Below are 144179 nucleotides of genomic sequence, written 5' to 3' on the forward strand. Positions count from 1 at the left end.
AAACATACAATCTTCCAAGACTGAATCATGAAGAACTGGAAAATCTGAACCAACTGATTACTAGCAATAAAATTGAATCAGTAATCAAAACACTCCCAACGAACACAAGTCTAGGACCAGATGGCTTCACAATGAATTCTACCAAACATTTAAAGAAGAATGAATACCAAACCCTCTCAAATTATCGCAAAAATTTAAAGAGGATGAAATGCTTCCAAACTCATTTTATGAGGCCTGTATTACCCTGATACCAAAACCATACAAAGACATGACAAAAATAAAATTACAAGCCAACAGGCCTGATGAATGTAGATGCAAAAATCCTCAAGAAAATACCAGCAAATAGAATACAACAATACATTGAAAGGATCATACACCAAAATCAAGTGGGGTTTATTCCAGGGATGCAAGGATGATTCAACACCTGCAAATCAATCAACGTGATACACCACATTAACAAAATGAAAGATAAAAATCATATGAACATCTCAATAGATATAGAAAAAGCATTTGACAAAATTCAACATCCATTTATGATAAAAACTCTCAAGAAAGTGGTTATAAAGGAAACATACCTTAACGTAATAAAGGCCATTATATTACAAACCCAAAGCTAAGATCATATTCAATGGCAAAAAGCTGAGAGCTTTTCCTCTAAGATCAGGAACAAGACAAGGGTGCCCACTCTCACTATTTTTATTCAACACAGTATTGGAAGTCCTAGCCACAGCAATTAGGCGAGAAAAAGATAAAAGGCATCTGAGTTGGAAAGGAAGAAGTAAAACTGTCACTATTTGCATATGTCATGATACTATATATACAAAACCCTAAAGACTCCACCAAAAAACTTTTAGAACTAATAATGAATTCAGTAAAGTTTTAGGATACAAAATTCATATACAGAAACCAATTGCATTTATATACACTAATAATGAACTGTTAGAAAGAGAAATTAAGAAAACAATCCCATTTACAATTGCATCAAAAAGAAAAAAATACCTAGGAATAAACTTAACCAAGGAGGTAAAAGACCTGTACTCTGAAAACTATAGTACAATGATGAAAGAAACTGAAGATGACACAAAAAAGTGGAAAGATATACCATGCTCATGGATTGGAAGAATTAATATTGTTAAAATGTGCATACTACAAAAGTAATCTACAGATTCAATGCAATCTCTATCAAAATACCAATGGCATTTCTCACAGAACTAGAACAATCCTAAAATTTTTATGGAACCAAAAAAGACTCCAAATAGCCAAAGCAATCTTGAGAAAGAAGAGCAAAGCTGGAGATATCATTCTCCCTTATTTCAAACTATACTACAAAGCTATAGTAATCAAAACAGTATGGAACTGGCACAAAAACAGACACACAGATCAAGGGAACAGAATAGAGAGCCCAGAAATAACCCATGCTTATGTGGTCAATTAATCTATGACAAAGGAGGCAAGAATATAAAATGGGGAAAACATAGTCTCTTCAATAAATGGTATTGGGAAAACTGGACAGCTACATGCAAAAGAATGAAACTGGAACACATTCTTACACCATATAGAAAAATAAATTCAAAATGGATTAAAGAGTTAAATGTAAGGCTTGAAACCATAAACCTCCTACAATAAAATATATGCAGTAAACTCTTTGACATTGGTCCTGGCAATATTTTTTTGGATATGTCTTCTCAGGCAAGGACAACAAAAGCAAAAATAAATAAATGGGAGTACATCAAACGAAAAAGCTTTTTCACAGTGAAGGAAACCATCAACAAAACAAAAGGGCAACCAATTGAGTGGGAGAAGATATTTGCAAATAACATATCCAATAACAGGTTAATATTTAAAATATATAAAGAACTCATACAACTCAGCAACAAAAACCAAATAACCTGATTAAAAAATAGGCAGAGGATCTGAATAGACATTTTTTCCAAAGAAGACATACAAATGAACAATAGGCACATGAAAAGATGCTCGACATCACTAGTTATCAGTGAAATCAAAACCACAATTAATTATCACCTCACACGTTTCAGAATGTCTATTATCAAAAAGACAAGTGTTGGTGAGGATGTGGAGAAAAGGGAACCCTAGTGCACTGTTGGTTGGAACGTGAATTGGTGCAGCCACTGTGGAAAACACTATGGACGTTGCTCAAAAATTAGAAATAGAACTACTGTACCATCCAGCGTTTCCACTTCTGGGTATAGATCCAAAGAAAATGAAAACACTATTTTGAAAAGATATATACACCCTCACGTTCATTGCAGCATTATTTACAATAGCCAAGTATGAAAGCAACCTAAGTGTCCATCGATAGATGAATGGATAAAGATGATGTGGTATATATTATATATATAATGGAATACCACTCTAACAAAAAATAATGAAATCCTGCCATTTTCAACAACACGGATGGACCTAGAGAGTATTATGCTAAATGAAATAAGTCAGACAGAGAAAGACAAATACCATATGATTTCACTTATATGTGGAATCTAAAAAACAAAGCAAATGAGCAAACCAAGCAAAACAGAAAGAAACTCATAGATACAAAGAACAAATTGGTGGTTGCCAGAGGGGAGGAGGATGGGGAAATGGGTGAAATAAGTGAAGGGGATTAATAGGTACAAATTTCCAGTCATAAAATAAATAAGTCACAGGGATGAAATGTACAGCATAGGGAATATATTCAATAATATTGTAATAACTTTTTATGGTGACAGACGGTAACTAGACATATCATGGTGATCATTTCATAATGTATAAAAATATCAAATCACTATGTTGTACACCTGAAACTAATGTAAGATTGTGTGTCAACTATACTTCAATAAAAAAGTGAGGGAAACCTGCAAATCAAAATAACAACAAAAAAACTATGTTCTTTAAAAAAAATGAATAAAATAAAATAAAAACTAAAAAAAAGAAAAAGATCCAATTGTATGCTGCCTATAGGAGATTTACCTCAGCTTTATGGGCACACATATGCTGAAAAGGAAGGAATGGAAAAAGGTATTCCATGCAAATAGAAATGAAAAGAGAGCAGCAGTAGCTATACTTGTATCAGACAAAATAAACACTAAGCAGGGCCGGCCACGTGGCTTAGCTGTTAAGTGTGCATGCTCCGCTGCTGGCGGCTCAGGTTCAGATCCCAGGCACGCACCAATGCACCACTTAGGCCATGCTGTGCCAGGGTCCCATATAAAGTGGAGGAAGATAGGCGCAGATGTTAGCCCGGGGCCAGTCTTCCTCAGCAAAAAGAGGAGGATTGGCATGGATATTAGCTCAGGGCTGATCTTCCTCACAAAATAAATAAATAAATAAACACTAAGCAAAAAATTGTAACAAGAGACAAAGGAGGTAATTATATGATACAGAGGTCAATTCATCAAGAAGATATAACAATTTTAAATATTTATGCATGTGGGGCCGGCCTGGTGGCGTAGTGTTTAAGTTCGTGAGCTCTGTTTTGGCGGCCTCGGGTTCACTGGTTCGGATCCTGGACGCAGACCTATGCACCAATATCAAGCCTTGCTAACGTGGAGTCCCACACAGAAGAACAAGAAGGATGTACAACTAGGATATACAACTATGTACCGGGGCTTTGAGAAGAAACAAAGGAAAAAAGGTGGAAGATTGGCAACAGATGTTACCTCAGGGCCAATCTTCCTCAAAATAAATAAATAAATAAGTGAATGAACAAACAAATAAGTGAATGAATAAACAAATAAGTGAATGAATAAACGAATAAGTGAATGAAAATTAAATAATTGAATGAATAAACAAATATCTATGCATGAAACATCAGAGGACCTAAATATATAAAACAAATATTAACAGAACTAAAGGAAGAAATAGACAGCAACGCAATAATAGAAAGGGACTTCAATACCCCACTTTTTATAATGGACAGATCATCCAGATAGAAAATCAATAAGGAAACAGTAGAAATGAACAAATATAGACCTGATGGACCTAAGACATATACACAAAATTCCACCCAGCAATAGCAGAATACACATTCTTCTGAAGCACACTCAGAACATTCTTAGGATAAATCACGTTAGGCCACAAAACAAATCTTAAAAAAATTTTGTTTGTTTTTACAGCAATAACACTGGTTTATAACATTATATAAATTTCAGGTGTACATCATTATATTTCGATTTCTGTATAGATTACATCATGTTAACCACCCAAAGACTAATTACAATCCATCACCACACACATGTGCCTAATCACCCCTTCACCCTCCTTCTTCCCCCCTTCCCCTCTGGTAACCACCAATCCAATCTCTGTCTCTGTGTGATTGTTTGTTGCTGTTTTTATTTTCTACTTCTGAGTGAGATCCTATGGTATTTGACTTTCTCCCTCTGACTTATTTCACTTTGCATAATACCCTCAAGGTCCATCCACTTTGTCACAAATGGCTGGATTTCATTGTTTCTTATGGCTGAGTACTATTCCATAGTGTATATATACCACATTTGCTTTATCCATTTGTCCCTTGATGGGCACCTAGGTTGCTTCCAAGTCTTGGCTATTGTGAATAATGCTGCAATGAACACAGGAGTGCATGTATCTTTACGCATTGGTGTTTTTACGTTCTTTGTATAAATACCCAGCAACAGAATAGCTGGATCGTATGGTAGTTCTATTCTTAATTTTTGAGGAATCTCCATACTGTTTTCCATAGTGGCTGCACCAGTTTGCACTCCCACCAGCAGTGTATGAGAGTTCCCTTCTCTCCACATCCTCCCCAACACTTGTTGTCTCCTGTCTTGTTAATTATAGCGATTCTGATGGGAGTGAGGTGATATCTCATTGTAGTTTTGATTTGCATTTCCCTGATAGTTAAGGATGTTGAACATCTTTTCACGTGTCTGTTGCCCTTCTGTATATCTTCTTTGGAGAAATGTCAGTTCAGATCTTTTGCCCATTTTTTAATTGGGTTGCTAGTTTATTTGTTGTTGAGATGTATGAGTTCTTTATTTGTTTTGGATATTAACCCCTTATCAGATATATGGTTTGCAATTATCTTCTCCCAATTGTTAGGTTGTCTTTTCGTTTTGTTGATGGTTTCCTTTGCTGTGCAGAACCTTTTTAGTTCTATGTAGTCCCATTTGTTTATTTTTTCTATTGTTTCCCTTGCCCAGTGATACACGGTACTTGAAAATATGTTGCTAAGACCAATGTTGAAGAGTGTACTGCCTATGTTTTCTTCTGGAAGTTTCATGGTTTCAGGTCTTACATTCAAGTCTTTAATCCATTTTGAGTTAATTTTTGTGTATGGTGTAAGATAATGGTCTAATTTCATTCTTTTGTATGTGGCTGTCCAGTTTTCCCAACACCATTTTTTGAAGAGACTTGCATTTCTCCATTGTATGTTCTTGATTCCCTAGTTGAAAATTAGCTGTCCATAGATGTGTGGATTTATTTCTGGGCTCTAGATTCTGCTCCATTGATCTGTGTGTCTGTTTTTGCGCTGGTACCATGCTGTTTTGGTTACTATAGCTTTGTAGTATATTTTGAAATAAGAGTGTGATACTCCCAGGTTTGTTCGTTTTTCTCAGGATTCCTTTAGCTATTTGGGGTCTTTTGTTGTTCCATATAAATTTTAGGATTCTTTCTTTTATTTCTGTGAAAAATGTTGTTGGGACTTTGATAGGGATTGCATTGAATCTATAGATTGCTTTAGGGCGTATGGACATTTTAACTATGTTAATTCTTCCAATCCAAGAGCACGGAATATCTTTCCATTTCTTTGTGTCTTCTTCAATTTCTTTCAGCAATGTTTTATAGTTTTCAGTGTACAGATCTTTCACCTTGTTGGTGAAGTTTATTCCTAGGTATTTTTTTCTTTTTGTTGCAATTGCAAATGGGATTGTATTCTTAATTTCTCTTTCTGCTACTTCATTGTTAGTGTATAGAAAGACAACATATTTTGCATGCTGATTTTGTATCCTGCAAATTTCCCCTTATTCATTTATTATTTCTAAAAGTTTTTTGTTGGATTCTTTAGGGTTTTCTATATATAAAATCATGTCATCTGCAAATAGTGACAGTTTCACTTCTTCCCTTCCAATTTGAGTCCTTTTTATTTCTTTTTCTTGCCTGATTGTTCTGGCTAGGACTTCCAATACTAGGTTAAATAGAAGTGCCGAAAGTGGGCATCCTTGTCAGGTTCCTGTTCTTAGGGGGATAGTTTTCAGTTTTTTACTATTGAGAATGATATTAGCTGTGGTTTTGTCATATACGGCCTTTATTATGCTACGCTACTTTCCTTCTATACCCATTTTATTCAGTGTTTTTATCATAAATGGATGCCATATATTCTCAAATGCTTTCTCTGCATCTATTGAGATGATCATGTGATTTTTTTATAGTTCATTTTGTTAATGTGGTGTATCATGTTGATTGATTTGTGGATGTTGAACCGTCCCTGCATCCCTGGAATAAATCCCACTTGATCATGCTGTATGATCTTTTTAATGTATTGTTGTATTCAATTTGCTAGTATTTTGTTGAGGATTTTTGCATCGATGTTCATCAGTGATATTGACCTATAATTTTATTTTTTTGTGTTGTCCTTGTCTGGTTTTAGTATCGGGGTAATGTTGGCTTTGGAGAACAAATTAGGAAGCTTCCTCTCCTCTTCACTTCTTTTTGAAGAATTTGAGAAGGATAGGTATTAAGCCTTCTTTGAATGTTTGGCAGGCTTCACCAGGGAAGACATCTGGTCCTGGACTTTTGTTTTTGGGGATGTTTTTGATTACAGTTTCAATCTCCTTACTGGTGATTGGTTTATTCAAATTCTCTATACCTTTTTTTTTTTATTTTTTGTTTATTGCAGTAACATTGGTTTATAACATTGTAAAAATTTCAGGTGTACATCATTGTACTTCTATTTCTGCATGGACTACATCATGTTCACCACCAAAATACTAATTACAACCCATCACCACACACATGTACCAAATTAGCCCTTTCACCCTCCTCCCTCCCCCCTTCCCCTCTGGTAACCACCAATCCAATCTCTGTCCCTATGTGTTTGTTTATTGTTGTTATTATCTACTACTTAATGAAGGAAATCATATGGTATTTGACCTTCTCCCTCTGACTTATTTCACTTTGCATTATACCCTCAATGTCCATCCATGTTGTCACAAATGGCTGGAATCTCTATACCTTCTTGATTCACTTTTGGAAAGTTGTATGATTCTAAAAAATTATCCATTTCTTCTAGATTATCCAATTTGTTGGCATATAGCTGTTTGTGGCATTCTCTTATAATCTTTTGTAATTCTGAGATGTCCATTGTAATTTCTCCTCTTTCATTTCTGATGTTATCTATTTGAGCCTTCTCTCTTTTTTTCTTGGTGAGTCTAGCTAAAGGTTTGTTAATTTTGTTTATCTTTTCAAAGAACCAGCTCTTGGTTTCATTGATTTTTTTAATTTAGTTTTTAGTCTCTATTTCATTTATTTCTTCTCTAATTTTTATTATTTCCCTCCTTCTACAGATTTTGGGCTTTGTTTCTTCTTCTTTTTCCAGTTCCTTTAGGAGCACTGTTATATTGTTTATTTGAGATTTTTCTTATTTGTTAAAGTAGGCCTATATTGACATAAACTTCCCTCTTAGAACTGCTATGCTGTATCCCATAAATTCTGGCATGTTGTATTTTATTTTCATTCATCTCCAGGTATTTTTTTATTTCTCTTTTGATTTATTCATTGACCCAATCGTTGCTCAGTAGCATTTTGTTTAATACCTACCTATTTGTTGCTTTTCTGATTTTCTTCCTGTAGTTGATTTCTAGTTTCATACCACTGTTGTCAGAAAAGGTGCTTGGTATTATTTCAATATTCTTAAATTTATTTTGACTTGTTTTGTGGCCTAAAATATGATCAATCCTGGAGAATGTTCCATGTGCATTTGTAAAGAATATGTATTCTTTTGCTGTAAGTTTTTTCCTTTTAGCACTTTAAATATATCATGCCACTCTCTCCTATCCTGTAAGGTCTCTGCTGAGAAGTCAGCTGACAGCCTTACGGGGTTTCTTTTGTATGTGACTTGTTGCCTTTCTCTTGCAATTTTTAGGATTCTCTCTTTATCTTTAATTCTGGCCATTTGAATTATGATGTGTCTCTGTGTGGGCCTCTTTGGGTTTATCTTTTTTGGTGCTCTCTGTGCTTCCTCTACATGAATATCTCTTTCCTTCATTAGGTTGGGAGAGTTTTCAGATATTATTTCTTCAAATAGATTCTCTGCCCCTTTGTCTCTCTCTTCTCCTTCTGGGACACCTATAACACGGATGTTAGTGCACTTGATGTTGTCCCAGAGGTCCCTTAGAGTGTCCACACTCTTTTTAATTCTTTTTCTTTTAGCTGTCCAGCTTGGGTGATTTCCTTTAGTCTTTCGCGCAGCTCGCTGATCCATTCTTCTGTATCTTCTACTCTGCTTCTGAGTCCCTCTACTGAATTTTTCATTTCCAGTATTGCATTCTTCATTTATAATTGGTTCTTTTTTATACTTTTCAATTCTTTGTTGAAATTCTCACTGAGTACATCCATTCTTCTCTCAAGATCAGTGAGCATCCTTACAACTCTTTGTTTGAACTCTTTCTCAGGTAGGTTGCTCATTTCTGTTTCATTTAGTTCTTTTTCTGGGGTTTTGTCCTGTTTCCTTACTTGGAACGCATTCCTTTGCCTCCTCATTTTGCCTCTTTCTCTGTGCTTGTGTCTATGTATCAGGTAGGTCAGCTACGTCTCCTGATCTTGTAGAGGTGGCCTTATGTAAGAGATGCCTTATGAGGCCCAGCAGTGTGTTTCCCTCTCATCACCAGCTCCAAATGTTCCAGGAGTGACCCCTGTGTGGGCTATGTGTACTTCTGTTGTGGCAGGGTTGCTCTTGCTGCAGGTGCCCAGGGAGGCTGGGCTGTCCCCCTGGTCAGCTAGTTGTAATGCTAGCTGTACATGGCTGCTATGGACCCTTCAGTCACTTTATCAGGTGTGGGGGGCCCCAGCACTGTTGGCTGCAAGGTCTAATAGAACATTCCTGTTTTGGTTTTTCTGTTAAGTGAGTCGGCCCCCAGCATAGCTGGTTGTTAGGCTCAGGGGCTTATAATTTCTGTAGGCCTCTGGCCTACATGGCTCTTGTCAGCTCTCTCAGGATTGAAGCTGAGTGGGTCTGGCCCCAGGCACAGGAGCACCTAATTGTTTCAGGCTTTGGAAGGTGGTGCTGATCCCCTATGTGGCTGTTTGAGAAGCACAAGTCTTCTGCAGCTGACATATCCCACCACCCACAGGGCCACACACCCCATCAACACAGTGCTGCCCTATGCGTGCACCGCAATCCCCTGAAGCCGACCCTGTCACTCCACTGCAAAGGCCCCACACATTCCACCTGCTTCTTGTGCATGTCCTGTCCCACAGAGGTGGACCCACTTGCCTGGCTGAAGGTGATCCAGGCACCCAGCCTATGCAGGCCCACCAGTTGCTTGAGGGCTTGCTGTTGGGTGGGGCCAGTCCCTAGGGTGGACTGCCTGCCCTAGCCGAGCTGGATTAAATTGGTGCTCTAGTGGGTGTGGCAGACTCTGGGTTAGTAGGCCAGGGGAAGTACTCCAATGTCATCTGCCAGCATCTGTGTCAGCACGCCCATACTAGGTCACAATAATGGCTGCCACAAATTTCTCAGTTCCTGGAGAGGTCTCACCTCTCACCGAGATGCACCCAGAGCCTATCAGGTGAGTCTCATTTCACCAAAGGACTGTGCATCTTTCTTTCTGGTAATTTTAGGTTGCTTTCCAAAATGGACGCATTTGTGCATGGTCCCTTTAAGAGCTGGCTTTTTTTCCCCTTACATCTGATAGCTTTTCTGTGGATATTCCCCGTTGTTGTTAGTAGCCAGCAAAGCCAGATATTATGACACTCATCCCGGTTGTTCTGGCACAAAAAGACGCTTATAGTGGTAATGTTCCCCTACGCAGGTTCCCCACTCCTCCAGGCAAGGCTGCATACGTTTGGATTGCTCTCTGGTGGCCATGAAGTGCTGTGACTTGTGCAGATGGCTTTTATTCTCTCCAGAAAGGAATTTATGCCTCTTCCTCTTCAGTCAGGACTGTCCCTTGTTGTGGGGGTTCTTTTTACCCAGTTTTCAGTTCTCTCTCAGGGGCAGTTGTCCCAAGAGTAGCTGTGAATTTGTTGTGTTCACAGGAGGAGGTGAGTTCAGAGTCTGCCTATGCTGCCATCCTGACACCAACCAGCTTAAAAAATTTAAGATGATTGAAATCATATCAAGCATCTTTTTAGACCACAGTGGTATGAAACTAGATACCAATTACAAAAGGAAAACAGGAAAATTTACAAATATGTGGAGATTAAACAACGTGCTCTTGAACAACCAATGAGTCAAAGAAGAAATCAAAGGAAAATATATAAAATCTTGAAAAAAATGAAAATGGAAACACAGCATTGCAAAACTTATGGGATACAGCAAAAGCAATCCTAAGAGGGAAGTTTATAACAATAAATGCCAAAATTAAGAAGAAAAGAAAGATCTTAATTAAACAACCTAACTTTACACCTTGAGGAAATAGAAAAAGAACAAACTAAGCCCAAAGATAGCAGAAGGAAGGAAATAAGAAAGATAAGAGCAGAAATAAATGAAATAGAGACCCGAAAAACAATGGAAAAGATTGACAAAACTAAGAGGTTTTTTGTTTTTTGTGAGGAAAATTGGCCCTGAGCTAACATCTGTTGCCAATCTTCCTCTTTTTGCTTGAGGAAGATTGTCATTGAGCTAACATCTGTGACAATCTTCCTCTGTTTTGTACGTGGACGCCACCACAGCATGCCTTGATGGTGTGTAGGTCTGCACCTGGATCCGAACCAGCAAACCCCAGGCCACCAAAGCAGAACATGCAAACTTAACCACTATGCCACCGGGCCAGCCCTAAGAGTTGTTTTGTGAGAAAATAAATGAAATTGACAAATCTTTAGCTACACTAAGAAAAAAACAGAGAAGACTCAAATAAATAAATCAGAAATGAAAAAGGAGACATTACAACTCTCACTACAGAAATATAAATGATCATAAGTGACTACTGTGAACAATTTTCTGCCAATAAATTGGATACACTAGAAGAAATGGATAAATTTATAGAAACATACAACCTACTAAGTTTGAATCATGAAGAAATAGAAAAGCCAAACAGACCAATAATAACTAAGGAGATTGAATCAGTAATCAAAAAACTCCTAACAAAGAAAAGTCCAGGAGCAGATGGCTTCACAGGTGATTTTTACCAAACATTCAAATAAGAATTAATACCAGTTCTCAAAATAGAATACCAATTTTCCAAAAAATTGAAGAGAAGGAAACATTTCCAAACTCACTTTACAAGGCCAGCATTACCCTCCGTTACTGAAGCACGATAAAGACACTACAAGAAAAGAAAACCATAGGCCAATATCCCTGATGAATACATTTATAAAAATTCTCAACTAAATACTAGCAAACTGAATTCAACGCACATTCAAAGGATTATGTACCATGATCAAGTGGGATTTATCCCTGGGATGCAAGGATGGGTCAACATATTCAAATCAAAAAATATTATATACTACATTGGCAGAATTCATGATAAAAATCATTTGATCATCTCAATAGATGCAGAAAAAGCATTTGATAAAATTCAACATCCTTTTGTAATAAAAACTCTCAACAACTTGTGTGTAGAAGGAATGTATCTCAACATAATAAAGTCCATATATGACAAACCACGGCTAACATCATACTCAATTTTGAAAATATGAAAACTTTCCTACTAAGTTCAGGGACAAGACAAGGATGCCTACTCTTACCACTCCTATTCAACATAGTACTGGAAGTCCTAGCCAGATCAATTAGGCAAGAAAAAGAAATAAAAGTCACCCAAATCAGAAAGGAACAAGTAAAATTGTTTCTGTTTGCAGATGACATGATAGAAAACCCTAAAGACTTCACAAAAAAAACCTGTTAGAACTGATAAATGAATTCAGTAAAGTTGCAAGATACAAAATCAACATACAAAAATCAGTTGTGTTTCTGTACTCTAACAACAAATTATCTGAAAAATAAATAAAGAAAACAATCTCATTTACAATCCTATCAAAAATAATAAAATACTTAGCAATAAATTTAACCAAGGAGGTGGAAGATCTGTACACTGAATACCTTACAACACTGACAAAAGACATTGAAGAAGACATAAGCAAATGAAAAGATATTTCACATTAATGGATGGGAAGAATTTATATTGTTAAAATGTCCATATTACCCAAAGACATCTATAGATTCAGTGAAATTCATATCAATATTCCAATGGTATTTTTCACAGAAGTAGAAAGAACAATCCTAAAATTTGTATGAAACCACAGAAGACCCCAAGTAGTCAAAGCAATCCTGAGAAAGAAGAACAAAGCTGGAGGCATCACACTTCCTGATTTCAAACTTTATTACAAAGCTATAGTAATCAAAACCATACGGTACTGGCATAAAAACAGACACATAGACCAATAGAACAAAATCAAGAGCCCAGAAATAAATGCATGTGTATATGATCAATGAATATTTGATAAGGGAGCCAAGAATATTCAATGGGGAAAGGATAGTCTCTTCAGTAAATGGTGTTGGAAAAATTATATTCACATGCGAAACAATGAAATTGGACCTCTACCTTACACCACTCACAAAAATTTACTCAAAATGGATTAAATACTTAAATGTAGGTCCCCACACTATAAAACTACTTGAGGGGCCGGCCCTGTGGCTTAGCGGTTAAGTGCGCGCGCTCTGCTGCTGGCGGCCCGGGTTCGGATCCCGGGCGTGCACCGACGAACCGCTTCTCCGGCCATGCTGAGGCCGAGTCCCACAGACAGCAACTAGAAGGATGTGCAGCTATGACATACAACTATCTACTGGGGCTTTGGGGGAAAAAAATAAATTAAAAATTAAAAAAAAAAAAAACTACTTGAAGAAAACATAAGGAAAAAGCTCCTTGACATTGGCCTTGGCAATAATTTTTTGGATATGACACCAAAAGTGCAAGCAAAAAAAGCAAAAATAAACAAGTGGAATTGCATGAAACTAAAAAGTTTTCACACAGCAAAAGAAACTATCAGTAATATGAAAAGGTAAACTACGGTATGGGAGAAAATATTTGCAAACCATCTATCTGATAAGAGGTTAATATCTAAAATGTATAAAGAACCTATACAATTTAATAGCAAAAAGAAAATCTGATTTAAAAAATGGTCAAATGACTTTAATAGACATTTTCCCAAAGACATACAGATGGCCAACAGATACATGAAAAGATGCTTAATTTACTAACCATCAGGGAAAAGGAAATCAAAACCACAGTGAGAAATCACCTCACACCTATTAGAATGACTATTATCAAAAAGACAATAAACAAGTGTTGGTGAGATTGTGAAGAAAAGGGAACCCTTATGCACTATTGGGGGGAATATAAATTAGCACAGCCGCTGTGGAAAACAGTATGGATGTTCCTCAAAATATTAAAAGTAAAAATAATATATGATTCAGCAATTCCACTTCTAGATATATATCGGAAAGAAATGAAATCACTGTCTCAAAGAGCTTCCACCATAATCAGGAGGTGGAAGAGCTCCTCATTACTGCTGAATGGGAGTGGAGGTCCAGTCTCCCCTGGACCTCTGCATCCCTGTGCTCATTACTTCATTATTCACAACAGCCAAGACATGGAAATAACCTAAGTGTTCATTTGACAGATGAATGGATAAAGAAAATGTGATTATATAGATAGATAGATAGATAGATAGATAGATAGATAGATAGATAGATAGATATTATTCGGGCATAACAAAGAAGGAAATCCTGCCATTTGCAACAGCATGGAAACTGGCGGACATTATATGAAGTGAAATAAGCCAGACCCAGAAAGACAAATATTGCATGATCTCACTTATATGTGGAATATAATAAAAACAACAAAACAAACCAAACTAATAGTAACAGCAAGTAGAATAGTGGTTATCAGAGGCTGAGTCATGGGGACTTATTGTTTAATGAGTACAGAGTCTCAGTTTTGCAAGATGAAAAGAGTTCTAGAGATGGATCGTGGTGATGGTTGCACAATATGAATGTATTTAATACCACCGAGCTGTACACTTAAAATCAGGTAAGATAGTTAAGTTTTGTTATGTGTACTTTGCCACAATAAAAAATAATGAAAATAAACGAATAATTTAAAATAAAGTGTTAAAAAACAAGTTGCATTTTTACTATGATGAGTGATTTCATATTGACATCTGGAAATTTTGGGTATTTTGTGATGACTCGATATCTTATTTAAATCTTATGTTTTAGCAGTCTGTTCTAATGGTTGAAAGGTGGCATTGCGTCATTCCTGTTAGGTAGGAGTGGAAGTGCAGGTTCTCCACTTGGTCTCTGTTGATACCCAGAGTGCAAGAGGACTCCTTATTATTGCTATGCAGGGTGGGGAGTTCAGGCTCCCCATTAGGCTTCTGCTGATACCACCCAGGCTGAGAGAGGCAGAAGTGCCTTGTTTCTGCACCCCATGTGGCCTCTACTGACACAGTGGGATGGTGGCCTTGTTACTGGTAAGGGGTAGTAAGAGTCTTGGCTCTCTACAGGCCTTCTCTGATACCACCCCAGTGGGGACGGAGGAGTGCCTTATTACTGTTGGATGGGTGTAGAAGTCCAGGCTCCTCAAATTGTTTCCATTGACACTGCCAGGGATGGGGGGTGGACTCCTTACCCTGGAGGCGGTGAAATTTCTGATTCTCCACTAGGTATTCTCTGACACCACCATAATCAGGAGGTGGAAGAGCTCCTCATTACTGCTGAATGGGAGTGGAGGTCCAGTCTCCCCACATGGTCTTCATGAAACCTGAGATTGGGGGTGGAACTAGTTACACCTAGATAGGATGAATATCCTGGCTCCCCACTCACTTTCTCTGACACCACCCTGGTAGGATCAGAGTCTGGAGTGCCTATTTACACCCATGTGAGGGTAGAAATCTAGGATTTCCACTCCACCTTCACTGGGGGTGGCAGTTGGGGTACACTGAGTGTTTTCAGTGGTGTTTGGAAGTTACTGTCTAAAAGTTTTATTCCTGAAAAGAATAAAAAAATTATGTCTATTCCATATTTCTGGAAGCAAGAGTCCCCCAAGCAACTTTTGAAAAGTATTTGCATTACATGCCTAGGACTAACAACAAAAACCAACTTAAATACTGAACTCTGAGTAATAGTTTTATTATTGTTTTGTTGTTGATTTTTCTTCAAGAAGCATAGGTTAAAAATTCTGAAACTAATTCTGTTGTGTAGACTAGTATTGAGCAAAAAATAAATTATATATATAGTGGATAATGGAAGCCAGGTTTCTCACTTCACAGAAGGGGGTTACAATTATAGAAAGGAGAAGGTTGAAATGAATCCTGTGTTGGAAAGGAACTGAAGTAACGGTATGAACTCATGGTTTTCAACATGGATGTAAAATAGATCAAAATGTAGATACACACATACATACACACATATATATCTCCTAGATCTGTCCTCTGAGAAGGCCTGGTAGCAATCATATCTCAATAACAGTGAGCACACAGCACCTGATCTTAGTTTATAAACACCATTACCCATTGAAAAAAGCCAGGGCTCTATGGTGAAATGTATGACAGCTGGAGCAGGAAACATATAAGATGAGTCTGCAATACCTTGTTGTGCCAAAAAGTAAGAAATGCTCAAAAAATGATGGCGATGCATCAAATGGACTCAGGAGTCAACTTGAATGGGCTCCCACCGACCAAATCTGTAACTATTTGCACATTTAAATAAATAATCATAGTAAAAATTATAATGCATTAAATAGAATAATAATCAATGAGTCAACACTGATATACATACATACATACACACATACTTACATTCTTACATGAGAAGGGAAAGAAATCTCTTTACAGCACAAAAATTCAACAGTAGAAATCCAACTTTTATAAAAAGTGAAGAGTGATGAAAATATATCTGTGGATAATAAGCATGGTAATAATTGAATGAGGCAAGAATCATCAATGGATACTAAAACTAGTGGGTGAAAATATTGACATCATGTTCATGGCTGACTAACGCCCCAGAAGAAAGGCTAAGCTGCTCAAGCTGGTCTTTGAGATTTTTCTTCAATCTGGCCCCAACCTATACTTGTTCCTCTGGTCGCCTTTGGACTGGGCCCCCAACCCAGTCTGCCTATGTACTTCACTTGCCCCTCTCTACACCAAACCAAATTATTAAACTCTACTCCTGAATGAGTCCTTTTATAGCTTACTGCTCTGGCAGAGACAGAGAAAGTTGGGACCAGGCCCTAGATTTAGACACCCTCCCAGTCCTTCCCTGTTCTCATCCTACTACCATCAGTTCCACCTCCACCAGGACATCCAATTACCCCCCCCCCAGGGAACCTCCCCCAGGACTCTGCTGGGCACACATTATTTCGAAGATATATGGGCTCTTAGGTGTTGTCCTGGAAGTACATATATCACTTCTATCCATTGGCTAGAAATAGTCATATGACCCTAATGAAACTGCAAAGGTGGCTGGGAAATATAGGGGGATGAATAGAAATTCAGTAATCACTGGTTTTTTTTTTCGCCAAATACTATATTTTTCTCATATACTGTACTTTCATAGATGAGTAAACTAAGACACAGAGAGGAGAAAATATTTGCCCCAAATTGCATCACTGGGGAAGGCAAAATAAGAAGCTAGGGCTCTCTGTTGGCAAAATCCAAGTTCTTTCTACAACACCCAGATACCTCTGCCCTCCTAGAACTCACAGTATACCAGCTCTTTTCCATGTACTCACATGTTCCATCACTTAAGATTTTGATTGTAAGCAACAGTGTGCTGGTAAATGGTTAACAACTGGTTCTCAAAACAAAACAAAACAAAAAAACCCTGATTGGTAGTGTTTGCCACTTTTCATGTGGTAAATTATCCCACCATGGCCAATCTCAAATTACCAAATTTACTGAAGGTAAAGGTGGGAGAAAGTGCACACAGGTGCAAGCTGGCCCCAGCACATCATTTATCACAAGCAATAGGAAGTTTTTCTTGCCAATGTGAATAAATGGATTATATTAGAAAGATGTCAGAGATTCACAGAACTGGAAGGAGACTAGAGAAAGTAACTTGAGAACTGGATAGGAAGCACAAAGACAAGAATAGTCTGATCAGGATGCTGCCCTGAGGATAAAATCACATAAACCACTTTTTTCACTCTTGCATCAATCACTTAAGTTTCAAAGTTCAATCAAAGGGCATGTGATTGAGTAAGAGTAGGTTGCATGCCTGCCCCTTGGCAATAACATGACAGAGAGAGGAAAAACCTGCCCTACTCAATTTCAATAGGGGGAACATGCTATTCCACAAAGACTATGTATTAGTTTTCTGTTAATGAACAACAAATGACCACACTTGAGTGGCTAAAACAACATCCATTTATTATCTCATAGTAATTGTAGGTCAGAAGTCTGGGCATGGCTTGACTGATTTCTCTGTTCAGGCAAGCCTGAAATCAAGGTGTCAGCAGGGCTACATTCCTTTCTGGAGCCTCTGGGGAAGAATACACTTCCAAGCTCATTCAGATTGTTGGCAGAACTTCTGTCTTTGCAGCTGTAGGTCTGAGGTCCTCATTTCTTTGCTTGCCATCAGCTGAAGGCCTTACTTATTTCATAGAGGCCACCCATATTCTTTGCCATACAGCCCACTCCATCTTCAAATCCAGGAATGGAGCATTTTCATGCATCAAACCCCTCTCTCTTCAAATATCTCTTGCCAGGAAGAGTGCAGTTCCCCCTTAAGTCTCACCTGATTAGGTCAGGCCCACCCAACATGATCTCCCTATTTTAAGGTCAACTGATTTGAGACCTTAATTACATGTGGCAAATCCCTTCACAGCAGTATCTAGAGTAGTGTTTGATTGAATAACTGTGAGAAGGTGTATGTACACCAGGAGATGGGGACCTTGTGGGTCATCCTCGGATTCCGTCTACCACAGTTTTGTCTACTACAAAAATGGGGGAACTGTATTATCCTAAAAGGAAATAGAGTGCCATTAGGAAAGATGAATGGATACCAACAAGACAGATATTCACTACAGTCCATTTGTCCCACATCTACATATACTTTTTGCAATCCCAGACTTTGGAAAAATGACAAGATGCAACTATTCTTCATATAAGCAAAAATGCATTCACTCATCCCCAAAGAGAGACAAACCTAAAGTCTTATCAATCATAGCATCCAGGCCCAAGTTCAGGGTCTTCAGATGGCATCCATTTTTTCTCTATTTCAATACAAATGCTGTGTCAATATTCTGTAATAAGGTGAATAAATAAAATATTCAACTGCCACCAACACACCATATACAAAATAGTAGGTAAAAGAGAGAAATAAAAAGGGGCACATTAAAATATGTAAATATATGTATATTATTGCACAGAATAAAATTTGGGTAACTACTGCAGTCTTCATTTCTAAAACTAGTCACAAGGTCAAAGTTGATATAAACTGTCTTTCTTCACTCTTCATGTCATGTTTCCTTTCATCCAGTCAGCATCTCAATTGAATGGGTTCTTTATCTAGAAGAAAGATTCAAACATTTGTATATATGGAGTCTGAGCAATTGGTAGCTTTGCCTGTATGGGGTTGCTGTAGTTGTTTAATAACTGTAAGCACTTTGAGACATGATAAGGCACCCTAGAAGATCTCCTGGTCTCCAGACACACTCCTTTCTGCCCCCATTATGTAGCAGCAACCCTACTTCCCCTTGAAAATTGAAATCAATCATCTTAGCCAGTACAAAAGCTCCCATTTTTGCCTATTTGTCTATTGGCATGAGGATTCCAAAATCACCAGGTCGCCATCTCAACTTCCAAACCAATGGAATCATTGTTGAGTAACCTTATAGAAACATGCCTCCCTTGAGTACTAAAAATTCTAAATCAGTAGAGGCCAAAGTTTCAAGGACCAGAAACAAACATTTTGTGAGAAGGTCTTTAGGAACAACTCTAACTTCCATCCTTCAGTACTTAGATCTAGGAATTCTAGTTGACTAGATGGCTTCATATATATTGGTGGCTGGTTCAGAACATGTACCATATATTGTAGGACAGCACATCTAAAACACAAAGTGTTGTCTCTCAAGTGGTGGCATAACTGTATTCAACATAGTCATTATTCCATTGTATAAGAACAAATTTTTTTTGAGTGATGGGATGCGTGATAAAACCAGTGAATTCCACGGGTATAAGCCAATCGCCACACTTTTTTGGTTTTAAAATGAGACCCTTGATGAGAAGCAATGCTGCATGAAATTGCACAATTGTGGATGAGGCATTCTGTAAGATCGCAGATGGTGGTGCTGACAGAAGTCTTGCAGGCAGGGAAAGCAAATCCATATCTAGAATACTCATTTTTTCAAGAGAAATCACAAAGCCAACTAACTCCTCCATGATATAATGGGTCCAAATTAATAAACTTACCCCCAGGGACCTGGCTGGTCCCCTTGAGACTGGTACATATCAGGAACTCAGTGTAGTGTTGGCAAGTTGAGCATTCAGCAGTGGGGGTGGTCACACCAGCCTTTGTAAAGGGAAACCATGCTGCTGAGGCCATATACAGCCTCTCTTCATGTGACCATGATTACTTTGTACAGGTGCCCATTGAGCAAGCACCAGAGTGGCTGAAAAAGAGGCTTACTGACTTCCACTGAGTGAGTCATATTGCCCAGCTGATTACTGAGAGCCTATTACTGAACACTCACATCTAACACTAATAGTCTCATGCTCCTGACTAGTCCCAAAAAGTATATATCCAACTTCCCTAAATCTGTTTTGTGTCCATTTTCCCAAATGTCCTCATTCAAAATCTCTGCTAATTAGGATGAACCATTATCCCTGGACTTGGATCTGGATGCAACAACTTATGAGACTTTAGATTTTTTCTCTTTAGAGAGGAGTGAATGCACTTATGTTTGTATGAAGACTGATTCAATCATGTTACACAGTATCCCTTCTCCAAAGGGTGTAATGGCAAGAAGTGTGTGTAGATGTCGGATAAGTGAACTTTAGTGAATATTTGTTAAAACAAAAATAATTTTTATTTTTTACTTTTTATTCTAATATAATTTAAGACTTACAAAAAGTTGCAAGAATAGTAAAAAGAATTCCTATATACACTCAACCTAGATTCTTCAATGTTATTGTCTCTCTCTTTCTACTATACACACATGATTTTTAAAATATTTTGTAAGTTACAAAGACATTCTTTTACAGAAAACAGTACAATAATCAAAATCAGACCACTAACTTTGATATAATACTATTATCTAATTTATAGACCGTATTCAGTTTTTGCCAACTGTCCAAATTGCACCAGAATTTCGTGAGTAGGGAAAAGACAGACTCAAATCTCTTCTGGGGTATGGACAGGGCAGACAGTGTACTGAAGCCTGGACTGGGGTATAATCCACAGGGATGGAGCTAAGGGGGCTTCCACAGGGTTTGGGCCTCTTCTGCCAGCCCAGGCCCCACTGATCCCACCCTCCTCTTTCTTCAGGATCCCCAGAACTCCCTTGTGACCTTCCACACCTCTGGTGTTGCCATAACCACATTGTCCTCTAAATAAACTTTACCTGGACCTGATCACTCCAAGGCAGTGGCCCTAGGACTCTTCTACCACTTCAGCACCTAACATAGCCCGGAGCATCCACAAAGCTCCATCGTTACTATATAGATTAGATTGCTGTCTCACAGACCACAAGAGTTGGGGGAGGCCCTAGAGATCATCTCTTCTCATCTCCTTCCCATTCCCAGTTGAGCAACTGAGGCCCAGAGAACTCAGACTATTAGGCGCAGAGCTGGCAGAACACCCTGTTGGCTCCTCTTAGGCCTGGTGTCCTCCCCATACATCACAGAGCTGGTCCAAATTCCCCTCCCTACAGGGCAGTCACAATTGCACACAGTGTGGAGCTAGGGGTGTGGGTTTTGATGGGTGAGGGACGGAATGACACCTCAGGGAAGACCTGTGCTTACCTTGGGGGCTTAAGGATGGATGGTTTTTCTTCGGAGGCTGCAAAGTGGGGTCCATTTACCTGAACGTGGAGGCTGTAAACACACACCGGGAGAAGCCTGAGGTAGGTAAGGGATTCCGTGATCTAAGGGGGCACATGGTGAAAGCACCCTCCCCCACGGAAAAGATGCCCCAGTCCCACAGAGCTTGGGTGTTTCGCACCAATAGATAGAATAACCAGCACCCAGAAAAGCAAACCAGAGCCCAGGCCCCAGCGAGGCACCATAGAGACGCAGGGCTAGAGCAACCCCTGCCATAAAGGCCTCAGGCTGATTCCCCCAAGACTTGCCTGAGAAAAGTCAGGATCCAGGCCTGGCTGAAGGAGGGAAGCCTGGCAGTGAGGGCAAGAAGCAGGGGAGGGGCTGGGGCTCCACAGTACTGTCTCCTTCCTATTAATCCCAGGCTTTCTCTTCTCAGAATGTGGACATCACCTGAGAACCTGAGGAAGCCCTGGACACCATCCCTGCCCACTACTGAGCCCTTCCCAGCAGGCTAAATTGCCTTTGCTCTCGCTTTCTTCTATCCCAGGAGCTCCTGCTTCTGCCCTTGTCCACGTGCTTAGGTACCACAAAGTATCTGAGGAAGTTATGGCCTAGATCTAATTTCATCCTCACCAAGAGAGCTCTGCTTCCAGCAAAGACCTCAGCAGCTCAAGCTAGGTCCCTGTTCACAGTCACAGCCAAAATGCTGTCTAGCTCTGCATGGAGCTTTGTCTTACTTTCTCAATTCTTGTTCTCTAAGCAACAAAATTTCCTCTTTCTCCCTGCAGGAGGGGAAAAGAGGCCATTGTGAGGCCTCCTTCACTGTTCGTAAGACCGTGTCTCTGTGATGAGGCCCTGGTCCTGTGGGGGTGGGAGACTGTGAGGGCTTTCTAGAGGGACAGGTTCCTGGGCAGCATTTCCAGAGATGAGGATGGGGGCCTGTGGGTCTGACCCTTTAGGGGCAATGTGGCTAGGGTCATGAGATCTTCCTTCTCATACAGGAGACTTTGCCACCTAGCTCATAGTGTTCTCTGCTCCTACTCCTGCCCCCATCCTGGAGTTATTTCACTTTCCACAAGGATAACACAACCAATACCCTGGAGTCCCAGGAACATCATCTCCAGAAACAATTATCTTCTCTCCCCTACAACCACCCACTCTCTGGACCTTGTCGTTACCTGGAGTTCTACTTTCTCTGTCTCTTAAATGCAACTGTCTGACCACCTACACCCTCTCTCAGTATTTCTTCTTTCAATGTCACTTCAGGACACTTAACAGCATATCTATCACATATGAGTCACTTAAGCGATATTTATTAAATAAACCATACTAGTTTTTGGACCTCACTAACACTTGTGTTCATCAGTCCCTTCTTTGTTTCCCAATCCATCAGGTGGATCTACCCACATTTCCACCTGTTGAAAGCTGATCTGCCCCTCAGGCTAAAACTGAGACCCTGTCTCTCCCATATAAACATGTTGATCTCTCCCTAAATGTAGAAAAAACAGGGAGCACATCTAATTCACTTTGCAGTTTCAACATTTATTTCTGATACCAAAACTTGACAGCACACAAGGGGGAAAAAAAGCAATAGACAAGGAACGGCAAATAAATTTATCTTGCATGCCACTTTCAGTCAACAGGATGTGGCTCTCTAGATAGATGTGTTTAGAAGGAATCTGAGGCTTCAGCCTCACTCAGGGGACAGACTATTGCAACTGATTAGCAATATCTGTGAACATAAGAAAGAAAAAAATTTAAAAATCAATACTATATATCAACTAGTAAGGAATAACAATACCCAATAGTGCTTCCCCATACTTTCCTCGTCTCCCCACCATGGGTTTCCTGGGACTCCCAGCTCATGCACATAAATACATTCCCATGGACCCTATATCTTCCAGTGACCCTAACTACCCAATCCAAAGTGATGTACCTACCCAACATCTCACTCAACCCAGAAGAAACCAATGGCACCAAAGTTGGCAGAAAAGTTGGCACTGGCTGTACCACCAGGGCCAATAATGGGGCCGGCGAAGGTCTGAGGAAATCTGGAGCGGGCATTCTGGTGGTATCTGGCCCAGAAGGTAAACGGGATTCTGGACCAGGGATCTCCAAAATCTCCTTCCTCATCCCAGGTCAGCAGCTCAAACTCAATGTCATCCCAGCTCCAGGGCCCAGATACGGCCTCATCTCCAATCCCCATGCGGGTTCTCGCCTCAGCCCGGGCTTCGGCCTCAGCTGCAGCAGCATCCAGAGCATCCAAAGCCTCATCTGCGGCCTCCATGAACTGTGCAGTCCAGTCACGAGGGTCTCTCTTCTGAACCTGAGATGAGAAATATAAAATAAAATAAAACTCATAATAGTATTGATTAATATTTATGAAGCACCTACTATATATTTAATGCCCTACTTTGTGCTATTGTTTACATAATAACAACAACAAATACCACCAGTAATGTGGCACCTACCATGTGCGATACCTAAGATCTCACTCCTGCTCTGGACTTTTCCCAGCCAGTCATACCTCATCCCTTCACCTATCAAGTCTGGAGTAGTTCCTCTATTACCTCTGCAATGAATCTCAGCACTTTCATCTTGCTAGTCTCATGGTAAGAACGGAGGCCCCAGAGGAACTCATACTCAGGAGGGTTGCTGTTGGGCACTCGTCTGTAGTCCAAGTACCTTAGAAAGAGCAAAAGGGTCTTTGTTTCTACCCAGAATGCAGAATAATCCTAGATTTTTACAACCCAAATTTTAGGTAGCAACTCCTCCCAGACTCATTCCTAAACACACATTATTTACCCTTTAATAATCAGGACTTCAAATTCCTAATGCTAGTGCTTCTAGACTAAGCAGTCACCTACAGCTGCAGGGTGGCTTGTGTAGGGTCATAGAAAGGACAACACTTAATCTCACCCTCTCTGTCACAGCTCTAGCTCCAGGTTCTTGTAACCTTGTTACTGAGCCACAGATAGGCCCACTGCAATGATTACACTGCAGTGCAAAAGCCTCAGCCAGGCCCAGCCTTGGAAATGTCTACTGTGGGGATGGTGGACATGCTTCACTTGCAAGATAACTATACTGCAGAAAAATCCAACCACAAGGAGCATGCTCAATTAATACTCCTGAGTACATAGGTGTTTCTGAATGTGTATGTATAGGTATAATTAGTGTAAGAAATGAGCATGGGAAGAGCTTTCAACATACAGAACTCATGAAGACCAGACAAAGCCCCTTAGACATCACTTACTTTTGCTTTACAAACTCATAAGTGAGAAGTTTCCTCAGATCTCCAAGGAGAGGATGTCTCACTCTGAAAGTAAAAAAAGGAACCCATAATCAGAGACTATGAGATTGCCCAAAGAAAAGAAAAGAGCTTTCCAGCACAGAGGTCAGAGATGAGAGAAGAGGCAGAGTTCAGGACTATTTCCCCATCCACCCAGGTCACATCCTTGGGCTCTGTATGTCCCCAAACTAATCCCCTTAGACCACCAGGCTGATGCAATCCTGGGACCATCCTCTGTTGCCAAAAGATGATATAAACAGGCAAGAGATGAGAGAGCCCAATCATACCCAGGACGCAGTCCCATCTTGCGTAGTGCCTCCCAGAGGACAGCTGTGAGGGGAGGCAAGGGGAGACAAGGGACGGAAAATGAGCATGGAAATTAGGCTGCAGCCAACTCCCAGGTGCAGGTCCAGCCACTCACCTTCACTGGCACGGTTGCCATTCATGAAGATAACGCCCAAAATCACTAAAAGGAGACCCAGCTTGGGTGTGTCTTTGGTCCTAAAGGAGCACAAGAAGAATATATTTTCAGCCGCCATTTGCATGAGACACCCCAGGCAGCTTATCTATCTAGCTTCTCCAGTATTCCCCAGCTAAGGGATAATTCTACCCCAGCTCTGCCCATGACCTGCTATGTGACCTTGAATCTTAGACCCTGACCTACTTGAAACTCCCAGAAAAAAAGCACCACTCAGAAAAGCAATGTTCCATCTCCTTTCCAATCTTACGTTCCCAGTATGCCAGCCAGGGACTCAGGGGTGCTGATGAGAATGTACAGGTGTTCTTCCTTGTCAATTTCCTTCAATTGAATCCCGAATTTCTACAGGAAGAAGAATATAGACTATGAAATTACAAAATCTAGTACAAGCTACCCATACTCAGTCACTCACCTCCCTGTGAGACTTGCCCCTAAACGTCCAGTAGGAATGCCATGAATTTTTGAAATCAAGACTTTTCCCATCATTCCTGTTCCTCAGGGCTGCCTTCTCACCTTCTCCAAGACAAAGCACGCACGTTCAATGATTTCTGGATAAACGTCAGTGTATTCACGGATGATATCCCTCAGCATTTCTGTAGGAGAGAGGATGGAGCACCTGAGCTGAGCAGGGGCCACAGAGCTGCAACCCCTTTGCCAGCCCTGCTGAGGGGTGCATAGTCTGGGTCCTCAAAGGTGAAAAAGGAAGAATCAGTCATGGAAAGAGGGGATTGACGGGGAGAGGACATATAAGCAAAGGGATGTCCACAGAGCATGGGGTGAGGGGAAGGGCAGAAAAATGGGAGAGGGCACTAGACGCCTACCTGAGCGCTTGATGGGCACCTTTGTGTAATCTTTAAGCATCAGGTACTTGACCAACTTATTTGCCTGGGAGGGGAAAAGAAAATTATTAAAGTTGTAAGATATTTACAGAAAACTTGGTTGAATTACAGATGGAAGGATGACAAAGAAAAGAGCAAGAGGGGGACAAGTGACTGAGGAGTTACAGTTCTTACTCTTTCCTGAAGAAGGGCCACATCTCGGGGCTGTGAGGCACCCAGGTTCTGTGAGGCACGTGAGTTGGGAGAGGGGCGCAGGTTTGGTGAGGGTCGCAGGTTCTGCCAGTCAGGTGGAACTGGCCAATCGGTGGGGATCCAGTCAGGTGCGAGCGGCCAGTCAGGGGGAAGTGGCCAATCGGGTGGCAGTGGCCAGTCAGGTGGTAGCGGCCAGTCGGGAGGGCCTTGCCAATCTGGAGGACCCTGCCAGCCCGGTGGGGTCTGCCATCCAGGTGGGGTCTGCCATCCAGGTGGATTCTGCCAGGCCAGAGGGTTCGGCCAGACAACTGGGCCAGGCCAGACAATGGGGTTTGGCCAGATCACTGGGTTCTGCCAGATGACTGGGTTTGGCCAGATCACTGGGTTCTGCCAAGCAACTGGGTTTTGCCAGGCTGGTGGGGTCTGCCTAGCTGGGGGGCTCTGACGTGCTGGTGGGGTCTGCCTGGCTGCCTGGTTTTGCCAGCCTGATGGGTTCTGCCAGGCCAATGGGGTCTGCCAGAGCACATTGGGGGGTGCACCAGGCGGGTTCTGAGTGGTAACTGGAACCGGTGCAGATCTCCAGGTCCCCGCAGCCAGTGGAGCCCGCCTCTGATCCCCACTGCTGTTCTCTTCCACATTCAAGTTATTAATCTGCATCATCAGAGAGAAGGAAGGTCCAGGGTCACCAGTTGTTTCTGTGTCCTCACCCTATCTATTCCAGGAAGGCCCCCTAAAACCCTCACCTGTAGTGACAGCCTGACCCACTAGCCAATGGTCACCCTGAGTCCTGGGCTTGTCTTTCACTGTCTTCCAGGCAGGAGTTTCATCTCTGAATCAGGCCAGGAGCAACCCAAGGGTGGGGCCTGAAGCTTCTCCTCTTCCTATGTCCACCACTGGCTCTGCTTGTACCACCCTGGACAAATCACTCAAGTCACTTCACTTCTCTGGCACTCAGCTTCCTTCTCTATAAAACTGGATAACTTTCAGGATTTAACGAGATAACCTGTGTAAATGCGCCTAGCCCATGTCCTAACATATGGTTAGGCTACTATGGTTAGTGGCTACTATCAAAATGCAAACTGAATCACATACAGATTGTATATATTATGTGTCCATGTCTCATCTCCCCATTAGTCTGTGGATACTCAGAGGGCAGGAATGATCATATTCACCTTATCATCCCCCATAACCTAGCTGAATACAGGCAGTTTTATATATATAATTTGTTTTGTTTTGTTTAGGACAAATGAACAACCTCAGAGAACAGAGAGCCCAAAGCAAAGTGGAGCTAGCAGAGATCTCACCTTGCGGGTCCGCTTGCCCCGAATTATAGTCCTGGACTCCAGATTCTGAGCCTGGGAACCATCTGCTGATGTCTGTGCAGCTGCACCATCAGATTCAGAGATACCTGGGTCGGCCTCTATGTCAGCCTGTGAAGCGGCCATCTTGGCCTGGTTAACATTCTGGGTGTGGGTATCACCTGTTGGGGCCTTAGTGGTGTCATTCCAAGCCTTGAAGGCTGTCTTAGGCTGAGTGTTGGCCATCGCACCAGCATTGAGAGACTGAGAGAAACTGTAGGTGGCATTTGGCCCCCCCTTACTAGTGGCATTCTGGGCCTTAAAGGCCATCCCGGACTTGTTGGCAGTTAACTCACCAGTGGTTGCTGCCTGGGAAAAATCATAGGCAGCATTTGGGCCCTTAAGGGTGGCATTCTGGGACTTAAAGGCTCCCTTAGGTGGTGTGTTGGGCATCTCCTTGGCATTAAGAGCCTGAGAGAAATCATAGGCATCATTTGGGCCTTTTGTGGTGGCATTCTGGGCCTTAAAGGCTGTGTTAGGCCTAGCGGCAGCTGCTAAAGCCTGAATATCAGCCATCTCACTGGCTGTTGGGGGCCGTGAACTCTGGTGACTAGAATTCTGCCCGCTGGCAGCTGCTGTGGCCTGGTTGGTAGGTGGAGCCTCCGAGATCTGGATGGCCTCCATCAGGGTCTGCATAAGCAAGGTGCTGTCTTCTACCGAGGCCTCAGCCTGCAAATACAGGGGGGAAAATTAAATCTCTGGGCCTCTGAAGCAGGAACAGAAGGGTGGCAGGAGCAGTGCAGGGGATGTGCAGGTGGGCAGTTGGTGCAAAAAGAGAAAGGCTGAAGCAGAGATCTAGATGGCCAGAGAAGGGCAAGGGAGGTGGAGTGGCAACAAAACGTGTGGTAGGAGCTAAATGAGGGTTGGGGCGGAATGAAGAGTGGGGGTGAAATGGAATGAGGAGCTGGAGGGGCTGGCCCAGGAGTGAAGTTACAGTAGAGTGGTGCAGGGTGCGGTGGGAACTCAGGACGCAGGGCGGGGTGAGGGTGTCGCCTCAAGGAGTTGAGCAGAATGGGGGGGGGTCGCAGGGGGTGGGGAATGCAAGAGAGAGAGAAGGTGGAGGCGGGAGGTTGGGGGAGGGGGCGGCAGACTGCTCTACAAGAGTCAGGACTATGGAAAAAAATGGTTCCTTACCCAGCCCGCATTCTCTGGGCAGATTGCCCTAACTACTAACAGGGTCTCCCCTTTCTCTGAGCAGGGACTGATGGCTGAAAAGGGATGCCCCCCCCCCCCCGTTGATAAACCATGGGAATTTGACAGACGACGGAGTCTAGGCATGAAGAGGGCAAAATCAGGTCTAGGCGTATGGTGGGCAAAGGGGCCCAGGGGGGACCTGTCGGCTAGGGAAATGGTGGGGTGGGGAGTGGAGATCTCACCTGGTAGCCGAGGAGGCCCGCACCACAGTCCATTTTCTGAGCCATAGCTCCTGTCCCTCTGGCAAGAGCAGAGCCTGGGGGGTGTGGGGGAGGAACTGGGCGTTATATTACAGAGGGCAAATATGAACGACCAAATGGGGGAGGGGTGTTTGGGGTTTGATTGTGCGGGCGGATGAGGTGCTGAATGTGAGGGGAAGGGGCAGGATCGGAGTGGGAAAAGTGAATGAGTGTCCGGATGGCGGTTCTGAATCCCGAGAAGCTACTGACAGGGAAAACCTTCAAATCGTGGTTCCGAAAGCTGGTAAGAGTTCTGAATCCAGGGGGATTGGGCTGGGATTCGCATTTGGAAAATTGAATAGAGGTTTCGAATCAAGAGGAATCGTATAACAGTACAGATCGAGGTCGAGAAATCTGTGCAGATTTTGAACGATGGGAAGGGTTCAGAGAGCGAACAGGCGTTCTGAATAAGGGAGGATCGGGTGAGGAGTGTGAATCGAGGTTTGGGGAGTGGAAGGGGGATCAGAATCCAGGGTAAAGGGATCGGGATGAAAAATGGGGGGCCCGACCAGGGGGCAAATGCCCTGTCTGGGGGCTAAATCTCACCTTGCCTCAGGCCCCAACCCCAACCCCCTCGCAGCCTCCCTTCTTCACGACTCAGAGGATCGGGATTGCAGTGCTCGGCTCTCAGCAGCCGCACCCTCTCCTTGTCCAGGAGAAAATGCCAGCGCGGCAGCTAGGACGACCCCGCCTCTTCGCCTAATATACCACCCACCGCCTCAGATGGTTGTGCGCATGCGCAAGACTGACCGACCAAATTAGCGTCTCGGCCGCCTCCCCAACAAAAGCTTCGTCCTGTAGACCGCGGTGCGCATGTGCAGTGGGAAGCAGTCCCGCCCCTTTGCCAACACACTAACCCACCACCAACCAGGTCGACAGTATACAATGGTCCCTCCCCTTCTTCTCTATCCCCTGCCCCAAACAGATGCGCTGTGCCTCTAGATCCCACCCCTTGCCCCGCACACCGGTCCCCTACCTTTTCCGCAATGCGTCTCTGTTCAATCCCTCCCCTCTCATGGCCTCTCCTGTCAGGTCTGTATGCATCTCCACCCCCTTGCCTAGCACCACTTAGGTCACTATTAAGGAGGTCTCTGTGTGGGGTCTCTAATTGCAACAAGTGTTAGGCTCCCGCTAAGCTCATCTACTTTGGGACCAAGGAAAAGGTATGGCCAGATAAGATACACTATTGAAGGTAGAAAGATGCCGTGCCTGCCACGTGACTACATGATCCCCCTCAACAGCTCCCAGACTCATAAACATTAGCTACTCTCCTGCATTTTGTGCAGCTCCAGCCATGGACTATTTTGTATGTGGAGGTGGGGAGGAGGGGAGGGAAAGGCACAGCTTGTACATCACAGCAGGATCTGTGCTAGGTCATGTTTTCCTCTCACAGAAGCCCTGGGAGGTGGATGCCAGCATCTCCATTTTACAGATTAACATGCTGAGGCACAGGCACATTGCATGAACTAGACAAGGCCGCAGAGCCAGTAAACAGAAAATGCAGAATTTGGGCCTGGGTCTTCCTGACTCCAGAACCCAGGTTCCACTAGTGCTGGCCTGGGGACTGAGGCTCCCTCACCTCTTCAATTTGAACAGATCCATCCCCCACCTCCTCTGCCCTGTCAACATCTGTCGCAAACAAGCAAGGTTTGTGTTCTCTGAGACCTAAGCTCCTGCTTTGCATCCCGGAGGACACAGGTAGAGCCCCTTCTCCCCGCCACTACTCTACATGGGTCCATCTAGGTGTGGGAATTTCTCCTTGGGGTCCACTCCCTGCTCTGACTGTCTGGCCTCTTTGCCTTGAGTGGCACAAACACGCTGCCCCTGAGGCTTTCCTGGTGCCCGCTGGAGAGGCCAGGACAATCAGGCACTTGTGTGTCTGAGCCATGGCAAGCCCTGATTCAGAGTAAATGTTTGCCCTGCTTCTCTCCAGGGCTGGGCCTCAATTTCTGGGATGGAGTGCAGGGCCAGTATGTGACTAGCTGTGTGAGCCCCCTCAGGTCACATCGCTTCTCGGAGCCCAGCTTCTCAATATGCAAAATGGGAAGCACAAGTAGCACTTACGGGGGTCCTTCCCAAGGACACACATGCTGCTATACTTCCAGGATGACTGGAGAGACTCAAAAAGGCAGAAAACGATATACAGATGTGAGGTGACCCAAATTGAACTGATACATTTCCAAATCCAAGGTAGATCTTTGTACATTTCACATGTGTTCTGGCATCAGCTCCTGTCAGGAGTCTGCATATGAAAGGAAGCTAATGCTAGGACAGACCACAGCATTCGGTCCCCAAGGGCCAACATCAAATCTGCCTGGCTGGATGACTTTCCTCATCTGTTGCATAGCAACCTCCCGTCAGCTGCCTGTTTTTCCCCAGCACTTCCTCTGTCAAGTGTCTGCAGTGGGACGTGATTAGACTCAGAAAAGGAGGTCTGAAACACCATTTTATATGCTATCTGCTTTCATATCTGTATCTCCAGTCTTGACTTGGCCTATGAATTCTAGATCCATAATCCAACTGCATATCTCACTTCTCAATTGGATATGTCTCAGTATTTTCAAAATTAACAAGTCCGAAACTGATTCCTTTGTATATATCCTCCTCCTTACCAACACTGTGTGTTTCTCCTTTAGTCATGCCCTTCTCTTCTGTTAGAATAAAAGCCTTTTAGGGAGATGGATTTTTGTTTTATTCATTGCTGCATCCCCAGCACCTAGAACGATGCCTGGCATACTTTATATGCTCAAAAAATATCTGTTTAATGAATTAATGAATCCCACCATCCACCCTGTTGCTCAAGCAAGAAACCTGAGAAGCATTCTTTTTTCTTTCCCATGATGAATTCACTTACTTTTCCTCATTATAGAAACAATGCATATTCACCATTAAAAATTCAAACATTACCTAAATATTTCAGAAATTAAGTAAACGTCATTCTAAATCTCACCACCTTGAGATAACTGCTATTAAGATTTTGATACTACCTTTTCATATAACATTTTATACATATATATTCTTACATAAATGGGATATTATATATGCCATAAATAATTTAAATTGCATTCTTTTGCTTACTGCCTTCCACTCCTTTCTTTCACCTCTACCCTCATCTGCCAGACATGCATTTTTAACAACCATTTTTATATCCTTCCATGTTCAAAAAGTCGTATTTTCTATTGTTTTACAAAAATTAAGATCATATTATATACACTTTAATGCATCTGATTTATCTTAGTTAATGCTAGTCTACCTCTGATTCATTCTTTTACATTGCTGCATAGTATTCCATGATAGGGATGTATCATAATGTAGTCAACCATTTCCCCACTGATGGTCATTAATTTTATTTTTTTTGCACAAACAACATGCAATAAAATACTTGTGCATACATCCTTGTATTTTAATGCTTAATGTTTTTTATTCCTATGACACCAGATACCTGGGAATAAGTTTGACATACTCTACAGTGCTTGGTGTTATAAGACTATTCCAATGTTTTGCCAATCTGATATGTATTTTATTGGTATCTCCTTGTGGCTTTAATTTACGTTTCTGATAAGTAGTGGAATACATGTTCATATATTAATGGATCTATTAGATTTCTTTTGTAAAGTACTTGTGCAAATCTTTTATCTATTTTTCTGGTGGTATCTGTTTCATTGATTTTTAGAACTTCTTTATACAGTCTTACAGATGCTTCTTGAAAATTCTTAGGGCTAGATGTATTTCAAATTTTTCCCCCATGTTTTAGTAAGGTAATACAGTGTGTATAATCTATATTACATAATAGTTTCAACTGCAAAAGCCACAAAGGCTTCTCACTTTTTCACATTCCCTTAGCAGTTAACAGAATGTGATCTAAGATTTACCAGTGTGGCGGAGTCCTGAAGACCACCCTTTGGTTCAATTATTCACTAGAAGGGTTCACATAACTCAGAAAAGGTGTTATACTCATGGCTATAGTTTATTATAGTGAAAGGATACTGATTTAAATCAGCAAAGCTAAAAGGCACATAGGGCAGAGTCCAGGAGAGACCAGGCATGAGCTTTCAGTTGCCCTCTCTCAGTGGAGTTGTACAGCCAGTGCTTAATTTTCCCAGCAAGATGTGTGACAACCAGGGAAGCTCACCTGAGCCTTGGTTCCCCAGGATTTTACTGGGGATCAAGTTAGTTAGGCACGGAACACCTGCATGGCTGACCTTAGTTACTCAGTCTCCCGCCTGTGTAGAGGTCAAACTAATACCACAAGGCCCTAGGCCCCACTATATATCACACTGTTAACATAAACTATCTGGTGTGACCTAAAGCCCCAGGTGAATAAAGACACTCTAATCAGGCAGGATATTCCAAGGGCTTAGCGGTAATCTCCCAGGAGCTTGTTAAGAGCTGAACTTTTCTTTGGAAGGTGCAGACATTTTTTTCGGAATGCACAGGGTTTGAACACCCCAGACCTGCCAAGTCAATTCTTTCACTGCATAGTCACAAATCCAAACTAACGCTTGGTCTGAAAGGAGTGATTCAAAGGTGCAATAATGGAATTCAATGCCATATCTGTGGTAGTGAGAGGAGCAGCCACAAGAAAATCCAGTTTCTAGGAGCAGCATTGGTAGCAGGGCCAAGGGCAGCATCCAGTATCCAGTGTTCAGTGGTGGCAGTAATGGTATCTAACCAGCTAATACTTGTGGCATAATTCTTGAAATACAGCTGGGCCAGCTGCTTTTAGCAAATTATTTTATAAATTCTACTACTTTAAAAAAGTTTTAAAAACTTTTTATTTTGAAATAATTATAGATACACAGGAAATTACAAAGATAGTACAGAGAAGTCCTATGTACCCCTTCAGGTGCTTCCCTCAATAAGTACATCTATGCAACTATAATACAATATCAAAACCAAGAAATTGACATTAGTATGACATATGTGTATAGTTCTATGTTACTTTAGCACACGTGGAAGTTTCTATAGTAATCACCAGAGCAACCAAAATACAGAACTATTCCATCACCACAAAGATTTCCCTGAACTACCCTTTTATAGACACATTCACCTCCCTTCCCTCCACTGTCCCTAACCCTTGGCAGCCATTAATGTGTTCTCCATCTCTATAATTTCAACATTTCAAGAAGCTTATAAAATTGGAATCATACAATATGTAACATTTTGAGTGACTTTTTTTTTCACTCAGCATAATGCCTGTGAGATACATCCAAGTTGTTGTGTGTAGCAATGGTTTGTTCCTTTTTTATTGCTGAGTACTATACCATGGTAGAGATGTGCCACAGTTGATTTAACCATTCACTCACTGAAGGGCATGTGGAAGGTTTCCAGTTTGAGGTTATTAAGAATAAAGCTACTATAAACATTTGTGCACAATCTTTTCTGTGAACATAAGTTCTCATTTCTCTGGGATACATGCCCAAGAGTGCAATTGCTGGGTTGTACAAGAGCATGTTAGTTTTATCAGAAACTGCCAATTTTTCCCAGAGTGGCTGTATCATTTTACATTCCCACCAGCAATGTCCGAGTGATCCACTTGCTTCGAATCCTTGCCAGCATCTGTTGTCAGTGTTTTTTAGCCATTCTGATAAATGTGAAATAATAACTTACTGTGATTATAATTTGCATTTCCCTAATGGCTAATGATGTTGAACACTTTTAACATGTGCTTATTTGCCATCCATATACCCTTTTTGGTGAAATGTTTCTTCATGTCTTTTGCCCATTTCCTAATTAGATTGTTTGTTTTCTTTCTCTGTTGTTAGTGTTGAATCTTGAGAATTTATATATTTTATGTATGAATCCTTTGTCAGATATATGGTTTGCAAATATTTTCTCCCAGTTTGTAGCTTGTCTTTTCATCCTCGAAACAGAGTCACAACACAAAATTTTGAGGAAGCCCAATTTATTGACTTTTTTCCTTTCTATTTCTAAGAACTCTTCAACAAGCCCTAGGACTTGAAGATTCTATCCTATGTTATATTCTAAAAGTTTTATGGTTTTAACTTTTATATAGAAGTCTACCATCTATTTGGATTTAAATTTTGAATGAGATGTGAGGTTTAGGTCGAGGTGCATTTGGGAGGATGACAGAGGCAGAGCTATGGATATCCATCCAATCATTCCAGCACAATCTGTTTAAAAGACAATCCTCTATTGAATTATTTTTGCACCTTTATCAAAAATCAGTTGGTCATACTTGTGTGAGGCTATTTCTGAGTTTTCTGTTCTATTCCATTGATCTATATGTCTGTTCATCCACCAATACCACAGCCTTGACTACTATAGCTATACAACAGTCTTGAAATTAGGTAGAATTTTATTCTTTTTCAGAACTATTTTATCTATTATTCTAGTTCTTTTGTTTTTCCATATACTTACAATAATCTATACCTACAAAACATCCTGCTATGATTTTGATAGCAATTGCATTCAACCTGTATGTCAATTTAGGGAGAATTAACATCTTTCTAGTGTTAATTCTTCTAATCCATGAATACAGTATGTCTCTCCTTTATTTTGATCATCTTTGATTTCTTCATCAGAGTTTTGTGTATTCTGCTGTTGTTGGGTGGAGCGTTCTATAAATATCAATTAGATCCTGTTGGTTGATGATGCTGAGTTCTTCTATAGCCTTGCTGATTTTCTCTCTAGTTGTTCTATCCATTGTTGAGGAATGGGTGTTGAAGTCTCCAACTATGAATGTAGATTTGTCTATTTTTACTGTCAGTTCTATTAGTTTTTCTTTTGGATACTTTGCATCTCTGTTGTTTGCTGTATGCACATTTAGGATTGCTATGTCTTCTTAGTAAATTGATCCTTTATCCCTCTCTGTCCATGGTAAATGTCTTTGCTCTGAAGTCTACATTGTTATTAATATCACCTCTCTTGCTTTCTTTTGATTAATATTTGCATGGTATATATTTTAACATCCTTTTATTTTCAATCTAATTTTATCATTATATTTGAACTGAGTTTCTTATACACAGTATATAATTGGGTAATGTTCATTTAGCCACTCTGCCAATCTCTGTCTTTCAATTGGTGTATTTAGACCATTTACATAGAATTGAATTGTTGATATATTAGAGCTTAGGTCTGCCTTTTTATTTTTCATTTTATGTTTTTTTCTCTATTTTTCATTTCTCTGTTTTCTTTCTCTTGTTTTCCTGTTAGTTAATCTTTTTTGTAGAATTCTGCTATGATCTAAATGTTTGTGTTCCTCCAAAATTTCTATGTTGAAATCCTAACTCCCAAAGATGATAGTATTTAGGAGGTAGGCCTTTGGGAGGTGCTTAGGTTATGAGGGTAGAGCCCTTATGAATGGGATTAGTGCCTTAAAGGCTCCAGAGAGATCTCTAGCCCCTTCTACCACATGAGGACAAAGTGAAAAGGTGCCAGCTATGAATCAGGAAGAGGGCTCTCACCAAATGCAACCACGTTGGTGCCTTGACCTTGGACTTCTCAGACTCCCAAACTGTGAGAAATTTCCGTTGTTTATAAGCTACCCAGTCTGTGGTATTTTGTTATAGCAGCCCAAATGGACTAAGACAAATTCTATTTTGATTTATCTATAATGTTTTTGACTATATAGCTTTGCATAACCTTTTGTAGTGGTTGCTATAAGTATCACATATATATAATGTATCACAGTCAACATTTTACCAGTTTAGTGAAGTTTAGAAAACTTACCTCTGTTTACATGCTTTTACCATCACTTATAATATAATTTATATATATATATATATAATTGTCTTAAATATTTCCTTTACATACTTTGAGAACTACAGATAGTGTTATAATTCTTGCTTCAATCATCAAACATAATTTAGAGAACTCAAAAAAAAAAGGAAAGTCTATTATGTTTACCCATAATTTACTCTTTTTGGTGTTCTTTCTTCCTTACTGATGGTGTAAGATTCTTTCATTTATCATTTCCTTTCTTTTTCAAGAACTTTCTTTAGCCATTCTTTTGGGATAGGTAGGCTGGTGACACATTCTCTTAGTTTTCCTACTTCTGAAAATGTCTTGATTTCTTCTTCATTACTAAAGAATATTTTCATCGGTTATATAATTCCACGTTGCCCATTCCTTTCTTGCCGCACTTGAAAAATGTCATGGCCTCCATGGTTTCTAATGAGAAATATGCTGTCATCAATTTGGTGTTCTCCTATAGGTAAAGTGTCATTTCTCTCTCTGGTGGCTTTCAAGATATTTTATTTCTGTCTTTAGCTTTCAGAGTTTTGAAAATGATATGTCTTGGTGTGAATTTCTTTGACAGTATCCTATTTGGAGTTTGTTCAGTTTCTTGAAATCTATGGGATTATGCTTTTTTCCAAATTTGGGAAATTTTCAGCCATTTTTTTAGCCCTTCTTTCTCTTTTCTTCTGTGACTATGATGACACTTATGTTAAACCTTTTGTACTAGTCCAACAAGTGCCTGAGGCTCTGTTTATTTTTGTTTTTCGGTCTATTTTTTCTCTATTGGTCAGATTGGATAATTTCTATTATTCGATCTTTGAGTTCACTGATTTGTTTTTCTGTCATCTTATTCTGCTGTTGAGCTCATCCACTGAGGGTTTTTTTTTAAGTTCATTTATTGGATTTTTCAGTTCTTAAATTTCTTTGATTTTTCTTTATATCTTCTATTTCTTTAGAGATTTTTCTAATTCCTTGCTGAGACTTTCTATTTTTTCATTTGTTCTAAGAATGCTCACAACTGCTCACTGAAACATTTTTATGATGGCTGTTTAAAAATCCTTGTTAGATGAGTCTAATATCTGTGTCATTTTGGTGTTGGTGTGTGTTGACTAACTTTTCTCATTCAAGTTGTGATTATCATAGTTCTTGAAATGACAAGTGACTTTTAATTGAATCCTGGATATTCTGCATATTATGTTATGAGGATCTGAATATTATTTAAATTTTCTGTTTTATCACATGTGGGTGGAAGTCCACATTCCCATTCAGCCTCCATTGACACCTGAGAGAAAGGGCCCCTCGTTACTGAGGGCTAAGTGAGAGTTCTAGTTCCATACTGGAACTGACACCACCCTGACTGGGAGAGACGTGGGTGCCTAATTACATGATGAATGTGTATCACTGTTAGTGCTGGGTAGTGATAAAAATTATGACTCTATACCAAGCCTTCTTTTGACACCATCCCATTGGTTAGGGGGAGGAGTATCTCATTATCATACATTAGGGATGGAGATCCAAGCTCCCCACATGGTCTCTGACACTGTGGGGATTGGGTTGTTCCCACACTCCATTTGCCCTTCTCTGACAATCTGTCAGGAGATTGGAAACCTCATTACAGCTTGGAAAGGATGGAAGTATAGGGTCTCTAGTTGGTTTTTGTTGGTAGGAGTGGGGCCACAGTCTGTCCTCTTGTATTTAGCTACAGTAGAAAAGTTATTGTCTAACAATTTTTTTTGTATTGCTATGCTGATAGAGACAGCAGACTTACATTGGGGCTTATCTTTTGGTCTGTGACCTTTGGTGTTTCCAGTTTGTCAGCTCCTCCAGCCTCTGGTCTCGGATATACATGAAAAAAAGAAAACCTAGGGAACTCACCACCATGTCGTTCCTTGGGATCCAAGTTCCCTAGAGAATATGTCATCTTATCTCCAACTTTCAGGGTCTTCTCATGTTTAGTTTATATATAATGCCCAGGATGAATAGGGACAAGTACATCTATACCATTAACCCTTCCTACTGGAAGCAGAAGTCCCCAATTCTAGTGCTTTTTTAAAAATTACAACTATTGGGATTTCTAATGTACAATCATTCTATAAGAAAAATAAATAATTTGATCACTTGTTTTACCATATATATAGCACTTATTTTGTCTTATATGATTTACTGAAACATCAAGAACAATATTGGGTAATAATCTCAATAAGTAACATCTCTTTCATTTTTCTGAAATGACTTTATCATTTCACCATTTAGAATGTTTGTTGCTTTTTTATAAGTAGTTATTAAAAATCATATTTTGTTTATTTCTCTTCCTATTTGAGTTATTCATAATGTCTCTCTCCCCCTTATTCTCAAATCTAATCCATCATCTATCCCTGTCGATTCTACCATTTTAAGTATAACTTGATTTCATTCTATTCTCTCACTTTTCACATCTTGTTAGAATGGAGCATGAAGAGAGGAAGAAACGGGGAGAGAAAAGTCGAAAAGAGAGGGGTTGAAGAGGAAGAGGGGGAGGAAGGAAAGAAGAAAGAAGAAAATAGTGGTACGAGAAAGGATAAATAAAAATAGCAGTTGCAAGTAAATGGAATTATTATGATAAAGAGAAATAAGAATAGAGAAAAAATGGATACTAAGTTGACACAGAAAAATAGGAGAAAAGAGAACAAGGAAGTAGAATGCAGAAGGGAGAAGAGATGTAGGATGGAAGAGTGTGAGAGGGAAGTAGAAAGAGATAGAGAAGTTAAGGAGTAGATGAAGAAGAAAGGAAAATAAACAAGGAAAAGGAAAAAAAAGAGGAAGGAGGGAACAGAGGAAATAACTAAGGAGAAAAGAGAAGTATTTGAAGTAAGAGGGACAGGGACAGGAAGAAGAATAAATGATGTGGACTCACACCTTACTAATGGCAGATTTCATTCTGCAGAGAGAAGAATATTGAATGTTAGAAGTTCCCCCTTTTTTCTTCTCAAATATCCAGTTCCCTTTATATTTGGTACCCATCAAATTGCCAGAGGTCATTTCTCACATGATGTTGCTCTTGGCACTGTGATTTTCAACTAATAAGAACCATGTGCCCCATATTTTGAATAGATAAATTTGTTTGGACACTCAGCACTTATCACGTACTTTTTGCTGCTAGTTGTTCATCAGGTATGGATATTATCTGACAAATTTAGGTATGCAGAAAATGCAAGTTTTCTTTTTTTCTGCAATTCACTTACATTCTATGTCAAGTTCCCAATATATTGAGTGGTTGAAACTCAATCTCTAGCAGTATGGAGCTCCCCTCATCCCTTTCTTGGGAGTTGTGTCTAAGTTATGGGATCTTAGTATCAAAACATCAGGATGCATAATATCTGTTGAGTATCACATATCCATGCTGGCATTCATGTCGTATCTGGTTCACCAATGTCTCTCCAAGCAGGTAGCTGTTGAGTTGAGCCTCATTCTTTACTAAAGCCCCATTGGAGTCTGACTCTCTCTGAGGGTGTCACATACCACTCATATATATGGAAAATATTCTGCTGCTCCTATCATACGCTGGGGCTTGTTCATCTCTGTGAGGCTGTCTTTGCCTATCACATTCTTCTTATACTCCCATAATACTCTGAGCTGAGGGAAACTATGTGAGGAGGCCTAAGACTCAGAATGCCTACAGACACCACATAGCCATTTCTATTTTGTAGTCTTGTCCGCTCCGGGCCTTACCCAGGAAGTGAGGCCCAAGGCCACATTGCTAGAGGATCTTACAAACCTATCTGGGGTTTCTTCCCATCCTTGGAATACAGAGCCTAAGTTTCTCATTTATTCAGGAACCCACACTATCTACTCGCTCCTTGCTTTCCCTCTGCTTTTCGTCTCAACAGAATCAATGTGAGTCTAGAGGCAAAGCCTTGAAAACAAGCACTAACAACAACAAAAAGCTGAACAAACTAAAAATCGATGACTTTTCTTGGACCCAAGAGATAAATGAGGTTTCAGAGGAAACCATCACCCTGAAATCTTGAGAAACAGGCAAATCCAGAGTCACAGACAAGATCTGCTTTCCCAAAGCAAAAGCCACTAGAGTCACAAACTTGTAGGAACACCTCAAAAATAATTTTGACAAATCGCTGGAGGCTGAGTGTGGATTAGAGTGAGAGTGAGAAACTGCCGGGAGTGGTAGTCTTGGTGGGAGAGACAGTTTCATGGGCTTTACTTCCAGGAATCTCACCAAGTTCTCACAGTGAAGATCCAAGAAAGACACCCTTGTGGCCCTGGCAGGAGGGGAAAAGTCCTTGTGAATATCCTTGTGAAATATGCCCAGAGCCTCCTGCATAACACTTTCCAGGAGGAAAGACTACCAGAGCCTTGGACCAGAGCCATGGAGGAGGGACATTCTTCTCACTCCAGCTCCTTCTGGCTTTCCTTTCTCATCTAAGGTAGGGGCAAGGAGAGGGGGATTATACAAGAAGAAATACCTGTAAAAGTCACAGGCCAGAGTCACAGGCCCACTAAAACACTGAGATTTAATTGAAATATTATGAAACACTCTTTCCCCCATATCATATCACTACACCAACAGGAGGGCTCCAGTATAGTAACAGTGCCTTATAACTGAATGAGCTGCAAGACAAAGACTCTCTAAGGCAGAGTACTTAAGGAAGTCTAAACGCAAGAGAGGAAACAAAATCAAGGACGTCAGAGGAACATAAAGCCTCTAGCACCTATTGCCAAAGGAAACTTTAAACAAAGCCCAACTCCTAGCAAGATTAACATAAGTCTTCACACTAGAGGCCTATCTATCTCAGTTCCCATTACCTAATACAACATGTTCAGCTTTCAACAAAAAATTACAAGGCACACCAAAAGGCAAGAAGAAAAAGTCTGAAGAGACAAAGCAAGCATCAGATTCAGATATGACAGAGCTGTTGGAATTATCAGACAGGGAATTTAACATACTATAATTAATATGTTAAAGGCTCTAATGAAAAAAGCAAACAGCATGCAAGAACAGATGGGTAATATAAGCAGAGAGATGGAAATTCCAAGAAAGAATCAAAAGAAAATGCTAGAAATTAAAAAAAAAAAAAAACCATAACAGAAATGAAGAATGCCTTCGATGGACTCATTAGGAGACTAGACATGGCTGAGGAAAGAATCTGTGAGCTTAAAGATAGGTCAAGAGATACTTCCCAAACTGAAATGTAAATAGGAAAAAGAATAAAAAAAACTCAGAACATTCAATAAATTGTGGGACAATTTCAAAAGATGCAACATGTCCATAACTGGAACACCAGAAGGAGAAAAAAGAGAGACTGGAACAGAAGCAATATTGCAAATAATAATCACTAAGAATTTTCCAAAATTAATGAAGACAACCAATCACAGATCCAGGAAGCTCAAAGAACACCAAACAGGTAAATACTAAAAAATTTACATGGAGGCACATCATATTCAAACTGCAGAAAACCAAAGACAAAGAGAAAATCTTGAAAGAAGGCAGAGGAAAAAAATATCTTACTTATAGTGGAATAAGGATAAGAATTACAGAAGATTTCTCATCAGAAATCAGGCAAACAAGAAGAGTGGAGTGAAATATTTAAAATGTTAAAAGAAAAAAGCCCACTAACCCAGATTTTTATATCTAGAAAAAGTATCCTTTAAAAGTGAAGAAGAAATAAAGACTTTCTCAGACAAACAAAAACTGAAGGAATTCATCACCAATAGATCTGCCCTACAAGAAGTGTTAAAAGATTTTCTTCAGGCAGAAGGAAAATGACATAGGGCAGAAACTTGTAACTACATAAAGACAGGAAGAGCATTAGAGAAAGAATAAATGAAGCTTTCTTTCAAAGACGAAATCAAAACTGTAATTATAGATATTTTGGGATGCTTTAATCAAAGGAAATGTATGCAATAAATTTTTCCATTATTAAATGACTATATGCAATTCACAAGATAAATATCTCAAACATAAATATATAGCAAGAATAAAAATAAAGGATGGAATAAGTTATGGCACACAATTAAGAAACAAAAGATGTATTAATATCAGACATAGTACTTTAAGGCAAAACATTATTTTCGATAAAAATTTCACTGCATAATGTAAATAAGATAATATACAAATCATCATTTTACAGATGTGCAAGAAGAAATAATAATAAAATCAAAATCACAGCATGAGATTATAATACCCCTTTCTAAGTGAATGATAGAATATTCAAACAAAATAATGGGTTCTTCTTGAAACATCTACATGGGTACTATACATTGAGGCTCAAATATAAAACATTATGGTGCCTCAAAATTAGCACTACAGAATTCTTAAATTCCTCTTCCATGTTTTTTGGACTGGAGCTAACTTGATTTTATCTCTTTTATTTACATATGTGTAAGAATTTTAAAAAGAAATTTTAAAGTATGCCTACTAGGTGCTATGTATTGTGGTAAGTGCTGGGGAAATAATGATGAACAAAAACACATATTACCTGCTTTCAAGGACTAATGGATCTCAGTCTAATGTAAACAAAACTGAGTCCAGTCAGACTGGCACAATTTTAAGAAACTTTACTGAGTTTTTGATGCCAATATGCATCACGAGAGCAGGCAAAGTGATGTCTCAAGACTACATCAAATGATTTTGGCATAAACTTAAATAGGTTACACCTTCCTTCATACTGTACAATTCCTTTTCAGTTAATTCCTCACTCCCATCACCATAGCAATTAACATTCCATTAATAAGCAGAAGGTTATCAGAAGAGACAAGAGGAGAAAGCCCGAAAGTAGAACTGCCAAGCACAGTTTGAGGATATTTGTTTGATATCTCATCAGATGATCTTACTGGATGGGCTCTTGGTATCTTGTGACATAGAAGCCCTCTGTCATTTGCAATGGAAAATCCAGAGGCATATCTGAATGTTCTCAGATACCTGGGATATGATTTTGCTCCATATGTTTCCTCAATGTTCAGCATCAATGTAAAACTTATAAACCACCTAATTTGAGAATCATGAAGCATTAACAACTATAATAGATATGGGGCTGGACTTAGACAAGTGATCACATACTTTAGCTTATGGCATTTCCTGATTTCATTTTATGAAGCAAGGATCATCTGAAGAACATTGGGAAAATGGTCTATACCAACTCCAACATCACACATACACACCCACAGGCACAATGGTAATTAATATACTCCACCTGAGACTATTTTTAGCACATAATGTTACATCACAATTATTTTGACATAACATTTTCCACGACATTAAAAAGCCTTTGCAAGTTTCTTTATAACTATGAAATATCTCATGATATAAATTTACCTACTTGACTAATTAACAAAAGTGTTTCCACTTATTTTTGTTCATTAGATTATCATTGTGGTGACTTTTTCCCCACAAACCTCTGTGCACTATCTCCAGTTAATTCCTATGGTATACTATTAGAAATGAAATTACTAGGTCAAAAGGATATGAACTATTTTAAGGTCACTATTCAATAATACAAAAATGTTTTCCACAAAGATTTTTATCAACACTAGCAATGTAGAAGAGTTCTCATGTACCCTTGATAGTATTGAGCATTTGCTTTAAAAATATATTTTCCAGTTTGATAGAAAAAATGATATTTAATTGATTTAAATTATACTTCTTTTATGATTAATGAAGGGGAACACACTTTCTGTGTTTATTAGTCATCTGTACTGCTGTGAGAGTTTTTTAAATATTAAGGATATTAACCTCACGTCTGTCTAACATTTGTTGCAAATATATTTTTTTAGCTTCATTTTATGAAGCTAAATTTTGTTCACGAATTCTTGATCTAGGAAAAAATGTAAAGCATTACTTTCTTTTCCATTGTCATTTCCTCCATTTTTTTTTTAATGCTAGTGATGTCCTTCCCTATCCAAAAGCCAAATAAATATTCATTTTTCTGGAAACTAATTTTGAAATGTGTATTTAGGGCCTAAAAATTATCTATGCTTTCTCAGCATTTTACCTTTGAAGATTACGTTCTAAGTGGGGAATTATAAAAAATCTCAATTATTTTGATGGTTTTAATGACAGAAGCATGCTTCTATTACAGTGTGAAGTAAGAAAACAATATAAATTTAGCAGGATACCAAATAGGAATTTTATAGTTGCCTCAGAATTTTAGTTAAAGCCACATAGCTAAAAAAAAAAAATAGATGCCAAGTATCCCCATATGCTAAAGAGAACCAAGGAGTTCTGAACGCAATCCCACAGGGGTTATGCAGGGACAGAAGACTAGTCACGCCACTAACACTTATTCTAGTCCTTCTCAGCCCAAATGTACCTAGAGACTAGGGAGAATTAGAGAAGAATTTACAGTGTTATGAGTCCTTGGCTTGGGAAAGAGTGTTTTCCTCTCCCTTGAGGGAAGAGAGGCACATGCAACTCCCTTGCCAAAGCCATGTGAGGAGGGATCCAAAGAATCAGATGGGAGGAGCCTGTGTGGGATAAGAATAGAGGGGAGTATTTTAAAACATTTTGGATATTCAACAGTTTCTCTCCAGATTGAAATTTATGATGATTACTCAGGTTTGGCTAGCTCCTAAAGACTTTTCTCCATTGACTGCATTCCTTCCTATGGCTTCTCTTCACTATGTATTCAACTATACTGAATAACATTTGAACTGTGGTTGAAAGATCACCCATGATCACTATATTCATAGGGTTTATCTCTGCTGATGAATTTTCTGATGTTAACAAGATCTGAAGCCTGGCTAAAAGTTCTTCAGTGCTCTTTACATATGTTGTAATCATGACCTTCTTGGTGACTTATGATCTCTGAAATTGGGCTGAAGCTATAACCATGTGATCTACACCATGGGCTGCCTGTCCCACATACGGGTTCATCCTCATGTAGGACAGTGTCTGAGATTAGAGCACAGTTACTCTAATACTTACTACAGTCTTGGAAGCTCCCTGCCCAGGAGCCAATCTTCTGAGTATCTATCCCAAGCCTTAAACATCTATCCTTTGGAGGGAGGTTAATCTGCCTCTTTAACTTGTCTCTTATACTCAGAAGTTTCTTAAGTTTGGAGTCATGAGGAGTTACCCTTAGAATATGCGGTTATATTCTCTATGATCCAAATTCTTCCTTAAATCCATAATTTTGAATAAATTTCTTGTTCTTATTCAGGTTCTTTCTCCTCGCCTGATAACAAAAATTTAAAAAATACAACTGTCACATATCTGATACTTGGCAGTAGTGAGGGAACCAACCAGCTCAAAGGAGAGGAGAGGAGGAGAGAAGAAGAGGAAAAGGAAAAGGAAAGGAAAAGAAAGGAAAGAATTATCTAACAAATCTCCACCATATAGCTTCCTAAGAGACAAGCCCGAGACTGGATTTACCCTCGAACCTGACAAAAACACTAAAAAAGGGGGACAAAAATATGAAATAAAATTGTTTTCAAGATACTGGACATCAGACAATGAAAAACAGTGATCCCTGAGAGACGGAGGAAAAATGAGCTCAGCCTTTACAACCTAGAAGAGTTTCCAGTTCGTGGTGCAATGAGGGAGAATGCAGTCAGAGCCCAAAGGATTTTCTTAGTTGAGGTGATAGAGAAGAGACCAGAAAGACCAAGGTGGCTAAAGTTCAGAGAACAGAATACCAAAAAGGAGACAGCTGCACATAGGGAGAACTGCGGAGATCTTTGAAGGATCACCATCAAGTATTCAGCAGAGTACTGATCAGTGAATGTATATAAGGAAACTACCCTAGGCTGGGGAAAGAACCACCTGAAAAGATTAGAGAGAACAAGTGTCAGAAGTTCAAACAGGTCTGTGAATCATGCCTATTTCCACCATCCAGAGCAGAAAAACTCATAATTCATGAGGCACAGGGTATTCAGATGGCCCTTGCCTCAGTAGTCTGGGATAAGTAGTTTTATGCAAAACACTGCTGTGGTCCTGCCTTTTAAAAGCAAGACTCAAAAACGATTGAACTGCTTCCAAATGACTGCATCTCATAATCAAGCTCAAGAAGATGTATATAATAATACAAAAATATTTAGCACCAAAAGGTAAAAATTTACCAAAAGGTAAAGTTCATAATGCTTAGCATCCAATAAAAAATAACCAGGCATGTGAAGAAGCAAAAAAATGTGACCCATCATGAGGAGAAAAATCAATCAATTCAAACTGACCCAGAAATTACAAAGATGTTATATTTAGCAGACAAGTACATTTAAAAAGTTTTTAGAACTGTGTTCCATATGTCCAAAAAGCTAGAAAAAAGAATGATCACATTAAGTAGAGAAATGAGATATATTTAATAAGGTGCAAATCATATATCTAGCGATAGAAACCAAAATATTTGAAATGAAAAATACACTGGATGGAATTAAATAATAAAGATTAGTGAACTTGAAGACATAACAATAACAAATATTCTAAATGAAATAAAAATAAAATAAATTTTAAAAACAGAGCCTAAGTGCCTTTGTACATGCTGTTTCCTCTTCTGGGAACACTTTCCCCCCATCCCAACCATCCATCCATCCTTCAACCAGTTAATTCTGAATCTGCCTTCTGGTCTCAGCTCAATCATCACTTCCTCCTTCCTTGACTGAGTAGGTCAAACCCTCTTTAAATCTTTTCACAGAACCATGTATTTCCCCTCCACAGTACCTATTACAGTGTCAACTTCACAAATATTTGGGTCTGTGATTAATGTCTGTCTTCTTCACAAGACAGTAAGCTCCATGAGTGCAGAGAAAACATGTCTATTTTTGCTAATCATGATATCCCTAGCATCTCAAACTGTGCCAGTCATACAGTGTCCCTGCACCCTGAATCCTGTCTGTATCTGTCACCTTATACCCTCTCTCCCATATCTTCAACCTCTCCTTCTCTACTGGCTATATCCTACCCAACGTCCTTTCTTCCTTACTAAATAAACCTTGATTTTTATTATAGGTGACAATGTTTCCAGCTATAAACTTACATTTCCCAGACACTCCTACAGATATTGGGAGCCATGTGTCACAGTTCTGTCCAATGGATGTAGGTGGAAACTGTTAGGTAGAATTTTTGGGAAAGGAGACTAATTCTATTGATAAGATATTTTGCCCTTTCCCCTTCCTCATCTTCCTACCTGGAAGATACAAGTGATGGCTAGAGTTGCAGCAGGCATCCTGCAACCACTCAAGGCAGCTGAAAGATGGGAGACACATGCTAAGGATCGTGGAACAAAAAAAAATATATATATGAGGGGCCTGAGACACTGATGAAATTGTGGAGGTCCTGGACTTTATACTATTGAATTTGTTTTAGTAAGATAAAGATATCCCCTAATCATTTTAAGAAACTCATTTTCAGATCTCTGTTACTCATGTCCAAATACAATTCCAAATGCCCATCACAAAGCATGAAGTCTCTCTCTCTCTCTCTCTGTCATATACACACATGGAGTCTTTAACACACCATCTCATTCACACGATTCCCTCCATGACTTATGATCAGACTATGATTTATGACTTAACGATCTCCACACACTGTCTCAATTCTCCAAACCATCCCACTAACATGCACACTGTCTCTATTATTCCCATTTCTGCACATCCTGTCTTATTCTATACTGTGATACACACAATGTCCATACGGGACCATGACATCTACTGTCAAATACAACTAGCTCTAATCAACCCCCATTATCACACACACCATCTCCCATCACTCACAGTCACACCTACAATTACTCAATCCCTACACCATCACACAGTGTCTAACCACACCCACTATTATACATACAGTCCACACGTCCACTATAAATACTTCATCATCCTCCAAAACTCCTTTCCCACATGTTCATGCCATCTCCATATCATAGACAGAACCAATATCCACATCACCTCCACTCTCACACACATACTTTTCCCATTCCTCACTGACACTCAGAAACTCTTTGTATTTTCCCATCATACACTTTATTCAACAACCCCACTCAGACACTCATGATTTCCATACTACAAATTATCATACACTTTTCCATACAGTGCATGCTCGCTGTACCTATCTGCCCCCACAAATAGATACACTTCTCATTTCCCTCAGCATCACACACACACAAAAACGCTAACTCTTATCACTTCTACCATGTACCTATCTTCTACCATCACATTACACTTTCCGCATTCCACCCACTATCTATATCCTCCTATTGTTACTTAAAATGCCCCATCTACATTTTTACACACACAAAAATCCCAGTGTCTCATTATCATTGTGTCCTTCCCCGTTATCTCTCCCTTCACTCTGTCACACAACCATACACACGCACATGCACAATTCTCATCTTCCACAGTATGACATACACTTTGTCCATAACTACCATTATCACATACATTCTGATCTTGTCCTGTCACTATCATTCACATTGATCCTGCCTTCATTTTCAGAGTGATTTCACACCATCCTCCACCATGACTCACACTGTCCCCATTGTCACCATTATCTCACAAACCTTGCTCATATCACCCCCACTATCCCACTGTCACTCAATACTCTCCTCATTTCTGCATCAAACACATGGCTCAGATAATCCACAATTTTACACATGGTGCCCATCCCCTGTAACTCCTTATTTTCTCTCTTTTTTCTCCCTTCCCCCATACCCACACTTTCCCTATATGTAGATATTACATGAACTCAGATATATGAGAGAAATTTCTTATTTGAAGCCTCATTTCAGAGCTCTAGCAAGTGGAAGAACATATCATGCTCAAGAGGTATGATATTTAGTGTTCCCACTTGTCAGATAGTTGTGAATGGATTTCTTTTGGTACATTTGTCTTTAAGAAGCATTTCTTCACATTTTGTTACAGTATTTAGATGAGGCTTTTAAATATTCTATTGATATATCCTTAATATTATACTATGCAGTTAAGCTCTTTGAACTATACTTAAGTCTTCCTAAAATATCCTGATAGCTTTTTTGTTACAGCAAAATTGTGATATTTTGGTCCTGGAGAGAGACAGGTTCAAGCAAACGGCAATACTGACTATACCAATGAGCTGTGTTGGAGGGTACACTAAATCTTTACTTCTCAAGTTTCCACGTGGAAGAACTTCAACTAGACTAACACTCCTGCTTTTCTGCCCATGGGAGGAGGAATGAGTTATACGATTAGTATGCTTGGGAGAAATATCTAAGTGTGCTTGGCTCAGGCCCTTGCTCTCTGCTTTTCTCTCAGGGGTCTATATGTCTCTAGAAAACATGCATTCTGACTGGCTCCTTGCCATGCAATAAGGGGCCTACTTTTGGCCTGGAGTCTTGCATTTTTCAGCATTGCTTGCAATTGTCTGGGTAAGTCTGCCTAATTCTGGGGTCTAGTATCAGGAAATCCACATTAAAACCTTCTTCTCCAATCAGCTTTACTAGTAATGAAAATGATGTTTTGATCTTCATCTATCTGATTCCTAAATTTATATTTCTATTGGTTCTGAATCTAGGCAGGCAAGCTAAGTGTTATTTATTGATCCCTTACAACTCCCACACAATGTGGACCATTGAAATCATGTAAATTCTCTTTACTGGCTTTATCCATCTTTTAACAGAGACAAGTTTCTAGGTGGAGTTTGTTTTTGATTAGCACTTAAGACAAACACTTGGCAGCAATTAAGATTAGGTCTAAACAAAGAAATTGTATGTCCACCACCCCTAGACTCCCGATTCCCTGGATTAGGGAGTCCAAATTCTGAAGGGGTAGAATTACCATAGCATATAGGTGCTACTTAATTAATCAGGATAGTGGGGAGCAGGCACCAACTGGATCTATCTTCCTTGGCCATACTAATAAGTCCTAGGAGGGCATAATCAAAAGAGTTCTTTTATGGGATAAGGTGGCAAACCTTTATATGGAATACTAGAAAGGGGTTTAGATATTCATTCAGATGTATGGAAGCCTTATTAAAGAAAGACAGATAAGTGAGCCATTTCTTAGGGGGTAAAAAATCCTTTTAATAAAGAACTAGAATTTAGTCTGATAGGATGTTCTTCTTAACAAGTTCTCTGCAAATTTAGATCTAACAGTCATTTTAGCTCTCTTTCTTTTTGCTAGCTAGCTTTGTGCTAGCTTTTGAGTCCTTGCTTACAAACTTAAATACTGTGCTTGTCTGCTCTCAGTGAAAGAACACCATTTCGGGGTATGATCTGTGTCTAAGGTGACTAGGTCCAAATATTGGAATTTTCAGTTTTATTCTAGGACAATCAGTATTATAAAGAAATGCCAACTGTTCTCTGAAAATAAAGCAGTGTGAGGATTGGAATTCACATGGGACCTCCTTTGCATAGGAACAATTTTCCTACCTACACATAGTTGGTATTCTAGCAGTACTGACCCAAATACACCTTTTCCAATCTACATCAGGGCTCACAAAGTGATCATTCATAAAAACAAACATACAAACAAAATATGTCTCAGTAGTCAAAGAGAAATGAAACAAAACTGTTAAATAAGATATGTGAAAACCTTACTAAAGAGTAATAAGAACACCTAGAGAAAGTCAAGTGCAGCACACACACCCCAAAAACTTTCTAAAGCTCAAAACTTAAAAAAAATCCAATTAAACAATAAAATGAAAAATGATGGTTACTGATGAGCCCTGAATTAACGGACTATAAAACCAAGTGCAAGATTTATATCAAAGCACTGAGGAAATAATAATAATAATAACAATTAATAAAGCATTAGATTCAATGAGAAACAAGTTAAGATATTTAGATAGTTCCAAGACACCTACCATGTGAATATGGGTGGGTGGATAGGGAGTTAAAGGAGAAAAAAACAGAGGGAAAAGAGGCAATACTTAAATAAACGATAGGAGAAAATTTCACTGAGCTAAAGAAGGAGCCCTCTGAATTCCAGACAAGATTGATTCATTGACTGATCCATTTATCCATTTACCCATCCATTGATTAATTTATGCTTCCATACATTAATTTAATTGATACATTTCATAAGGACCTACTATGTGTCTGGTACTGTTCTGCCAGACTTAGCATGCCCTGATCAAATTCCTGAACTCAAAGAAGAAAGAAAACATCTTACAAGCTTACAGATAGAAAGAAAAAGTTACCTACAATAGAAAAGTTAAATTAGACAGACATAGGACTTTCATCTGTAACATCACACTTCATGATCTCATTCACTAATTTTCCCAGAAATGGCTTTACTAAATTCTCAGGGAAGCTGAAGTCAGTATTTGACCTAGAACCTGTTTTCCCTGGAGACTTTATCTAACAGGGGCAATACTACCTTTTTCTCAAGCAACTAGATTTGTGCTTGTTTTTCAATTTTTTCAAAACTTAACCATAAATTCTTTAGGGACACACACATAGGTGAGAAAACTATAAGAAAACCAAGGAAATTGTTAATACAAAAGTCAGGGTAGTGTTATCTCTAGGTGGAGGCAGGCAGGAGGGTGTGACTGGAGAAGCAGACATAGGAGGCACTAAGATACGCTAATATTCTATTTCTTGTCGTGGCTGGTGGGTTTACGGGCATTATTTTATTTGTATTATTTTAAATGTAAATAGTAATTAATTCATTCAACAAATAATAAGTTCCTATCATGTATCAGGCATTATTCTAGGCACTGCAGACACAAAAATAAATAAAATAGATAAAAATCTCTGTTCTTATGGAGCTCACAAATTATCAAAGAAATAATAAGATTTTCCAGAGCCTAAATAAATACAAAAACATACAAACTGAAAGAGTCTACCAAGTTACAAGAGATACACAAATAACCACACATCTTCATGAAATTTCTGAATATCAGGAATAAACTGGAAATTCTAAAAACTTCCAGGAGTTGGGGGTAAAAATAGTCTAGACTGGAGCAGGACAGAAGGCTCTAGAAAGGGGATTTCCAGAAAATAAATTTTATGGATAATCTGACTTACTTGAGCATATGGCAAAAAAACAGACATAATGATAGATCTGATGAAAAGGATAGGAATATATAAAAATATGTAGGTGAAAAGCAATTATTAACATTAGAAATGACAAAAATGTGTATAAGAAAAGAAATGTAATCACAATCCACTATTTGCCTCTTTAGTGAAAAAAGTTTGCATAATCACAATAATGTAAAGATTATATTAACCAAAATGTATGCTCTAACTATATTAAAAGGATAGAGAAGGGAAGTGGGAGAGAAAATGTGAGAGTTTAATCTTTATCTCCCATAGTGGGAAATCAACAGCTAATATCTAAAATAAGTAACTCCACATGGTTTAGAATTATTGAGATAAAAACCAAAAGAAATAGCTAATATATTTCAAAGTTGGTTACTTCAGGTATTTGAGCCTGGTGGGTGGGAAGAGGTAAACCTAAATACTGCTATTTTTTGTTATTATTTGGTTTTTAAGCCATATGTAGGTCTTAGTATAATATAGAATATATCTATAATTATACTTATAATAAAAATACAATAAAATATATTTTAATTATAAAGGGAGCCATTTAAATATAAAGAAAAGGAATATTATGAGAACTGGAATTTACTGAAATTAATATGGCCAACAGAATATATCAAAGACGTTGGAACATATAAATGCAGAAACTGAAGGGCCCTCAATGTTTGCTTTTTATTCTTTCGCAACTTTGGGGGAGGGTTTTCCAAATTGCTCTTAAATTGTAGCAATAATAAAAGGGGAATTTTACACTTGAGAAGTGACCACCAGAGGATCTGGTAGCTCCAGTCTCACAGGTAGAGTGGGACTGGTAATTATAGATCCAAAATAGTCAGGGACTGGGGAAGCTAGAGACTGAAGACAGGAGGGGGGAAATTTATTCTGGGAAAGAAACTTAGACTGCCACCAGAGGGCACAACTAGAATGCAATATTTCCTCTAGTTCTCCTACCTTGCCTGCTGCTCATTCTCAGCTTTCTTTGCCCTCCTTTAAAATGCCTATATTTCTGAGATTCTGCCCTGCCCCCTCCCCCCCCTTTTCTTTTTTGCTCACTCCACACACTCTCCTGGGGCAATCTCATTCATAACTTAATTAAAACCACCACATCTATGCTTGATGACGTCCAAGTCTATCTGTAATCCTACTTGCTTCACAGCAGCAGAATAAATTCCTGACTGCCTACTGGATAATTCTTCTTGGACATTCCAAAGATGCTTCAGACTTTGCATGTTCAAAATTGAACTCATCATTTTTTTCCCCTCAAACCTGCTCCTTATTCTGAGTTCTCCAGCTCATGGGATGGTTTTTACATCTTCTCAACCAATTAAGGCAGAAAGAAAACTGAGGATCACCCTAGATTCCTTTTTCTCCCTCAGCCCCCCTATATATAGTCAGTGACTGAGTTCTTAATTTCTCACATGTATGTATTCTCATTTCATTCCCACTGCTTTAACTCAGGCTTCAACATCTTTCCTCTTTTGTAATAGCCTTGAATTGGTCTCCCTGTCCCCAGTTCTGTTTTCTCTAGTCTATCCATCACACTCTCATCCCCTGGATATTTCTAAAATCTGATCCAGTTAATCCCTCGATTAAAATCTCCAAATATCTCCCCACCGTTCTTAGTATAGCATTCAAGGCTCTCCATGATCTGGCCACTATCTCCTTCTCATTACATCCTCTCTCACTCTCTGTGTTCCAACTATACTAAACTTCTTGAACATAAACATACTGTAAACACTGAGTTATTTCATATGATGTGTCTTTGCTCATACTACCACAGCATGGAATGACTCTTCTATTCCTCAGCCCCAACAGTTAACACTGACAACATCTACACACTTTTCAAGACTTAACTTAAGCATTAATTTCTTTCTGGAACCCTCTCCCACCCAGTACAATTAACTATTTCCTCCTTTGTGTTGCTAATGTACTCTATATAGACTTTTATCAAGCATCTGTAATATTTTGCTTTGTATTTGTTTACATGTCTCTTCTACTAATATCAGCTCCTCTGGGACCGGGAGCATGCCTGATTCATATTTCTACTCAAAATATCTATCACAGTGCTGTATAGAGAAGATGCTTAACAAGTGTTTCTGAATGAATAAAAGAGTCATCATGAGAATGTAATATATGAGGCCAGCCTGACACCAATCTCCTATCTATGGTAAACATCAGTAATCAACCATAGTATTGTTCCCTACACCTCAGAATCATTCTCAAGACAGCATGCTATGAAAATCTATTTCAATCAGTTGGAATTGGAACAAGATACAAAATTTATTTCTCATCCTGGAATGTAGGCTGCCACAATGGAGTGGGTGCCTCAATAATAATCGGAGTTGATCTAAGAGAATTAACATGATATTAGGCAGAGTATGTCCAAAACATTCTTTGCAACAGTGTGACTATAGCAATGGCATGTATAACAAAGGAATGTTGTAGCAAAAATTGGCGTTGGGAGGTAAATTCTGTTGGGAGGTAAATTCTGTCCGTGTGCATCCAGCACTTCCCACTGAAGAGACAGCTTGTCATCAGAGGAGGAAAAAACCCCATATATTGGCATTCTGATTTATACTTCAGTTTTGTCTCAATTTATTCAGAAAATATTCATCTCTGACTAAGGATCAGACCTGGAAATCTGATAACAAGCCAAGTGCTGCACCTAAGGAACCAGTTAACAGGCACATCACACTTGGAAAAACAATCATCAAATTATCTTCTTAATTCCTTCTGTATCCAGATCCCCCGGGAAAGTACAGAAGAGTCTAAAAACTCCTTTCTCAAATGGAACAACAATCTATTGGAGCATTGTTTCCAAATCTTATTAACACCATAACACATAGATAAAATGATGATATATTTACAGTACATGGGGGTATACTGGACAAGACTGTTCACGGCCAGAAGTAACTGGCCTGGAGGCTCCAGCCAAACTGGGCTGCCTGTGCAGTGTATTAGTTTCCTATTGCCACAACAAATTAAGACAAACCTAGTGGCTTAAAGCAACATAAGTTTATTCTCTTACAGTTCTGGAAGTCAGAAGTCTAAAACGGGTTCACAAGGCTGCATTCCTTCTGGAAACTCTAGGGGAGAATCCATTTCATTGCTTTGTCTAGCTTCTAGAGAGTGCCTACATTTCTTGATTCATGGCCCCTTTCTTCATCATCAAAGCCAGCAGCTTAGCATCTTCTTTCCTCTCTGACCTCTGCTTCTGCCCTCACATCTTCTCTATATAACTCTGACCCTCTTGTCTTTCTCTTATAAGGACTCTTGTGATTACACTGCGCCCACCCTAACAATTCAGGATGATCTCCACTTCTTAAAATCCTTAACTTAATCATATCTGTGAAGTTCCATTTACTATTTCAGGTAACATATCAGGTTCATATTCAGGTTCTGGGGATTAAGACACAGACATTTTTGGAGGTGCATTATTCAGCCTACCATATGCAGATTGTGCATCACATGATTCTACAGGATATCACTCACATTATGCACATCATAGATATTTGTATTTATTATGACAATTTTCCAGCAGGTAGTTATAATGTGGGTGGTTTTTTCTTTTTTTTTGGTGAGGAAGATTGGCCCTGAGCTAACATCTATGCCAATTTTCCTCTATTTTGTATGTGGGACGCCACCACAGTGTGGCTTGATGAGCAGTGTGTAGGTCTGCACCTGGGATCTGAACCCACAAACCCTGGGCCGCCGAAGTGGAGCATGTGAACTTAACCACCACACTACTGGGCCGGCCCTAGTAATAAAGTGTTCTGAGGAAGAGGTACCATTTTCCAATTCATACAAAGGTACCATATGAATTAGCAGAAGCCTCATGGTCTAAAGCGATTACTATCTCAACACAGCTGTAAAACACTGGGGTGGGAGAGCTCTGTATTGCAGACAGTTGTGGCCCTGGCAGAACCAACAAAAGTATTAGCAAACATTCATTAAGTGTGTACTACATGCCAGGCACTGTACTAGATACTTCATATCCCTCATAATCCCTCAAATCTTTACAACTTGGTGTGGTATTAATATCCTGATCTAAAATAATGGGCAACGTGGGACCAGAGAGATTTATTAATATAACCAAGGTCACACAACAGAAGGTGGTTAAACTGGCAAATAAATCCAGGTATATCTGAATCTAGAATGTGAATATTTTCTGCTGTACCATGCTGACACCTTGAAGTAAGAGGGTATAAAAGTTAATTTATTAGTATTTCTTATACTTTGAGTTTCTGGAAGTCAAAATGATTTTTGACTGAGTGCTAGAGCACTGAATATTCCTGTGGCAATTTCAAGTAGTAGTTCCTGTGAATACTAGGTGATATACAAGCAACCTATATCTATACCCATCCAGGGAGGAAATCATACCATATACCCTAGCTTCTCCACTTCTTATGGGCTAGATTCTCTCTGTTTATTTTGGTTTGTCTGGTTATAGTTCCTCATAAGATCTCTGTTTCTGAAGCTCCCAGCACATCTGTCTGTCCTCCATTCCTACTCTATCTTTTTTAGAACTAGACAACTTTCCCTGAGTTCTTGATGGTGAAACTGTCCTAGCCAATCCCAGAGCCTATGCTCTCTATATTATACCAAATTGTCCTCACCATGGGAAGTGACTAGGGTGAACATGTGAGAACAGAATTTTGTTATTAATGAAATCTTTCAAGATTGGAGGTAATCCCTATTCAAAGGGAGTTACAAGATAAACTCTTTATAACCTTACTCCATTTTATGGAGCCCAATGTAGAGTTTCTGGGAGTATTCCAAAACCGAAAGCTCCCACAACCTCATTGCACTGAATAGTGAATTCCGATTTCTAGAATGAATTCCTTAATGATGAATAAAGGCTAATACATTTCTGAAGATTTACACATTGCCACTATAAACCTAGAACAATTAAATTGTCTGGGATTCAAATCCTGGCTCTTTCAGGGATAGCTATGTGACCTTGGAAAAATTCTTCCATCTCATTTATTTGGTTTCTCCACATGTAAAACAAGGATGAGAGTTCCTATATTATATGATTGCTGCAAGAGGTAAATTATTAAACAAACTATGTAAAGTTCTTACAGTGCTTAGCACATGGTAGGTGTATAAATTACATGCAACAAGCGGAAAGTATTTTAATTAACTTTTATCATGAATCTTTTTTCATTGTTACCAAGATCTGATTTTTCTCATAAAGACCATCCCACATCATTACATTAATAAGATTCCTGTATTCTCTAACGCTGAGTAAGATTACACGTCAAATTAAAGGCCTTTCCACATTCACTGCACCTAAAAGATTTTTCTCCACTATGGACTCACTGATGTCAAATAAGGCTAATTCCTGCTGAAAGCATACTCATACTTTTTATATATACATAGAGGCTCTTGCCTTCATTCATCATTTGATGACAGATAAGATTTAGCCTCTAACTGAAGACTTATTCATCGTAGGTACTGTTTCTCTCCACTATGAATTTGCAGGTCATAAACAAGGATCTCCTTCCATGTCCACTACGATTTTTCTGATGTTCTATAAGGATTAATATCACCAAAATCCCTTTTCCACATTCCTTACATGCATAAGGTTTCTTTGCACTGTGAATTCTTTCATGCTTACTAAGGTCTGAGCTGGATCTGAAAGCCTTCCCACAGGCATTGCAAACACAGAGTTTTTCTCCCCTCTGAACGCTCTCATGTTTAAAGCTTGTCCTGAAGTCTTTCCCACAGTCAATACATTCATAAGGTTTCTCTTCACTATGTATTTTCATAGGATTGTAAAAGCTTGATTACCCACTGCACTTTCTTTTACATTGGGAAAGTTTTCCTACCCTATGAAATCTCTGGTGATGAAAGACAATTGAGTTCTGCCTGAAGGTGTTCACACATCTTTACAGCCATATAAATTAATAAATTCTCAGGTGTGAATTCTCAGATGTCAAATAACACTGGCATTGTGACTAAAAATTTCCTTATATTCATTACCTTCATAGAGTTTCTATTATGAGTACTCTGAGGCATCAACCTTGAACACTGACAAATGGCTTTTAGACACTAATCATACATGCAGAGCTTCTCCCCATCAGAAACTTTCCAGTGTCTCACAAATTCTAAAACCTTTGCAGAGTTATAGTCCTATGAACCATATCTCCATGCTCCTAGGGGTTTTCCTCATAAAACAGACTCTAGCTCAGCCTTTTCTCAGTCAATGCACTCACAGCCTCTTTCTTCAGTATGATTATTTCCATAAGTGGCAGTATTGTGCCTGCAACAGATTTTCCCAGAAAAAGGAATATATTAGATCCTTCCCTGCCAAGCTTTCTTGTTGCCTATGTCATCACATGCCAGGTCTTCTCCACAGTAGGGACTAACCATTTTGCCTCGGCTTCTGGATCCATAACATTCTTTGGAATTTTACTTTTCCTGAAATTTCCCTCTTTGAAGTAGATTCTACTCTACTCTAAGATTAGTCATAATCTTATCACCTAAAATGATAGACTCACATACAGAAATAAGCAAAGAACATGAGTAAACTGTTCCCCAAAAAGAAAATGCAAACAGATAATAAATACATAAAATATTCCACCTTATTAGTCATCGACAAATATAAATTAAAACAACCATGAGAGGTAATTGCTCCTCTCTCATTCTCACCAGCAGTTTATGTGAGTGCCCATTTGACTGTTCCCTTTTGCTGGTATGAATGTAAATTGGTACAAACTTTCTGAAAAACAACTATGCAGTATGTAATTATGAACCAGAAAACAGTCCTACCTTTTGAGCCAGTAATTACTCTTTAAGCAATCTATCCAACAAAATAGTCAGATATGCAAATAAAGATTCATGTACAAAATGATTCACTGAAGCATTATATTAGTGAAAAAATGGAAACACACAAAATATCCAAAAACATGTAATTGGCTAAATAAATTGTGGTATATTCTTATGATGGAATATTATGCAGCCATCAAAAATATTACCAAAAAATTGTTATCGACAAGGGAGATTCTCACAAGCTAATTTTTAGAAAAGAAAGCAAGTGTTATAGGCTGAATTGTGTCCCTTCAAAATTAATATGTTGAATTACTAACACTCAGTATCTCAGATTTTGACTGTATTTGGAGGTAGGATCTTCAAAGAGGTAATTTAGTTGAAATGAGGTCATTAGGGTGGGCCCTAATCTGATATGACTGGTGTCCTTATAAGAAGAGATTAGGTCACAGAGACACAGAGGGAAGACCATGTGAAGACAAAGGGAGGAAAAGATAGCCACCTACAAGCCAAGGAGAGAGGCCCGAGAAGAAATCAATCCTGTCAACACCTTGATCTTAGACTTCTAGTCCCCAGAATTGTGAGAAAATAAATTTCTCTTGTTTAAGCCACAAAGTCTTTGCTACTTTGTTATGGCAGTCCTAGCAAACTAATATAGCAAGATACAAAACTGCATATACTGGAGAGAAATATATCAATTAGTTAATAGGATTTATATCTGGGTAATGAAATGGATGACTTTTATTTCTTTCCTCATAAAGTTTAGTTGTTCTCCAAAATCTTGATGATGAGCATGTCTCTACCTTTATAATATAAAATATGTAAAAAAGATAAAGATATCCATAAGCAAACAGTTAAAAAATAATAGAAAAAAAACATGTAAATTTTACTTGATGAAAAGAAGCTACCAAAATGAGGTAGAAAGAAAATTAATCAGGAAATTAAGGCCTGCTAAGACCCTGTGATTTCATGACTTTGTTTCATTTTTAGGTGGCCTCCCAACTCAGAGACAGAGGGACTTGGAGAAACAAAGTAATGTGAGGATGACTGGTTTGTTTGAAGGGCAATGCAGAGACAACGAAAGAGATTCAACTGAGTAGGGAAATGGAAAAACTATCTGAACAAAGGAGGTGTTGAATGTGTAGAACTAAAAGATAAAAGAAAAGATTCAGAAGAAGGTACATAGCAAGAGATTCATTTTCAGGGTACTGAGGAAGGGGAAGTAATGGAGAAGGGAGAAGCAATTGGGCACACAAACAAAAAGGCAACCGCAAAGAAATTAGGAAAAGAAAGAATTCTCTCTTTGCCTGGTCTTATGGCACCCACCAGATGGAGAGTTTGAGAGAGAGATGGGGGTTCAGAATATGTCACCCCAAAATATGCCATATTGCCATATTGATTATTTTGAATTAAAGGTACTTGAGAAACAGCCAGTGCAGGAACAACACTCTGACCCTCCTTTGTCCCCCTGAAAGCAGGAGATAAATCTCCCACGTAAAAGGCTTCTTCCCTGTACCAGATGGGTAGACAGCATCCTTATCACCAGAGACAGTGAATTTAGGGCCAAGAATGCTGTATAAACAAACCTTGTTAATTCTTCAACATTTACTACCCCTAGCCCATACCCCTCTGCCTTGTGAATTCTTCACAAATTTATTGTTCTTTGTCGAAAAAGTATAAAAGTTTCTTGCTCTGGTCACTTCTTTGAGTCTCATATTTTTATGGGGCTCCCATACATATGAAATTAAATTTGTTTTTCTCCTGTTAATCTGTCTTATGTCAATTTAATTATTAGACTAGCCAAAGAACCTGGAAGGGAAGAAGGGAAAATTTTTCTGCCCCTAAGGTTGCAATGATAATGACAACTACTATAACTATTTAGTAAGCATGCACCACGCACACTTAACTGAAATACATTATCTATATTCCCATGGAAACCTTGAGAGATAGGTATTATTATTCCAATTGTATAAATGAAGAAACTGATGGTCAGAAAGGGGAACTGAGTTACCCAATATTTTAGAGTTAGTAAGTAAGGGAACTGAGAGTCAACTCAAGTGTGTCTGGCTCCAAAGTTCCTGTGTTTTCCACCATGTCAAGGTGCCTTGTGGGTATTTACCAATTAAAATTCCAAAACTATCCTAACACTATCTAACAAAGCTGTAAGTTCTAAAGCCCCTACCAATCTCATTCTCGCCTCCTTCTCTCACCTAACAGGATTTCTTCCTGGATCCCTTTGTCCTTAGTTCTTTTCAAATTCAGCTAGGAATTCACTTTGGTATTTTGAGTGGAAAAAACTACAGTTGAAAATGAAATAAAACTCTGTGGTTAGAGCTGGGGTAATGAATGTCCCTAACTTCAGTTCTGAAAGGTACAGGGAGAGTGGTGGAAGGGGGTCTCTTGTTTATTAGGATGTCTTAGAAACAGGCAGGGGCCTTGTGAAAGAGGCATAGAAATGCATATGTTCCCAAGATCTAGGAAGAGGGTGTTCATTTTGAGAGAAAAAAACCCTGACGACAAAAACACAAGGAGTCATTTACTCTCCTCCTGGAAGAAAGATGTCCCATAATTCAGGAATAAAAAACATTGGAATCCAAAGGATGCAGTGCATTGAATTGGTTAAAGTCACAAGCTTCAGGGTTGGACAGAGCTAGGCTCTAATCTCAATATCACTACTTACTTGCTATGTGACCTTGGGCAAGTATCTTTACTTTTCAGAGCATTGGATGTTTCCTCTGTAAAATAAAGAAAATAAAACCCAAAAGGTAATGAGAAGTTCTGAGCCTAAACCTAATCTCAAAGAAAATGTAGGCGTTATAGGAAATTTTCCTAGTTCTAGTAATTGCCCACCAGGTTGTTTGGACAAACCCTCATGCTGAAAACTACTAACAAAAAATCTTGATGAAAAAGAAGTAACATCGACTTAAAAACAATAGAAAGACAGGGCAATAAAAATATGGAAACATCAGGGCAACACCAGTGGAAAAGGGGAACCTAGAGAAGTAAATAAGCAGGGAGGCAATTTCTGCCCTGAGGGCATTTTTCCTTCCCAAACAATTTTAACTTTCATTTTGTTGACTTGAAAGGCAATGGAGACAGAGATTAAAGCCCAGAACTACACAGAGTAGGAAAACTAATAGGACACCCTCCCTATAATAAGCTGGGACCCCAAAGGGTTACCTTCTCAGGGGGAAGATGAATGGGAAGCAGGTCATTTTGCAGCTCAGGTTGAATTACATGACACGCACTGGGATCCTTGAGCCTTGAATTAGATAAAGAAGGAAATCAGCGAGATCAGCTGGTAACAGAAAGACTTCAAACACTGGGGTTAGTCAACACAAACTATAAGATAACTATTTTACTATGAATAAAGAAATAAACTTGAAAATATTTCCAAGCAACGGGAAACTACAACAAACGGTATATCATAATTAAACCTAATCAAACTTTTAGAAAAAACAAAAACAGTACCCCAAATGAAAAACTCAAGGGATAGCTTTAATTGGCAGATTAAGAAAATAATTTGTGAGAATTTAAGACCGGTCAGAGGAAAGACCGGTCAGAGGAAATTATTGGATACAATAAGAAGAGACAAAAAGGTAGAAAGTACAGAAAAGAGTGTAAGAGACTCAAACTGCTCTCATTCACCAAGCAGGTGTCACGGCCTTGTAAAAGTGATCACACTGAATCTTACCTTACAAGGCACAACATATAGAATTTCACTGATAATAAATAAAATCCTTTGCAGCTCTTTCTCCATTTCTACAAGCAAAATTCAGTTCCAGACCTGCTTTTTCTTTAAAACTAGCTAATGAAATTCCAGAGCCTAACTTTACAAATGCAAATCTTCACAATCAACAAAATAAAACTTAAAAAGTGAGGAAGGCTCTGTACTCTCTTCTCTGCAGCTGTGGAAGGGTGGAAACCATTTTGCTTCACAATTATTTCAAATAATCTAAATTTAAAAGATGGTAAATCGAGAATTTTAAGAAGAATGCCAATCTTGTTCTCTTTTACAATATGGATATATGAATATTCATAATATATTCATATATTCATGAATATTCATAACTGTTACCAACCAGTTCTATTCTCTGTTAATATAAATCTTTCCTTGGAAGTGTTATTTAAAGAAAGGCATTTTGTAAGACTTCTACAACTTTAGAAATTGATGCTTTGTTCTATGAAAATAACGTAAAAAAGAAGTGCGTAATTCTAATTAGGTATCTTACTTGGTAATTCATTTAGCTGGTGTGGTAGATAGAATAATGGCCCTCCCAAGATGTCCACGTCCTGACCCTGTGAATACGTTCCTTTACATGGCAAATGGGACTTTGCACATGTGATTAAGGATCTTGAGATGGAGAGATTATCCTGGATTATCCTGGTAGGTCAATGTAATTACAAGAATCATTATAAGAAGGAAGCAGGAGGATCAGAGTCAGAGAAGGAGATACAATGAAAGTAGGTCAGAGTCAGAGAGTTAAAGATGCTATACTGTTGGATCTGAAGATGGAGAAAAGGACCATGAATCAAGGAATGCAGGCAGCCTCTAGAAGCTGGAAAAAGCAAAGACACAGATAATCCCCTAGAGCCTCTGGAGGGAGCTCAGCCCTGCCAACACCTTGATTTTAGAACTGATGACCTCCAGAACTGTAAGATAGTAAATTTGTGTTTATTATCGACATTTGTCATGACTTATTACAGCAGCAATAGGAAACTAATATGTCTGGTGATAAAGTTGTTATTGCCATCTCTATTTGGAAACAGAATAATACTCCTAAAACCATTCTAACAAATTAGGAAAGGATCTTTGGCACTTTCCTTTTCACCCATAGGCATGGATAAACAAATACAAACCCACAGTTCTGCTGGATTTACTATATAACAAATACTTTGAGAGGATATATTTCTCTTGTTTTTTTTTTTTTTTTTTTTTTGGTGAGGAAGATCAGCCCTGAGCTAACATCCATGCCAATCCTCCTCTTTTTGCTGAGGAAGACTGGCTCTGAGCTAACACCTATTGCCAATCCTCCTCTTTTTTTTCCCTTTTTCTCCCCAAAGCCCCAGCAGATAGTTGTATGTCATGGTTGCACATCCTTTTAGTTGCTGTACATGGGACGCCGCCTCAGCATGGCCGGAGAAGCGGTGTGTCAGTGCGCACCTGGGATCCGAACCCACGCCGCCAGTAGCGGAGTGCGCACACTTAACCACTAAGCCATGGGGCCGGCCCCTATTTCTCTTAAATTAACAGTGTCATGATTTCTAGTTCAACAGTGAGAAAAATGAAACTCTGAGAAGTAACTTGCCAAAGATCAGTACACAAGAGCTAGGATTCAAATCCCTGTCAACTGGCTACAAAGTCTAATATTTTTCCACTACATCTTGTTGCCTCTCAAACTGCTTGGGGTGTGATGAAGAAGGGGTAGAGCATCCAAATGTATTCCTCAAATGACACACAGCTGCACAAAAGACTCCATGTTTGTAAGATTCTCTACCTTCTTTGCTTTAATTCCATGCTCACAGTAAGCAACATGCTGTTTTCTTAGTTTGACTTCCCAAGAACCCCAATACTGAAACTGACATGCCCTGGAAAGAGGACCTGAGAGTTCTGGCCACTGGAAAGACAATATTAGTGTACGATGTGTGTACTTTTCTCTCTATATCTATCTTAGTCTCAGGAAATCAATTTGTATTTGTTTATCATCAAGCTTCATTTTAGCATTTCACAAATGCTGAAGACCAAATCCTGGACTGTGGTCAATTAACTGAAATATCACCACCCTGTAGCCTCTTCTATTGAGTTCTGTTGGAATTTCCAAATAAAGGTAATTTTCCTTCTTTGATAACTTCAAAAGTATTTACACATCAAACACAGCTAATTAGAGCATGAGGCCTCAGAGATGCTTAAGTAAAATTGTTTCAGAAAAGAAATTCTACTTTATTTTATACAGAATGATATCAGTTTATGGTGGTATAATGACTGAAAGGGGAAAAATTTACAATTATTCACAAATTACATTAACAGACCAAAAACACCTTGTGATAATTCATTGAGCTGTATAGTTAGGATTAATACACGTTTAAGTATGTTTTATATAAAGTTTATATAAAAACTCAATAAAATCTATAACCAAACAATTAGACCCAGAGAAAGAGGCCAGCAAGGTGAATGGATCTAAAAACAATACACCAGAATCAAGCATTCCCATACACCAGTCACAATCAATTACAAAATGTAATTTAAAAATATTAGTGAGAGCAACAAGAACTACCAGGTACAACTAAATACGTCTAACAAAATATGCAAGAGATCCTTCTGGAGAAAATTATAAAACTTTTTTCAAAGACATTAAAAATACTTAGATAAAAGGAAAAAAGAACTACCCTCAGTGCTGTAAAGATGCCATTTCTGTCTCTATAATCTATAAATAAAATGCAGTTCTAATCAAAATTTCAATGTTTCTTACAAACCATGTTAAACTTATCTTAAAATTCATATGGAAAAGTAAAGGGCAAAGAATATACTGTTGAGGGAGAAGAATAAGGAAAAGATCTTTCCCTGCCAAATATTAAGATGCATTACAAAGCTATAGCAATTAACAGCGTAGTACTAGTATAGAAATAGACAAAAAGACCAATGGAACAGAATAGAAAGCCTAGAAGCAAACAAATACATATACTACAAATGGGTATATTACAGAGACAACATTATAAATCTGTGGAGAAACAACAGACTATTCAGTAAATAGTTCTGAAACCACTGATTAATCATTCAGAAAAATATTAACATCTCTACATCATACAATACACAAAAATAAATTCCAAGTGGATCATAAACCCAATTGTGAAAAGAAAATTATAAAAGTTTTATAGGAGAATATAGCAGAATACCTTTATGAAATCAAGGTGAGAAAGAACTCCTTAAACAAGATGAAAAAATATGGCATATATAGAAAATGATGATAATTTCATGGCATATGGGGGGAAATGGAAGAGGCTACTCTTCCATGAGTGCTAAGGTGTCAATGTTATAGCATAAATTTAACCATTTATGAAACTATTCCTTTCTACTTGCCCCCTTTCCCTAACTCTACTAGACCACAGAGTGGCCTTTCAACTGCCCATTTCTTCAGTTATTTCTCAAGCTCAAGGCTAGATGGCATACCCAGACACCTACTATACGTGGTCTAAATGACCACTTGCTCTCTGGTCCCCACACTCAGAGGATTCTTATCCATTGTCAGATTAACTGCTACTTCCATGAAAAATTAACTTCTTAACATGGTGCCTTCCAGGAGGCCTTCTCTGAGCCCCTAGGATGAATTAGAGATACCCTCCTCCATGTTTCTACTGACAACACCACATCCTGGTCTCTCTTTCATCATAGCACCCCCTGTTGCAATGTCTGTGTCTATCTCAGCCATCCAACTCAGTAGAAAATACATCTAATTCAACTATATGTCTTCATTATGCAGCAAAGAGTCTTGTTCACTACATTTTTACTTAATTGATTAATTAATTAATGGTCTACCTAACTTTTCTAAGGCTTCCAATCAATCCATCTTCCCTACTGGTGTTCTAGGACTTCTGACATTCTCAGACTGCGTATTTTTCCTCTCTCTCCTTCTACGACTTCCCCTTTTGTTCACTCACACTTCTTGTCAGCCAGAACCCTGGTAAAATATTTTTGTGATAACCAAGAAGACAAATAGAGAGAATGAAAAGTAGAAAGCCATGCCCATTTCCCCCTTGAAGCTATCAGTTCACTGCTCTCCTTCCCACCTGGGATCTTTCCTTTGTAACTTCTAGAATCCTCCTCCTTGAAAAATAAGGTTACCCACGCCCTTCAGTGATTGATAGAACACCCCCTTCACTTCCTAGCCATAATGAAGTAGTTCTTTCCTAAACCTGCTAATTCTCCCACACCTTGGTCCTAAAATTCCCATCTGGCAAGCCATGGCACATTGGTGTGCCACACCTCTGCGTAACATACTATTCAAGCAATATCTGTCAGATGGACATCCTTAGGTGGGTTTCCACGTGATATAGAGCAGAGTACAACATGCTCTAAAAGGTAACAGGCTTAGAGTAGTGTCCAACTGGTAATAAACAAAGATGACATGTTTTCTAGAATAACTTTGCCTTATGAGTATGTAAGGGACTGCAGTCAGGGCATTAAACAGCTTGACACAAAAAATGAAAGGCTATCAAGTGAACAGCCACAATAAATATGCCACTGTTTTCAATGGCATATTTTGAAAATTAAATTCTCAACATGCATAGAGAAAGCAAAAATAATAACAGTAAAAAGTAAAGAAATAGTGAACTAAAACATGAAATAGACATCTCCTAATTGTAAGTATGCTTTAATATTAGTGAAATAACTAAAAAATATAGTCAGGTCCAGGAAGTATGTTAAATATTAATTTTAATTAAAGTTTAGCATTATTTATTATTCTATAATTAGTTTTAAAATTTGAAAAATCAATAATACATATGTATAATATTTCACATCTTCATATAGAACATTTTCTGGAAGTTGATAAACTCATACAGAATTTTTAATTTCTACAAATGTACTTCTACAAAATTCAGGTAATTAACAGTGTGCCATAAACAAGCAAACATAAAAGGAGACTCTAGGAGGCAATTCAGATGCTGATGCAGCCATCCTCACTTCTAGCTGGCCACAGAAATAAACCAACTAAGGTTCTCAGTCTTTGAGGCTCTGGGAAAGAAATAAACAAGCCAGGGCCCTCCCTATGGAAAAGACTCCCTAAGAGACAAATTCTGGGAAAGAAAGGAACAAGCCAACTCTCTCCTTGGAGTTGGTTCAAGATGGTTGTTCAAGGACCCTCCAAAGACAGAGGGTCATCTAGGCCACTATCCTAGTCTTCAGACTCTGCCATCCACAGATGTTGGTTATCTCTGATCACTTCTCGGTTCTGTTTCTTGACCCTTGAGTCTGAGGAAGAGATAACTGAGTCAGAGCCCATGTACAGAACCCCTGGCTAATTGCTAAGATCAATTGTTTGGACCTTCCAAGAAAGAAGAACATTTTAGGATGCTAACCCAGGCTCCCTCACTCTCAAATGGCCTCAGAGACTGGGAACACACTCAATTCTGGGGCCCAATTCTTGGGCCTTGAGATTATGGGAAAGATAGGACTAAACCAAAAATCTCCTATGAAAGCCCCTTAGAGTGGCTAAGGGCAATTGCTACAGGAGAAACATAAAATAGTAACCAAATTTTTCATATCCATAGCAAATCACAGGTCCTGGCTATCCCAGAAAGCTAGACTGTAGGAGAGAAAGAAGCAAGTTATGAATCCTCATGTGCTTTTGATGGTAGTCAAAATTGGCATGATCCTTTTGGAGATCAATCTTCCAATACCTAGTAAAGTTGAAGATATGCATTAACTATTACCAAGTAATCCCTCTCCTAGATATCTGTGTTAGAGAAACATAAACGTGTGCAACAGGAGATAAGAATGTTCTTAGCAGCACTGTTCACTATAGCCAAAAACTAAAAGCAATCCAAATGTCCATAAACAGTAGCATGTATAAATAGGTGTGTATGTGCACGCGTGTCAGTATACATAGGCAAAGAAGTAGTTACCATAAAAGTCAATTCAGGATAAGTGGTTACCTTTAGGAGAGAGAAAAGGGTAAAACTGGAGGCTTCTGGATAACCTGCAATGTTCTATTTTTGGTCCTGGAAAGTTCTTTTATGGGTATTCACTTTATAAGTACTCATTTTAGTGTATATTTATATTTTATGCAACTTTCGATATTTTTGTTATAATGCACAATTTTAAAAATATTTAATAAAAGAATCCAGGGCCTTCCTATGGAACTCCCTTAAAGCATTCCCAAACAGCACGTGTTCTCAACCTTTCTGAGATAACAGATGATGTAACATAAAAAGCATCCACCCCTCTCTGTAAAAGCTATAGGGACTGGCTATCCATATTCATTCGCAATAGGATCCTTAAAAAGGGATGCCTGGGCAAGCCAGGGTCCTACTAGCAGTACCATTTCCCTTCAAGTTGCTAAGGGCAGTTGTCAAAGTCCCTCCAAGTATAGGAATCAATATAGAATGCTCCCCCTACATTCAAGATTTTACCACCAGTCCTTTCCTGGTCCTGGTTATTGTCAAAAGAAAAAAAAAGTCTGTGAAGCAAAGACAAAGTTAGAACAAAGCTAGGGCCATCCAGGGGTTCTGCTGCAAAGCTGGTTAAGGGCAACCATTGATGCTGACCATTGCTAGCTTCCATCCCCTAAATCTTCTTCCCTGCTGTAAAAATCTGTGCTCCTTTAATGGTCATGCCACCTGTCTCTCAGCTACACTCACCCTTTCTTCTACAAAATATAGCATCTTTCTCACCTTCCTCTCCACTCTTACACTCTATATCTTTCCTTCTACCTTTGATGATCCCATGGCTAACTTGTCCATCACCACAGCTTCACAGTTCCCTGACCTCCTCTACTCCCAACTCATCTACCCACTAAACCTGTCACTATCCAGAACTACTTTTCCTCTGAAATCTTAAGCTCCAATATCCTACTTTGACCACAATTTCCTGTCTGCCATTCCACCTTTTTTTTTTTCTGCTGAGGAAGATTTGCCCTGATCTAACATCTGTTGCCAATCTTCCTCATTTTGCTTGAGGAAGATTTGCCCTGATCTAACATCTGTGCCAATCTTCCTCTATTTTGTATGTGGGTCACTGCCACAGCATGGCCACCGATGAGTGGTGTAGGTCTGCGCCCAGGAATTGAACCCGGGCTGCCAAAGTGGAGTGCGCAGAACTTAACCACTAGGTCACAGGGCCAGCCCCTGCCATTCCAACTTTTTAACATCTACTCCTTGAGCTTTGAAATCTCCATACAACATCCCTCCACACCCACCCACATATTCACACAGCTTCTCTTTCTCTGGTTCCATAGAATCCTCCTGAGAATACACATTCCCTGATGAGACTATATCCAATGCTCTATAACCTGAACAAATCTCATAAGTAACCTCAACAACCCACTTAGCCCCTCAAACCTTCCACCACCCACAATCTTCACTACCATATTCACAAGTGTAAAATCAAATCCAGTATTTGCCTTCCTTGCTCCCACTTCTTGACAGCTGAGCACACCTGAACAAAAGACAAAACTAAAAACACTTTATTTCCAACTCAGATAGGTGTTCATTACTGCCCATCAATCTTCTCTCATTCCCTAAAGAAGGTTGCAACCTTCCTCCTCTTTCCTCTGGCCCCTGGCCATTCCCTCTCACACTCCAGAATGCCCTTACTACCTTATTCACAGAGAATATAGGGCACCAAGAAAGAAACTCCTTCAATCTCTTGCCTCTCCAAAACCTCAAAAATATTCCTTTCTGATCCTCAACTCCAAAGTCAGAAGCGATGCCCTTTCTTTTGCTCATGTCCAGTCCTTCCACATGTTCTCTACACCATATCTTTTCCATATCTTGCTTCTTCAGTTATACCCTTTCTCTCCTATGTTTTCAACTTCTCTGTTTTTATCAGCTCCTCCTCTGTAGAACATATAAACGTTCAAATCTTTCATCCTGAAAATACACATGTACCACCTGTTACTTATTCTACTTTTCACAGACAAGATCCTTGACACAATAGTCTACCCTCACTTCATCAACACTTTCACCAATTACATTATTGGCCCTCTGCACGTTAGCCTTCACCAACACTGATCCAAACACACTCACTGCCCTGTTTTCCCCTAAATCTCTAATCTAACAGAACCCTCTCGGTCCACATCTTATATAACCATGTAGAGAAATTTCATAGTTTATATTAAAAATAGTTTAACATAGTAGTTTTAAAAGACAAATGCAATACATGTTCATTAGTATACAATAGTGCCTGGCACTGAGAAACACATAAAAGGAGATAAGCATCTTCAATCATCATTCTACCCACCCAGAAATAACTGTCAAAGTTACAGTCCAAACTCTGGAAGAAGCTAAGCAATCATCTCATTCTCCCTCATACTCTTAAATCATAGGAGGAAGAGGAATTCTCAGATTACTCAAGGGTACACAATTAGGCTTCAGTGCCAACTGGTGGAGCTTTGAAGAGGAAGAGCACAACAAGCAAAAGTTTTAGTGTGGTCTGTTAAAGAAAAAAATATTCTGACACTTGTTAAAATGCTAAGAAAGACTGTATTAAGGACTATTGTGACAGGCGTCAAGACTATTGCAATAGAGGACAGAGACTGGACTGAAGTCCGAATACAGTAAAGACAGCTGGGGACCTATAGTCAAGAGCAGATTTGGGGGCCGGCCCCGTGGCTTGGCGGTTAAGTGCGCACACTCCGCTGCGGGCGGCCCGGGTTCAGATCCCGGGCGCGCACCGAAGCACCGCTTCTCCGGCCATGCTGAGGCCGTGTCCCACATACAGCAACTAGAAGGATGTGCAGCTATGACGTACAACTATGTACTGGGGCTTTGGGGGGAAAATAAATAAATAAAATCTTTAAAAAAAAAAAAAGAGCAGATTTGGGAGGGGAGTCAGTGGATAGAAAATTACTAAGAGGAGACATCAAGGATAGGAGGATTCTTGCTAAACCCACTTAGGATTCTTGCTGAAGGCAAGGGTGATCAGATATCAAAGGTGGGGAGATTCTTGCTAAACTGACTTAGCAGGATTCTTTCTAAAACTGTGCTGTGCCGCCAAAGACAATGCCAAGGACAAGGTCTAGTTCAAAAGAGGACTCAGAGGAGCACAACTAAAGTTTGGTTAAGGAGAGAGTCTTTGCTAGCCCTTTCCCACTCTTCAGCTTTCCTTGGGGAATGTTTCTCCACTGAAATATTCTCTATTTTAGACCTGTGGCAATGTGACCACCCCGGACATACGTGTACATATAGAATTATAGACATGCAACACTATGTACACATGCATGCACAGAATCTATTTTATATGTTTGTGTGTATATATATATATATATATATATTTATTACATATATTATACAGTCATGTGTCCCTTAATGATGGGGATACATTCTAAGAAATGTGTTGTTAGGTGATTTTGTCACTGTTAATATCACAGAATGTACTTACACATACCTAGATGGTATAGCCTACTATACACCTAGGCTATAGGGTACTAACTTTATGGGACCACCGTTGTATATGCAGTCCGTTGTTGACCAAAATGTCATTATTCGGCGTATGACTGTATTATTATATATATGTATACGTATATATACAAATACACATATACATATTTATATATATAAAATGCCATGTTACACTGCACCCTATACGTGTGTGGTGTGTATTGGAGAATTGTGTGCATACATATATATATATACATATATATATAATAGATTACAATATATGTGAAAATATATATATATATATGCACACACACACGTAACTCTCCCAGACATATCTCTCTCCTGACAGCTACACTTCCCTCCTTACTGGTCTCCTATTGCCCCATTCCCATCCACTCACTCAGCACATCATCAGTACATCACAGAAGGGACTGCATACCTCATCTGCTTAAGACAATTCCATTACTTCTCCCAGATAGCCTCAGAGTGCAATTCCTGTTCTGCGACCTGACCTTTGGGGGTCTCAACATCCTGGTCCCTATCTATGTCTCCAGTTTCGTCTCTCCTCCCCTACATAAAACTTATGTTCCAGTTTTAACTAACTATATATATGCTTTTCCTTGAATACATCAAGATCTCCCCACCTCTTCCAGTTTCCTCTGACTGAAACACCCTTCATAGCTCCTCTACCTTCATATCTCCTATACTCATCCAATATCAAGCATTCTCTCTCCTTTCTAGAGCATTTTCAGATGCCCCCTATGTGCTCCCACACCCTGTCATCCCACTTTCTTATGCCCACTATAGTATTGATCATACTCTTTAGACACTGTCTACTTATTCACTCATATCCCCACTATCATGAATCTTCATCAAGAACAGGAACCAGTCAGGTTTACCTTCACATCTCCTGCACACAGCATAAGACCAGATACATGGTAGTTAAGTATTCTATAAATTTTTGCTGAATGAATGACTACATAAACAAATGAAAGCCATGCTTAGCTAATTTTCAGTGGAATGCTGGGGAGTCATTCAAGCGTATTCAAAAGAGTGAGGAAAAGGACACAACATAAGGTCAGGTAGTATGACTAAAAAAATAATAATAATCCCCTGAGCACTCACATCTTGGTTTCTAAGTACCAATCCCTACTAAAACAATACATGACTGCTTGCAAAATGACTGATTCCAGGGCTGGAGCAGGGAGTGCACAGGAGGAGCCTAAAATATCTTGTGTCAGAAAGCAAGGAAGCCAAGATCCAACGAGATCATGTGAAGAGAATATAGGAGCCAAATAGAAAGGGATCCTAATTTCTAAGATGACACAGTTTGAGCACCAAAAAAAAAAAGAAAAGAAAAAAAGGATCACAATGGATACACTAAAATACATGAAAAGCCATTAATTCCTAAAAATTCCTGACTTTCATTTTATGAAATGTACTTCAAGACAAAAAGGTAGCTGATAAGGAAAAGGTCTTCTTTATAAAATAATCCCAGCTAATAAACACAGAAGGTGATAGAATTAGACCACTATTTGTCAACGACTATTGAAATAATGAACTTAAACAATTATCTTCAATGGCTGCTAAAACCAACAAGAGAAAGATTGGTAGGAGATGCTACAGTGGAGGGATCAGGCTGAGAACATCTGAAAACACAAATCAGTCCCAGCATCATTAAAAAGATAAAACCGAACATGATGAAATGCAATAGAAAGTGCATATCACTGCCTGAAATGATTCTTTCCCTTAAAAAATAATTGAAACTGAATCTAATCAAGCCTCTAGCTCTAAATGCCAGTGAATAGGAAACATGGGAAAGGGAAAACAAAATAAATGCCACCTCAAAGAAACAGTCCTCTAAATCCATTTGTCAATAAGACAAATGACTTAGTTTCTGTAATAAATCAATGCTCTTTAAAATGGGGGGTGGGTAATAGAAGGTCTTATAGGAAAAGAAACTTAAGAGAAAAATATACAGTGGCAATAAACTGCCCTTGTTTGGATACGGATTTAACAAAGCAACTGTAAAAAGACATCTTTAAGACAATCATGGAAATTTGAATATGGACTGAGTATTAGATGATATAAGGAATTATTGTTAATCTTACTAGGTATAATGGCCTAGTGGTTACTTCATATAATGCACTTATGAGTTAAGGATGCATAATGAGTTATCTACCTGTGTAATGACGATGTCTGGGATTGCTTTAAAATACCCCAGTGAAAAAAGTGGGTAAGGAGAAAAGATCAAACAAAATTGGCAAAATGGTATTAATTGCGGAAGGTAGGGAATGGATACATGCATGTTTATTTTACTATTTTCTACTTTAAATATATTTGAAAATTTCAGTAATAAAAGAAAAAAGACAGAAGCCAATGTGAAGGGGCTCCAACTGGCCCCTTCCAAACTGAACAGTTTGAGCAACAGAAGAAATAATGACTGCAATGGATTGAAAAGTACTCAATATATAAACATCTGTAAGTTCAACAAAATAGAGAAAGTGACAACAATAAATCCTCAAGAAATATAAAAATACTTTAATCTAGGTTGAAAGATGGTTTTAAATACCAGCTGTAAAAGGCTTGTTGGGGATAAAAAGACATTTGAAAATGTATTAGGTATTAGATGATATTAGGGAATTACTGTTAATTTTTATTCATAAGATAATGGTAATTAAATTATTAAGAAAATGTTCCTAATATTAGGAGATGAATGCTGAGATATTTAGGGGTGAAGTGCCATGATATGTGCTCCTCAAATTGATCTATTAGGTGGTATCTCAATCAAAATGCCAAGGAGAATTTTTATGGTAATTTCCAAGGTGATTCTAAAATGTATACGGAAATTCAAAAGACCAAGAATAACCAAGGCATTATTGAAGAAAAAGAACAAAAATGTAGGACTTAATGACCATATATAAGGTATATTATAAAGTTACATTAATTAGGACAGTGGCGCTCAGACAAGGAGAGAGAAATAAACCAAACTGAATAGCATCCAGAAACAAACCACATATATAACCTAATCATTTGATTTATGAAAAAGATGACACTATAGAAGAGAAAGAATGATCTTTACAAGTAAGTTTTATTAGGTTGACTAGATGTCCATTTCGACCAAAAAAAAAAGGCCCTTTACCCATACCCATAACTCATACTGGCAACATACACAAAAATCAATTACAAAGGAACTGTAAATATAAGTGAGGGATTAAACAAAGACACAACATAAAAAATATCTTCATGACCTTGAGAAAGGCAAATATTTCTTAACCAGGACAAACAAGGAGTAGCCACGAAAGGGAAAAATTATGAATTGAACAATATTAAAATTGAGATCTTCAGTTTATCAAAAGACACTATTAAGAGATCAAAAATGCAAGTAACTGAGATTTGCAATAAATATATCTAACAAAGTATTCACATTCTTAATATAGAAAGATCTCCTACAAATCAATAAGAAAAAGACAGTTCAAAAGAAAAAGTGGTCAAAAGACTTGAATAGGCACCTCATAAAAAGATATCCAGGCCAACAAACATATGGAAAGATGCACATTTATCACCAGAGATATGCAAATTAAAACCACAATGAGATACCATTCATAACCACTAGAATGGCTACTTTTTTTTCTTAAAAAGAAAAGACAATGACAAGTGTTGGCAATACTCTAGAGCAACTGGAACTCTTAAAAATTTCTGTTGGGAGTTTTTTAGTACAACCACTTTAGGAAACTGGTTGGCAGTATCTACTAAAGCTAGTCATATACATAACCTATGATTCAGCAATTCTAAGGTATATGCCCAACAGAAACGTGTGCATATATCACCAAAAGACATGTATTAGAATGTTCACAGTACTATTTACAGGCCAAAAATGGTAACAACCAAAATGCTCATCTATCATAATATATTCACATAATGCAATACATAGCAATGAGAATGAAGGAATTACTATAACACCTAATAACATGGATGAATCTCCAAAACAGAATCTTAAGCCAAAGAAGTCAGACCCCAAAAAATGCATACTATACTATTGTATTTTTATAAAGTCCAAAAACAGGCAAAATGATAGCAGTCATAGAAGCAGGACTGTGATTAATTTGGAGTTTAGTTGTGACTGGCAGGGAATACATTCAAGGGCTTTCAGATGTTGATCATGTTCTATTTCTTAATCTCAATGCTGGTTTACACAGGTGTGTTTACACTGTGAAAATGCTTTGAGCTGTACATTTACGATATGTGCATCTTTCTGCATGTTTTTAAGTTTACTTAAAAACAATGCCTGCCAGTCTCAAATAGTTCAGCCAAAATATAGATAAAAAAATAGACAAAAAATTATATCTCAATAAAAAAAATGGATGGATGGATGGATAGATAGAGCAAGCAAGTGAGTGAACAAGTGAGCTAATACGGCAAAAGTTAACAACTGTTAAATCTAGGTTCGGAGTATAAAAGTATTCATTGTAACTCTTCTTTAAATTTATACTTGTTTAAACTTTTTATTAAAAAACGTTCAAATAAAAAGACTCATCATGCCCCTCAGCTCTTAATATTTATAACTAGGAAGTAATTCAAGCACCTGATATAATCCGATTTGTGAAAGGAAACTTTACAAAATGAAATTTCTACACCCAGATTATGTCTTATAAAATAATAAAACATTCTGTATATTTTCTATTTCTCATTAATAAACACAGACAAACAGACAGGCAGATGGAGAGAAAGAGAGAACCAGGCCAGGACTGAGTGTCTGACAGACCTTAACTCCATGAACTCCACCACCATCTAGCAAGTTACTATCCACTTCTGAGCCTTGGTTTTATCGTCAGTAAAATGACAACGGTAATACTGACCTTAGAGGGTGGTTTTTAACATTAGGGGGCCAACTATATTTAAAAGCTTGTCTGTTACAGACAAGCACTGAATTAATTTCAATTTACCATACCAAATATTTATGGGCAACATATGAACACGCAGTGATAAGAGCAGTGAGAGAGGTAAGGAAATATGGTGTACAATAACACACAATGCACCACAAATAAACAGACTGAGGAAGAGGTGAGGATGGAGATAGAGATGTCTTCCTATAGGGGCTGGTAACTGACGATTCACCTAAATGGTAGCAAGAAGCTAGGCAGGAAGAGAATATGGGGAATTTATATGGACAGATTAGATTATTTGAGTATGCAGAGTGCTGCATTTATGTTATGCAGAAAAGTGACCATGGGCAGGGTGGGGTGAGGGGAAGTGTAGAAAGCAGAGTGAACAAAAAATGCAGAGACACTGACGTAGATTATATCCTGTTTTCCCACTAATATCTGTATAGTTTGTGCCCTCACTTCCTTTAGGTTTCTGCTCAAATGTCACCTTACTAGGGAGGCCTTCTTGCTCATCTTTTCTAAAATAGTACAGCCCCTCCCCATCACCACCTATTATATATTTATTATATATTCATTTATTGTCTATCTCTCAACTGTAAAAGACTGTGTTTTTATCTTCCACTGTTGTATCCTCAGTGCTTAGAACACTGTCTGGCACATAAAAGTTATTCAATAAAAAATTCTTTAATAAATGGATGGATGGATGTACAGTGGGTTGAAGCCAGTGCGATGATGTTTAAACGCTGTGTAATTACGGTTTGAATAGAGAATAGAGACATCAGCAATACCCTTTGAAAAAGTTCCTAAGTGTTTTGGTGTTATGATATCTCTGCCTCATTGTTTATTCTAAAAGAACTGAAAATTATACTTGGCCTAGAAAAAAGAATCACCTCTTATTTTGGCAAGCATAATACACTAGTTACAGGAGAAAGAGGGAATAAATTGCTTGTTCAAGGAGATCCTTTGTTAAATTCCTCTTTAGAGCCTGAAAAATCCTGACTTTCATTATAAATTTAATGATCATCTCCCCTCACTTGGGTAAAGAACTGAAATAATAAATTGTGATTATAAACTAATGTTCTCATAAGACAAATTACACATGACAAATGGAACAGAAAAATACATTTTACGTTGCAAAAAACGAAAAAAAAAAAGACAAAAGTTTACATTGCACCAAATAGGTAATACTTGCAAAGCTCCTAGGAAAAATCTGTTTGAAAAATCTGCCAGCTTGCTGTTCCATGTCGCTGCCAGAGACAAGAAAAGGATCTGCATAATAAACCCAACTCAAGTGAAATAATAAATTTGTGATTGGATGTCATATCTGTCAACCATTTCTGCCCTATGAGAAGTTCTAAAGCTGACACCAGGTTATACGCAAAACCCACAATGTTTGCCCCTCTAAAACTGTGAGGATTCAATTCTAAGTAATTTTTTTTAATGTCATGAGTAGAGGACTGAAACCAGTGCAATATCTTCTGTGTAATTTTGTTTACAGTAAAAAAATAAAGTAAATGAACATAATAATTTGAACGAATCCCTTTGTCTCTTAGGGCTCTAAAATTTCTGCTTCTTTGCTTATTTCTAAAAAGAACAAAAACAGCCCTGGCCTTGAAACTGAAGTCATACCCGATTTTGGAAAGTATATAATTCACTGGCCTCTGCAGGAGGGGGACAGGAGAGATCCGAAGCCTTCGGAGGAGTAAGATACTGGGGTCAGAAGGAAGAATGTGGGCTCAGAGTGGGGGAAGGGGGTTGCAAAAGTTCTGAGGCTAAAATGGGGTGGAGTGGAAGGTAGGAGTAAGAGGTAAGAAAGAAATCTGTGGTAGAGGGAATGATCCAGGCTCAGAAAGATCGTGAAGAGGATCGGGGATAATGAGGAGAGGTGAAGAATGACCACTGACAAAAAGGACCACAAGAGTCAGAAGCGGGAGGGGACGACGGCCTGCCATCTCTGGAGTAGGAGAGAGGAGATAGGGAGGCGACCGGGACCACAAGGATCAGAAACACCCTTCATACAATGGACTCTGGAGATGAATTCTTCTTTCCATCCCGTGTTGAAGCAAAGAGGAAAGCTTCCCCACAGCGTTTGGGGATTCACTTGTAAGAATTACCAGACCCTTTCTTTACACTCACCTTGACGAAGAAAGCCGCAACGCGACGTTGGCGGGACCGGAAGTGCTATTTTCTTTTGTTTGGCGGAAGCTTAAGCTTCTGCCGCCACCCGCCCGCACTTCACTCCAGGCAACTTCCTGTGCCTCTCTAGCAAGCTCTTGCAATACTTGAACTTATTGGCTCTCTCAGCGGATGAGAATCTGGATAGTGATGTAAACCGACTGGGAGAGGGAATCAGTAACTGTTTACAAATCCCGGCTGTAGTCATCCCAGGAACTGCAGTATCTCTGCCAAACTCCACGTATTCAATTTGTCACCTCACCTTGGTGATTCAGCCTTTGGAATACCTCCTTTACCCTTAGTCCCTTAACTTTTGGATGTCTATAGTTACGTATTTACCATACTGGTTTACTGTTTTCTGACACACAGTTTTGAAAAAAAGTTCATTTTTATTAGTGGCATATTTCAATTTCAAGATTTTTTAAAAATCTTAAATCTGAATCATGTTTGTATTGGGATGATATCCAAAGAGTTTCATGCCATACTCAAATTTCCAAATAAATAAAGGTGAATTCATTTAGAAAGCATTCTTGTATACTTATATACTCCCCCCAAAAATGAAGAAAATGACAACTGACAAAAAGTTTCAATAATAAGAATAATCTTTACTCTCGTTAAAAGTTCAATATTGAATTACTCATTGCCACTACCTCCAGAAAGCTCTTTTGAGTCCAAAATCTGTACCCCAGTTCTCCTCTTTTGTGGTTATTTTCATTCAATCCACAAGTATGTACTGAGTGCTTACCGTGTCCCAAACACTATGCTACATAGAGAAGCATTGCACCAGGAGCCTACAGACTAGGGGCTAAAGGTGACATTTAAACATATGAAAGTCTAGCATAAAACAGGTGATTATCAATGTTTGTTCAATGAATAAATAACCAAAATGTGGTCAGGGCAATGATGGGAGCCAGCACAAGGTCCTCACTTTTGCTAGTATTTTTATACTTCATTTCAACATTTTGACTCATATTTTGTCATTCAACCAACAGATTTTGAACAACCACTCAATATAAGGTTCGGTTCCTGATATTTCCCATGTAAAGAAGAACAAAACATACTTCTGGATTTCAAGACCCTCCAACCAGTGAGGGAAATGAACACATAAACAATTAGCAGCACTATAATGTGACAATAATAATCAGTAAAGAGGAGATAGTGTAGGAACTATGACTATCCCATTGACTGGTCAATACTAAAAACCTAAAATAGACCTTACGTCCTACAGGATGCTCAATAAAGACTTGTTCAATGTTGAATAAATGGTTGAACGGATGAATGAAAGGAAATAATGGCAGTGGAGTTGAAGTATAATGTGAAAGGAGCAGTGATGAGAGATGAGGCTGGATATAAGAAGCCAGAGAAAGAAGGATCTTGCATGCCATGTTGTGGTGTCTGAGCTTAATTATGAGGAAAACAGAAAGTCAAAGAAGAATTTTAAGGAAGAAAGTATACAGTAACATTTCAAACCAAAATATAGAAAGTGGGTTGTACTGGTGCAATCTGAGGCAGAGACGTTGGTTTAGAGGATATTGTGGTAATCAATGAATAAATACAGAAAGTTAGGGGCTTGTGCTATTAAGAATTAATTATATTTGGGAATTGAGCTGAAAAAAAAATAGCCAATCGATTATCAGAAATCCAGAGGCAATGAAACTTGAGTATTTTCCTTGACTCTCTCCACATTCAAATTTTTTGTTAGTTCATGCAACAAATATTTACTGAGCAGTTAATATGCACTGGGCTCTGAGGATAGAACTGTGACGAAAACGGACAAAAATTTCTGCCCTCACAGGAGTTACATTCTTGTGTCAGATAACAAAATTTTTGGGAAAATACATGCTAAAAAGTGACAAGTGCTATGAAGAAATAAAGCAGGTAAGTAGGATAGCAATGTGTGTGGGAGAGAGGTAGGGGGCTGCCATTTTAGAAGGGCTCACTAAAAGGGTGATATATGAACAACATTTATAGATTTCATCCACTTCTCTCAGTCACCAAGATAACTATCTTAGTTCAGACTCTCCATATTTCTCCCCAAATCCCAACTCCTTACCATGGTATACAAATGCCTTGGTAGTCTAACTCTGTCTCACTCTCTCTCTCTCTCTCTCTCTCTCTCTCTCGCCTCATCTCTCACCACTCAGCCTCTTCTACCCTAAGTCCAAGTCTCACACAACTGCTTATAATTTGGAAAGTGTGCCAGGATCTCAAATCTCTGTGCTTTCACACTCTGTTAACTCATATTCACCCTTCAAAGGTCAGCTCACATTTTATCTCTTTCACGAAACCATGCTGACTCTTTCTTTCACTCCTTAACCAAAACTAGACAACAGCTCCTCTTCTCTGCTTCTGCCATGTATCCTATTCTTATCACTTTCTTTCATTCACTCAACAAACATTTGTTGGTCAACTACTATGTGGTTGTCACTGCTCAAGGCAGTAGAGATACATGAATAAATAAAGGAATGAAAAAAATCCTTGCACTTTGGAACTTACATTTTAGTGAGGAAGACAAGCAATAAACAAAACAACGTAATAAATATGGAACTTACAAAGCAGTAGTTATCAACTCTGGATGCCCATTAGAATCAGTAGGAGACCTTTTGTCTTTCTTCTTTTTTTAATACCAATGCCTAGTTCCCGTCCCAGCCAAAATTAACCTAAAGCTCTAGGGGTGAGGTCTGGCATTTATATGTGAATTTAAAGCTCTTTAGGGTGTTTCTGATGCACGGAGGAGATTGAAAATTACTGCCCTACAGGCTACACCTCAGGAAAAAGGAAATGATCCCAGAAGGACAGTCTGAAAAGCTAGAAGGAATTGAGAGCAAGTTAAAATGATAAACATGTATGTCAATCTAAAAAACAAATATGGTATGTATAAAAACATAATAATTAGGACTGAGTTGTGAGGTTGAAGAAAATGGTGATTCAAAGATTATGAACAAAAATATTATATAACAAGAAAAGATGGAGATAAGAATTAAATTGAGAGAGAAGTTAATATATTTTTAAAGTTCAGACATTAAGTTAAATAATTGTAATAAATATTCAAAAGTTACTACTAAAATAGCAGAAGCACAGTGAGAGTAAAAAATAGAATAAGCAAAATGCATACATTTAAATCCATAGAGAGATAAAATGAAATAGGATAAAAAATTTCAATCATTAAAAACAAGAAGCACATACCTATATAAACAGAAAGACATATGGATTGATGGATAGTGTTTACCTCTGGGATAGGTGAAGAGAGGCAGAGGAGGATCTCATAGCCAGAGAAAATTTATTAATAATTATCTTGCTCGTGAGTTGATAGATGGTTCAGAAGTGTTCATTATACCACTGCTGTTTATAATTTACAAAGATATTACACATATTATTTTGTATATATCATCTATTATAATAAAGATACAAAGAATAATTTAAAAAAGTAATTACCAAAAAATGAGATAAAATTATATGCAATAAAAACTTTCCATCTTATACCTGGCCCCTAGTGACCTAGTGAGGTTCTTATTCTTTCAAAGACATTTTATACATATGCAAGCAAACAATTGTATATATTTTTTTACATTTTAACAAACAATAGCATATGATACAAACTATTTCGCACCACGATTTTTTTCACTTAACTATATATGTAGGCATTCATTTCTCCATGGTGCATAAAGACATTTGTCATTTTTTTAAATTACATGCAGTAAACTACTTTTTTGGCATGTACAGTACTACGAATATTAGCACATGCATTGATTCATGTAACCACACTACAGTCAGAATACAAGACAATCCCTAAATCCCTCAAAGTCCCTATGATATCCTGTTTTAGTCACACAGTCCTCCCTACCCCTAAACCCTGGCCGACTCACCTGTTCTCTTTCAGTCTAGTTTCTTCTTTTCTAAAATGTCATATAAATGGAAACGTAGAATATGTAACCTTTTGAAACAGGCTTCTTTTACTTTGGATAACACTTTTGAAATTCATTTAAGTCGTTGCATGTATCAATCATTCATTAGTTTTTATTTCTGAATGGTATTTCATTGTATGGATGTATCACAAATTGTTTATCCATTCACCAATTGAAAGATATTTGGGTGGTTTCCACTTTTGGAGATGATCAATTAAGCAGCTATAACATTCATATGCAGATTTTTGTGTGAACATAAGTTTTAATTTCTCAAAAGAAGTGCCTTGGAGTAGGATTGCTCATAAATGGTCATGGTATGTGGATGTTTAATTTAAATAAAAACTGCCAAAATGTTTTCTAAAGTGGCTGTATCATTTTGCATTCCCACCAGCAATATGTGAAAGTTCTAATTGCTCCACATCCTTGCCAACACTTTGTATTCTTCATACTTTTTTTCATGTTAGCCATTCTAACAGGTAGGTAATAGAATCTCTTTATGGTTTTAGTATGCACACCATTTGTTAAAAGGACTTTTGTTTCTCCATTGAATATGCACCTTTGTAAAAAATAAATTCACCATATTTGTATTGGTCTGTTTCTGAACCCTCTGTTCTTTTTCACTGATCTATGTGTCATCCCATCACCAATACCACACTGTCTTGATAACTGTAGTTTTAAACTAAATCTTAATCTCAAGTAGTGTGATTCCTTCAAATTTATTCTTCTTTTTCAAAATTGGCTTGGCTATTCTGATTCCTTTCATTTTCCCTATAAATTATGGAATTAGATTTTCTATAACTACAAAAAAATTCTTTTGTGACTTTGATTGAAATTGTGTTAAATCTATAGATTAATTTGATGATAATTGTCATCTTACTATGTAGACTCTACAAATCCATGAGCACTAGATGTCTTTCCATTTCTTTAGATCTTAGATTTCTTTAATTAGTGTTTTATAGTTTTCAATATGCAGATCCTGTTTTGTTGTTGTTATTAAATTCACACCTAATTGCTTCCTTTTTTGAGCTATCATAAGTTTATTGTTTTCTTCAATTTTGTTTAATTGCTGGAGCTATTGTAAATTTTTTTAATTTAATTACTAGTTTATAGATATATGATTGATTTTGTGTGTTGACTTATATCCTGAGTTTTTGTTAAACTCACTTGATATTTCTGAGGGTTTTTATTTTGTAGATTCCTTGGGAATTTTTCCTAGACAATTATGCCATCTGCAAATAGGCAAAGCTTTTTTTTCCTCTTTCTGATTAGTATGAATGTTATTTCTTTTTCATGCCTAATTGCACTGTTTAGGACTTCCACTACAATGTTGAATAGGAGTGGTAAGAAGAACCTCTTTACCTTGTTCCAGAAATTAGGGGGAAAGCATTCAGTTTTTCACCATTAGATATGAAAGCTGGAGTGGCTATAATAATAAAAAAAAAAAAGTTTATTACAAATAAAGAAAAACATTTGATAGTGATAAAATAGTATATCCATCTGTGAGACATTAAAATTGTAAATATATATGCACCTAAAAACAGAGTCTCAAATAAAAGAAGCAGAAAGTTACAGAATTGAAGAGAGTTAGGAGAATTTAACAATAATAGTTGGAAAATTTAATCCTCCACTTTCAGGAATGTGTAGAATAACAAAGTGGAAGATCAACAAGGAAATAGAACACTTGAACAACACTATAAAGAAACTAGGCTTAATAGACATCTATAGAACACTCCACTCAAAAAAAGCAGAATGCATATTTTTCTCAAGAACACATGGAGCATTCTCCAGGATAGACATAAAACAAGCCTCAAGAAATTGAAAATCAACGAAACAAAAATTTGGTTCTCCAAAAAGATGAACATAATTCATAAATCTGTAACTAAACTGACCAAGAATAAAAAGAGAAAAGACTCTGGGGCCAACCTGGTGGCACAGTGGTTAAGTTCATGTGCTCCGCTTCAGTGGCCCAGCGTTTGCAGGTTTGGATCCCTGGTGTAGACCTACATACCGCTCATCAAGCCATGCTGCGGCAGCATCCCATATACAAAGTAGAGGAAGATTGGCACAGATGTTAGCTCAGGGACCATCTTCCTCAAGCAAAAAGAGGAAGATTGGCAACAGATGTTAGCTCAGGGCCAATCTTCCTCACCAAAAAAAGAGAAAAGAGTCAAATTACTAAAATGAGGAGTGAGAGAGTGGGCGTCACTACTGACATTAAAGAAACAGAAAGCATATAAGAGAATGCTATGAGCAACTGTTTGTCAATAAATTAGATAACTTAGGTGAAATTGACAAATTCCTAGAAAGAAACAAACTACTGAGACTAACTCAAGAAGAAGTGGAAAATCAAAATAGACCTATAACAACTATAGAGTTTCAATTTGTAATTTAAAAAACTTCGCACAAGGAAAAGTCCAGGTCTAGATTCACTGATAAATTCTACCAAACTTTTAAATAATTAATTAGAATCAATTCCAATTCCTTACAAATTGTTACAGAAAATAGAAGAGAAACATTTTCCAAATTCTCTAAGGCCAGGATTTTCCTACTAACGAAAGTAGACAAAGGCATGACAAGAAAAGAAAACTACACACCATCGCTTCTTGACCTTTTGGCTAAGATCAAGTGTAGAAAACTACACACCATTATGCAAAAATCCTCATAAAATACTGCCAAGTCAAATCCATCAACATATATAAAGAATTATAGTCCATGACCAAGTGGAATGTATCCTATAAATGCAAAGTTGATATAACATCTGAAAATCTATTAAAGTAAGACACCATATCAATAGAATAAAGGACAAAAACCACATAATCATCTGAACAGGCACAGAAAAAGCATTTCACAAAATCCAACACCCATTCATGATTAAAAAAAAAAAAAACGAACTAAGAATAGGAACTCCCTCAACCTGATAAAGATCTTCTATGAAAAGCTATTATCATACTTAACGATTAAAGACTGAATGCTTTCTCCCTAAGATAAATAATAAGACAAGGATATACACTATACTCTCTCCACTTCTATTCAACATTGTACTAGAAATTTTTGCGTGGGTAATTATGCAAGAAGACAAAAAAATGACATCCAGATTAGAAAGGAAGAGGTAAAACTATCTCTATTTGCAGAAGATATCATCTTGTTTATAGAAAATGTTAGGAATCTACCAAAAAAAAAAAACCTATTAGAACTAATAAATGAGTTTAGAAAGTTTGTAAATTACAAGATCAAGTTACAAGAATCAATTGTACTTTTATACATTATCACTGAACAATCTGAAAATGAAATCAAGGAAACGATTCCATTTACCACAGAATCAAAACACATAATTAGGAATAAATTTAACAAAAGAAGTTTAAAAATTATATTCTTGGGCTACAAAACATTATTAAAAGTAATTCAGGAAGACCTAAATAAATGGAAAGAAATCCCATGTTCCTGAATCAGAAAGACTTAGTATTGTTCAGATGGCAATACTCTTCAAAGTGATCTACAGATTCAACGCAATCCCTATAAAATCCTACATGGATTGTTTTCGCAGAAATTGAGAAAGTAGCCCTCTAAAATTCACATGGAAATTCATGGGATTCACAACAGCTAAAACAAACTTTAAAATAAGAACAAAGTTGAAGGACACAGAATTCCTGATTTTGAAACTTTCTGCAAAGCTAGAGCGATCAAGACATTGTGGTATTAGCATAAAAATAGACATGTAGATAAATGGAATAGAATGGAGAGTCCAGAAATAAACTCTTGCAATTATGATCTATTGATTTTCATCGACTGCCAAGACAATTCAATAGGTGAAAGAATAGTCTTTTCAGTGGTCCTGAGCAACTGAATATCCATATGCAAAAGAATGAAATTGGAGCCCTACCTCACACTATACACAAAAATTAGCAACAAAATGGATCATAGGCCTAAATATAAGGGCTGAAGCTACACAAATCTTAGACAAAAGTATAGGAGTAAATCTTTCTGACTTTGAGTTAGGCAAAGCCCTCTTATATATGACACAAATGAACAAACAACAAAATAAAAAATAATAGTTAAAATTGGACTCATCGAAATTAAAATTATTCATGCTTCAATGGATACCATCAAGAAAGTGAAAAGAAGTTTTTTAGTTTGATATAGTCCCATTTCTTTATTTTTTCTTTTGTTTGCCTTGCATGAAGATATGCAGTATTTGAACAAATGCTGCTAAGATCAATGTCAAAGAGCATCCTGCCTATGTTTTCTTCTAGAATTTTTATGGTTTCAGGTTTTACATTCAAGTCTTTAATCTATTTTGAGTTAATTTTTGTGTATGGTGTAAAATAATAGTCTACTTTCATTCTTTTGCATGTAGCTGTCCAGTTTTCCCAACACCATTTATTGAAGAGACTTCCATTTCTTCACTGGATGTTCTTGGCTCCTCTGTCGAAGATTAGCTGTCCATAGATGTGTGGTTTTATTTCTGTGCTCTCAATTCTCTTCCATTGATTTGTGTGTCTGTTTTTGTACCAGTACCATGCTGCTTTGATTACTATAAGTTTGTAGTATATTTTGAATTCAGGGAGTGTGATACTTCCAGCTTTGTTCTTCTGTCTCAGGATTTCTTTTGGTTATTCGGGGTCTTTTGTTGTTCCATATAAATTTTAGGATTCTTTGTTCTATTTCCATGAAAAATGTCAAGGAACATGAAAACATAAATTCAAAAAGTTATAAGCAACCCTGTGTTCATCGCAGCATTATTCACAATAACCAAGACTTGGAAGCAACCCAAGTGCCCATCAACCGATGAATGGATAAAGAAGAGGCATTCTATATATACACAATGGAATACTACTCAGCCATAAAAAAGACAAAAATCATGCCATTTGCAACAACATGGATGGACCTTTAGGGTATTATGCTAAGCTAAATGAGGTGGACAAAGACAAATACCGTATGATTTCATCCATATGTGAAAGATAAAAAAACAAACACATGGATAAGAAGAAGAGATTGGTGGTTACCAGAGGGGAAGAGGGTGGGGGGAGGGCAAAAGTGGTAAAGGGGCACATATGTATGGAGACAGATGGAAATTAGACCTTTCGTGGTGAGCATGATGCAGTCTATACAGAAGCTGAAATATAATAAGGTATCCCTGAAATTTATACAATGTTATAAACCAATGTGACCACAATAAAATAATTTTTTTAAAAAGTGAAAAGAAAACACTCTAAATGGGGAAAATGTTTGCAAATCATGTATCTGATAAGGGACTTGTTTATATAATTCATAAAAAACTTGTAAAACTGAAAAATAAATAGCAGAATAACTCAACTTAAAAAATGGACAATGGATCTACATAGACATTTCTCTGAAGGAGATATACAAATGGCTAGTAAGTACATGAAAAGATGCTCAACATCATTAGCCATCAGGAAAATGCATATCAAAACCATGAAGAGAGGAATTGTAAATACAACCCAGCCAGTCATTCAGACTGTCCACCAGCCCATCCCCAGTGACCCAAAGATTGAGTTTTAGGGAAAGATTACAGTAATAAAAGAAGGATGCAAAACAAAAAGAGCCATAACAGTTCCTTGGGCATGGGGCCTGAGATAATTCTGAGATAATTTTGATGATGAGCAAGGTGAGAAAAACTGGGGGCCAAAGAAACCTCGCTGAGTTCTCTCAAAATCATTTAGGTGGAATTTGGCAAGGACTGATGGTTCTGAAGACTAGGCAGAAGCAGAATAAAATAAATATTCCTTTTAATTATTATTTTATTTCTTGGTTTCTGAGGTCTAGGAAACATGAAAAATTGGTAATTGGCAGACAAAAAAATCATAAACTCAAGAAAGAATATCACTGATTTTTAAATAAAGTTTTGCCTTGCTATCTAGCCATGAAAGATGAAAAAGAGGAAATAAACCATTACTTTTTCCATAGCATCATGTTACTTTTCTTGATCAGAGTCATGGTCATAATTCCATTAGCATAACTCCGTTTCACTAGCATCTATTGATATTCTACTATGTGAATGATAAATAACTGGTAACAGTGAAATCAGGGTGAGTTTTAGCATCAATCGGGGAAAATTTGAATACTTAGGCTCAGTGTTGTTGGACAGAAAGTATTGGCAAGGATGTGGAGAAAAGGGAACCCTTGTGTGCTGCTCGTGGGAATCTAAATTTGTGCAGCCACTATGAAAAACAGTATGGAGGTTCCTCAAAAAATTCAAAATAGAACTACTATATGATCCAGCAAATCCACTTCTGGGTATTTATCCAAAGAAAACAAAAACACTAATTTGAAAAGATATATGACCCCCATGTTCATTGCAGCATTATTTACAATAGACAAGACATGCAAACAACCTAAGTGTCTATCGATGATAAAGAAGATATGGTATATATATATAATGGAATACTATTCAGTCATAAAAAAGGAGAAAATATTGCCATTTGTGATAATGTGGATGGACCTTGAAGGCATTATGCTAAGTGAAACAAGTCAGACAGAGAAAGACAAATACCATATGCTCTCACTTGTATGTGGAATTTAAAACAAAACAAACAAACAGAAAACCAAGCTCATAAATACAGAGAACAGACTGGTAGTTGCCAGAAGCAGGTGGTAGAGAGTGGATAAAATGGGTGAAGGGGGTCAACTGGTACAAATTTCCAAGTAAAAAATCAATAAGTCATACGGATGTAATGTACAGCATGGTGACTAATGCCACCATGCCACAATACAGTATACAGTATTGTGTATTTGAAAGTTGCTAAGAGAGTAAATCTTAAAAGTCCTCATTACAATAAAAAAATTTTTTTGTAACTATGTATGGTGACAGATGTTAACTAGACTTATTGTGGTGATCATTTTGCAGTATATACAAATATTGAATCATTTTGTTGTACACCTGAAACTAATATGTCATATGTTAATTATACCTCAATAAAAAAATAAAGTAAAAACAAATTCACTCTGTTCTGTAATGGCCATCTGTAAAAAAATATATATATCTGAAATGAGACTACTTCTAGAAGACAGGGATTGATAGCTGAATTGTGGCAGCAATAAAATTACATAGCTTTATCGTGACTATAGCATAAGTTTCCTCAAGGTCAAAACAAAAGAAGAACAAGGTAGCTAGCTTCCAAATAAAACAGAGTAGTGGGAAGGGATGAGGGAGCCTTCTAAGAGTGCTTGAAAATTATAATATCTTGATCTGGGTAGTGATTGCACAGATATGTAAATAATTGAACTGTACACATATGAGTAGTGCATATTATTGCATATAAAGTACTTTAATTCAAAAGACAATAAGAAAAAAAACAAATACTTTTGCTTATGGACAATATGCAGTAAAAAACATCAGATTTACCCTCGTAGCTAAGACAACCAAAAAATGTGTCAAATTATATGAAACATCAGTTTTCAAGTCACTAGAGATCAAGAGATCCAGCAATGGAAACAAATGAGGTGAGCTCAAAAATTTCCCCATTTTATTGCCTTGGGAGATTTTTCTGGACTATGGTGCAGGGAAGGAATATTGAAGAGCAGACTGATGGACTCTCTGTATTGAGAAGATGGAGCTGAGTGTCCAGAGGCACCTAGGTGGCCAGAATTTTCAGGAGAGAGTACTAGAGGAGAAACTGCACAGAGGTAAAATTCCAGATATCTACAGAAATTCCCCTTCAGCATTTAGCTGAGGACTGATTAGAACATGCATGTGAGGAAAGTACCCAGGGCTGGGTAGAGAATCAATCAAAAGAATTAGAGCTAACAGTGTCTGAGGTGGCTGCAGGGCCAGAAATAATGCTTGCTCCTACCAGCCACATTAGAAAACCTCAAAATTCGTGGGGCATTGGGTAGAGTGCGCAGAAGGGTAGATTCAGTAGTGGGGAATAATTAGGCCTAGATTGAGCACTACTCTAGTCCTGTAACAAAACTTAAAAGCATGACCCAAAAGGATCAAACAGTTTCCAGGTACCTTAACTATGTCCTAAAACTATGTCAAGAATATTTATATGAATACAGACATATTCAGCACTGAACAAGGTAAAATCTACAATGCCTAGCTAGTATCTAATTAAACATTAAAAAGAATGCAAAAAGCATAAAAATATAAACTATATTGAGAAGAAAATTCAAACAATTGGAATTGATTAGGACTGGTAGAGATGTTAGAATTAGCAGACATGGACATTAAAATAGATATTATAACGGTATTCCAAATGTTCAAAAAGTTAAGTAGTGACATGGAATATACGAAAAAGACCCAAATAGACATTCTGCAGATGACAACTAAAATTTATGTGATAGAAAATACGATAGATGGAATTAATGGCAGATTAGACATTAGGGAAAAAAATAATGTACTTGATGGAATAAACTATCCAAAATGAAACACAGGGAGAAATACAAATTCTAAAAAATGAAGAGTATCAGTGAGCTATAGGACAACTTCAAGTGACTAATGGATGGATAATTGGAGTCTCTGAAAGAGGAGAGAGGGGAAGGAGACAGAAAAACATGGAGAAATAATGGCTGAAATTTTTAAAATTTGATGAAAACTATAAACCCACAGAACCAAGAAAATAAGTGAACTCCAAGCACATGAAAAATGAAGAAAACTATACCTATGCAAATTATGATCAAATTGCTTAAAACCAGTCAAAAAGAGAAAATCTTAAAAGTACCCAGAGATAAAAGGCATGTAATGTGTAGAGTAACAAAGATAATTACGACATAAGATTTCTCCTTGGAAACAATGCAAGCAAGAAGACAGTGCAAAAATGTCTTTAACATACTGAAAGAAAAAAAAATGTCTAGGTAAAATTCTATACCCGGCAAGAATATCTTTCAAAAGTGAAGGTAAAATATAGAGATTTTTTAGACATACAAAAGCTGAAATAATTTATTACCAGCAGACTTGTACTATAATAAATGTTAAAGAAAGTACTTCATGAAGAAGGAAAATGATATCAGGTGGAAATATGTGTCTATAGAAAGGAATGAAGAGGGCCAGAAATGGTGTGATATGTTATTTATAATAAGAAGTATATCTTTGGTCTTCATCCACTGTTTGTGGCACGCAGCTCCTAAAATCTTCATAGTTTCCTATATAAGAGCCATAGGGGCATCTTGTGTTATAATATTTGGTCTTTTGTCCTCAGTTCCTGAAATAGTTTCAGAGCACAAAGGAGAATTGGGTGTCTTTTATTATTCATAACAAGCCCCTTTCAACCACACCTGAGATTATGTTAATGAGGTGACTTTTGGAAAGCTCCTAAAGATGGGGGCTGGTTGCCAGGGGAACCAACCTTGATTAGAGGGCTGGAAATTTCAGTCCTACCTCCCCCCAACCTCTGAGGAAGGGAGAAGGACTGGAGCTTGAGTTCAATCACCAATGGCCAAAGATTTAATCCATCATGCCTATGTAATGAAGCCTCCATGAAATCCCAAATGGATGGGTTCAGATCTTCCAGGTTGGTGAACACCTGGAGTTGGAGGAGAGGGGTGCACTTAGAGCAGAGAAACTCTGTGCCCCTTTCCACATACTTTGCCCTATGCATGTCTTCCATCTGACTGTTCCTGAGATATATATATTTTGTTTTTTGAGGAAGATTGGCCCTGAGCTAACATCTGTTGCCAATCTCCCCCCCTTTTTCCTTTATTTTTTCTCCCCAAAGCCCCAGTAGATGTATGTCATAGTTGTACATCCTTCTAGTTGCTCTACGTGGGGTGCCGCCTCAGCATGGCTTGATGAATGGTGTGTAGATCTGCACCTAGGATCCAAATTGGCAAACCCTGGGCCACCAAAGCGGAGCATGCGAACTTAACTGCTATGCCACCAGGCCGGCCCCCTGAGTTATATCTTTTTATAATAAACCAGTAATCTAGTAAGTAAATGTTTTCCTGAGTTCTTTGAGCTGCTCTAGCAAATGAATTGAACCCGAGGAGGGGGTCACGGGAACCTCCAATTTGTAGTCCGTAGGTCAGAAGCACAGGTAACAACTTGGACTTATGATTGGCATCTGAAGTTGGAAGGGGAAGTCTTGTGGGACTGAGTCCTTAACCTGTGAGATCTGACACTATCTCTAGGTATAGAGTGTCAGAATTGAGTTAAATTGTAGGACACTTGGCTGGTGCAGAATCGTTTGGTTTGGGGAAACCACCTCCCCAAACATAAGCACATCTGGTGTAAGAAGTGAAGTAGTGTTGTAGTAGAGAATTGAGAGTGTAGGAGACACACAGAAGTGTGTTTTTCCTCTAGAAATGGTAACAAAAAGGATAAACATATGAAAATATTTTTTCTTATTTTTTAAACTTTTTAAAAGAAAATTGTTTAAACAAAAAATAATAATGTATTGTGAGTTTTATAACATATGTAAAAGTAAAATGTATACAACAATGGAATAAAGGCCAGGAGGGGAGAATGGGCATGCTATTTTAAGAATCTTCTATTGTATCTGAAGTGGTATTGTAAGTGAACATAAGTGAGGCCATCTTGTTATGCTAAATGACCTCAGTCCCTCCTCTGTGAGGCTACTTGCTGCTCTACAGGTACTCTAAAATAATTCACATGCTCTCCTGATTTATGGCCTCCACTTACATATGCACACCCCTATAGCTTGATAAATTAAAACTTTGTTCTACGAGTTTCTCTCCGGGAAAAGGCCGACCACAGGTGGGAAACACACCTACAAGATATTCATTATCACTGACAGAAGAAAAGAACAATGAAAGACAATGGAATCCGTCATGCCCGAAGGCTGACATTTCTAAATCCCCTCCTTACTGCCCATTTTCTCTACATAACTACCTCAAGATTCTGTAATTCTTGAAGATGGGTTTTTTGAGACATTAGCCTGCCATCTTCCCGATTATGCCAGCTAAACAAATTAAAGTTTCTTTTCTCAATTCTTAACTCGTGATTGATTGGCTCAGATCGTGGTGAGTAGAGTGAGTGGTAACTCTATATATAGTATAGAGTAACAGTATAATATTACTTGAAAGTAGACTACAATAAGTTAAAGATGTATGCCATAAATCCAAGATTGACCCCTAAAATAACAAAACAAAAAATTATAGGTAATAAGATGATAAAAAGGATAAAATGGAATCAGAAAAATACTTGACTAATGGAAAACAGGCAGAAAAAGAGGGAAAAAATAAAGAACAGATAGGACAAACAGAAAATGAATATAAAAATATTAGACTCAAACCAAACCATATCAATAATGACAAAATGTAACTGGTCTGAACATCCCAATTTAAAGTCATAGATTGGCAGATTGGATAAAAATGCAAGACACAGCTATGTGCTGCCTATAAGAAATACACTTCAGTTTTAAAGTCATGAATAGAATAAAAGTAGAAGGTTTGATAAAAATATACCATGTTAACTCTATTGGAAATAAACCCAGAGAGGCTAAATTCATAAGAGGCAAAATATATTTTAGGGCAAAGAATATCACCACAGAAAAAGAAGCATACTTAATAATGATAAATTAGTCAATTAAATAAGAGGACATTACAATCATAAATGTTTATGTACCTAACAACAGAACATCAAAATACATGAAGCAAAATCTGATAGAACTGCTGTGTTAGGAAAACACCCAGTCCTCTTCCTGTTTCTCCTTTACTCTCACACTACTTCCACACTCATAACACTTTTAATACCAGATGGGTGTGGGATTTTCCCACACCAAGAAATTCTGTGACATTAGCTGGGTGTACTACAATTTAATTCAATTCAATTCAATTCTGACACTCTCTACCTGGAGATAACAGCAGATCCCACAGGTTAAGGATTCAGTCCCACAAGACTGCCCCAACCCCACTTCAGATGCCAATTGCAAGTCCAGGTTGTCACCTGTGCTCCTGACCAATGGGCTATAAATCTGAGGTTCCCACAACCCCCTCTTTGGGTTCGATTAATTTGCTGGAGCAACTCACAGAACTCAGGGAAACACTTACTTACCTTTACCAGTTTATTAAAGGATATGATAAAGGATACAGATGAACAGCCAGATGAAGAGATACATAGAACAAGGTCTGGGAGGGTCCTGAGCACAGGCACTTCTGTCCCCATGGAGTTGGGATGCATCACCCTCCCAGTACATGGGTGTGTTCACCAACCTGGAAGCTCTCTGAATCCCATACTATTGGATGTTATGGAGGCTTCCCCATGTAGGCATGATCAATTTTTAACTTCCATTTCCAGCCCTTCTCCCCTCCCTGGAAGATAGGAGGATAAGGCTGAAAATTTCAAGCTTTTAATCATGGCTTGGTCTTTCTAGTGACCAATCCCCATCCAAGAGCCTACCCAGAGTCACCTCATTAGAACAAAAGGTGCTTCTAGTCCTCTTATCACTTAGGAATTTACAAGGATTTCAGGAGCCCTATGTCAGGAACCAGAGTCAAAGACCAAATATTAGAACAAAAGATGCTCTTAGTGCAATTATCACTTAGGAATTTACAAGGGTTTTAGGAGGTCTGTACCAGAAACAGGGGGCTGAGACCAATATATATATTTTCCATTATCTCACAGCTGCAAAGAGAAATACTCAAATCCACAACTATAGTCAGGGATTTCAATACTTCTCTCTCAATAACTGATAGAAAATGTAAGCAGAAAATGAGCAAGGATATGAAGCTGACTTGAACAACACAATAAACAAGCTAGATTTGATTGACATTTATAGACATTCTACCCAACAGCAGAAGAATACACATTCTTCTCAACTACACATGGAACATTTACCAATATAGATCATATTCTGTGGAATAAAAACAAAGTCCCAATACATTTTAAAGGAATCAAGTCATACAAAGTGTATTCTCAGACAATAAAGGTATTAAATTAGAAATCAATAATGGAAAGTCTCTGGAAAAATCCCTATATATTTGGAAACCACATAAGAAACTCATAAATAACCCATGGATCGTAGGATAAATAAAAAGAGAAATTAAAAAGTATTTTAACTAAATGAAAATGAAAACACAATATATCAAAATTTGTAGGATGCTGCTAAAGTTCTTAGACCAAATATCAAATCATTATGTTGCACACCTGAAACTAATATAATGTCATATGTCAATTATATCTAAAAAAAAAAAAGAAATACTTAGGAGGAAATTTATAGCACTGAACGTCTACATTAGAAAATAAGAAAGATTTCAAATCAATGACCTCCTTGGGAAACTAGAAAAATGAGAGAAAACTAATCCCAAAATAAGCAAAAGAAAGAATAATAAAGATCAAAGTGGAAACTGATGAAAGAAAAGATAAAAACAATAGAAAAATCAACGAACCAAAAAGCTGGTTCTATGAGATCAATGAAATTGATAAATCTCTAATCAGAGTGAAAAAAAAAAGAAAGAAAACACACTTGACCATTTCCATCTAAATGGGGCAGCAGCTATTCAGTTTTGACTGATTGGTACCACCAGGGAATGCAAACATCCTGTTACCAGTGCATCTAATTTTCAAGAGAAGCTGGAAGTTCCTATTTTTATGTGAAATCTCCTGATTTTTAAATGTTGGCAACCAATTCAAAAATTTTTAGTACTATGAGATCCAAACACAACCTGTCTGTAGACCCCCAGGCACTATGTAATTGTGGAATAAACATTGTAAATGGAAGTTGAGAATTGAGATATTTCATTTCTTACAGAAAATTACTGGAAATTAATTCTAGCTGTAATGCTGAATTTTCATGTAATTAGATAGGTTAATACTCCTGCACCTTGTTTTACCTAGTCCCGATCCAGTAGTTCTAAATCTTGGCAGCAAAAATTACCTGGGAATTTTGTAAAAATACTGATGACTAGGTCACACCTCTAGAGATTCTGATTTGATTGGTCTGGGGTGCAGCCAGGGCAATTGGATTTTTAAAAAACTGCTTATGTGTTTCTAACTTGCAGATAAGGATAAGAACCTTTGACATAGACTGAGATAAGAATGAGTGCTTAGCAGGGCAAATTATCTATTGGAGATTCAGGAAAAGGAGGATACAATTGGCTCAAGGGAAACTCAGTTTTCAGTATTTCTCTTTAGTCCCAATATAATCTCTTTTAGGGCGGTATTTTCAATGTGCTTTCAAATACATTGTCTACATTCAATTGCTTGATGATCACCAATCATTCCCTCATTCATTCGTCCATTCATTCAGTGTTTTATATTCTGAATTTAGGTACTGGGATTCCAAGAAAATAAGATATAATTCCTTGGCTTTGAGGTGCCACCATCTAGTAGAGAGAGTAGACATGTAAACAAATCTTCTTCTTTGTTATAATCTACTATGTTCTAGGTCATTCCTCCTCAGCATGTAGTCGATTCTTGTTTTCCACTGTAATTTCCACCATCATCATCGGCAACTTCAAGATTTCTTTGCATTATCCATCCAAATTTAGCTTCAAAGCTCCTTGGTGCCCACAACTCCAATAGCCATTAACTCTATCCACTTTAAGCTCCAAACTCTGACCTTCATTATGGATCCAATTTAATGTAATTTCTCTCTCAATATTCACGAGTGATGACTTTCTTTAAAATGCGATACCTTTCTATCTCTTTTACCTCTATTTGGCACTGTTAGCCTATGTTCTCTTCTTCGTGATGTCCTCCCAAGAGCATCATACTTTGTTTAGGTACCATACTCTATTTCAAAGACAACTCCAGTTGATTAGTAATGATGCCCTGATGCAGTATGTCAAGAAAAAATTTTAAGGCCATATCTGAGATCAAGAAGTAGTGTCTGCCCTCTGATATAGGAAGGGCATAGTAGCATACTTGCCCTCCTAGCTTTAATGATGTATCCCCAGACCTCCTACAAAATCACACATGTAACAATTAGATACAAATTCTGACATCAACTACCATGTTCCAAACCTTTGAACTCTCACAGCATTTTGGTAATCTTACACCATGGCATTTATCTTATTACAGCTTTTACACTAGCTATTTGTATGTCCACTTTATCCTTCTTACTTTTTGACAAATTCCTTGAAGAAAAGAATCACAGTTTATTCACTTCTTTTTCCCTTGCACTGTTTGAAATGACACAAAAATGACAATAAAAACTACATTTCTTGGGTACCAGGCACTGTGATGAAGCATTTTTATTAACAAAATCATCTCATTTAACTGTCACAACTACCTTGTGAAATAGGCGATATCGCTGCCTGAGCTTTCACAGATGAGGCAACTGAGTCTCAAAGAGGTTAAATGACTTTTCCAGGTCAATTAACTAGTAAATAATAAAGCTTGGATTAGAACCTAGGCCTGACATCAACTCCCATGTTTTTTACTCTGTACTCAAAACTTGCAGAACCATGATAATGATTCAAAGAACATAAAACATTAGCATTAGTATAGTTTAATTTATTAGGCTGGATGGTGGGTGCATGGCCCTACATTATACAATTCTATATATCTTTTTATGTCTTTAATATGTTATAATATTTTTAAATTAGTGATCATGATTTAGATAATTGAGTTATATCTCTCTCTAATCATATATAGTCATTTTATAACACAGCTAAGGTGTGTTAACTTCACTTTAACAATTTCGTCACGTATTATTCAGATACCAAAATGCTCTTATATAACCTACCATGGACTATCATGTACACTATATTTGCACCCATGTTTACAAACTTGTATTTGAGGTAATTTAGCAATACCTAGGTCCATATAAATGAGAAAAGTGCAATATTAAAAGGAGTAGGATGGAATCCAAGAAACTGGAAACCTATTCAACTATATTTGGCACAGAGTATAGAAAAACTAATAAAAAAAAAAAGGAAGTGGGCTGTCAGTATGGAGTCTAGAAAGTGGTGCATTATGAAGAAAATTCAAACATTTAATTTCTTTTGGTAGCAGTGATGATATGTTAGACTCATTGACACAACCCATAAGAATCATAACCCATCAGAGCTATGACTCTTACTTGCACACCAAGGAACCTTCTCGTTAGGATTTTTTTCCAGTGCAGATAGAAAGAGAACATGCTGATGCAAAGATACAAATCACTGTCCACTTGCAAACTAAAATTCTCATTAAAAATTGCCTATCAGTTTATGGTTCTGGGATAAGATAGAGTAGACACGCTTCTCCCTATTCTTCCCACTAAGTACAACTAAAAACCCTGCACACGATATATAAAATATACATAGGAAGACTCTGAAAGGTGGAGAGAAGAAATCAGACCAGCTAGGAACCTCAGGACATGAGGTACAACACAGCAATGAGTTCCCAGATTTTCTTTTTACCTCATATAGCCGAGACTGGGTGCCACAGATATAGCAACCCAGAAATGCCAATGGGTACATTTTAAAGAAAATCCTTCTTTCTCTAGCCAAAGGACCAGGAAAAGATAACAAGCATCAGCATAACAAGATCGAAAACTTTAGGCAATTATTGCCCTACTCCAGCCAAACATCATGAAAGAGAATGTGGCCTTACCCCACCCCTTGGTCAACAAAGGCTGAGTGGGGAGCTTAGATTTCCATTCTCACCTGGCTGTAGCAAGGTGCTACTTCTTCTACATCAGAGTGGTTTCAGACAAAGCCTAGTGGGCAGCTGGGACATTCATCCTCACTCAGTGATAAAGAAACATTCCTCTTTGGTTTCAATAGAGGCCACATAGGGAACAGTAATGAGGTGCCCTCTACAACATCCAGACAGGGTAGTATCAGTGTTGACTTAGTAGGGGCCTTGAACCCACCTTCCACCAGTGATGAGGAGGCCCTCCCTTCCTGGGGGTATCAAGAGAAGCTGAATGAGGAAATTAGACTTCCATACCCACCTGGGAATTATAAGGCAGCACTCCCCCTTGTCCCACTAGTATGGTGTCAGAGGAGGTCTGCTTAAATGAAAGATTTAAATAAGATCCAGAGTCTCATAACTTGATGATACAAGAAATGTCCAAGATACAACATAAATCACTCAGCATATCAAGAACCAGGAAAATCTCAACTTGAATGAGAAAAGTCAATCTACACATGCCAACACTGAGGTGACACAGATGTTTGAATTATCTGAAAAGTATTTTAAAGCAGCCATCAAAAAATATTTCATTTTGAATTTACAAACATACTTGAAACAAAGAATAAGTAGAAAATCTCAGCAAATAAATAGAAGACATAAAAAAGGTTCAAATAGAAATTTTAGAACTAAAGATACAAAAAAAAATTAAAAAATCACTGGATGGACTCAAAAGTAGAATAGAGAAGACAGAGGATTGAATAAGTGAACTTGAACATACAATAATAAAATTTACCTAATATGAACAAAGAGAGAAAAAGGATGGAAAAAAATAACAGGGGCTCAGATACTTGGACTATTACAAAAGATCTAACATTCCTGTCATCATAGCCTCATAAGGAGAGAGAAAGAGGGTGGAGCTCTAAGTGTATTTGAAGAGATACTAGAAGAAAATTTCCCAAATTTGGGGGAAAAAATTCTTGAAAGCAGCAAGAGAGAAGTGATGCATTATCTATAAGGAGGAAACAATTAGATTGGCAATGGATTTCTCGTTAGAAACCATGGAGCTAGAAGGAAGTGGCAAAACATTTTTCAAGTGCTGCAAGAAAAGAACTGGTGACACAGAAATCTATATCCAGAGAAAATATCTTTCAGAAAAAAAGAGGATATCAAGATATTCTCAGATGAAGGAAAACTAAGAGAATTTGTCCCCAACAGACCTACTCTAAAAGAATGGCTAGAAAAAACTTCTCTAAATATAAAGGAAATGATAAAAGGAGTCTTGGAACATCAGGAAGGAAGAAAGAACAAAGGAAAGAGCAAAATTAGGGGTAAATACAGTAGACTTACCTTCTCCTCTTTAGTTTTCTAAATTATATTTGAGAACTGAAAGAAAAATTATAGCATTGTCTTATGTGGTTCACAAAATACTTAGAGAAATATTTAAGATGATTATATCATAAATAGGGGAGGACAAAGGGAATTAAAGGCTGGAGAGTTTTCTGCACTGGAACTGCCAAAATGAAGACATGGGTAGATTCTGATAAGTAATATATGCATGATGTATAATGTAATAATATGTAATGTAATACTTAGAACCAAAACTAAAAAATTCTGTACAAAGGGATATACTCAAACACACTATAGATAAATCTAAAAATGGTACAAGTGATTATCCAGCCCATGGACTCAGTTTTCCCTGTTCCTCCCTTCTAGGTATAACTATAAACTCTGGAAATAATGCAAGAAGCAATCAAAGAAGAACTCTGAAAGGTGGAAAGAGGAAGGTAAACTAGTTAGGGGCCCCAGGACTGCAGGAACAACATAATGGCAGAGTGTCTTATGACCCCCCATAACAGAATAAGGCAACCCAGGCATGGCATTTCCCAAACCCCACCCCATCAACAGCAGAAAGCCCAGGTAGGCTCATTTCTCCCCTGAATCAAATCAAAGTACTATCACCAACACCAATGGAGCCTGGTGGCAATGGCTGGGAGATCTGCTGATAATAAAGAGCCAGGGGAAGTGCTTTTCTTCCCTGCTGGGCTATTCTCCCCCACCAGAGATAAAGAGGAACAGAGCAACGGGATCTAGGGTGTTCCTACCACAACAAGCAGCTCCACCAAGGAAGCTTCTTTATCTCCAGGGCCTGAGACACACTCGACAGTTTTAAAGCAGCCATCATAAAAGTGCATCAACAGCAATTTAAAATTCTCTTAAAATAAATGAAAGAAGAGAAACTCTGAGTAAGAAATAATATAATAACTGAAATAATAAAACTCTGCCAGGATAGGTTCAATAGTAGAGTGGAGAAAACAGAGGGTAGAATCAGTGAATCGAGGACATATCGATAGAATTTATCCAATCTGAACATAGAAAAAGACTAAAAAGAGACAAAACAGAGCCTCAAGAACCTGTGACAAAATAAAAAAAAAAAAGATCTAACTTTATGTTGCTGTTTATAAGAAATTCACTTCAAATTCAATGACATAGGTAGATTAAAGTGAAAGCATAGAAAACAATATACAATGTAAGCATGAACAAAAGAAAGTTCTTTCAAACAAGTCAATAACATTGATTAACATTTTGTTAGAAGAGCAAAAATAAATCAAGAGAACTTGCAAGATGGGTTGAACTATTTCAACCACTTCTCCCATTTTTAACAAAAGGTTAAATACCTTTGCTATGAATTTCCCTCTCAGGACCACTTTTGCTGCATCCCACATGAGTTGGTATGGTGTATTTTCATTTTTATTTGTCGTCAGATATTCTTTGATTTCTCCTTTAATTTCTTCAATGATCCATTGGTTGTTCGGTAGTATGTTGTTTAGTCTCCACATCTTTGTCACTTTCCCAGCTTTTTTCTTGTAGTTGATTTCTAGTTTCATAACATTATGGTCAGAAAAGATGCTTGTTGTGATTTCAATCTTCTTAAATTTATAGAGGTTTTCCTTGTTTCCCCACATATGGTCTATCCTTGAGAATGTTCCATGCACTCTCGAGAAGAATGTGTAGTCTGTTCTTTTTAGATGGAATGCTCTATATACATCTAATTAAGTCCATCTGGTCTAGTTTTTCATTTAAGTCCACTATTTCCTTATTGAATTTCTGTCTAGATGACATATCCATTGATGTAAGTGGGGTGTTAGGGTCCCCTACTATTATTGTGTTGTTGTTGCTATCTCCTTTTAGGCTTGTTAATAGTTGCTTTATGTACTTTGGTGCTCCTGTGTTGGGTGCATATATATTTATAAGTGTCATGTCTTCTTGGTGGAGTGTCCCTTTGATCATTATATATTGCCCCTCTTTGTCTCTCCTTACCTTTTATATCTTGAAGTCTACTTTGTCTGATATAAGTATGGAAACACCTGCTTTCTTTTTTTTTTTTTGTGAGGAAGATCAGCCCTGAGCTAACATCCATGCTAATCCTCCTCTTTTTTGTTGAGGAAGACTGGCTCTGAGCTAACATCCACTGCCAATCCTCCTCCTTTTTTTTCCCCAAAGCCCCAGCAGATAGTTGTACGTCATAGCTGCACATCCTTCTAGTTTCTGTATGTGGGACGCGGCCTCACCATGGCCAGAGAAGTGGTGCGTCGGTGCGCGCCCGGGATCCGAACCCGGGCCGCCAGTAGCGGAGCATGCGCACTTAACCACTAAGCCACGGGGCCGGCCCCCACCTTCTTTCTTTTGTTTGCGATTAGCTTGGAGTATCATCTTCCATCCCTTCACTCTGAGCCTATGTTTGTCTTTAGAGCTGAGATGTGTTTCCTGGAGGCAGCAAATTGTTGGGTCTTGTTTTTTAGTCCATCCAGCCACTCTGTGTCTTTGGATTGGGGAATTCAATCCATTTACATTTAGAGTGATTATTGATATATGAGGGCTTAATGCTGCTATTTTATTTCTTGTTTTTCAGTTGTTATGTATTTCCCTTGTTTCTCAATCCATGTATTTTGGACTGCTAATTCAGTTTGGTGGCTCTCTATGATGGTTTTCTCCGTTTTCTCTTTATTTATCATTTGTGTCTTTGTTCTGATTTTTTGTTTAGTGGTTACCATGCACTTGAGATTGTATAAAAGATCTCGTAGATGAGATAGTCCATTCCCTGATAGCCTCTTGTTCCCTTAGTCTAAGCAGGTTTCATCCCTTTCCTCTTCCCCTTCTAAGTTGTGTTGTTACAACTTATTCCTTTATTTGTTGTGAATTTGTGGTTAAAATGAAGTGAGAATATTTATTTTTGATGTTTTCTTTTCCTTTATCTTTAGAGTTATAATTAAGTGTTTGCTAATATGTTCTGATATAGAGTTGCAATTTCTGATTTTGTCTGCCTATTTATCTGCTTGCTCAAGGCTTTGTAAACCCTTTCTTTCTTTTTTTTTTTTCTGGTATGAGGGCTTTCTTGATCAAATCTTGTGTGGGGGGGTCTTGTGGCAATGAACTCCCTCAGCTTTTGTTTCTCTTGGAAAGTTTTTATTTCTCCATCATATCTGAAGGATAATTTCTCTGGATATAGCATTCTTGGCTGAAAGTTTTTGTCTTTCAAAATTTTGAATATATCATTCCACTCTCTCCTAGCCTGTAAGGTTTCTGCTGAAAAATCCACTGAAAGCCTGATAGGGCTTCCTTTATAGGTTATTCTCTTCTGCCTTGCTGCCCTTAATATTTTTTCTTTATCAGTGACTTTTGCCAGCTTTACTAATATATGCCTTGGAGAAGGTCTTTTCACATTGATGTAATTAGGAGTCCTGTTGGCTTGTTTTACTTGTAATTCCAGCTCCATCTCCAGGTTTGGGAAGTTCTCAGTTATTTCTTTGAACAAGCTCTCTGCTCCTTTTTCCCTCTCTTCTCCCTCTGGAATACCTATAATCCTTATGCTGCATTTCCTAATTGAGTCAGATATTTCCTGAAGAATTTCTTCATTTCTTTTTAGTCTAAGTTCTCTCTCCTCCTCCATCTGAAGCATTTCTGTGTTCCTAGCCTCCAGATTGCTAATTCTATCCTTAATATTATCAGCCCTGTTGTTTAAGGACTCCACATTTTTCTTTATCTCATCCATTGTGTTTTTCATCTCTAACAATTCTGTTTGGTTTGTCTTTATAGTTTTGATCTCTTTTGTGAAGAATTCCCTCTGTTCAGTAATTTGGTTACTGATTTCATTGAACTGTCTTTCAGAATTCTCTTGTAGCTCATTGAGTTTTCTTATGATGGCTGTCTTGAATTCTTTGTCATTTAGATCGTAGATTTCCATGCCTTCAGGATTGGCTTCTGGGTGTTTGTCTTTTTCCTTCTGGTCTGGAGTATTAATAAATTTCTTTATACCATTTGATGGAGTGGATTTGTGACAGCACATAGTCATAGTTTCTGGATCCAGGTTCTGCCTGTTGCCACTTGGGCGCAGGCAGGAGATGTGTAATCTGAGCCCACTGCCACGATCCCTGTCAGCTGTGCCTGTCCAAGCCTGGGTCACTCCTTGGGATTGCAGTGGCCCTGTGGGGTCTCCCACCAAATGGGAAAGTAGTCATGTGGGAGGCTCAGGGCCACTGCCGCCTGCTCCCACAGACCCCAGGGGTTGTGCTCCCTGCTTCTGGGCCATAGCGGTACTATGGGTGTTCACGGCAGCCAGGAGCTTGTTTGCCCAGACTGGGATCTCAGCCGCCTTCTGCTCCTAGGTCGCACCAGCCATTGTACTACTTGGGGGGGACTTCCCCTCCGGGACCAAGCCAAAACCACTCCCTGGGACTGGGTGGGATTGTGGATTCTCCCACCAGACAAGAGTGTGGTCACACAGGGGCTCAGGGCTGCTGCTGCCTGCTCTCACAGTCCCGCCGAGACACACTTCTCCCCTTTGGGGCTGCAGTGGTGCTATGGGTGTTCACAGCAGCTGGGAGCTTCTTTGCCTGGACTGGGATCTCAGCTGTCCTCTGCTCCTATGTCACACCAGCCATTGTGCTTGGTGGGGGGGAACTCCCTCTGGGACTGAGCCAACCACTTCCTGGGACTGGGTGGGATTGTGGATTCTCCCACTAGATGAGAGAGTGATCACATGGGGGTTCAGGGCTACTGCCACCAGCTCCCACAGTCCTGCTGAGACACACTTCCCTCTTGATGGCCACAGCAGTACTATGGGTGTTCACGGCAGCCAGAAGCTTGTTCACCTGAGCAGCAACTCAGCTGCCCTCTGCTTCTAGGTAGCACCAGCCTTTGTGCTTGGTGGGCGGGGCTTCCCACTGGGTCCAATCCTGTGCTGCTCTCTGTGGGCTGCATGGCCCTGAGAGCTCCCAGACTAGATGGGGAAGTGATCACATGGGGGGCTTAGGGCTGCCATCGCCTGTTCCCACAGTTGTGCTGAGGTACACTCCCACCCTTGGGGCCACAAAGGTGCTATGATCGCTCCAGCCAGGAAAGTAGTCACACACGTGCACTGGGCTGCCTGGAGTCCAGAGGGTACTCACCTATCTCCACCACCTCCTCAGGGGGGTAGTCCATCCACCTTCAGATATACAGCTGCTTGGGTCTCTCAGGTGTCCTGGTGTGCTGTGTGGGTATCCTCTGCTGATTGATGAATGTCCTTTTAGTTATAGTTCGAGGGGGAGAGACATAGGGAACAGCTCACTCCACCATGTTGCTGACGTCACTCTGCAAATTCTTTTTTAAAAATTACCTTTCCTTGAACTTATGAACCCCTCCAAAAGGGACCCGTGCTCTCTCCCTCCCCCCATAGCCACATGTTTTGAAAGAAATGACTCTGTTGCCATTATTCCACCTACTTCTTACCTCAGCCTACATCTGACTTTCACTCCATCGCTTCCTGCAATATCTCTCATTACTTATATAACCAATAACCTCTGGGTTGCTAAAGGCAATGAAAAATTTCCAATCTTCAATTCCTTGACCTTCCTCCCTCCTCTGGTACCATGGAGCGCTCTTTCCTCCAGAAGCACTCTTTCCTCCTAGGAGCACTCTTTCTTCCTAGAATCACTCTTTTCTTTTGACTTCATGTGACTAATTTCCTGGTGTTATTCTTACCTTTCTGGCCATATATCTATCTCTTTTGTAAGGTCATCCTCCTCTACCTGCGCATTAAATATTTGAGTTTCCTGGGGCTTAGTTCTAAGGCCTCTTATTATCACTCCATGCTCTACCTAAGGCAATCCCAATCATACCCTCATCTTTAGAATCACCACCTATAAGCTACCAAGGACATTTATTTCTCAGCCCACACCTTCAAGAGAGCTCCAGAATAGAATAACCAACTTTCTATTCAATATATACAACTGAGTGTCTCAAAGGCACCTCAAATTCCACATGACCGAGGACAAATGCATGCTCTTCCTCCTAGATTTGTTTTTCTTCCAGTGTTATCGTCTCTTTCAATGGCATCACAGTCTATTCATTTGCACACGCCAGAAATCTAGGCACCATCCTTCTCACCTCGCTTGCCCTTGCGTTTCCCATGTTATTCATTGCCAAGTCCTATAGATTTTACTTCTAGATATTTGTCAAAATTGTCCATGTCTTTCTATATCCACTTCCACCATTCTTGTCCAAGTTCTCACCATTGTCATACTTTGACTATTTAAACTGTTTCCTCACTGGCCACTATCCAGATTGACTCTGGCTTCCCTCCAATCCATATTTTTCCAAATCATATTTTCAAAACAAACTTTAGAGCATGTCACATACATACTCCACTCACTCCACCCTATTAACTCTTTTTTTTTTATTGTGAGGAAGATCAGTCCCGAGCTAACATCCATGCCAATCCTCCTCTTTTTGCTGAGGGAGACCAGCCCCCCTTTTTTTCCCCTTTTTCTCCCCAAAGCCCCAGTAGATAGTTGTATGTCATAGTTGCACATCCTTATGATTGCTATATGTGGGACGCTGCCTCAGCATGGCCCAACAAGTGATACGTTGGTGCGCACCCGGGATCCGAACCCGGGCCGCAAGTAGCAGAGTGCGTGCACTTAACCGCTAAGCCACGGGGCTGGCCCCACTCCACCCTATTAAAATTCTCAAAAATCTTCCTTTGCTCTTAGGAGAAAAACCAAAATTTTTAACATGGTCTGATCTCTCTAAGGGCCAGGACTAGGGTGGGACAAGACAGGCACCTGGAATCCAAAGTGTAAAGGAATGCTCAAACTGAGTCATCCAAGTACACAGTCACCATCAAAAAGTGAGTGCTGGGCCGGCCCTGTGGCTTAGCTGCTATGCGCGCTCCCCTACTGGCGGCCTGGGTTCAGATCCCGGGCGCGCACCGACGCACCGCTTCTCCGGCCATGCTGAGGCCGCATTCCACATACAGCAACTAGAAGGACATGCGACTATGACATACAACTATCTACTGGGGCTTTGGGGGGGGAAAAAAAAGGAGGAGGATTGGCAATAGATGTTAGCTCAGTGCCGGTCTTCCTCAGCAAAAAGAGGAGGATTAGCACGGATGTTAGCTCAGGGCTGATCTTCCTCGCACACACACAAAAAAGTGAGTGCTTCTTTTAATTTTGCACCACTGCTATCTCACCCTAGTCTCAGCCTTGCCCTCCTTGCCTATCCACCATAGTCATATTAATAACAGCTAACATTCATTGAATGTCATTTGTAATCAATTTTTACGGTCCTATGTGCTTTATAGCTATTATGTTACTGAATTCTTGTAAAACCCTATAAGGCAGTTTTTAATCATGCTCGAGTACACAGGTAAGGCACAAAGAGGTTCAGTAACTTGCCTTCTGTTAGACAGCTAGTAAGTAAGAGAGTTGAGGCCCAAATGTAGGCAGTCTGATTATATAAACCATTGCACTCAGCCACTATGCTTATTTGCCTTCCCATCTCACACCACTCTCTTACTTGTACTTTGTACTCCAGTCATATAAACCATTTTCATTTCCTTGAACCCGTTGTAATTGCTCTGACCATAGAGTCTTTGTACATGCTATACCTACAGTCAGGAATGACAAGTCGTTAATGAATTGTCCCATTCACCCCTCAGATTTCAGCTTTAGTGTCACTCAATTGTCCTCCACCCACAAGCCTAGATTAGTTTTTTATTATCATGAACCACAATCACAATCTTCTTATCATCAGAGCAATTAAGTCATTTTAGAATTATATATTCATTAATGTGATGTTGGATTATTTTTTATCATATCTGCTTAACTGTAAGCAAAAGGAGATATACGATGATGTCTGGCTTTGCTCACCAATGTGTACCTGTAACTAACACAGTGCTTGGCACATGGTAAATGTTTGACACTTATTTGTGGAATTAATTAATTAATTGCAGAGATGTTAGCAAGGTTAAGGCAGTGAAGAGAACAGTATTCTAGGCAGGGAGAACAATATGTTCAAAGTCCCTGTGGCAGGAAAGAAATTGGCATGTTTGCTAAACTGAAAGAACTGACATTGTATATGTCAATGCTGTCCAGCCAAAGAGCACCAGAAATACACAGGTAGTTAAATAAGTTGAGTTTATTACTCATTGCAGTGAAGAAATGCATGAGGTGGGGAACAAGATATGTTTCAGGAAGAACCTATTACAGAATTTCAGTTTTGGTTGGGTGATTTAGCTGTTTATGTGCAACAGGGTAACAACATGGCTTAACGTTGAGAAGCAGGCCATGTTATCAGCAACACTGAGGCCTCATTGTAAGTGTCAGGCAAGGAGCAGTTGTTAGGCACTACTTTTCTCCTTCATATAAGTAAAGAGCAGAGAGATTTGGGGGAAAGTAGCACAAGAACCTGGAGAAGTAGGGAGGGCCAGACCCTGCAGGGCCTGGAAGACCATGTTAGCAGAATTGACCTTTATCCTAAAAGCAAAGGGAAACAGAAGAGTGATGTACTTAAATCTGTGTCAAGGACTGTGCAGGGTCTGAGATTTTATCCAATTTGCAAACTCAAAGTTAATTCGCCATAGATTTATGGATGCTGACAGAAGACAGAAGACTCCTGGGTGAGAGACAAAGGACTTTATTACTCTCAGCAAAAGTAGTAGCCAGAACTGCATGCTTGCACCGGTTCTACATGTCTCCTAAGTCCCATGAGGGCAATGAAGGTAGACTTACCTGGATGCCTACATATGCAAAGGGTTGTGATGCAGGAGAGGAACCCTGAGCTTGGGAGATTTACTGCTTTTATAGTGAGCAGAAGCTATCCTGCTCTTTGGGGGAGGTGTTACCTTCTCCCTCAGGAGTGCTCAATACAAATACAATCCCAAGAAATCTCCCAGGTAAAGAGTGGTTAGGGCTTTGAATTCTTGGCATACCCAGCAAAAACACAAAGGAACACTCAGGGCCCATAATGGATCTCCTCTCCCAACACTGTGTTTTTTCAAAGGTCAACATTTAGAGAACTGGCTCATTACACGGAGAAAACTAACACTGAATTGCTGCCTCACATCATATATAAATGATTCCCATCAGCCTACAAACATGCTATAATTTCTCCTTGTGTTGACCCCCACATTCCTCTGCAGCTACTGCCACATCTGGTCACTTTATCTGTGGGGAGAGAATGTAACACATCCTGGATTAATTCTGATGAAAAGAGTATGTACAAGGATGATGGCACTTTGATGATTGAAAAGAAGAGGCACTCAACCTCATGAGGAAAGAAGGACAGGTAGAGGCAAGGACGATGGTGTTCTGGACTGGTGACATGATAGTTGCCTAAACCTATGGGCGATGGTTCTCCATGGAAGCATGGAAATGGCACCCCACGAGGTGGTTTTGTATGTAGACAGTGTGGACTTGGTGTAAAGTAGACAGTACCCAGAAGAGAGACACCAACCCTTCCCACCCACTTCCAGACCTACCTCTTAGAGAAGCCTCACGCTGCATTTTCTATGGGAGATGGATCTCCTGGAGATACTTGGTTGCCACGGGAACTCAGGTACTTGATCCAGCTTCTGTGAAGCATATGTGTATCGCCAGAACCAACTTTTCCCAAGATGGATTTATAATAGTCACAGGCTTTGCTCTGGATTTGCTGATATTATCTGCAGATAGGTGAACAGCTGACATATTTGGGCTTTAGGGATGGACTGGGACACATCACTTCATCCAAAACTGTAGGAGGAACACCCCTGTTTAATCTGTTGTGGTCCATGGTTATACCTGTTGTGATCTGTGTTTACATGTTTTCATTATATCACCCTTACTCTATTTTAATAAAGTGTTTAATAATTTAAAATTCTGATATAATAATAACTTGTTAACTGATAGCATTATACAAATTATATTATCATTAATAATTTAATAATTATGTTCAACATGTAATGATTTTTGGTACTTTGCCAGGTGCTATACTAAGCACTTTACATATAAAGTCTCATTGAAGCCTCACAAAGAAACCTATGAGGTTTTTTTTTTTTTTTTGGTGAGGAAGACTAGCCCTGAGCTAACATCTATTGCCAATCCTCCTCTTTTTTTCTGAGGAGGATTGGCCCTGGGCTAACATCCATGCCCATCTTCCTCTACTTTATATGTGGGATCCCGCCACAGTATGGCTTGATAAGTGGTGCGTAGGTGCCCGGGATCTGAACCTGCAAACCCCAGGCCACCGCAGTGGAGCACACGCATTTAACTGCTATGCCATCGGGCCAGCCCCTATGAGATTTTTTTCTTTTTAACCTCCACTGTATTGATGAAGAGACTGAAGCTCCAGAGAAGTTAAATAGTTGCACACAAGTAAGACATGGTGGCAGGGCCTGCAACCACTGTAGTCAGTCCCAAAGGACCCATGTTGAGAATGGGTCCCTCCCTGGGCCTGTGGGTTAATGTTGCCTTCTCGAAATTCTTGAACTTTTTTCTTCGAATTTGTGTTTTGTAAGTAATGTCTGATGGGGCAATGCAGTATGTGCTTGGACTGGGAGCCTCAGCTCACCTGCAGTTCTGTCTCACCAGCTCTTGGCCTCACTGGGACAGGTTTTCTCTGCTGCCCACTCACCAACCCACCCACCCAGTCTCCTCTCCCTCTCCTGCCCAAGTGACTGCTGCTGCGCTCCACGCTCTGGTGGGGGCCAGGGTGTGGGTACAGGAAGGGTCAGGGTTGAGAGTGCCAGATCCTGGGTGGGGCCCCTAGGCAACTTTGAGGACCTTCGCAATATTAAACAGCAAATACAAAACACAATGACAGGTCAAAAGACTACGGAAGAAGGAAAAAAAGGCTTTTCTCTGTTTTTTGAGTGAGAAATCCCACATTTTAATTTTGGACTAGGCCCCCCATTATATAGCTGCACTTGCATGGTAAAGAAGGTCACAGATTCAGAATGCCTAGCTCCAAAGCTTGTGTTATTGCTTTTTCTTTTCTATTCTTGCCTTTAACAATAAGAAAAAAATTGCACAAGTGATATATACACTCATAGTATAAAATTCAGAGGTTTCCATACATGCAGGCAAAAGTGTGCCTCACCCCAGATGCAGAAGCATCCAGTTCTCCTCCCCAAAGGGAACCACTCTTTCCCACCAGGTTCTTATATATCCTTCCTTAAAGAGGTCATTATGCATATACTAACGTTTACATATTTTTCAACCACTCGCCCACGTTTTTTCTTTTTTTTTCGGTGAGGAAGATTGGCCCTGAGCTAACATCTGTTGCCAATCTTTTTCTTTATGCTGAGGAAGATTAGCCCTGAGCTAATATCTGTGCCCATCTTCCTCTGTTTTGTATATGGGATGCCACCACAGCATGGCTATATGAGTGGTGCATAGGTCGGCCCCTGGGATCCAAACCTGCGAGCCCCGGCCAGCCAAAGCAGAGTGAGCAAACATAACCACTACACCACTGGGCCAAGCCACACTCCTTCCCATTTTTAACAAAAGGTTAAATACCAAACAGCATTCTGGACATGCACTTTTTCATTTCTAATGTGTCTTGGAGATCTTTCTGTGTGATAGTAATGAGGGCAAAAGTCATAGAGTGTCTGTCATGCCAGTGTTCTAAGTGCTTTAGGCCTATTAATTAATTTTACCCTCATCATACCCAACAAAGTAAATATTACCCTAATTTAATGATGAGGAAACTAAAGCACATAGAATTTAAATACCTTGCCAGAGGTATTATGGCTACAAGTGGGCAGAACCAGTATGGGCACCCATGCAGTGTAGTTCCAGAATGTACACTTAACCACTAAGCTAAATGTCATTCTACTTTTTTTTAAATAGCCGCATGGTATCCTTTTATATGGATGTATTCTGTTTTATTTAGTTAGCCAGTCTGCTGTCGATGGACACTTATGGTTTCTCCAATCTTGTGTTATGATAGACAATGCTGCATTGAATAAGCTTATATGTAACTTCCTTGCACACATGTGCAAGTACATCCAATGGGTAAATTCATAGAAGTAGGACTTCTGAATCAAAGGGTAAATGCACACATAATTTTGACAGATAATACTGCCTAATTGCCCTCTCTAGATGCTATATCAATTTACACCCGCACTAACAATGCAGAAACGTTTCTGTCTCCCCACATCCTCACCAAAACAGTGTTTCAAACATTTTAATGTTAGGCAATATGACAGAAAACAGATGGTATCTTATTGTAGTTAAAATACACATTTCTTTTACTGTGAGTGAGGCTGGTGAGTTTTAAAACACACTTAGAGGCATTTTGTATATTCCCTCCTCTGAACATATTTGTCATACCAACAGCAGAGACTGACTGGCTCTTCTCCAAACCCGTTTCCTTTTCCTCCTGGAGTTTCCCAGCCCTCCAGCAGGTAATCGTGGCTGGTGGACCAAGTCCTGGCCGAGGGAAAGTGGGCCCAAGTGATGTACAACACTGACCAGCATGACTTCTAAAAGCCCCCTGTGAGATCCTCCTGTTCTCTCTCTTCCCCCATCTGCTGGCACAACGTTGACACCCAGAGTGGACTATGAAACCAAATGCTGAAGGTGACAGAGCTTCTGTTAGTCTGGTCCCTGAATTATTTCAGAAAGCAGAGCCAAGCCTCCCAACCCTGCTTCCATTTGGATTTTACACGGGCAAGAAACATTTCTCTAGTGTTAGGACACTAAAGTTTGCGAGTTCATCTGTTAACAGTAGCTAGTGTTATCACAAACAGTAGAGTAGCCTTTGTTCCTTTCTTCAAAAATGGGTCAATAAGAGACTATTTTCTTACTAGAAAAATTAGCCCTTTGTCTGTGATATGGGTAGCAAATTTTTTTTAAACTTTGCCTTTTGAGTTCTAGATTTACTTTAGACAGATTGAGCTTGCTCAATCTCTTTTCAGTCTTCACGTACTCAAATTTATCACCTTTTTCTTTCATGAATTCTGGTTTTGTGACATACCTAGAAAGACTCCGCTCACTCCAAAATTATATCTAAAAATCTCTGAGATTCTCTTCTATTCCTAATTTCCTAACAGTTGTTTCCTCATGAATGAATGATTTCTTTTAACTAAACATGTTTCTGCATCTATTGGAGTGATCATATTTCGTTTTCTTTCCCCCCTTAATCTGTTGAGGTGGTGAATTACATTGACTTATTTTCTGACGTTAAACCAATCTTGCTTTCCTGGGATAAACCCAACTTGGTCATGAAATGGTATCATTTTTACATATTTCTGGGCTTTTTTTTGCAAGTATATGTTGCTTAGGATATTTTCATCTATGTTTATGAGACAAGTTGGTTTGTAATTTAACCTTCTCAGATTGTCCTGTCTAGTTTGGGTACCAATGTTATGCTTCATAAAACACAAGAAGGTAGTGTACCCTGTATCTCTATTCTCTGAAACATTTGTGTAATATTGGAATTATGTCTTGTTTAAATATTCACAGAGCTCATTTATGAAGCTATCTGGGCCTCAAGATTCCTTTGTGGAAATTATTGATTCCATTTATTTCATATTTTTCGCTCAAATCATGTGGGTTTTTTTAACGCCGCCTTCTCTCAGTTTTATTAAGTTGTATTTTACTGTATGCCCACTTCCTCTTAATTTTCAAATTTATTGGCATAAAGATCTCTAGTGATGTCCCCTCTTCTGACTCCTGGTGTTCGTGAATTTGTGCCTTTACTCTTTATAAGTCTCACCGAAGTTTATCCATTCTACCGAAGTTTTCACAGGATCAGTGAAATGCTCTGTTAAAACGCTCTATCGTATGTTTGTTTCCTCTTTCATTACTTCAGTTTTTATCTTTAATGATTCTTTGTATTTCTTTGTGTTTATTTTGTTGTTATTTTTTAACTTCTCAAGATGGATGATTAGCTCATTTTCTGCCATTCTTCTTTTCTTTTTTAAATTTATTATTACTTTTAAATGAGATATAATTGACATATACCATTATATTAGTTTCAGGTGTACAAAATAATTATTTGATATTTGTGTATGTTGCAAAATGATCACCACAATAAGTCTGGTTAACATCTGTCACCATGCATAGTTACAAAAATTTGTTTTTCTTCTGATGAGAACTTTTGAGATCTACTCTCTTAGCAACTTTCAAATACGCAATACCATATTATTAACTATAGTCATCATGCTGTATATTACATCTCCATGACTTATTGATTTTATAACTGGAAGTTTGCACCTTTTGACCCCTTTCACCCATATGGCTTACTCCCACCCTCACCTCTGGCCACCACCAATCTGTTCTCTGTGTCTATGAGCTTGTTTTTCTTTTTCTTTCTTTTTTTTTTTTTTTTCATTTTGTTTTGTTTTGTTTTAGATTCCACATAGAAGTGAGACCATATGGTATTTGTCTTCTCTGTCTGACTTATTTCACTTAGCATAATGCCCTCAAGTTTCATCCATGTTGTCGCAAATGGCAAGATTTCCTTCTGTTTTATGACTGAATCATATTCCGTTGTGTGGTGTGTGTGTGTGTATATACATATATATACACCATATATATATATATATATATATATATATACACACACACACCATATATATATATATACACCATATATATATATATACACACACCATATATATATATATATATATATACACTATATATATATACACTATATATATATATATATATACACCACATTTTCTTTACCCATTCATCCATCGATGGACGCTTAGGTGGCTTGCATATCTTGCCTATTGAAAATAATGCTGCAATGAACATGGGGGTGCATATATCTTTTTGAGTTAATGTTTTCATTTTCTTCAGATGAATACCCAGAAGTGGAATTGCTGGATCATATGGTAGTTCTATTCTAAATTTTCAGGAACCTCCATACTGCTTTTCATAGTGGCTGCACCAGTTTACATTCCCACCAACAGTGCACAAGGTTTCCTGCTTCTCCACATCCTCCCCAATACTTGTTATTTCTTGTCTTTTTGATAATAGCCATTCTAACAGGTGTGAGGTGGTATCTCATTGTGGTTTTGATTTCCATTTGCCCTGGTGATTACTGATGTTGAGCAACCTTTTTATGTACCTGTTGGCCATCTGTATGTCTTCTTTCTTCTTTTCTAATATAAGCATTTAAAGATCTCAGTTTTCACCTAAGTAGGCTGTCTTCCCAAGCTTGGTCTGTGACATTTCCGTTGCCGCCTAGTTGAATGTGCTTTATCGTTTGCCCCCACATGATGCATAGTCAGGCTGAAATGGGAGCTGATTTGCTTATGGTTTGTTCATTCTGACTCAGAGGGTGTAAGCCATTGTGGTGAGAGGGTGGTTTACCACCATCACCACCTTTGGTTAGCTCTGAGATTTAAAACACAGCTCAGTTTTACAGTTGTTTACTTTCAGATAGGCAATGCTGGGAAAAGCAGTTTTAAGTCCTAGGTTCCCTCTGCAGGTCTTGTCTTCTCCTAAGAGACGCAGTAATTGGACCCAGTATTTCCTCCGTGTCCTCTTAGGACTCAGTTGATTTAAATTTTTTTTCTTTATATATCCCCCTGGCTGTTTAGTTACTCTCAGCAGGCACACTGGTCGTTATAATCTACTCCACATTTACCAGAATTTGAAGTCTGTAATCTCGGTGCAGGTGCAGATATAATCTGCATCACTTAGACCTATCTCATTCATTACTTATTTAGTTCTTATATGTTCTTATTCATTGTGTGCCCTGGATCTGTCATGCACTGAGAGAGGCCATTGCAAGTCCCATACTGCTAATGTGTGTCTGTCATAATCATAAGTGCCTCATCATCCTAGGAAATTGTCCTCTTTGTGGTAAACAATGCCCTTCTTTGTCTGGTTTATTGGATTCTAATCTTAATTAATTCTTGCCCAATTTTAAGACTGTGATTCGTGGCTTTCTTTTTTCTTTTTAATTATTTACATTTGTCTGGAAAATCAGCCTGCCTAGGCTAGGCTATACTGTGGTAACAAACAAACCCAATATGATTTTCCTCATGGGTTGTCAAGGGCTCTACTCTGCACCATACTCATTCCAGGATCCATTCAAGACAGGGCTCGTTCTCAAAGTTTTCATTTGGAGGTAACAGAATGCATTATATAATGTTTATGGAAGATTTGGAATAAAATGTATCTGTCATATCAACACACGTGAATAGTATAATGTGAGCTATTTATTAAAAGAATTTCCAGGGGCCGGCCTGGTGGCTTCGTGGCTAAGTTCACGCTTCTGCTTCGTGGCCCGGGTTTGCAGGTTCGGATCCCGGGCGCGGACCTACACACTGCTCATCAAGCCACGCTGTGGCGGCATCCCACATACAAAATAGAGGAAGATTTGCGCAGATGTTAGTTCAGTGGCAATCCTCCTCAAGCAAAAAGAGGAAGATTGGCAACAGATGTTCCACTTGGATTACACGTGCCATAGACCAAAGTCAGTCACATGGACATGCTTGAGTTCAACAGGGATGTACAATACTCGCACTGGAGAAAGTCACTTCAGGGTGTGGCACCGAATATTTTCTAGAATAATACAAAATGCAACACTTGGTATAGTTTGTCCTTTTAAATGTTAATCCTTCAACATTTATAAATCATTTGCAACAGATCTGTCTTGGGGATTCAGCATACAAATGAGTTTTGCTTGGTAATCCAATGAGAAACCTGTGTTATCAATTCCTGACAGTAGAGTGTTGAAATTTCCAACTACAATTGTGGATTTGTCTATTACTCCTTTCAGCTCTGTCAGTTTTTGTTTTATATATTTCGAAGTTTGGTTCTGACTGCATACATATTTAGGATTGCTATGAGTTCTTGCTGGATTTATTCTCATGCCTTTATGTAACGTGCCACCTGTGCCTAGTAATGTCATTGCTCTGAAGTATACATTCTCTAATACTTATACAGCCGCTCCTGGTTTTTAAAAAAATAATGTTTGCATGGTGTATTTTTTTCCATCAACCTACTTTCAATCTACATGTGTAGTTGTGTTTGAAATGTATTTCCTGTAGACTGAATATATTTGGGTCACTTTTCTTTCATCAATCCTGCCCATCTCTGTCTTTAATTGGTGTACTTAGAGAGTTTACATTTAAAGTAAAACATTGATATGTTAGGGCTTCAGTCTACTATTTAATTTTTTGATTTTTGTTGTTCCCTCTGTTTCTTATTCTTGTGTTTCGTTTTTTGCATTCTTGTGTGTTACCTGAATATGTTTCAGAGTTCCGTTTTGATTCCTTTGTAATGCTTTTAAGCATATCACCTTGTATCTTTTTTTAAGTAGTTGCTCTAAGTATTATAATGTACATGTGTAACCACCATCTACAGGTATTGACGTTTTATGATTTTGCATGAAGTTAGGATCCTTAATTCCATTTAGGTCCATTTACCTTCCTAACTTTGAAATTTTATTTGTGTCAGTATTTCCTTTACATGCATTGAACATCAAAACCGATGTAATTTTTGCTTCAACCATCAAACATGATTTAAGAAGCTCCTGAGAAAAAAGGTAGTTTATTTTTTTATGCCTATTTTTATCCATTGCATTTTTCTTCTTTCCTCTCTGAGGTTCCAAGCTCTTTCTTCAGTTATCTTTTTCTCTTTGTTTGGAGAGCTTCCTTAAGCCTTTGGCTAAGGGTACATCTGCAAATGACAAATTATTGTAGTTTTCTTTGTTCTGAGTATGTCTTTATTTTCCCTCTTTCCTGAGGGATGGTATCTCCAGATGCAAAATTTAGAGTTGTCAGTTCTTTTCTTTGAAACTCAAAAACTGTTGGTCAGAGGGCACAAACTTTCAGTTATAAGATGAATAAGTTCTGGGAATCTAATGTAGGGCATAGTGATTATAGTTAATAATAGTGTACTGTATACTTGACATTCGCTAAGAGAGTAGATCTTACAAGTTCTTACCAAAATAATAATAATAATAATAATTCTGTGAGGTGATGGAGTGCTAACTTGATTGTGGTAATCATGTCACTATGTATATGTATATTGATTCATCACATTGTACACTCTAAAAAAAATAGAACTTGAAAGAATATCATGCCACTTCCTTCTGCCCTCCATGGCTTCAGACAAAAATCCAGTGTCACTAGAATCGGTTTTCCCCTATCAATAACGTGTCATTTCTGTGTGCTTCATTTCTTGATTATTTTCTTTGTCTTGAGCTTTCAGTAGTTCAAATATTTTGTGTCTTGGCAAGGACTACTTTGGGTTTATCTGATATGGAGTTCACTCATTTCCTTGAATCCGTAGTTTCATGGTTGTTGGTTTTTGGTGTGTTTTTTTAAAATCAAATTTGGGAAGTTCTCAGTCACAATTTTTTTGAATATATTTTTAACGAAAATGACATTTTATATCTTAAATAATATCTGTCTAGAGAGCCTCAATATAACTGGAAATACTGCAACACTCTTTTTAAAAATAAACCTTACAGGACCGCCCTCGTGGCCTAGCGGTTAAGGCAAGACGCTTCGCTACTGGCGGCCCGGTTCAGATCCCGGCGCTGCACCGACGCACCGCTTCTCTCGCCATGCTGAGGTCGCGCCCCACATACAGCAACTAGAAGGATGTGCAACTATGACATACAACTATCTACTGGGGCTTTGGGGAGAAAAAAAAGGAGGAGGATTGGCAGTAGATGTTAGCTCAGAGCCGGTCTTCCTCAGCAAAAAGAGGAGGATTAGCATGGATGTTAGCTCAGGCTGATGTTCCTCACAAAAATAAATAAATAAAAATAAACCTTACATTTTAGAACAGTTTTAGTTTTACAGAATTACTCTGAAGAGAGTAAAGAGAGTTCCCACATACCCCACAATCACATTCCTCTATTATTATCATTTTGTGTTAGTATGGCACATTTATCACATTAATGAACTGAAATCGATACATTATCATTAACTAAATTCTAAACTATGTTCAGATTCTCTCAACTTTTTTCAACTTTTTGTGTGTGTTCCAAGATCCCATCCAGAATACTAACACACAATCAGTAGTCATGTCTCCTTAGGCTCCTCGTGGTTGTGGCAGTTCTGTAGATTTCTGTGATTTTTATGCCCCTGACAGTCTGAAATTGATATAACTACTCCAGAGTTCTTTTGCTTAGTGTTAGCATGGTATGTCTTTCTCTATCCTTTTACTTTAACCTATCAGAATCTTTGTATTTAAAATGTGTTCTTGCAGACAATATATTCTTAAAATCCACTCTGACTTTTGATTGGTGTTTATAGAATATTCACTTTTTTTTTTTTTAAGATTTTATTTATTTATTTTTTCCCCCCAAAGCCCCAGTAGGTAGTTGTATGTCATAGCTGCACATCCTTCAAGTTGCTGTATGTGGGACCCGGCCTCAGGATGGACGGAGAAGTGGTGCCTCGGTGCGCGCCCGGGATCCGAACCCGGGCCACCAGCATCGGAGCGCGCGCCCTTAACCACCAAGCCACGGGGCCGGCCCAGAACATTCACTTTTAAAGTGATTAGTGAAATAGTTGGATTACTATCAGCCATGTTTGTAGCTGCTTTCTATTCATTAAGAGAGGCTTCTTTACTGTCGCCTATGGTTTTAACTGAACGCTTTGTATAAGGCCAATTTATTTTCCTCTTAGTGTATCAATTATACTGGTTTAAAACATATTAGCGGTTTCCTAGAGGTTTCATATACATTTTTAACTCATTTAAGACCACCTTCAAATGATACTATTCCACCCCACATGTAGAGCGGTAACAGAACAGAGTATTCCTGCTCCTTTTACATCACTGTCGCTCATTTCACTTATCCATGTGCTATAATCACCCGATACATTATTTCTTTTATTATTTAAACAATTATTTTTAGATCAATTAAGAATAAGAAAAGCAAAAGATTTTATTTTACCTTCATTTATTCTTCTCTGATGCACTGCCTTTCTTTACGTGAATCCAAATTTTTGACCTATATCATTTTTCTTCTTTCTGAATAAAATCTCTTTCCGTCTCTTTTCACGGCAGGATTACTGGTGAGAATTTCTCAATTTTTCTTTATCTGAGAGATAAAGTCTTTGTTTACTCTGCATTTGTGTGTGTGTGTGTGTGTGTGTGTGTGTGTGTGTGTGAGGAAGATTAACCCTGAGCTAACATCCGTTGCCAATCCTCCTCTTGTTGCTGATGAAGATTGGCCCTGGGCCAACATCCGTGCCCATCTTCCTCCACTTTATATGGGACATCGCCACAGCATGGCCTGACAAGTGGCACGTCGGTCCACGCCAGGGATCCGAATCTGCAAAGCCCGGGGCCTCCAAAGCAGAGGGCGCAAACTTAACTGCTAGGGCACCAGCCAGCCCCTACTCTGCATTTTGAAAGCATAATTTTTGCTGGATGTATAATGATCCTGAGAGTTGGTGAGTTATTTGTCTTTTGGCACATTAAAAATGTCCCCTGGGGGGCTGGTCTGTGGCCGAGTGGTGAAAGTTCTGTGGGCTCCTCTTCAGGGGCCCGGGTTCACGGGTTTGGATCCCGGGTGTGGATATAACTCCACTTATCAGCCATGCTGTGGAGGCATCCCACATACAAAATAGAGGAAGATTGCCACAGATGTTAGCTCAGGGACAATCTTCCTCAAGCGAAAAAAAAAGAAAACAAAACAAAACAAAAAAAGGTCCCCTGCACTCTCTTCTTGCTTGCATGGTTACTGACAAAAAATCCATCGTAATTTTCTCCTTGCTCCTCTAGAGGTAAGGTAAGGAGTGTTTTGTTGTTTTTCTTTTTTCTGGCCTCCTTCAAGATTTGCTCTTTGCCTTTTCTCTTTTCCAATTCAAATATGATATGCCATGAGGTAGCTTTTCTGGTTTTTATAGCTGGGTGTCCTGTGAGCTGTCTAGATGCATGATTCTGTGCCTATCACTGGTTTAGAAATTTCACGATCATTATTTATTCAAATATTTTTTTTCTGCTTTCTCTTGTCTTACTTCTTCTTCTGGCATTCCATTTAAGTGTATATGGTATATTTTGAAATTGTTCCACAGCTCTTGGATGTTCTATTCTGCATTTTTTCATCTTTTTCCCTTTTGCATTTCACTTTGGGAAGTTTCTATTGGACATTCTTCAAGGTCACTGATTCTTTACTTGGGCAGGTCACAACTACTGATGACCCCATCGAAGACATTGTTCACAGCTGTTACAGTAGTATGGATTCTGGCATTCCTTTGTTCTTTCTTACAGTTTCCATCTGTCTACCTGCAGTATGTCACTATTTTTTTTCCATTAGAACCCTTAACAGATTAATCATAGTTGTTTTAAATTCCCTGTGTGATAATTTCAACTTCTGTGTCATATCTGAACTGGATCCGATGCTTGCTTTGACTATTTGTTTTTTCTGAAACTCTGGTGATTCAAATGTTAGACCTTTGTTTTTGTCCCACAGTTCCCAAAGTCTCTGTCCATTTTTGTTTGCTTGTTTTCCAGATGTGTACATTCTGTTGATCTGTACTCAAGTTCGCTGATTCTATCTTCTTTCATCTTTGTTCTATAATGGATCCCAGCCAGCAAGTTTTTATTTAGTTTATTTATTTGGTTTTGTAATTTTCATTTGGTCCTTTCTATACAATTTCTGTAACTTGGCAGAGATTTTCTACTTTCCACTTATTTCACAGTGGTCCGTAATTACTTCTTCAAGCAATTTTATACTGGCTACTTTAAAATCTTTGTGACATAGTCCCAATATCTAATTCATCTGTGTGGGTGTCAGTTGATTGCCTTTTCTCATTCAAGTTGAGATTTCCCTGGTTCTAGGTAAGAAGAACGATTTTTTCTTTTGTCCCGCTGTGATTTTGAATATCATGTAAAGAGGCTCTTGATCCTTTTATAGAAAGTTGACCTGTTTTAACATTTGCCCTGTTGATTCTGGCCTACTTTGGTGGGCTGTAGTTCCATAGGCATTTAGTTTAATGAACCTTTGCAACGCATTCCTGGACTGCACTGTTCTTCTGGCTCCACCTGAGTTCCTGATGGATTGTCTCTGGAGATGCTTACAGGGGCAGAAAATGCTTCCATGGACCATCAGGTGTCATTAGTTGGGGGTGTGGGATTCAGGACCCACAGAACATACAGCTTTTCCCCCTAGCCTGTTCTTCGGTACTCAGTACCACTGGCTTTTCTATTCTATATCTGCCAGTATCCCCAGGGGAGGGAGTCATCCACCAGGGCACCTGCTGCTGCTGGTGGGAGGGCTAGGAGCTGCAGGCCTGGGTATCTCTCTGCCACTAGGTGGAGTTTCGAGAGCCCCCAGAACTGGTTCAACTTCCGATGCAAGGTGGATGTCTGGGAAGTGCCAGGGCCAGTGGCTCTGCCGTTGGGTGGAGGGACTGCGGATGCCTGGCTTGGATATTCTGCCGCTGGGGGACATGCCATGAGCCACCATACCTAGTTGGTGTTGTTCTGTTGGGTGGATGATAGGGAGACACTGGCCTTGGATCACCTACTGCCGCTGAATGGATGCCTAGAAGCCATGGGGCTTGCTGGAGTAACCTGTGCAGTTGGTGAGGCACACCTGTGCCTGAGAAGGGCATGGGGTGGGTCAGCTCTCTAAGGATAAGCTATAGGTGCTGCTTTGGAGAAATGGAGCCTCTGTTTCTCTCATTATGGCATGCAGAGTGGGTAGTCCTGCCCTCCAGGTGAGGGTTAGCTGTTGCAAAACTCTGGATAGATGGGCCTGCTGCTTCTATTGGGTGTCCTTCTCTCCTTTACGTCACTGTCGGGCTTCCACTTTTTCTGACATTTGCCCATTAACAGCAAGCTGTGCTTTTTTGTTTGTATTTATTTCATTTCACGGGTTTTTTGCTTTGTTTGGTTTTTTTGGCTATGAGTCTTGGCGTTTCTCTGTTGCACATCTGGAACCCAACCCAGGACATGTGAGTGGTAAAAAGAAAGGTCAGGGAATTCACCACAGTGTACATCTTCAAGTCCTTATGTCCCTAGTCAGACCACCTTCTTCTTTCCACCTTTTATGGTCCTTTTATGATGGTCTGTTAAAATATTCCCAAGGTAATTCTTTGAATTTTGAGGGGAAGAGCAGGAAAAAGCGAGTCTACACTATCTTCCCTAACAACCCAAAGTCCCTGCGGGTATTTTTGTAAGTACAACTGTATACAATGCTCCTAATCTTCTGTTCCTTTAGACATTCTTTATTAATGCCTAGCCATGAGCAAAGATCAACTTAGGAATTCCCTCCCCCTCTTTCCTTCCCTCTATGTTTGCCTTAATAATGTTAACTATATTTATGTCTATTTTACTGGATTGGTTAGTTTTATGAAGATTTAGTTCTCAACAGCAGTCCATCTGCCTGAGGTTATCAGTTGACAGAAGTTCATACCCTACCAAGTTCTTTAAAACAGAGGCATTAGAATAGACTTCCTGACTTAGCACACGTTCAAAATTGTTTGCCTATTCCTTTTATACTTGAGCCACAGATTCATTGTGTAAAAAATTGGGGGGTCATACTTTCTTCCTTGATGATTTTGTAGGCTTAGCTCCACAAAAATTTATGTTCTAAACCACCGCATTATACTTATATTTGGCAGGACAAGCTTCTGATATTAATATCCTTTTGGAACATATTTTAGAGCCAGACTTACATATTTACTTTTAAGAAATAGACTTCAAAAATCATGTGTGGGTCATTTCCACTTCTAGCTATGGCTGTGATGAAATAGCTTGTTGCAGTCCTCTTATCTCACAGAGAAAAATAAAAATCTGGATAAAAGAAAGAAAATTCTGCTTGAAGGCATCAGAGAACGCCTTTTGTGTCCAGAACATCAGGGTGGAAGAATCCAGAGAGGAAGGAAGCTCACTGAGAGGAATCCAACAATCTTGTCCTGCTTTTTTCCCTCAGGGAATTTGCTGAATCCTAAACTGCCCTGGGTGAGAGGACATGATTCTATAGGCAAAACACCCAGTAAGAGGGAGAGAACACATCAGCTCCTCAGAAAACTCATGGGGCTAGGGAAACAAAACTTGGAGTCAGACTTACAAACCAGTCAATATTTGAGAAGTCAAGATCTCAGGAAGAAGAAAGGCAGACAGAAGTGAGACCTACATTGGGTGGTTTTCTTTCTCCAGGCCTTTGTCCATACCTAAGCTGCATAGGGCGTGCAACCAAGAAGCTGAGCAGACAGCAGTTACAAGTCTCGACAGATTTCTCAGCAGTGCCATGGTGTAGTAGAGTATAAAACTGAGTTCAGAACTCACCAAAAAGCGGGCTCCCGGTAAACACCCCAGATTGACGGTTGGGACAACCTGGGAGGAGGGAAAACCAGAGGTAATCCAAGCCTTATACTGCCTGAAGCCTCCGTGAGTCAGCTCAGTCCCTGACTGGATTGACATGATTGCCCCTACACTAGCAGCCTGCCAAGAGAAGGTGAAACTTCTATTGAGGGAGAAGCATCACTCAGAGCCATTCAACTTTTTGTAAACGATGCCTGACATTTAATTCAACCGCCAGACACATCAAAAAACAAGTTAAGCGAAGAAGAGGAGAAAAGAAAATACCCAGAAGACCCCAATATTGAAATTAGCAGACGTGGGCAGTAAAGTAACTATGATCAAGAAGTTCAAGAACATGGATGACAAAAATGAGATTTCATCAGAAAACTTCGATTTAAAAATCAACCAAGTGGATTCACTGAAAAACAGAAAACTGAAAAACACAGTCACTGACATTAAGAATTCAACATTTGAGTGTAACGGGATATTGGAAACAGCAGAATAGTGGGGGAAGACAGAGAAAGGACCAACAAAACGCTGACACGTGAGTAGGTTTGTCCCTGAGACCTCAGAGTTACGATTTCTGCACAGAAGGGGCAAGGACAGACCGTGGTTTAAGTGGCAGCTAGTACCTATGGAGCCCTTGCTGCGTGCTGGACACTCTGCCTGGACTCTGCAATCATTATCCAGAGACAGACTTTCGTATCCCTTCTAGATGGCTGCATCTGGCCCTGAGGCCCTTCAGACACTCTGGCTCCTGATCAAATAGCCCTAAAGATTTTTAAATTATTTTATTATGGTAAAATATATGTAGCATTAAGTTTGCCATTTCAACCATTTTTAAGTGTACAATTCAGTGGAATTAATTAGATTCACAATATTGTGCAGCCATCATCACTCTTTCCAATGCTTTTTCATTACCCTGAACAGAAACTCGGCACCCGTTGAAGAAAACTCCCCCATTCCGCCTCCCACCCAGCCCCTGGTATCCTCTAACCCACTTTCTGTCTCTATGAATGTGCCTATTCTAGACATTTCATACATGTGGAATCATATAATATTTATCCTTTTGTGTCTGGGTTATTTCACTTAGCATACTGTTTTCAAGGTTAACCATCTTGTAGCGTGTATCCTAAAGATGCTTACAAGGATAGAAATAACAAGGTTTCCATTTTCATTCGGGTAGGTAAGAAAACTTAGAACCAACCTTTGGTAGCCCACAGTAGGCATGTGCATAATTCACTGTATGCCTTTTTCAGTCACGCCTCTGATGTTTTAGAGGAATGATGAAGCAAAGATCAAGCAAGATTTCCCTCCTCTGACAAGCCTGCCAAGCAATGGATGTGATGTTTCAAAAATGAGTGAGTGAGATGTTCTGACTTCTAGGAGACAGAAGAGAACTAAAAGGATTTTTCATCACAGATCATTTATTTTCTACTCAAGATTAAATTAAGTGAGATAAGAAATTATCTACGCTGATTTCTCAGACCTCTAATGGTGAAGTTTCCTTTCTCAGCGGATGAATTACTTCCAGATCAGAGCAGAGAAATTGTACCCTCCTCTCCAACCATTATCAAAGAAACTCGGCTGTCTCAGGTGGGAAAGACAAAAAAGAGGTTTTTCCAGGGTCAGTCTCCGTGGACACAACCTATTCACTGTTTCTCTCCCTTTAGGTGACCCCTTGCTGATACACACCCAAGATGATTGATAACGATAGCACCCAGCCACTTCCCTACTTCTCCTTAACCATTTGGGTATCTGAAGGGTTTGCTTCATCTATTGTAAAGCAGATTTTATGACTAATAGGCAAGCGTGGAACTATCAACAGTATATAGCAGAATTAGTAAAGAAGGGATAGCTTACCGCCTGTTCTGCTTCCTTGCTCTTACTTATCTACCGCATCTACTGTGAGCAGAAATGTTTCCACCTTCCAGTGCCTTGATTTCCTATGGAGAGTGTAGTAAGTCTACAATAGGTTTTCAGAGGAAGGAGGGAATGTCACATGTCAACTGGTGAGTCTGCAGGATTATGATGTCTCGATCGATGTTCTCACGACATATGAAAACATTGATTAAAATTTAATGGCATGTTTCTAAAACATCCAAAGACTTCAATCCTGACTTGTTTTAACGATGGGAATCTCTCCATCTGCCCATGTTCTTCAGAACAGACTCACACAACAAGAACTCGTCAGTCTACAAACGGTGTAGAGCCACATGCATCTACTTAACCAAAGGACAGAGAGCGTTCAATTGGCAGGATCCACATCTCAGGAGACCCAAGCCTTAAAGGATGGAGATTAAGGAGAGAGGAGAGGGCCGCCCGGTGGCACAGCGGTTACGTTCGCGCTTTCCGCTTCAGCGGCGGTCCGGGTTCACCGGTTCGATCCTGGGCGCAGGCCTACTCACCGCCATCCAGCCATGCTGAGGCGGCGGCCCCACATAGAAGAATCTAGAAGGACCCACAACTAGCATATACAACTATGTACTGTGGGCTCTGGGGAGGAAAAAACAAGAAAAGAGGAGGATTGGCAACAGATGTTAGCTCAGGGCCAATCTTCCTAAAAAATAATTATATATATATATATATATATATATATATATATATATATATATATATATAAAAGGGCAGAGGAGAATTGGGTCACAGGATTCTGCCATCGCATATAACAGGGTAGGGGAACAAAACTGCTATAATGAAAAAAAAACACTTGCCTCCATGGGTGGCAACCTGTTGTTGGCATGAAGATGAGTTGTGGAGCATAAGAAAGGCTTCCTAGTGTAGGAACTATCTTTGGTGTTCTGCCAGGACCTGAACTGGACTCTGCAGGAGCTCATGGGACAAACACACATCAGGCTTTCTCCTTGCGAATAGGTGATCAGACCTGGTGGCAATGTGATCAGTGCGGCAGCACGTCTGAGTATGGCAAGATCATCAAACCTCACACCTCCTGCGTTAGACCCTGCACTCCTTTGTCAGTGCATAACTGAGTTCATCAGTTATCACATGTGACCCTGGTGCACAGAATGGATAGTGTGGGGCAGGATCATGAGGCACTGTGTGAGCCCTAACTCTGCAAGCATCATCTACCATGAGAGTAGCAGCCAGAATCAAAATATATCCCCTTGCTGAACTGGAATATGCCTAACAGTGTGCTGAGCAGACAGTGGTAAGCCAGAGAGGTGGCTGTTATAACCCATGGGAAATGGGTAAAGTAATACGCCGTGGAGCCACTAATCACACCCCCAACCATCCACCTCGCCCCTCCTCTGTGAGTCTCTGGTCCCTCATGCGTAACCTGGAGATAATGTCAGTTACCTCGTTTACAGGATTGTCGTGAGGACTGAACAAGGCAGCAGGTGTGAAAGTGCTTGGCTAGAGTGTGTGACTCAATCCTGTGAGTTTATTCCCTTCTGCATACTCAACCCTTACTCCTGACTTGTTTTTTGACCCTAGAAGCTCTGCTTCTTCTTTCTCATTGGGTTCCTTGATTTCTGACTCCAACAGCTTTTCCTACCAATGCTCTATGGTAAGAAAATCTGATTTTTTTTTCAAAGAAGTAATATGTCCAGTCCCAGGGTGGAACTCAGGATTTCTCCAAAGCAATCATGGCTAGCCCAGTCCCCGTAGTCAGATAATGAATTTTCCAGCCTCCTCTACACGTACTGGTGGCCATGTGACCCAGTTCTGCCCAGTAAGATGTATGGGGAATGTGTTGGGGGCTTCTGTGGTATATGCCTTTTTCAATAAGAAGGACAGATGTGGAACAAGAGGATGGTGGTACTTGAAATGCGATAGAGATGCCCAGAGCTCTTGCAGGCTGTGTGACAGCATGAGGTTATAGTCTCAACCTGCTGAAAATAGTGGAGCAGGAGGCTGGAAGCCATGGTGTTCTTGGCGGCAACTCTGAGCAGCCAAATCAGCGAATGGGTAGTGACAGACTTCTTAGCGCAAGTAAAAGAAAGGTAAGGCCTTATGTTGTTTACAACTTTGGCTCTAAACGTTAGCTTAAACTTATTTGAAGTTAACTTTTACAAATACTAACACTGGCCCTATAAGAAATTTTTATTTTATTAGTCTATATCGTGGCTTTGGATATTTTAAAAACTTTCTGTTATGAACACTGTCAAACCGATAAATGACAATTTAAATATAATAAAGAACCCACATTTTACTGTAAATCCCACCCAATTTCCACAATCATGAGCTCTTGGTCAATTTTATTTCATCTACACCTACTAACTTTCCCCCACCCTCCAGGTTTTCTTCAGGCAAATCCCAGACATTTTATCAGTTAATCCATATATAAATTGCAGAATATAACTCTTGAAAATAAAGACACCTTAAAAATACTACTTTAGTAATGCAATACCTGCCATTATCATGGCTAAACAATATTTAATAATTACCTAATGTCTTCAATATTCATTCGCAGATAAAGTTTCCTTACTCTCTCATAAAAGCTAATGTTGTCACTTTGTTGTCTTCAGCTTTGGATCCCATTTAGTCTCAACGCATGGCAATTTTTTAATATGCCTGTTCATTCTCTGTAAAATTCACCCTCTCTTACTCTCTCTTTTTCTTGTGAGAAATGAGTCCTTTGTTCTGTAGAGTCACCCACATGCAGGATTTTGCTGATTTCATTTCATTGGCATCATTTACCACGCCTCTGTCCCCTGCCTTTCCTATAAATTGGGATTTAGATCTCGAGTCTTCATCTGATTCAGTCTCCGTATCATGGCAAGAATGTCTCTGAGGCAGTGTTGCATTAGTCCATCAGGAGGCACATACTGTATGGTTGTCCCTCTTTTGTAATGTGAGTAGATATTGGTGCTCATTGCCTAGAGTGCGTGTGTCGCTTGAGGCTTAAGATGGAGATATTTTAATACTATCTACCCTTCTTCATTTATTAGATGGAATTCTTCTTCAATGAGAAACTTCCTCACCCACTATTTGATAACCAATGTTACAGTTCATATGCCAAACACCGGATAATTGTTTCATTATGTGCCTCTGCTTACTCAATTTCAAAATAAGGAATTTATTTCCTAGCATTTAATAACGGTGACCATGAGGTCTTTGTTCCTTTAGAGCCATTATGGACCCAATATTTAATCACAGTTGATGTTTTTAAATCCATTTTAGTTATTATTCTTATTGACACTCAATTTGTCCCTACGTGATGCAGACTCATAACCTGAACCTGCCTACACAGGGGCGAGCACAAGGCAGGTGCTTAGTAAATGTGTGATGAAAGTATGTCAAATAACTGAGTGAGGTGTATTGACATCATACCTGATTGTTTTATTATAACATTACATTACTGTGCCCGTCCCTCCACTAGATGTTTAAAACTGACATTACCCCTTTGCTGTCTTTGGTGTTACTCAAGTATTACTACATTTGGAGACAGAAAATTAAGACTCACTCTCCTTCATTGGATCTTTCTACTTTAATTAGGGGACAAGTGACCTCAACTAGGCTCGTGGATTTGATTATCTTTGGCTTACAAAATTCATTTCCTCACATTACCATTAATTCTCACTCACACTCTTTGCTCTGTGCTCATCTGTGCCATCATCTGCTATCGCTCTACTTCCCAGAACCTTGCATAGCTCAAATTTCCCTTTCCTGACACATCTCTTCCTTATCATTGTACCAGCACTCCTATGGATGCGGTTTGTCAGTAAATCACCAAGCGCCTTTACTCTGCTTCTTCACCTCAATGGTTTTTCCAATAATGGGTGTGCATTTTGAGGGCTGAGTGTTTGGGCCTTGGTCACATCAAAGACCCTTTGGTGACCAGCCTCCTTTTCCCCAAACTTCAATGCTGATTTCTAACATGGGGCTAACAGCTAGCTCTCCTGTGTTGTTGTGAAATGAGCTCATTAAAGGATCTTTGTATGCTAAGCATACAAAGTCTGGGATGTGTAAAACACTTGCACCTACGATTACTTGAATACAGGCTGCTAAATAAGAAGTGCTGGATTAAATGTAGGGGAATTAGACAACCCCTTGAACTTATCCCATTACTCTGAGAGATCACAGTAATGTTTACACAGGGATTGCTAAGACATATGCGGGAACTGGTTGGTCATCATGTTAACATATAGAGATACTTTTTCCACCTTTTAAACCCCCAAATTAGACTACTTTCTGGGTAGGCTACTCCAGCACTCGGCTGTGAGGCAATTTACTTCTAGTTGAGGGTACTTCACCAAATTTTATTTTATTTTTTATTGACATCTAATTGACAACATTGTGTAAGTTTAAGGTGTTGATCTCATACATTTATATGTTGCAATGTGATTACCACTGTAGCATTAGCTAATATCTCTATCATGTCACATAATTATCATTTTCATTTGTAGGCTTCACCAAATTTTGTTGTAGCAGTTGTAGGTACTGGTGGAAAATGAACAAGTCTGAGTGACTAGTCTTCCCAGTTTTTGGAGTTCTTCATATTTCCCATGTCAGTTGTGTGCAAATTAGTCTGAAAGAAACAGGATTATAGTGTCAGCTTTGCTTTTCTAGTTCTATGCTCACCTAGCATTGGAAACATTAGATGAGTAATTTCCCAGAGTATGGTGTGGCCATGGGAGGTAATGGGGACTGCCTTAGAATGGAGATACATTTTTTTCCTGTTTAAACTCAAAATTAGGCTATTTTCTGAGTGGGTCACTCCCGTGCTTGGTTATCAGGCATTTCAGACCTGATTGAGTTTGTTGTCTTACACTTTACTGTAGTATTGATGTCTGAGTATTGATGAAACTGCTGAAGTGACTTAGAATTCCAGCGTCTGTGGTTCTTTGTGGCCTCTTTGTGTCCTTGCACCTAGCACCTCAGGGTGTATGTGTGAATGTAGATACATCTCCACTTATTAGATAAGGAAACTGAGGCACAGAGTGGTTAAGGAAATTAAACGAAAGAAATAGAAATGGCAGGCCTTGAATTTGAACTCTAGCCTTTTGGCACTTGTACTAGTCAGTTGCTTGGTTGGTGTTAAAAGAAAGCACTCTATGTTATTTAGCACAGGGATTAATTTGGGGAATTAAGGGCTTATAAATACTGTCCTTCTAGGGACTGGAGATACAGGTCTATTCACGGCCTCTCAGAATGATTATCACAGTCATACAGCAGAATTGGCCCCCCAGGGAAACTGCCACATTGAGGAATGGGGAATTCAGGATGCTTCCAGTACAGCTGTTGGCTGTAGGCATAGAGTGCCCTCATTGCCTTCCTGGAAGCAGGAAACTGCACCAGAATTGCTAACTCAAAGAAAATACTTCCCCCACTAGATCCACACCTCCAAATCATGCCTGCCTTACCCCACATCTCCCTACACTTAAATTGGCTCAAAATAAATCTGATCAGTGTATATCAGATTGATGGAAGGTAAAATGCATCTGAGGGGCCAGCCCCGTGGCTTAGCGGTTAAGTGTGCACGCTCCGCTACTGGTGGCCCGGGTTCGGATCTGGGCGTGCACCACCGCACTGCTTGTCTGGCCATGGTGAGGCGGCGTCCCACATACAGAAACTAGAAGGATGTGCAACTATGACATACAACCATCTACTGGGGCTTTGGGGAGAAAAAGTGGAAAAAAAAGGAGGAGGATTGGCAATAGATGTTAGCTCAGGGCCGGTCTTCCTCAGCGGAAAAATAAAAAGAGGAGGATTGGCACGGATGTTAGCTCGGGGATGATCTTCCTCACACACACATACACACACAAAAAAATGCATCTGAAGCACTAGTAGCAAAAACTCTAGGAAATGCAAACTTAAGCTTTCCAGCCTCTTCCGTATAGAGAGGCATATTTGTGCACAGAGTTGGAAGATATGCTGAGAAAAGCAATATAATGCATCCAAAGCTGTGTTCTTAACCCTGTGTTCACTAGCCCCTTGATATCTTCCTGTTCTTCTCCTTTCAGCCCATCTGACACTACTATTACTTAAACCTGGATGAAACTTAAAATTCTGCTTGTGCTCTAGGCTGCCCAATGATAGTAGGTGTATGTCCAGGGAAGAGGAAAATTTCAAAACCTGGGAGTGCTATGTTTTCCAGTCTAAAGAGCTTTTGTTTAACTGCAATTCTTCAGAAAATAATTTTACTACCCCCAAGTCAGACACCTTCCCACACCCCAAAAGTCTATTCTAAATCTTCCCCCATTCCTCATTTTTCTTATTGCTGTCCTCCCTCAAAGTCGCAACAGGGTCATCTCCAACTTCAGAAAGAAAATGTAAGTCCTCATGAAAGAATGCCACTGAATTATCTTTTCTCTCTTAAATTAACCCATATTTCCATTCTCCCCAGATAATCCAAGATTTTACCCTCTTCTCCCACTGGTTATTTAAACCCACCAAATCTCCCCATTCTTTTCTTGTTATGTAATAGATGCTACAAGCCAGTACCACCTTAGAATCATCCTGTCTGTGTTTGAACACCAAGTCCACTATTTACTAGATATGTGACCTTGGATAATTCACTCAGCCTCTCTAAACATCCATTTATTATCTGTAAAATAGAGTGATAAGATTACCTTCTTCACAGAATGGTAGGGAAAATGAAATGAGAGAATCCATAGAAAATAATTGAAATATGACCTGCACCTAGGAAAAACTCAACAAAAGTGAGTTATCAGATAGATGTAGTTCAACTATGATATACTGATGGAAAATATAGAGAGCTTATGAAAAAAATCTGTTTTCTCTAGTCATATTGGTGGTGGTAGTACTCAGGCTACTATATGTGTAGGTGGGATAAATCAAATGAGTAATTATTTTATTTTCTAATTTTATCATCCCCTGTTATCATTGAGAACCAGTATTTCTGGTTTGGCAGAAATATATAAAATTGGTCTGGGCCATTTTGTCATACCAGATAATAAATAAACCATCAATGAATACTAGCATAGTCTCAAAATCATTCAGAACCCAACTTGAAGAGGCTTTCAGTCACCAGTGATGGACCATCTTAACATCAGTAAGTATAGTAAGGGAAATTATTTAAAACACGTCAAATATATGCAAATGCAACAGTTCATAATTATTGTTTTGAAATATCCTTATTTGTAATCTGTGAAGGATTACAGGCAATGAAATCATTATTTTGAAAACTCTAAAATAAAGAGAAATAATCAAGCACTTCTCTGCCTTTCCTTTATGACCTGTACCTCAAAATAGCAAAATTGTTGATGAAGGGAAATTGTTTTAAAGCAATATTCCAGTTAGTAAAGAAAGGAAGAATGACAGAAGTATGATATCACAATTTTGCAACCCCAGGGATATAATGTTTCACACAATCATTAATTACTGCTAACTGTAAAAGGAGTCACAACCAGACCTTATGTGCCTCTTTATGGAAATACTCAAAACCTCCCTTGAAGTATTCTTGCTAAAAAATTGCACCTATATCTGGTCAAGCTCATAAATCCAATTATTGATATACAAGAAATACAGAGAAAAAATAAATATCATAAATTATACCATAGGGATACAGTCAGCAAAGTCAAGAATGTAGAAAACCCTACAAGTCACATCATCCTCTTTTTTAAATGAATAAATGACCTGAAAAAAGGGAGGATAGGTTGGGAACCTGTAGATTAAGAGACACTCAAAAGAAGTATCAAAAAAGCTAGGCAAAATTGAACTATAGTATTTGGGCATACATCTGTGTGATAAAACCATACAGAAAATCACAGCGGTGATTACCATAAATGTCAAGATAGTGGTTACATTTCTCGGAGGGGGTACAGAGAATCCTTCTAGATTGGCCGGCAAATTTCTAATTATTGATTTGGGTGGTGGTTACAAGCATGTTTCCCTTCTAAGACAATAAGCTATAATTTTGTTTTATGTGATTTTCTGAATTTGCATTATATTTTACAATAAAAAATTTTAAGGAGAAAATGATTAAATTAAGCGAAGATCAGATATTGCCTATACCTTTTTTTTTTAAAGTCTTTGGTGAGAATTCTCTTATTTACCGATGAACTCTCTCCAAGTTCTAGGCAGATAAACTGGAGACAATCACCCCATCACACAAACCGAAAGAGTTTTCTTCAAGGTTAGTCTCTGTATATGGCCTGGTCAATGTTTTTCTCTTTTGGGTGGACCTGGCTCCCCCTGAGACCCAAGGATGATGGCTTGTGAGGACATCCACTCACTATTTCTCATGTCTCCTTTAAGGTTCTAAAATTGAAACATCCTCTGTTCTCTAACAGAGATACTACTAAGTAGTAGTCATGCTAATATTCTCATGATCAATGCAATTGACTCAGGCGAAGGAAACATCCAAAGTCTGTCCTCTTTCTTACTATTACTAACCTTATGTGAACACAACTGTCTAAACCTTAACAAGTTCTCCCAGAGACATTTTAGTAAGTCTATCCTAGGTTTACAGAATGCCCATGAAAGGCTCCAGCACATCTGTGGAGTATTTTCCATGAGTCTCTGCACATTCAACCTCTCAGTTCTTCCTATTAATTGTGAGTAGGTGTGCACATTCTCTTTATGTGATAGCAAATAATTAAGCCATCACCTGAGGCAAAAAGAATGAAGGGGGTTGATATCTAATGGCTTGGGAGCAGCATAGAGCTAGTAAAATAGTGGCAGCCCCAGACTGAATCCATCAAAGATTCAAGTATGTTAGACATAGGACATTTTTTTCTACTGCTAAAGTCTGGAGAAGAAAATTTTTGTTATAAATCAGTTACTAATTTTTATAATATTTTCACTTGTTAGATTTATTTAATATCCAGGTCTATGACTTCATCTTTCTTGTTTTTTTTTTATGAGGAAGATCAGCCCGGGTGCTAACATCTGCCAATCCTCCTCTTTTTTTGCTGAGGAAGACTGGCCCTGGGCTAACATCCATGCCCATCTTCCTCCACTTTATATGGGATGCCGCGACAGCATGGCTTACCAAGCGGTGCATCAGTGCGCGCCCGGGATCCGAACCGGTGAATCCCTGGCCGCCGCAGCGGAGCGCGCACACTTAACCGCTTGCGCCACCTGGCCAGCCCCTCTATGACTTCATCTTGTACTAGCAAATTGTATTTTCCCAGCATCTTTTTTCTATTTCAATTTGATCTAAATTAGGATAATTTACAAACTAGTTCTTCTAGTCTTTGGCTCAAATGTTACAAACTTTTCTGAAATTCTATTGATTAGAGTCTTATGGACTTTGTCCATCTCAGAGGTCTTAATCAATTTAATTAGGCTGACAGTCACAGCCCCATGTCATTACCACCAGCCGAGGAAAGCTCCAACATGACACTGATTCTTTCTTAGAGCAAACCCAGTACCAGCAGTGAGTAGAGTTCCAGGTCCCCAGAATGAGGAGGAAAGCCTGTGGACATAGAGTGTACTCTGGGGGGGTACTGATGAGTGGGGCAGGTACACCCAGAACACAGTTGGTTAGAAGAATACAGCTTTGATTTGAGTCCAGTGCTTGTCTGTGTGATCCACCACAGCATCACAGGCCAGCCATTGTCCAGACACGTGCATGAATGCTATAGGTTGGGCAGCTTCAGTAGGACAAGGTTCTCCTTGGGAATTCCCTCCATGCAGACAGCCAGAATGCTTAATATGAAAAAAAGTTATAACCCTATACTTACACTGTAGAAGCCATTAGCAAAAGTTACAGGCTTATGGGGGCCCACTAAAAAAGGGAAAATCAAAAGGTCTCTGGATTTCAAACTAATGAGTGATCTAAAGTCGCATTTCCTAGGGTCAGCTACATCTTCATGTATTTCATGAGTGCCTCCCTAGTCACTAATTTCTTCCTTCGGTTGCTGGGTTTCTGGGTAGTTAACCCATATCCTGCCTCCATTTGTTCAATAGGAATTTTCATTTTTACTTGAATCTTTGAGTAGAATTGTAAATCAGGTGTGCCTATCCAGGTTTAATCATTAAATTGTCAAATTGCTCTCCCAGATCGTGTGAACAAAAATGAATAGAAATTTTTGTTTTAAAAATTTTACTTTTGGAATTAGCCCATGACTTAGAACTAAGGAGGCCAAGCGTACGGATGGCAGCGAGGGGTCAATCCACGGCAGCGTTGGGTCGGCGGTGGAGGAGTCGGAAGTGGTTGGGATTTGGGGGAGGAGATCCGCTCACACACAAGAGCAGAGGGTTGAGCCGCCATCTCTGCTGCCGCCGCCGTAGTTGCAAATGCAGTGTCGGGATTTAGGTGCTTCCGCGCTGCCGCTAAGGTTCGTGTCCGTACTCCTTGGCCCTTCGCTGTTGCTGCCTTACCCTTGGCGGCATAGCCCACTCTTTCTGGCCTGTTGACCCCGCTCCCTCCCCGTCACCCATCAGGTCCTCAGACCATGGATCTGGGCAGCAGCAGCAGCAGCGACTCAGCGCCCGACTGCTGGGACCAGGTAGACTTGGAAGCCCCGGGTTCGGTCCCGAGCTGGGACCGAGCCTCCTTGGCAGTGGCCGAGGCCCAGCGTGAGCATCTCAGCTCGGCCTTCAGCCGTCAGCTCAACATCAACGCCAAACCCTTCGTGCCTAACGTACACGCCGCGGAGTTCGTGCCGTCTTTCCTGCGGGGCCCGGCCCAGCCGCAGAACCCCCCTGCCGACACCTCTAGCATCGATGAAACCTGCACCGGCGCGGGCGACCCTCAAGGTAAAAGGCTGGGACGGGGGGCACCTGTGGAACATTCCAAAGAGGAACAGTTAGTGTTGCGTGAAGGTTCCAATTCAGACGTTACCATGGAACTTTCAGAACCTGTTGTAGAAAATGGAGAGGTGGAGATGGTCCTAGAGAAGTCATGGGAGCACAGTAAAGAAGTAAGTGAAGCTGAGCCAGGGGGTAGTTCTTTGGGAGATTCAGGGCCCCCAGAAGAAAGTGGCCAGGAAATGATGGAGAAAGAGGAAATAAGAAAATCTAAATCTGTGGTCGTACCCTCAGGTGCTCCTAAAAAAGAACACGTAAATGTGGTATTCATTGGGCATGTAGATGCTGGAAAGTCAACCATTGGAGGACAAATAATGTTTTTGACAGGAATGGTTGACAAGAGGACACTTGAGAAATATGAAAGAGAAGCTAAAGAAAAAAACAGAGAAACTTGGTATTTGTCTTGGGCCTTAGATACAAATCAGGAAGAACGAGACAAGGGTAAAACAGTAGAAGTGGGTCGTGCCTATTTTGAAACAGAAAAGAAACATTTCACAATTTTAGATGCCCCTGGCCACAAGAGTTTTGTCCCAAATATGATTGGCGGTGCTTCTCAAGCTGATTTGGCTGTACTGGTAATCTCTGCCAGGAAAGGAGAGTTTGAAACTGGATTTGAAAAAGGTGGACAGACAAGAGAACATGCGATGTTGGCAAAAACAGCAGGGGTAAAACATTTAATAGTGCTTATTAATAAGATGGACGATCCCACAGTAAACTGGAGCAGCGAGAGATATGAAGAATGTAAAGAAAAACTGGTGCCCTTTTTGAAAAAAGTCGGCTTCAGTCCCAAAAAGGACATTCACTTTATGCCCTGCTCAGGGCTGACTGGGGCAAATATTAAAGAGCAATCAGTTTTCTGCCCTTGGTACACTGGATTACCATTTATTCCGTATTTGGATAATATGCCAAACTTCAACAGATCAATTGATGGACCAATTAGACTGCCAATTGTGGATAAATACAAGGATATGGGCACTGTGGTCCTGGGAAAGCTGGAATCAGGATCCATTTTTAAAGGCCAGCAGCTGGTGATGATGCCAAACAAGCACAATGTGGAAGTTCTTGGAATACTTTCTGATGATGCTGAAACTGATTATGTAGCCCCAGGTGAAAACCTTAAAATCAGACTGAAGGGAATTGAAGAAGAAGAGATTCTTCCAGGATTCATACTTTGTGACCCTAATAATCTTTGCCATTCTGGGCGCACATTTGATGTTCAGATAGTGATTATTGAGCACAAGTCCATCATCTGCCCAGGTTATAATGCGGTGCTGCACATTCATACTTGTATTGAGGAAGTTGAGATAACAGCCTTAATCTCCTTGGTAGACAAAAAATCAGGAGAAAAAAGTAAGACACGGCCCCGCTTCGTGAAACAAGATCAAGTGTGCATTGCCCGTTTAAGGACAGCAGGAACTATCTGCCTTGAGACATTCAAAGATTTTCCTCAGATGGGTCGTTTTACTTTAAGAGATGAGGGTAAGACCATTGCAATTGGAAAAGTTCTGAAACTGGTCCCAGAGGACTAAGCAGTTTTCTTGATGCCCCTGCACCATACTGTGAGAATTGACTCCAAAGTTCACCACCTTCTCTTATTTACTGCCCATTGACAGACTTTTCTCCATATTTTGCAAAGAGAAATTTCACAGCAAAAATCCATGTTTTGTCAGCTTTCTCATGTTGAGATCTCAGTTATGTCACCATTGAATTCACCCACAAGTTTCCTCCTCCTATGCCATTCTGCTACCTTGAACAGAATCAGTAATAGCTTTGTAAGTGATGTGGATGTAACTGTCTATAAAAATGAAAAATTAAGATATTTTTTAATTTTTCATTTTTCCTTAGGATATTTAGACGACTCTTGTTCCACGCAGACCAATCAGAATGTGTGTGTGTATACATGTTAAAAAGACAGCCAACATGTGAATAAAATATTCCATTTGAAACACTTTTGAATATTTTTTAATTTGTATGTAATAGTTTTCAATTAGCTTTTTTATTTTCTCAAGTAATTGAATACATTTTATTACATGGGCATAGTAAAACTATCCTCCACTCACTGTTTTAAGTGAGGCATTTACAAACTGCACAGGTTTATATTAAAGGAAAAATTTTATTATGAACAAAAATTTATTTTAGGGCTCTTCCTAATGAACTTTGCTTTCTGTGTTCAAGTCCAGTCAATAAACGAGCTCTTCTGCTTCCCTACTTGTGATTTGAAAAAGAAAGGCTCGGGCCTTTCTATCTATCTATCTATGAGGTCCCCTAATGTTGAGCATGGCCAAATTACAAAGATACCTGGGGATTCAGACTGTATGTTGACTAGACTCTTATCTGTACTCCATCATCCTAACACACCCCTTTGTTTTGTTCACCATGAGAGTTGTGATGTAGGACACAACACAATAAAGGGCATGACTATTGAGAAGATAAATACTTGCAATAGGACTGTAAGTCATTTACTGAAAAGGAAGAGTTAGTGAGGATCTTAAGCTGGGAAATGAGACTATCCCACCCTTCTATTCATTCTTCAGGGCTTGGGGTTAGTAGAAAAGGTGGAAGGTAATTTTTACCATCAGATCACGATCCACTCTTGGGGTCAGAGATGCTGGACTTGTTTCTGAATAATGTATTGAGGAAAACATCAACTGTGGATCTTGAGGTGGCTACTTTTATTGCCAGGAGAGCAGCCTTACAACCTACATAACTATCAACAGCTGCAAAAACTTTATGTCTTAGTAAGTGGGTAGTGGCCCAATGGAAACACCTGCTCAATGATGGACAGGGCCGATTCCTCACACTCATGGGCTGTTTAAACTGAGGTGAAGACTGCTGCCAGAACACCCTAGGTCCATGCTCAGGCAAAGACATTGTTCCCTTCTCCACGGTCCCTTTCTTTGTGTACCCATGTACCTCCAGGATATCTAATTTGCCAGAGATAGCCAGTGGTCTTGTCAGAGCATCAATAGCATGGTTCTGTGAAGCATCCATCATAGATCTTCAGGACATGCACACGGGAAATGAGGATTTTTATTTTGTCATATGTCAGATAACCTAATCCACAGGGATGTGCCTCATATTGTCTTGGACCCAGTCCTTTAATAATTGGAATGTCAGTGGCAAGAGTTTCACTTTTATTTTAGAGTTCCTTCTCTTGCCTCTGTGCTCTGAAATACAGGCCAATCCAGCGTTTGCTAAGTTTTGCCCTGGCAGCCACTTGTAAAAAAATTACTTCTGATGCTGCATCAATCTCATTGTTTTGCAATGTTAGTAATTTACCAATACGATTATTGTGGATATCTTTCACTAATAGGCCAAAGCCCAAGGCAGAACAGAACTCTTTTTTCATCCAATTTGGATAATTTCCTATCAAAAACTGGCTTCGAAATATCTTTTTTTTTTAATTTTTTGTTTATTGCAGTAACATTGGTTTATAACATTGTAAAAATTTCAGGTGTACATCATTGTACTTCTATTTCTGCATAGATTACATCATGTTCACCACCAAAATACTAATTACAACCCATCACCACACACATGTACTGAATTATCCCTTTCACCCTCCTCCCTCCCCCCTTCCCCTCTGGTAACCACCAATCCAATCTCTGTCCCTATGTGTTTGTTTATTGTTGTTATTATCGACTACTTAATGAAGGAAATCATATGGTATTTGACCTTCTCCCTCTGACTTATTTCACTTTGCATTATACCCTAAATGTCCATCCATGTTGTCACAAATGGCTGGATTTCATCGTTTCTTATGGCTGAGTAGTATTCCATTGTGTATGTATACCACATCTTCTTTATCCATATACAGATGGCCAACAGACACATGAAAAGATGTTCAAAATCACTAACTATCAGGGAAATGCAAATCAAAACTACAATGAGATATCACCTCACACCCGTCAGAATGGCTATAATTAACAAGACAGGAAACAACATGTGTTGGAGAGGATGTGGAGAGAAGGGAACTCTCATACACTGCTGGTGGGAGTGCAAACTGGTGCAGCCACTATGGAAAACAGTATGGAGATTCCTCAAAAAATCAAGGCTAGAACTACCATATGATCCAGCTATTCCACTGTTGGGTATTTATCCAAAGAACTTGAGAACACCAATTTGTAAAGGTACATGCACCCCTGTGTTCATTGCAGCGCTAAATATCTTTCTCATTAGCCAGTTGTATAGCAATTTCTCCACCAAGAACTCTGAACTGTATTAAAAAATTTTTGGAGAGCATGGCATAAATCTTTGAAAGGAGATATTAGAAACCAATTATTTTCATTTCAGTGAGAAGCAGATCATCCAGGTAATTGGAGACACCAGACTCTGGCTCTTTAGAAAAGTAGATATAAACTCATGGTAACATTTTTCTAACTTCCCAAACACCTTCCTCTATAGTTCTTAATGCCTGGTGGTCTTCTCCGATACTGCAAGTGGGGCCATTCACAAACAGTACTAGCTTCCCCAGGGCATACAGAGCAGCATCACTTCATAGGTCCCCTATTGCCTCCAATTCAGACCAATTTAACTTAACTGTCCTCAAAGCTTCATCTCAAATTCCTGGCAACCAAGATAATGTAGAATCTCCCAAGTCTGGCTGCATGCTGTAAATACATTATGAACTTCTTACTTCTGGCTTTCTCAATAAGTGTCTACCAATTGGCTCTTGGTAATTTTACTCCCAAAGTTCTTCCTTTATTTCTCTGGTCATTATGGGACAACTCTGAGGGGGTTTAGGGAAAGGGGCCAACTTATTCTTTACGTCAACAAAGACCCAAGAAGATAAGAAAGGGGAAAGTCTTGGCTGGGTAGAAACTAGCAGACCTCCACATGGCTCATTTTGAGCATCTTTCTCTGGTACCCAAGACAAATTGCTGGTGCTTTTAATATCTACTTACAGTTACTGTTCCTGTCTTTAAAAGACAAATCCTGTCTCAAAAATAGACCCTCCTGTCACAATATCATGATTCTGGTTTACTACAGTGCAAGAACCTGCTCTTTTTAAAGTTTACTTATAAACATTTTGCAGTATAAATATTCAATCCACTTGTTTTAGTTAAAATGGACTATTTAGCAGCAGAGACTATTAGTTACCATTTCATGACCCTTAAACAAGAACTAACAACCACAGAAGTTCTGCCAAAACCTGAGCATTCGAACATGTTCTCATTGATCCAGTGCCTGTTTTCATGTTCAGTATGGTTCCTTCTATGTTTTCTATTGAGATTATTGGCATATTTCCATTTGTCCTAGTTTTCAATTATAACATCTACTCTTGGTTGGCCACTGGGGGAAAGGAAAATTTGATGCAAGTTTTCTCACCAAGGACACTACTATTTCCATGGAGTGGGGAAAGTGAGCTTGTGCTAGAATTTGGGAGAGGCTTTTTCAAAACATTGTTAATGTTCGACAGATCAGCAAAATCAACAAGGGAAAAGGAAAAGAAAAAAGAAGAATCTACTGTATGAACATGCCATGTATGAGAAAACAAAAAAAGAAAAAAAGCTTACATACAAGAGGGCACAGCTTACAATTTTACACTATAGCCTGTAGAATATTAACTATTGGCTTCCCTCACAGTTCTATCCTGCACTCAACAATGCCAGATTGTTTTAGAGGAAATTTGTCTAAATTCTAGGCGGATTCTCTTTTCCTTCACTTACCCTTAAGAAAATTGTATAGTTTCTTTTATAAGTCAGTGAATGAAAAATTTAGGCTCTAAGAATCAGACATCAATCAAAAGGAGTTTCAGCAAAGCCCCTTATTTTCTACTCAGATTAATATTAAGCAATCAGAATTTACACGAACAGATAATTTGTAGACATTTCTCAGCCATCTAAGGAGGATATTTCTCTCTTTGCTGAACTTCTTCAAAAACCCAAGCAGAGAATATTGAGAACTGCCTCCAGTTTTAGCATGAGAAGACAAAAAAAGAAAAGAAAGTAAAGAAAGGTTTATCCACCATCAGACTGCTGTACACAATCATGTCACTGTATCTTGCACTTGAGATGATATATACCCAATATGTATCCAATTACAGCTCTTCTTTCATGTTTGGGGCACTGAGTAAAAGGCTTCCTCTAGTGTCTAACAGAGACTTAGATGAATTATCTCCTCCTGAGACTGCTTTTACTAGTTCTACCACAGTCTATCAGTGACCTTTTGCCACACCAATAAATTCGCACAAGAACACATCATCACATGGCAAATGACTAAGAAAGGCCTGAAATGGCTTCTGCAGGTTTAGCTGAC

The 144179-nt window shown here is 39.0% G+C and overlaps 2 protein-coding genes across 7 annotated transcripts; one reads left to right on the forward strand and one right to left on the reverse strand.

Moving 5' to 3' along the window:
- Window positions 1-22677: 22677 nt before the first annotated feature.
- On the reverse strand, window positions 22678-79342 carry MAGED1 (MAGE family member D1). 6 transcript variants are annotated; one of them, XM_087426609.1, is made up of 15 exons: window positions 79270-79340; window positions 62333-62414; window positions 61833-61887; window positions 28689-28762; window positions 27259-27981; window positions 25937-26605; window positions 25745-25808; window positions 25437-25516; window positions 25174-25265; window positions 24867-24946; window positions 24733-24775; window positions 24410-24472; window positions 23727-23841; window positions 23097-23482; window positions 22678-22888 (listed from the first exon to the last, which is right to left on the reverse strand). In XM_087426609.1, exons 4-14 carry the CDS (start codon window positions 28731-28733, stop codon window positions 23105-23107), a joined length of 2352 nt encoding a protein of 783 aa, XP_087282735.1. In that variant the 5' UTR covers window positions 28734-28762; window positions 61833-61887; window positions 62333-62414; window positions 79270-79340; the 3' UTR covers window positions 22678-22888; window positions 23097-23104. The 6 variants fall into 6 exon arrangements, with proteins under 6 accessions (XP_087282735.1, XP_087282734.1, XP_087282736.1 ...); XM_087426608.1 differs by having other exon boundaries at window positions 22678-23482; XM_087426610.1 differs by lacking the exon at window positions 61833-61887 and having other exon boundaries at window positions 22678-23482; window positions 79270-79339.
- Window positions 79343-137452: 58110 nt separating this feature from the next.
- Window positions 137453-139862, forward strand: GSPT2 (G1 to S phase transition 2). The gene has a single exon (XM_004443784.3). It carries the CDS (start codon window positions 137567-137569, stop codon window positions 139448-139450), a length of 1884 nt encoding a protein of 627 aa, XP_004443841.1. The 5' UTR covers window positions 137453-137566; the 3' UTR covers window positions 139451-139862.
- The last annotated feature ends 4317 nt before the right edge of the window (window positions 139863-144179 follow it).

This window comes from Ceratotherium simum, chromosome X, assembly GCF_057802395.1.
Source record: "Ceratotherium simum simum isolate JZ-2026a chromosome X, ASM5780239v1, whole genome shotgun sequence".
NCBI lineage: Eukaryota > Metazoa > Chordata > Mammalia > Perissodactyla > Rhinocerotidae > Ceratotherium > Ceratotherium simum.

Bases quoted from the DNA above. Each gene is read 5' to 3' on its own strand.
- MAGED1 (XM_087426609.1), bottom strand. From the start codon at position 28,733: ATGGCTCAGAAAATGGACTGTGGTGCGGGCCTCCTCGGCTACCAG. The intron at 27,982-28,688 runs GTGAGATCTCCA...CTGTATTTGCAG, and splicing joins CGGGCCTCCTCGGCTACCAG to GCTGAGGCCTCGGTAGAAGA. The intron at 25,517-25,744 runs GTAGGCGTCTAG...TCTCTCCTACAG, and splicing joins GGTGCCCATCAAGCGCTCAG to AAATGCTGAGGGATATCATC.
- GSPT2 (XM_004443784.3), top strand. From the start codon at position 137,567: ATGGATCTGGGCAGCAGCAGCAGCAGCGACTCAGCGCCCGACTGCTGG.